The 144179-nt window shown below is 40.7% G+C and overlaps 5 protein-coding genes across 9 annotated transcripts in view; 1 reads left to right on the plus strand and 4 right to left on the minus strand.

Moving 5' to 3' along the window:
- The window catches only part of tmem65 (transmembrane protein 65), a 28390-nt gene extending 10757 nt beyond the window's left edge, over positions 1-17633 (plus strand). The window contains 7 exon segments of the mRNA XM_029443858.1: positions 10970-10989; positions 10991-11015; positions 11664-11731; positions 11931-11985; positions 16118-16160; positions 16643-16748; positions 17371-17633. Coding sequence (XP_029299718.1) covers positions 10970-10989; positions 10991-11015; positions 11664-11731; positions 11931-11985; positions 16118-16160; positions 16643-16748; positions 17371-17514 — 461 coding nt within the window. The 3' untranslated portion in view covers positions 17515-17633.
- A 6297-nt stretch (positions 17634-23930) lies between these two features.
- On the minus strand, positions 23931-77873 carry LOC115015604 (protein MTSS 1-like). The gene is made up of 14 exons (XM_029443074.1): positions 77385-77873; positions 69760-69821; positions 67769-67842; positions 43911-43995; positions 42436-42527; positions 42246-42320; positions 41425-41436; positions 37282-37439; positions 36940-37047; positions 36021-36118; positions 31475-31700; positions 29290-29457; positions 28915-29071; positions 23931-27725 (listed from the first exon to the last, which is right to left on the minus strand). The coding sequence occupies exons 1-14, from the start codon at positions 77454-77456 to the stop codon at positions 27070-27072; spliced, it is 2043 nt and encodes a 680-aa protein (XP_029298934.1). The 5' UTR covers positions 77457-77873; the 3' UTR covers positions 23931-27069.
- A 6866-nt stretch (positions 77874-84739) lies between these two features.
- LOC115015578 (activating signal cointegrator 1 complex subunit 2 homolog) lies at positions 84740-96620 on the minus strand. Of its 3 annotated transcripts, none has more exons than XM_029443031.1 (4): positions 96483-96620; positions 86363-86406; positions 85816-86286; positions 84740-85371 (listed from the first exon to the last, which is right to left on the minus strand). In XM_029443031.1, the coding sequence occupies exons 1-4, from the start codon at positions 96503-96505 to the stop codon at positions 84980-84982; spliced, it is 930 nt and encodes a 309-aa protein (XP_029298891.1). In that variant the 5' UTR covers positions 96506-96620; the 3' UTR covers positions 84740-84979. The 3 variants fall into 3 exon arrangements, with proteins under 3 accessions (XP_029298891.1, XP_029298892.1, XP_029298890.1); XM_029443032.1 differs by lacking the exon at positions 96483-96620 and adding an exon at positions 86486-86620 and having other exon boundaries at positions 85816-85875; XM_029443030.1 differs by lacking the exon at positions 96483-96620 and adding an exon at positions 86486-86620.
- On the minus strand, positions 87637-92111 carry LOC115015580 (secretagogin-like). Of its 3 annotated transcripts, none has more exons than XM_029443033.1 (11): positions 91953-92111; positions 91438-91508; positions 90959-91054; positions 90780-90869; positions 90202-90258; positions 89275-89352; positions 89134-89189; positions 88926-88971; positions 88658-88717; positions 88230-88298; positions 87637-88083 (listed from the first exon to the last, which is right to left on the minus strand). In XM_029443033.1, exons 1-11 carry the CDS (start codon positions 92023-92025, stop codon positions 87958-87960), a joined length of 822 nt encoding a protein of 273 aa, XP_029298893.1. In that variant the 5' UTR covers positions 92026-92111; the 3' UTR covers positions 87637-87957. The 3 variants fall into 3 exon arrangements, with proteins under 3 accessions (XP_029298893.1, XP_029298894.1, XP_029298895.1); XM_029443034.1 differs by having other exon boundaries at positions 87944-88083; positions 91438-91490; XM_029443035.1 differs by lacking the exon at positions 91438-91508 and having other exon boundaries at positions 87944-88083; positions 91953-92089.
- A 38701-nt stretch (positions 96621-135321) lies between the features above and the next one.
- LOC115016067 (secretagogin-like) lies at positions 135322-138016 on the minus strand. Its single transcript, XM_029443729.1, has 6 exons — positions 138011-138016; positions 136597-136652; positions 136389-136434; positions 136124-136180; positions 135583-135654; positions 135322-135447 (listed from the first exon to the last, which is right to left on the minus strand). Exons 1-6 carry the CDS (start codon positions 138014-138016, stop codon positions 135322-135324), a joined length of 363 nt encoding a protein of 120 aa, XP_029299589.1.
- Positions 138017-144179: the final 6163 nt, after the last annotated feature.

Here is a 144179-nt window from a genome sequence, read left to right on the forward strand (position 1 = left end):
TTGAGGGCTAGCCGGCCAGCATTACTTGTAGCTGTTCACGTGCGCGGCGCGCATAAGTAAATAAAGAAAAACGGCACCCTTTTCAAAATAATAGCAACACAGTTAGAAAGTTATTTACACCATACAATGGTGTTGCTTTTATTCTGAAAAGGGTGCTGTTTTAAAAAATAAATAATACCTTTTCATATTCGTTATAATTTACGATTGTCCTCACGCGGGCCGGACAGGGCCGGCCGGACAGGGCCGGCCGGATGTGGCCCGCGGGCCGTACAATGCCCAGGTCTGCTCTAACCTATATCAACGTACACCAGTGTATTGCCGATATTTCGTATATGCCGGCATACGTTTCTGCCATACGGAACTGTGTGACAGGGCCTTTAGTGGTGCTGCTCACTGCCTACCTTGTGGATTAAAGCCACCTGTACATACAGTGCATCCGAAAAGTATTCATACCCCTTCACTTTTTCCACATTTTATTATGTTACAGCCTTATTCCATAATGGATTAAATAAATAAAAATTCTCAACATTCTACAATAGTGCATGATGACAAAATGAAAAAAGCTTTTTTGACTTTTTTGAAACTGTATTACAAATAAACACTAAAATAATAATAAGCCACTCCTGCGTTATTTTGGCCGTGTGCTTAGGATCATTGTCTTGTTGGAAGGTGAAACGTCGGCCCAGTCTGAAGTCCAGAGCGCTCTGGAGCAGGTTTTCATTCAGTATCTCCTTGTACTTTGCTCCATTCAGCTTTCCGTCGACCCTGACTAGTCTCCCAGTCCCTGCCACTGAAAAAAAACAAAAACACAGCATGATGCTGCCACCACCATGCTTCACCGTTGGGATGGTATTGCACAGGTGATGAGGCAGTGCATGGTTTCCTCCAGACGTGACGTTTAGAATTGAGGCCAAACAGTTAAATCTTAGTTTGATTAGACCAGAGAATCTTGTTTCTCACAGTCTGAGTCCTCCAAGCGGCTTTCATGTGTTTTGCACTGAGCAGTGGCTTCCGTCTGGCCACTCTGCCATACAGCCCAGATCCATGTAGTGCTGTAGTGATGGTTGTCCTTCTGGAAGGTTCTCCCATCTCCACAGAGGATCTCGGGAGCTCGGTCAGAGTTACCATCGGGTTCTTGGTCACTTCTCTTACCAAGGCCCTTCTCCCCGATTGCTCAGTTTGGACGGGAAGCCAGTTCTAGGAAGAGTCTTAGTTGTTCCAAACTTCTTCCATGTCAGAATGATGGAGGCCATGGTGTTCTTGGGAACCTTTTAATGCAGCAGAAATTGTTTTGTAGCCTTCCCCAGCTCTGTGCCTCGACACAATCCTGTCTCTGAGCTCCACATGCTTCCTTTGACCTCCTGGTTTGGTTTTTGCACATAAATACATTGTGACCTGTGGGAGCTCACATAGAAAGGTGTGTGTCTTTACAAATCATGTCCAATCAATTTAATTTACCACAGGTGGACTCCAAACAAGGTGTAGGAGCATCTCAACCATGATCAATAGAGATTGGATGCTCCTGAGCTTCATTTCAAGTGTCACAGTAAAGACTCTGAATATTTATGTACATGTGATATTTTTTTAATTTTATTTTTTAATACATTTGCAAAAAAATTTAAAAAACCTTTTTCACTTTGTCATTATGTGGTATTATGTGTAGAATGTTGAGAGAAAGAAATGAATTTAATCCATTTTGGAATAAGGCTGTAACATAACAAAATGTGGAAAGAGTGAAGGGGTATGAATACTTTCCGGATGCACTGTACTTCACGTTAGCTGATAATTAACCACTTGTGCTGAGCTTGTGACACACCCAGTGAAGCAGCATGTAGTTCAGACTGCAGGTGGGTTACACTTTAACTGTTTAACTGTGCCCTTCAATCCTTTTTTATCTTAGACAAAGAGTGTCTCTGGCTTTTACTAGTCACTAGTCCTATAGCTGGAGAAAAAACTATTATACAATAATCTTTTTGCTTACAAAATACAACGGCTGAATAAAGTACTTCTAGGTCCTGATTTTGAATACACTTCACTTGCCTTTCTCAATTGAAATTAAACTTATTGTTGTGTTAGCAAAAGGGTAATGGTTTACTATCTACGGGTAACTATAGTATACAATTCAGCTAGAACACTCTGTCCCATTAGAGGTCCAACTCTGAATCTCTAAAGGGTTGTCCACAACAAGAACAATAACTAATGATAACTATAAATATATAAAATTGTTCTAACTCAAGTGGTCAAGTGGATGGAGGAGTCCACACCTCAACTGTAATGACATAACAGTGGCAAACAATATCGTTTGAATCCCTTTCAGATTGATTTGATGAGGGATGAAAACACTGACAGCCAATCAAAATCCATCCTATTATTAAAATGCTGTGTTAAAAGTGTACATTAAAATAAACCGCCTCTTGCTCATTCTCATCGCCGCCGTGGTGTTAGGACACTCGGCACCACGGCGGTGAGGCAAAGCATGGACTACTTTTCATTAGTTTTCTTACTTATTCTTATTATTCATATCCTTTTCTTTCCTTTTTTTGTGTGCAAGGTACAGCAGTAATGGGTCATCAATATCTGTTTTTGGAGCTCCGACACAGCTGTAGCGAGCAGCCTTTGCTGGGCGTGACAGTTTATTGAACGTTATCATTCATCAGTGTAGATGCTCACATCATTAGATTTATAGTAGGGTTGTAATGGTACACAACATTCATGGTTTGGTATGTATTCAGTACAATTGAGAAAACCATTTATTTAAAAAAGAAAATCAAAATTTTCTGTTCCGCGCGTGCAAGTAGTAGACATACACAACTCTTTGTCACAGAGCTTACCGAGAGGATGTTGCATACTGAACCAATACAAATACACTTATCGTTATACCCTTCATTTATGGTTATCATTATAGTTTTCTTTCTTGGTGTGAGGGGCCCTTAACTTGGTCATTTTCAAAGTTCTAAAGGCCCTAACTCAGCTCTGGGTTCAGGTCTGTAGTTAAGACCAAGACTACGCTTGTGTCTTTATTTGATATAATAAGAAATAAAGTAACATGATGGCAGTTAACCTAAATGTTTTCTTCCTGGCCCCTGTGCAGATGTAAAAATCATTCTATGGGATGGATGTTCTGTGTTTGTGGTAGAAAGCATTAAGAGTTTGTTGATTGTAATCCTCTTTGGGTCGAATGCTGGAGGTTGGCTCTTTTTTGAGTGCAGCATTTACAACCATCTTATTTCAGAGACTAGATGGTGATTGACATTGTCAGTCGATGACCTTGTAGTGACTTATTCCCTCTGCGGTTTGTGCTACTAAGTATAATAAATGAGAAACGGCGGGCTACCAATAGATGAAAACTTGGTAGCAAAACATTCTATATAGCTAGAAAGCTCAACTTGATTACATTCAGTTTTGAGTTCAATAAGTGATTAATAATTAATTCAGATTCTATAAAATACTGTCAAACTCCAATAGAGTACTTTTCAAAGCCTCATTAACTTCGTTGTCCCTGCACTGTCAGCATAGAGAATGAGACAGGCTTTTATCCTGCATATATCTATAATAACATAGTAAATCCTGCTGCCACACACAGCACAGTCATGCACTCTACACTCCCTGCTTTGTGCCAACACACATTTATTATTCATTGATGACAGGCTCAACTGTTTGTCTTTACACCATGTCAGAGCCGTATTGAGTTACATTTTCTACTTCCGCTGCTTCAAACTAAAAGCGTTCAACTGGCAAAATACGCTGTGGCTTTTATTTTTGAAATAGCCACAGGAAACGCTACAAATCAAGACAGTGGTCATTTGGACAATTTCTTTCCTTAGCTGTTCATTTTATATTGTTGCGGGGGGAGTAATGGAACAAGAAGGCCACAGTGAGCTGTTAGATAAAGAGCTGCAGTGGACAGGCTGCACACCTCCAACTCCTTAACAAGGCAACCGACTTTACTGCTACTTGGCGGATGTCATGTGCAGCATTAAATCAGATTGCAGTTGAAATATTTTTTGACAGTTATTTTGCCTCTCTTTTTGCTGTACACCAACAGTCTGTATGCTATGCTAGACATATAGCTATGTAGTTTGAAAACACCTTGATGTATGTGGGGCTCTGTTATGTTGGCCTCTCAGCCTGAGATTCCACTTCGTCTCAAACCGTTTACAGCTGTCAGGCAGGAAGTCCACAGCAGAGCTGAAGTCTGCCCGAGGTATCTGCTTTGTGTTTGAAGCACAGAAAACTGAATTGAACTGAACGTCACATTTTTGACAACAGCTTTAACTCCTGGCAGTATCTCGACTCCTGCTGTCCTCCGGTTACACAGCAGAGCTACACTCTCCTTTGTTGTATGATGCAGGACTGCTCTCAGCAGAGATATCCTAAGGGCCTGGTCCCCAAATGGAACTTTGAATGAAATGAAAATGTCAGTGTTCCTGCACAGGTCTGAACAGTTTGTAAAATGGACTTGTAAAAGCTCCAGGTCTTAAAAAGAAATATAAAAAATAACCTGCAGTTGCACAGATTATGTATTTTTATATGTGTAAGACAAACTGCACCATGTGTCACATATTCACGTCTGTAAAACTGACAAACTAGGTGTAAAACAATGCTAGATTTAGACCAGCCTCCAACCATTATCCATCTTCCTCACTGGAAGGCTTTTGGTGTCAAGTTGCTGGAGTGTTTGCATTGACAGCATATTCATATTTCAGTTTCTTAGAGAAGTAAGAATGTGACTGGTCTGGAAAGGAAGTGTGTACACCGTTGTTTATTATAACACTTTTCTTTTATGTCTCCATAAATTTTGTCAATGAATGTGTAAGTAGGGATGTCCCTATCCTGAGTCATTCAATATTAAGTATCTGACGATACCGAGTACCGATCCGATACTTCTATTTATTCATAGATAATATAACTGGTGCTGATTCTATTCAGTTCCCTCCTCTCCCTTCCTCCGCTCTGTCTCTAACTGTAGGTGTGTGCGCACGTGTGTGTGTGTGTGTGTGTGTGTGTCGGAGCGATGCCCCACCCTTCGCAAAACAGCTGAGGAGAGGATGTGAATGTGCAAAGTAGACAGTACACATTGAAACGTGCACATACATTAGATAAATAACAGAAGTGTTTTGTTTATTTAATAAAAGAGTTTAGCAGCCAGAGTTTTTAATATGAATAAATGTCCTCGTAATGGTGGATGAGCTGCCTGGTCGAGCAGGCAAAGCATTTGGCTGGTGGTTTGTGTTCATTTTCTGTGTGGTGGGAGTGTGACATGACAGTCTGTGTTGCCTGGTTACTCGATAGTCTGTCTTCTTCCATTTTCAAGCATTTAAATCGGAAGCAATTAAAGCATAAACATCTGTTTACATACTAATAATGATGGGTATACAACACACTTTGGAAACATTTCTCAATTCTGTTGCCATTTTTCCGACTCGGGGACAGAAATGTGACATCTGCATTGTTAAAGGACAAGTCTGGTGATAATTCTGTGTATCTGTTATTGTATTGGGCCTTATTTTCAGACTTTTCATGAGTTTTGTTGACAATAACGGAAGTATTCTAAACCTTTATCCTTTTATCCTGCCTACAAAGCTCTGATTAGTTGGTTGGTCATTAAACTACTGAACTACTGAAGCTACTGCCAAAACAATGCAAGAACACAACATATGTTCCAAAACTAAATGTCATGTATTCCACATTTGAACAGATGTAATTAGTGCTCAAATGCTCCAGTGCTTCAAACTAGTGTAGTGTTCAGTGAGGACAGATGCTCACAAAGCAATGTGTTGTTTTTAGTATCAAAGGGAAAACGTGATGGGCGAATGCATGTTGGTATCACAGTGAAAAACAATAAAAACCGGCCTCAGCTAAAACCTTGAGATATCATCAATTGGAAGTGATTGCTGCGATTTATAATGGAATATTCCGAAATAGACAAAGCCTCAATGTTGGTGTGTGTGTTCTGCAGGTGTGCAGTGTGTTGCAGGAAGCAGTTCCACTCTGTTAATCAGCAGTCTGAAAGCAGACAGGAGATGGAGCATCTGCTGATGTCTAATTATACACACACACACACACACACACACACACACACACACACACACACACAGTCGGCTTATGTTTGATTTAATCACACTCTGACATATGAACAGTGTTACGCTCCCTCTGCTGTCATTATATACTTTCTGAGTTCTTCTGCAGCGGACTGAGATTGTTGTGCAGTGATATTAATTTTTGCCTTCGTCAGTCAGACCTATTTATGGACGCGTTTTCCCAGGCGTCACAGTGTTTGTACTCGCACTGCAGTCATTAGAAAGCCAAAATCAGAAAGGGTGAAAATGGGTTATTCCCACCGTGTGGCCTGATATTTTCAGTAGTCCGTTTGTTATTAATATTATTCTTTCAACAAGACGAAAAGTCAACCGTCCCTCCAGAGGCCTCCAGAGGCTGCAACGCAATGATGCACCAGAAAACAAACTTTGATGGTTGAAAAATGGAGACACACGTTTGCTTTTAGATCTTAATAGTGGGAAGTTTGGCCTGCAGGTCGTTCAAGAGGAAAGGTTTATCCTTTGTACAGTGTCTCTTTTAGGACTTGAGACGCGTCATGCTTCGCTCTAGCAGCACAGCATTCTATGTCATCTCTCTCATTTTACATGATTTCAGTTTACTTTTTGTTGTTGTTGTTTTAACGTTATTTAACCAGTGAATAAACATTAGTAAGTCACAATATTAGCAATGTAGTAGTTGATACCATAGCCAGTAAAATTCACAATTCTTGATTACTAATTCGGTACCACAGTATAAAACAAGTTTATTTATTCAAGTTTCTTGCAAAAAAACATTTTACAAAATTATGTTTGAACAAATTATGATAACATTACCTTTGCCCAATAGTAATATTTACTGAATAGATTTTGAACACATCATAATGTAATCTCTGTTAACGTTATCTCCATTATTTAGTACTGACCAACGGCTAATAGAACTAGCTCTGCTCTTGCTGATTTAACACGGATTTGTTGTTCACAGCGCGTTCATTGGACGTGTCGATAAGCTTTCAGAACGTCAGCGTTCTGTTCTTGAGCCCTGACCCCGGTACTGTAAAACGAGTACAGTCACATTTTCAGAATTTTGGCATCGACCTGGTACCGAAGCATTGTTTCTTGTGACATCCCTAGTCACTAGTCATTCAAATGTAGTGCACATTTGAACCAAGTTTCCAGAATATTGACAAAAGAAAATGCACCTTAATGTGCGTTTCCCTCCACAGCTGCAAATATTAGGTGTTTGTTGGGCGTGCCAAGATAAACAGTTGGTGGACCAAATTAAGTGCCATTTAAAAGAAAATCGCAGAAAACTAGATTTTGTAATCATTTGCTCAAGCAATGGGAAACCATGTGGAAAACATGATGGAAATATGACATTTATGTCTGATGTGTAACGCTTATATTCTCCTTATTGGTCCACACAGATCTGATGTGTTCGTCTCTAAAGTTTTAAGTCCCATGCTTCATGTACGTCATGATTTATTCTTCCAGTCTGCTTTTATTTCGTTGTCAGATGTTTGTCACATTTTCTTTTTATTGATTCACCAACTTTTGCACCTCAGTCGCCTCACTGAATGGAAGAGTCTCTCGGTCATACATCGTGTTACTTTTCGTGTTTTCGAGTTCGTGTTACAAACTCGCCTGAAGATTTCATACTACCTAGTGCAGGGGTGGGGAACCTCCGGCCCGTATATGGACCGCGAGACCATTTGTTCCGGCCCTCGAAGTAATTCATCAGCGAACGCAGCATGGCGAGTGTAAAACAGAGAAAGCTGGATGCGGAATGTCGCACTTTCCAGGAGAAATGGACGAACGATGATTTCTATGTGGAAGTAAAAGACCAGTGTGTCTAGTTTATTTTTTGCACAGCATAACAGAAAGGTGAAATGAATGGGCTGTGTCTTAAAAAGAAGTTTGCAGAGGTTATGAGTTCAATAATTAGTATGGCCCTCGAAGGATGTTGTAAAAAAAAAGAAGAAGAAAGAAATGGCCCTTGATAGGAAAAAGGTTCCCCACCCCTGACCTAGTGGGTTCACAGTTCACCGTTAGGAATCACCGGACTTTGGAACATTTGTCCTCTAAGCACCATAAACGTGTTTACACAATGGTATGGCAATACATTCAATAGTTCTGGTGCAATTTCCATGTGGACCAAAGTGTCAGACTCATAGCGGCCTGCAGAAACGTACAACAGAATGATACATTTTTTCTTACATCTTACGTACCACACTCGGCTGTTGCTATAGGCTGAGGTACGGTGTCCACACAAATAACGTTAGACCTCACTTTCACTTTGTTAATGCAGTTTGAGGCGTCTTATTAAATGTGTGCCACTGAAACTACAATGAACACGTTAAATTCTTTCCTGATCAAGCAATTGAAAAGTTTTGTTTCTGCTTGTTTATTACTAACAATAAAGAAACAGCCATGGGCTTAATGCACGTTACCCCATTACTACATGAAACACTTTATCAACAACAATTGATTGTTTGATTAAGAATGAATTGATCTTGAAAATAATTGTGAGTTGCTGCCTTAGTCTTAGTAGTAAAAGTAACAGGTGCATTTTATGTTGCACCAGGTGATCAATGAAGCGCAGGAGATATTCCTGGCATGGTTTAAAAGGAGCCTTGGACTTCTGTATCCTGAAATAGACACCAACCTTTTCACAGCTACTGGTCAGTCAGAGAGGTGCTGAGTCTGTCCACGTGTTGCTGCCTGTTTGTTTTGAAAGATGAGTCTTAAAGCAGCCCCACACACACACACACACACACCAGTTATTTCTGTGCTCTTGGCAGCTCTCTGTTGGCAGAAAAGTGGGTGAAACTTGTGCAAGACAAGCACATAAATGCACAAACGCAAAGGGAGGTCAGAAAGTGAAGGACTATGCAGATTTCCCCCTTTGCAATAATTGACCTATTACCGTAATTGGTCTCTCTGTGCCCCAGAATGCACTTTGTTCCTTTTGTCACCCACTTCTCTAGAGTCAGCTCAGTGTCTCCCCTGGGTGCTCGACACATCAACTCCAGTACCCAGCTTCTCTTCTCTCGTACCAATTAAATCATGTATGAATGTGAAATGCCTGGATCTCTTAATGTAATGCAGACACATGAACTCCTGCCCTTTTTCATTTTACCCAGAACAGCAGCTTTTTATTTGGCTCTGTATTTGGTTATTTTTATAACCAGGAGGGTGTTTATTTTTTTACTTGATCTGCGGTTTTGTTTTTAGCGCTTTTATTTTTTTATTTGTATGTATTTTATATTCTTAAACTGCAATAATCTTTTTTTTTTTTGGGCCACTTGTTGGCTGCGGAAACGAGCTGTGAACACAACGATGACATATCCTCACCTTTTTAAGTTAATATGGCAGACTATGGCAAAAGGTTGCTTCCAAACACATCCAGAAGTTATGGAGTAACATGATCATTCATTACGAGCTGTGTTTGTGTCCTGATGAATGTAAGTCAAATATTCACTCTATTTTTAGCTCTGTTGAAGTGTGAAATCTGTCTCTTTAGCTGCTGAATGCTCCACTATGTTCCCCAGCTAGTCTCTGGCTGTGTCTTTCTGCTGTTTGCTGCTGAGCAGGTAAAGTGGCTCTTTACAGCTCTTCTCTGAAAACAGCCACCTGCTGCAGCCAATAATGTCACTATGAGAGCAGTGAGAGGAAACCAGAATAAACAATGAGCTGGAATTCACTGTAAAGGTCTTTAAAGCCAAAGAGAGCTGCGGATTGAGCTGATAATTCCCTTAGGTTCAGCACTATGAGAAATATATTTATGCTATATTATGCATTACTATAAAGAATATTGAATACAGCCACTTTTAATATTTGAGTTTTTGATATTGCTTATGTGTTTAACTTTAGCTTGATGTGTGTATTTCTGACCTCTGCTTGTTTAATGTCAGGTTGCAAAGCAAATTTCCTTCAAAACTTGCATCTAAACAGTAATTTAATCTCTTTTAATTCTTAATAATCTAATTCTTTTTGTAAACATAAAAAGGGGTTTTCTCATGGCTCACCATACCTTTTTCTGGTTGTTTGTCTCGGGCTCCAACAGCCTGGAAAGTTTGGAAAACCGAGAAAAACCCTGCAGTAGTTTAAGCCTCTGATGACCGTTGGAGGGAGTTATAGAGAGCTTCTATTTGACCTGAAATACTGTAACCTCAATCAGGCAGCCATGTTGGAAGCACTCTGCTCTAAGGTCACATTCAGAAAGAACGGTTAAATAAAATGTTACCTGCATTATGCGAGGATGGAGGGCTGGTGGCCAAACGGTTTCAAAAGCTGGGCTTTTCTGAAGATTAATGTTATGCTTGTTCGCCAGATGTTTTGATAAATTGCTGGTGTTACCGCCGTAATACATTGTACTGTACTCGTGTGTGTGTGTGTGTGAGTGTGAGAGAGAGTGAGAGAGTGAGAGACGGGCAGAGAGAGATTTAGGCGGGTGGCGCAAACGATTGCTACTCTGATTAAACTTTCCAGAGTTGCAAATTCCAGCCAAAGATTTAATTCTGAATTCTATTAATTAATTTAATCTATTTATGTCTTATATAACATATTTAATATATTTGTCTGACAAATAAGATGCATTTGGTAGGTAAAAAAGATGATCTTCTGGCAACAGCACTGACTGGCATTATGGGGATCTCAAGAAAGGTCAAAATCTTTAAATCAAACAACACCTGTTGTGTGTTTTGAGGAAACGTGGGATTATGCATTTTGGCACTTTTGTGTTAAAATGATTAATGTGGTGGTTGTTTTCTATCATTAGTGTGGGTGTGGGTGTGGGTGTGTGTGGTAACTGTGGAGCGCCACCTGTGGAGCGCCACCTGAAAGCGTTATCTGTGTCTCCATGTTGCTGCAGATGCTTAAAGTCCAACCTCAGCAGTTAATGAGCAAACGTTTTATGTGTTTTTCCTTCTCAGAGACCCTGGAGCCCTCGCCAGCCAACAAGAGCCCAGATCAAATATGGTGAGGGATTAAATCTGACACACACGCACACACACCTTTTTATTGTGGAAATAAATTGCAAACTGAAACTCCTCCATCAGTATTTCTAAAATGTCAGCAGTTTTGGCTTGTTTACTTTTATATTACACTTTTTTTTTTTTACATTTGGGTCACAGTTGGCCTCATAATCAGACTCATCATTTTAACGCTCGCAAGTACAAATCTTAAAAAAACCCAATATCTATCTACAGTGGGGAAACTATGGAGACACCAGGGGTCATGCTAAATGAAAAAATAATATTGATTGGAAATCCCAGCCTCACAGAGCAGCCAGCATGGCCGTCGACTCTTAGTCTTGTTTAAACACAAGTTATATCTCAAAACTCTACTCCTCTCATTAAGTGTGTACTTATATTCCAAAATGTATGTGCACTGTTTATGAATATGTTCACACTGCTATACTTATTCAAACTGTCTTACCTTCACATCGATGGAAATATCTTTATAATAATTGTGAATTTAAATTCTAACTATAGAACTATCATTATTAATGAAATGACATGCTCTCTGCATTTCACTGACTCCAAAGTGCAGGAATTAAATGTAAATGTCAGATTATGTGTTAATCCTTTCAGTGATGTTGATTTACTTCTTCCTGTTTGTCTGCAGTTTTGGTCCACAACGCCATCCCCTTTGTTGGATTTGGGTTCCTTGATAATGCCATCATGATCGCAGCAGTAAGTAAATGAATTTACACAATTATATGTTCTTTTTAATTGAATGACTTGCTTGTAAGACAAACGCCACATTGTGAAAATGAAAAGTAATCTGCACAAATGTAAGTCCTCAGTAAAGACCACATTTTCTTCCACTTGTTGTTCTTGTGATAACAACGGTCCGGATGAATTCCTCACCTCATTCTCTCCTGTTCTCCAGGGAACACAGATTGAACTCTCTATCGGAGTCACTCTGGGCATCTCCACCATGGCTGGTAAGAACGTGTAGGGAAACTGACCTGGCAGTCTGTAGTTAGGTTGCAATGAAATCTAAGTTGACTTTATTATCTTGTCGCTAATTCTCCATTCCATTTCTAATTGAATGCATTAGTTGATCAACACAGAATTTAGCATCAACAGTTTTGATTGTATAATAATTTTAGTCATTTGTAGAAAAGCAAAAGCCCAAACATTCTCTGGTTTCATCTTCTCGAACGTGATGATTTATTTATTTTCTCTGCTTTATAACATTGTGACTCGAATCTTTAAAGAATGATCCAACAGTTCCCAGAGATTATCAAATTGTATTTTTGCCCATCCCTAATATTTATGCTGGAGGGATTGCCTCCCCACGACTCTCAGCATGGTGACCGCTGAGCCGGCGGCTTGTAACTGTAGGTCGCCGTTAGCCAATTATTTTAGACACAAACGGAGACTCGCATGCACGCACGGCCGGAGCAGCTACTTAACGAAGCACAGAGAAATTCAGATTACAACACACACGGAGGGAGAGGGACTTCATTCTGTGCTCAGGTAGACATTACTCCACTATATGTCGACATACTGTAGCAAATAGCAAGGAGCAATCAGTTACAAGCGAGCAGCTTGTACACAGAGAAACACTCTAACATACAACAACATACAAACTAATAAACACACCAAGGCGCTAAAATGGGGAATATAAACTAGCCGAGAGCACGTTAATAAACGGCACGTCTTTTTGGACTGTTGGTCGGACAAAACATGGAAGACAAAGACGTCCTCCCCGGCTCTGGGATATTGTGCATTTTAAACTCATTTATAACATTTTATAGAGCAAAGGATTAATCAAGAGATTGATTGATGAAATGAGTCGAATCTTTCCACGTTGCGAATCTCGGCATGTTTTCAGTCGTTAATTCATTCTCTGGAATTGGAAACGATAAAAAAAATAGCATTTCAGATGTTTTCTGAATATCTGCAGGTTTTAGTGTGCGATTTAAGCAGGCATATTAAACACTGTTTATTAAGCATTGTGATTTAATTTTTTACGGATTATTTAAATAGGAATTTTTAACTCATAATTTATCATCACAAAATTATTATTAACCCCATTTTACAATGAGCTATATTGAGATCAAACTAAATTCATGGACAGAAATCCCATTTTCCTGAAAAAAGAGTGATGTGCATGTTCCCGGAAAGTAATAATTACAGAAATAAAGTGATGTGTGATAGTTTGAGCCTCACACCAGAATCAAATCCTTTAAAGTGTAACTGCCTCCTTCACCCAAAAGGACCACATATGACCACATACAGTTCTTATATATGTAATTGCTTTTATTCAGGCTCACAGTCACGCAACGCAGTACAATCTGCTCTGGGTCTCAGTTTGTGAAAACCATAAAGGCACTGGAGCTTATCTTCTCCCCGTCCTCACCACTAGATTATTCCGTTTCCATGGATACTTGGCTCCATTTTCCTCTGCAAAGTGCAAATGAAAGAAAAAAAAAAAAGGCTCTAGATCAATAGCTCTGCTCTGACGTCTTTCTACATCACAGCTTTACATTTGTGTCATCCTCATCCAGCGTGCAGTGATGCTGAACTAGTTTACTGATTCCATATATTTTTTAATGTACCGGTAGACGGGACCTGTTCCAGCACTTTACTGTCGTATACGATCAGTGTCAGAGGTGCTGCTGAAACGAGGTTGCGAGATTGTATCGCAGTTTCGACTACATCTCCCTACATATTTCTTTAAGGGGAACTCAGACTTAAGGCGTCCATCTGGAGTTTTAGTTTCTGCAGGAAACTCTGTTTGCATTCAGCTTCAAGCATTGTTGCTTTTAATGCCTCCAGAGATGCGTTAAAGGCGAAACAAACGCATACTTAGCACCTTAAGTTTTAATGGCCGTGAACAAATGTATTTTCTACCACATTGTCATCAATCCCCTGTAAAAATCCAAGCAGCAGCGTGAATTATTCATACCTGCCAAGCATTGTTGATGTTGTACATTAACTAGAATTGTTATGAAGCTCATTCTGCTGACAGTAAATCCATGAAGGCAGGTGGAGAACGACGCTGACTTGTGTCTTGGTGGTTTTCCAAAGGTGCCTCTTTGATGTGTGAAACCTTTCACACCTTCTCTCACTGCTACTGACTCATCTTGTATTTTGCTTCTTTGATCTATTGTTTGGACTCCTCTCTGCATTTCATCTTCTTGACTACACAGATTTATGTGGGCCACTTGGCACTGCAGATATTTAGGTATATTCACTTATTTGTGTGGGTGCGTTTCTTAAGTTTTCCTCAAACGTGGGCACGTTGTAGGGACGGCAGAGGCTCAAGGTGGATTACAGCCTCAACATCAGCCAAATAGTTGTTATTTGTAGATTTTAACTTCAATTACCTGTCATCTGTTTTTGGACACTTATCCGTGTCCAGGACGCAGTGGCAGGAGACTAGGCGAGGTAGGCCGGACATCTTTCTCCCCGTACATGTCCTCCTGCTAGTCTTGGGGAATCCCGAGGCTTACCTTGACCAGATGGGATATATAACTCTGCAGGTGAGTTCTGCCCAGAGGTGTCCTCCTAGTACCTAGTTGGACGTTCTTTGTAAATCCTCTAAAGCAGGGGTCTTCAACGTTTTTCAGGCCAAGGACACCCCAAACTCTCCTTTCCTTCGCTCTGTCTCTGACTGTAGGTGTGTGTGTGTGTGTGTGTGTGTGTTGGGAGCAAAGTCCCGCCCTTCGCGAAACCGAGCAGAGGAGAAACTGCTCAAAGCAAGCAGTAGACCGGGGGGGGAGGTCAAACTCAATCACAGAGGGCCAACATTAAAAACTGGGACTACGTCGAGGGCCAAACACGGTCCACATTTATTGAACAGGATACACATATTGGATAAAGTGCAAAAAGATATGGAACATATTTAAGTCAACTGCAGACGGGTTGCTGAGCAGTTCAATTTAAATATCTGAGCAGCAAAGTCGGCAAATGGTCTCAGTTGATCAGCAGAATGCTGTCGGGAACACAGCGGTGGAGATGTTTGTCAGTGTTTGGAAACACGCAGTGACCAAAGTTTCCTTCTGCATCAGAGTCTCCCACAGGCAGCTCGGCTTATAAAGCTCTCACTGCATCACACATGTCCGTGATCACACGGCCCTGAAGCTGCAGGTTTAACAGTGAGATGCTTCGTTATGTCGCACAAACAGTCCCGCTCACATCGTCCCAGAGATCTGTGGTGTGTTTCTCTTTGCCTTCCAAAAACCTTCATTTCATTCACACATTTAGATTCTTCCTCAAATGTATTTCCCCGTGGTTGTGCCATGCATTGATTTAATTACCAAAACCGGCGGGCCAGTTATGACAGACATATGATATTTTCTCGCGGGCCGGATATAATTGCCTTGAGTTTGACACCCGTGCGGTAAACACTGAAACGTGCACATAAATGAGATAAATAACGTAAGCGTTTAATTTATTTAATAAAAGAGCTCCTGTTTAATGAAACACTGATACCGCTATTAGTACTCGGAGACGTGTTATTCTTAAATGCACGCATAAAGTTGCATTCAAATGTATTAAATATATGGCTCTCAAGGAAATACATGAAAAAATATTTGGCTTTTATGGCTCTCCCAGCCAAAAATTAAACTTACCTCGGTGGCTGACCGTTCACTCAGATTTATATCATCCAAGAAGAGCAGTCGACAATCCCAGGGGCAAATTCAATGGCTCGAAAGCAAATGGTTGCAGAAGATTGTCTGTCAGGTGTTCAGATTCACTCCTGATTAAAGTTAAATTACAGTTTCTGTGACATTCTGAGATCAGGACAGTCTCAGATTTATACTCACAGGCTTTGAAGATCCCCAAAAGTTTAATTTAGTCATTAACATTCTTAAATTTGAAAATGAATAGATGACCTTTTAAAGTCTTCTTGATTACACCTAACATGACACTCAGACTCACTTTTCCTGAGACCTGCAGTGTTAGAGCTGATAGAGGTCTTGAAAAGGTGCTATAAATCACTTTTAAATAATCAGTGAAACCCCTTATTTATAATGTGATGCATTATTTCTATGTCTGCATGTGTGTGTTTCATCAGAGAACAGCAGATATCAAAGTGTTTCCCTCTTTGTGGTTTTGCAGCTGCGGCGCTGGGGAACCTGGTTTCAGATCTGGCAGGTCTCGGGTAAGCGGCAATATAAATCGTCTCTGTGAGGTCGGTTTTATTTTGAGATAGATGTGTGAAGTCTATTGAAGACGCTTCAAGGTACTGTCTGTTTTTTGCTGCATTTAAAAAAAATTAAAATAATAAATGAATGAAGTGAGGTTTCTTTGTCTTGTTGTTTTGCCATGTTATTACTCCTTGTAGTTAAAAATGTCACTGATGCTTGTAGTTTATTTTGGTGTGTTTGTGTGCTTCGTTCTTTTATCTTTGGGAGAACCAGCTAATTTTACATCTTCAACATGAGGACATTTTTTTTAAATGATTAGTTTTTTGGTTCGGAAGCTTGGATAGAGCGCGTGTTAATACAGTCACTTCACCTGCTGCTTTAGGTTCTAAACTAAGGCAACGGTTGGAATGTCATCAAATTATGATACAGGATTGTAAATGATGGTTGTCAATAAATGTCTACACAAATATAATCACACAAGTATGTGTGCATGTAGACTTGCAGGTTATGTGGAAGCCCTGACGTCCAGATTCGGGATGAATGGTCCAGATCTGACACCCAAACAAGCGGACATGTGGCAGACCAGGGTCAGCTCGCACATGGTGAGATTTTAATGTTTATTTGAATTCTTTTAGGCGTCTTAGGTAGAAACACACTGATCGATCGACCACTGGTCGAAGCTGGACGCTTTTTAGCTGAGCGGCCAGATCAGTTCCGATTATTTTCAGTTCAAATTCCTGTGACTGCAACGGAGGTCCCAAGCTGAAGCTCTCCAGTTCTCCAGTAAATAATAATAAACACATAAAGGCATTTTCTAAAATAGAACAAAAAGAAAAGACCGCAAAATGACTGACAGCTTTATTCTTGTCATTTGCATCCCAGAGGAATGCAAACATTGCTGTAAGATCACATCTATTAAAAGTAATGTAGAGATAAAAGCACAAAGTCAGCAGCACCTGCCATTGGTGAGCTGAAACTGCTCTATTCTGAAATGTACATTTGGCCTCAGAAAACATCTCCTAGCTGGATTGTAATGTCGTTCCTAAACATGTCGAAGGTGACGGTGTGTCTCCTCTGTATCACAGCCATCTAACAGGCTTACTTTAGTATATTTAAGTCCAAAGGAATATAATGACTTGTTTTGTTGCTAGTGTTTGTAAGTGGAACAAGTGAAGGGTTTTTACTTTTATCATGAGGATATACTTTCTTCTTCTCCTCCTGCAGGGTAAAGCCATCGGAGTTTCCATCGGCTGTATTTTGGGGATGTTCCCGCTGTTTTTCCTGGATGACGATAAGGACAAAAACAAAGGCAAAGAGAAGGAGAAAGAAGCACAACTCTGCAGTGACACAGCGTCACACTCGACATAACAAGCCACTACAGGCACGCAACACCGTCACACCTACAGACTGGATACTGCTAACTTAAAAAAAAAAAAAAAGTATTTACCGTTGGATGTTTTTGTCCTCCTGCTCAGGCAGCGTTCACACTTCTTCAGTCCACAAACCCTCTGAAGCTGTGAGTGTAAAGCGATGAAGCTCAGTCACAAGCTCTTTGTAGCGTCTCCTAATGCACCAAGCTGTGGTATTTTCACACTGTCCTCTCCATCAAGACATGCCATCTGTTAACTCAACATGTCAATTTAATGTGGAATTCACAAATTTAACATGTTGATGGCGGCAGTTCTGATTCCATCATCGATTCTTCATATTAATCCTGTTCTCTCTGGAGTCTGTTAGAATCCCCTCAGACCATTTCTGGAACTTTCTGAAACCGACGGTCCGACTGGACTGATGCTACCCTTACCAGAGCAGTACTTTACTGCTGCTGTTGCCACTCTAGCTTCAAATAAGTCATCTGCATGTATAGCTTTTTTAACCATTTTAGTTTTCAGAACCACATATTTGAAAATCTCTTCCTTTCTGCTGAGGCTCAGTCCCAGCCTGCGCCTCCCCCTGGTCCCAGGTGTTGATAAGAAGAATCGATGGTTTTGAAGAGAAATTGTTCTTTAGAAATGAGATGATTTAGTTGTCAATTGAAACCAATCTTGAATATTTTTTTTCAATCTCAGTTTTTGAGCAAAGGACTTTGTGAACGCTGCTCAGGATGGGAAGTGCTGTCCCAACACCTTCTGACTACAGTTGAGCTTTGGATTCAATGATCAGCTTCAGCTGCTGATTCCAACAGGGTATTAATAATGAACTTTATTAGACAGCCTCTTCTGTGTGAATCCAAAAGTCCAGGTGTGACCGGTGGGCGTTTCCCATCCTGACAGTAGAAACACTATTTCACTCGACTCTTCCTTCTGGTTTGTGTTTTGTTTTTTTTAACTCGAGGTAATTGTGAAAACAGCACATGAATTATATTTGTTTATTTATCTTCAGCAGACACTTGTATATTTACATATTACACTACGCATTTGAAAGACTTGATCTCCAAAACACTATTTGTCCATTTTGGGTCAAAAACAATAAGTGCGCATGACATCAGCTGACACTGAGCAGACTTTTTAGTGACGGAGTCACTGCACTTAGGGTCTTGTGCATCTTTAAACTTATGCCAAACAAACATGTTAAGAAACAGTGTCCACTGCTACCTCGATGGGAATATTTAGGTGTTTTGCATGCAACTGATGTAGCTCTATAATTAGACTTTTTAGTTCCTTGTCCGATGGTTTTTAACATGCTGGAAAGTCTTCAAATGTTTTGGTTGAAGGAGGCGCTCGGTGGCGATGCACACTACTTTGAAACTGAAGTTGCTATTTTCAGTTTTGGGCTTTACACTGAAGTTTGCTTTCCCAGGTCTTTTCTCTCTGTTTTTCTGTCTGCACCATCTTTCCCTCTCTCTCGCTCTCTGTCTGTCTCTCTCTGTCTCTCGCTCTGTCTCTCTCGCTCTCTCTCTCGCTCTGTCTCTCGCTCTCTGTCTCTCTCGCTCTCTGTCTCTCGCTCTCTGTCTCTCGCTCTCTGTCTCTCGCTCTCTGTCTCTCTGTCTCTCTGTCTCTCTCTCTCTCTGTCTCTCGCTCTCTGTCTCTCGCTCTCTGTCTCTCGCTCTCTGTCTCTCTCGCTCTGTCTCTCGCTCTCTGTCTCTCGCTCTCTCTCTCTCTCTGTCTCTCGCTCTCTGTCTCTCGCTCTCTCTCTCTCTCTGTCTCTCGCTCTCTCTCGCTCTCTGTCTCTCGCTCTCTGTCTCTCGCTCTGTCTCTCGCTCTGTCTCTCGCTCTGTCTCTCTCTCTCTCTGTCTCTCGCTCTCTCTCTCTCGCTCTCTGTCTCTCGCTCTCTGTCTCTCTCTCGCTCTCTCTCTCGCTCTGTCTCTCGCTCTCTCTCTCGCTCTGTCTCTCGCTCTCTGTCTCTCGCTCTCTGTCTCTCGCTCTGTCTCTCGCTCTCTCTCTCTCGCTCTGTCTCTCGCTCTCTCTCTCTCTGTCTCTCGCTCTCTGTCTCTCGCTCTCTGTCTCTCGCTCTCTGTCTCTCGCTCTGTCTCTCGCTCTCTGTCTCTCGCTCTCTCTCTCTCTGTCTCTCGCTCTCTGTCTCTCGCTCTCTCTCTCGCTCTGTCTCTCGCTCTCTGTCTCTCTCTGTGCTTCTCTCACACACACTCCAGCCTTCAGCACGTATTCAAGGTGCTTTTTGTTATTACAGTGAATCCAGTCGATGTATTTACTGGCTGCATCTAAAATCACTCCCTATATAAAACCTATTTGAGTGTCAAAATTTTAAGGCTTCAACAAACAAATATTAAAATGTTTATATTAATCGATTAATTCTTTATGCTTTAAAATGTTGGTGAGCCCAGGTAAATTCTAAATTGTACATGTTTTTCCTGACCATAGCCTCAAACATACAAAGATATAAAATAGTAAATCCTCACATGTTTGCTGTTTCTGGTTCAAAATGACACAATTATTTTCCTGTTGATTTGACTTTATAGACTAAAAGTTTCAGCACTAGTCTGAATTCCCTATGTTCCATTCATGCACTGAATTTCCCACAATGCACCGAACAAAGCAGTGTCCATTGCTCTTATAACAATCCCACAGAGCATTGCGTCACATTTGATCGTTGCATTAATTACAGCCTTACCACACGACTCCTCAGAGGAGGGATGTACGATATATTATAGTGAGGAAATGAGTTTATTGTTATTATGGATTTTCATGCATAGCCAATAGGATTAGGAATTTATACCTTTTCTTTGTTTCAATAAGGAGAGAAAGACTGCTTATTTGACTGCATATTTAAAGAATAAACTACAGCTATATTGTTACACGTTTATAATTATTTAATCTATTGTTAATCTAAGGGCGGTAAAAATATCTAAACATTGGTGTCTGCAAGATTATGGGTTATTCCCTGTCGGTGCAGACATGACTACAGAGTGCGTGTTGTGATCTCTCACACAGCCACTGGATCACACCTCACTCTGTGTTCTGTTAACCCTCAACTGGTTTCCACAAGAGCATATCCACTTTGTTTTCTACACGGGTCATAAACGAATGGCAGGTGTGCAGGAGGTTTTTTCAATGCCTGGGAAAAATTGCCAAAACTTTAAAATATTGTAATATTGATTGTGACTTTGCTGCAGGGAGGAGAAATGTTCGTCTTTAGAGGGACGGGGACACAAAGCCTCAAATTAAAAAGACATTAAGGGCTGGAGAGAAGTTAGGAAAGGATTGAACCTCTGGGTTCAGACTGACAGAAATGTTTGAACAACATTTTAAGGAGTGATTGGACTCCGCTGAAGAAGTTTGAGTTTGTCATTGGATTAACTGTAAAAGCCTGGAGGGAATGTTTCCTGTACTGTAAGGGAGAATGAGAACAAAGAGCAATACAGCATCTGTATCGTGGTAAACACGGAGTAACTAAGTAAGTAACAATAAATGTTTTCAGGATGCTGTGTGTTACCACGGACAGCATGAACTGTTGTATGTTTTGTATCATCTCATGTTTAATTTGTGTTTGTGTAGTTTGAGGTTATCTTCAGGCCTGTGGTGAGAAGATTTTTATGTTTTTATTTCTCTCTTCTCTTGATGATATTTTGCATAACTTCATTCTCGGGAGGAAAAAAAACCGAGAAGAGAGATTTATTTTGAAGCATATGAACAAAAGTATAACCTCTTAAATGAATGCTGTGTTGTGCTGCCATCTTGTGGACAATCTGGCACAGCTGTTGTGCACTGATACATGGATGTACTATAAAACCAGTGATGTGGAAGGATTGATTATACCGTATGCATTTTGAAACAATGTGCAATTTAAACTAACATAATAAATGTGGGAGTGTTTACCTCTGGCTCTGCAGGTGATGCTGAAGCTCTTTTTGTCTTCTCATTCATCGCTGAGCAAGGCAGCTGAACTCCACAGGTTCTGAGCAGGTCACATTGTGTACACTGTTTCTCACAAACATTTAGAAAAAATGACCAACGTATTTTGAGCCTCTGCAACATCTCTTGATGGTTTTCAAAATAGATTTTTTGTTAAATAATAAATCCTACATATTCTGTTACATCAAGGACCATCTGACAAAATACACCATTTATTCTTATTCACATACTAAATCAATGCTCTGGCAAAGAGCTCTCATCAGAAGTTCATTATTACATCTCCAAAGTAGCTGAGAGAACATCAGTGTGCTGTCCATGAGAGAATCCTGGCAGCCCTGCACATGTGTGTGTGTGTTTGCCTTTTGTGATACAGATCAGGAAAAAGCTTAATGTTTCTTTGTGCAACAGGTTTTTAGTTTAGAATATAATACCGCAGAAAAAGAACTGGAAATGTTTTTGTTGTCAGTATCTCACTACAATTTCTAGCTGTTGGACCAAAGTTAGAAGCATACATCTATTTAACCCTTCATAAGCTCGCAAGCGAACTAAAACAAATTAAATGTTATTGACAAAATACACTTTGGACTAAAATTAAAATCCGTGGTATCGTAGAGAGTAAGAAAAAAAACAAAGCACAAGCGTCCTTAGTCATGAGATGCACATCGTATGCTACGATTTTATTATTTAGCCAAAACAGCTGTTACATAGAAAATAGGAGACAGTTAGTATTCAGGAACTGAGCATGAAACATACGTATAAGGATTCTCAGAGCCAGTAGTAAAGGAACAGGTCGGTAATAAAATAAAAAAACATGTTGCCATCACTTCTGGCACCACAGACGGGACTGCGTGTGTCACAGTAATAGATACGTCTGATACCTTCTGGGTAATGAAGTTTAAGTCTCAAATATTCCTCTGTTTAAAAATGTAATGAACACCTGTTTATGATTAAGTGGTACTCCTTTAGCTGGTCATGTTTTTCAGCAAATATGATGTAAATGTGTCCGTCCTCTGAGCTTTAACTGTGCTGATGTGTCAGGAGTTGACATTTAAAATGTTTTACATTCATGTGCTGTTTTGATAAAATCAAGTAAAACAAAGGAAACCTTATTTGTATATCAGTAAAAAAAAAATACAAAACAGTCACTTAATCACTGAAGTCATGTGAGCGGTGATTATTACCAACACACACACCTCCTTTTGACTTAACGCTAAAGAGTATTATAAACATATATTTAGTTGGGAACATTTTTTGGTTGTTGGGGGGGCAACAACCACATTCTTAATCCTTTCTCTTAGTTTGGATGAAGGGATTAAGTGAAATCACTTGCAACTCTCAGGTTTAATAACGTTTGTCTTTGCTCAGCCGTGGGAAAAGGACGTAATAAAATCTAAGAAATAAAAGCCTTGAATTTGATCTCTTGATTCAGAACCATAGAATCCATCCCACAGATGATGGCCATCACTTAAACCTGGAACCACCAAAGGTTTCTATTTAAAGTCAATACAAACCGAAATGAGACTCTTCTTGGTCATATCAAATCATGCTTACTGTCATTGTGTACCTCACTGGCATCAAACCCCCCCCCAAACTAATGTAGGAATGTCCTACCAGCCCCATGATACTGTATGTAGTATGCGAATGGGATCAAGGCTACCTTAATTCCAGAATGAGATATTCCCCACTGTAATAATAGAATAAAAGTAGCTCCAAGTGACAAATTCACCCAAATGTTTAATATTTACCTGTGAAATGCACAAGTACAACGCCTTAGTGAGAATAAAATAGCGAAACCCAGGGCATCATTTAGCGTATACTGTAGGAAAGTTGGCAACTTGTCTCAAAGTAAAGGTTTAACGGTAAAGGGCCGGGACACTGACGGCTGCTTCACTTACAGCTCAGAGACTCAACAGGCCTTCACACACACTGAGGACTGGACTAGTGGATGTTCATCCAACTTTTATCTAGAAAGACATGATTTCTTCTGACTAGATGGTCTTTATGAAACAATAATTTGCTCAATTATGTCAAACCTTTTGACATTGAAAATAAGTTTTGTTACTAATGGGTTTGATTCCTGATAATCACTTTTTCTAATCCTCAGTGTGTGTTATCATCACACACAGTCACTGAGTCCTCACAGGCTCCAACGTTCAGCTTCATACGCTTGTCATCGCATCAGCTACACGGTTGTATTCGTTAACCTGCACTGGAACATGAACAGAGTGAAAACAGATATAAAACAGTCAGGCTTCAGTCAGGCTTCAGTCAGGCTTCAGTCAGGCTTCAGTCAGGCTTCAGTCAGGCTTCAGTCAGGCTTCAGTCAAGGCTTCAGTCAGGCTTCAGTCAGGCTTCAGTCAGGCTTCAGTCAGGCTTCAGTCAGGCTTCAGTCAGGCTTCAGTCAGGCTTCAGTCAGGCTTCAGTCAGGCTTCAGTCAAGGCTTCAGTCAGGCTTCAGTCAGGCTTCAGTCAGGCTTCAGTCAAGGCTTCAGTCAAGGCTTCAGTCAGGCTTCAGTCAGGCTTCAGTCAGGCTTCAGTCAGGCTTCAGTCAGGCTTCAGTCAGGCTTCAGTCAGGCTTCAGGCTTCATACAGAGAGTCAAACTGCTGTCAAACCAAATCTGAAATATTAATGACAGATGCTAGACAGCCTCTAAAATGCATTCTGGTCTAGTAGAAGGGGAAAAAAATAGTTCCAGTAGAAATCTTTTGTTCAACTAAAAAAAGACATGCATATTAAATATATTTGTTAATATGTTTCATATGCTCAACATGACAGTTTGGAGTTTAGAAACGTGTGAAGCCACAAATAAAATGGGTGAAAACATTTAAATGAATAAATATGTGAATAATTTGACTTGTGATGACAGTCTATTAACAGTAATTATTTAGTAGCAAAAGGGAAGTCCAATGACGTCTAATTCAGCATGTTACGCTAATTACCCGCAAACACAAGTTCAATTTTTAACTCATCGGGCTATTCGACAATTAGTAATTACAAGCTAAAGTTACAGGTTTATATATTTGTCGTAGTTGTACATGAATATCAGTGCACAGCAATTCTCTTGTTCTCTTGTAACCGTCTGTTTCATCGCAGCGAATAGAGGGTTTCAGTTGGGTCACTAATCTATCCGCCTCCTCTGGCGCCATGATGGAGGACTATGTAGTTGAGATTTAGCTCTTCGCTAGCTGAAAAACCTTATTGCTAATTGTTAGCTTAAATGTGATAGCATCAAAATTGAAAAATGGTTAAATGTCCTTTGAATTCTGTTGAGACAACCAAATGTAACTAGAGAGCTAAAGACCTCCAACATGGCTGCCGCTGGTTAAACCACCTGGAACTCTCTATAGCGGGCAGTTGTTTGATGGCTGTAGTAAGCACAGACAGTTTAGGACTAAAGCAAGATAGAGTCCAGCTAATACAGCCCACCTGTTCCCTTCCCAAACAAATACACTTAGTAGTGGTGCCAGTATTGGGACAGTGAACTAACAGTCACTGGATTTTAATTTTAGTAGAACTAATAGTATTTTCCTGATCGATTAATCTGCCATTTGTTTTCTCAATCGTCATCAGAAAATGCATATTTGTCCAAAGCCTAAAGATATTTAGGTTGGTATCACTTAAGGCAGAGGTTTTCAAAGTCTGACACTGAGATGAACATCTCTGTATCTCTTTAACCAAAACACACACATTTATACTTTTCTATTTGATCTTCTTGGGACAACGTAATGTTCCATCCACTGAGCCTCACCTGAAACTGTTGGGAGGTCCTTCCTCCACTAGGAAAACCTTTGACCTTTGCCAGAAGCTGGAACCAGAGGCTTTATATATATATTTATATATATACATTAAAATAATACAATCCAGATAACTGCAGCACACTTTCCCAATACTGAAACTTTGACTCGTCCACAACTGTTAACATCTGTGCCAATTAAATACAACTCACCATCAGCACACTGGCTTCACTACAACAGACCAATACAATAATCCACATTACTCCAATTACGATAGCTAAGTAGTAACAACCTCTATTACTACCATGGACTTGGAAGTGTATGCTTGCACACGGTTTCTACGTAGTTGGTAGATTAGCAACATGTTAAAGGTTGAACAGCGAACAGGGACAGAGGGGTCAGTGAACCTGGAGGCCAACAAAGTGACGGATCATGTCTGTCTGCAGCAGTACTTAACAATACTTATCATTACTGTCATTGTTTGGATTTTTTGTCCATTTTTAGAATTTTTTCTAAACATTGAAAGTGCTTTACAGAACATAAATGCTGTAAAAAAAAAAAAAAGATTCAACAATAAAAAACTAATTACAAAAAGATGAAATAAATAAATAGTGACCTAATATCAAACAGGACATTGTTTCGTACAGCCAACAGCAGACTTAATCTAGCACGTTGTAACAACCTGCAGTTCCTGATCTGCTACTCCTGACACTCTTAATATCCACTGCTGGTATATTGTGGGCTTATACATTAAAAAGCCAAAATGATTGTTGATACTGGGGCAAACTTTAAGATCATGCAGGTCAATCTACTGATTGTGGTATTAATAAGTGTACCGACTTAGCTGTGAATGGATACATGCCACCCCCTAACATATACAAATACTCTTTCTGTTTGCCTAGAAGCTTAATTTCTCTTTTAGTCGCTCTTTGCTCTCTATCAAACATCGCATGGATGTTGTACAGAAAAAGAAAACCTCATCATTTTAATTAAATAGACATTATTTTAAGTTAAATTCAGCTCACAGGGCTTTGGCACCTTCACGTGGAAATGGGAGACTACGGGGATGTAAAAGCAGCGTATAACAAACAAAAATATAGAAACACATCAAAATATAAATATGTACATACAAATAATGATTTGATCTTTTCAAAATCTTCCATCTCTCCTCCCAGCTCACTGTTATCGATTCCAGAATCTTTCCCTTCATCTATTGTCATTACTTCCCCCCCACGACACGCACTAACAATTATGTTTCATTTAAGTCATTTCTGCTACAAGAGTGACCTTGTACAACTTGTTCGACAAGGGACGTCCTTTCACACCTTTTCTCTTATATACTGAAGTTGCCCAGGGGAACTGATCTCGGATCAGCACCAGTGTTCCCAGTAGCTTCCTCAGTTAGTCGAGTGCAACACTGACATGTTTTTAACTTGCAAGAGGCTGCAGGTTTCTTTTTAAAGGGAGAAGTGCTTCAGTCAGTTTCCCAAACAAGTCAATGTGTCAATGTGGGGAAATGATTGACCCTTGTCCGTTAATACTTTATGAAAGATAAACATTGTTGTTTTATAAATTCAAAATATGGACAAGGAACTTCTACCTTTTACCCACATTACTTTCCCTTTCGATTGTATCAGTTCAGCAAATATATTTCCAAACTATATGTACAATTATCCCTTCAAAGTTGTGTTAGGTCTTTTCTAAACTGATCCTTGATCAGAGTCTCCGGGCAACTTCCTCCTATCCTCAGCGTCCATTTCATGTCAAAGCTCTCCATCGCATTTACTTGTTAATAACCATTTTGTGTCCCACTAAGAGCATATTTTCTGAAATGCAGCCAGGGACGCAAAATGGCTCAAGTTAAACCAACCCTTCTAGTCTCAGTAAATACTTGGCGCTGATCGGTCATTGGTCGACGTCCTCTTGAGCCTGACGCCTCGTCGGATAGCCACCAGAAAATCCTCCACCTCGCTATATTCTGTCTCCTCCAGGAGCTCCGGGAGAGGCCGGCGCTCCCACTCTGACACCCGACCACTGGGCTGCGGTGGTGGAGTAGGAGGATCCGACCCCTCGCTCAGGTGCTGGGTCTCCCAGGAGCTGGACCTTGCTGACAGTGGCCCGCTGCTGCCTGGTGACAGAGGGGTGGTCGGGGGGCTGAGCGGGGTTCGTGGTGTGTTGCCGTCCTCTGATGCTGACCTGCTGGGGAAACCAAGATGTTCAGGCACAGTGGGGGTCTTGACTGGGATCATGGGAGGCTTGATGGGGATGGGGCCCAAGCTAAGGCCCCCGGATGGCCGTCGCAGGTTTGGTTTGGAGGACGGCGTTCGCCGGATGGTGGCAACTCCCGGAGTGATGATGGCAGAGGCGTTGGACGGCAGTCCAGCGGTAGAGGCCGGACGTTTGGACTGGAACAAGCGGCGGTAAGACTGACTGATGTCGCTGTTTCTGGGGATGGTGGAGGACTTATCAAAGTCTGATGACTGCTGATGCTCGCCTTCCTGATCCGCTCCCACGGAGTAGTAGTCACAGTCTGACACTGTAGGGACCAGAAGCATCTTATCACTACCCTTCAGTAATACTACCACTTTAATGACCTATATCATGGTATTTGTATGACTTTTTAATGACATATTATACTATGACACCTTTATAACACTTTTGTATGTCATACTATGTTGGAAAACATTTTAAAGCATCTTTTATCTTATCTTTTTTTATTACATTGTATGACTTTCTTATGACTTATGGTATGTCCAAAGCTGCTCTGTGGTTCTGTGTGCTCCTCAACCAGCCAGTTTCAGCAGCATTGTCATCCGCCACCACTTTCTGTTCCTTTTGCTTTACTTTATATGCAATGAACTGTGTTTTGCACGTTATAATTGTTTCTTTGACTCATATGTTGTTTCCCCTGAACCAGGGTCAAAACTCATACTCATAATCATTTCTATGACTTACTATACTATGACACTGTTTACTGTATATTATACTATGATGCTATACTAGGACTTTTTTATGACATACTTCATTATGACTTTTGTAATGATTCTACTTTGACTTTTTTCCCCAGATTATTTATTTTGCATTTAACGATAGTATAGTAGCCCACTCTACCAGGTGAGCCACCGGGTTGCCCTACTTCTTTAATGACATTGTTATGGCATACTATGCTAGTCGTATGCCGTATACAGTAAAATGTCATAGTATAGTAAGTTATCAAAACTCAACTTTGAGGAACTATGTAAACAATCATTGCGCTGATACCTCATTCATCCTTATTAAACTTCATAAAAATCTTCAAAAACATCATAAAAATGTCATTAAAAGCGAAGAAGTCATAGTATAGTGAGTCATATCTTTGTTCCCCTCTCTCTGTTTTGTGGGCTACATAAATACAAATTGACTTGACTTGAATACTGTGCCTGAACGCATCCTGTGCAGACACAGAACCGAAGCTGCTCTGCTGCTCACACTACACCTCCAGTGTAGAGACAGTGTAAGAAAATATTGGACCTTTTACAGTGAATAGTGCCTTTTTATGATATCTTTCAATAGACTAAATGCATGTTCTTTTACAAAAGCAAAAACAATTGACCTTGAAATAAAAAATGTAATGTAAGCATGGCTTTTGTGTGTGTGTGTGTGTGTGTGTGTGTGTGTGTGTGTGTGTGTGTGTGTGTGTGTGTGTGTGTGTGTGTGCGTGTGTGTGTGTGTGTGTGTGTGTGTACCCTGGGAGGGGATGGTGTCCTCTGAGCAGCAGGGTGTGTTGGTCTGGCTGCTGTAGCCGCTGGAGCCCTGCAGGGAGTCTCTGCTGGAGCCGTGGATGTCCAGCTGGAGGCCTCGGGCCAGCGCCCGGGCCAGCTCCTCGTGGGCCTCCCTCTCCTCCTGCCGGCGTGTGTTTTGACATTATTCATTTGTTCTGTTTTTCTTTAACTAATTAATTTGACAGCACAAGGACACCTGAAATGTCTCTCCACTACGCGTTTGGTTTTGTTATTAATCTCTTTTCATCACACATTATCACATTTCTGTCCAATCAAAAAGCTGCCAATAAGTCATGTGACCATTAACCCCCCCCCTCCAAAAAAACAAACCCATCTGACCTTGGCTGATGTCACAGAGTGGCTTCCTTTAACCCCCTGTTGTTCCTCTCCTAGTGTGGTGACGTCAGCGCCGTGGTGGCTGCTGGGATCTGTAGTCTCTCTCCTGTCCTTGCTTCTCTTCAGGGTGTTGACCATTGACTGGTCATAAGGGCCCGGTTTGGCCCAGTCCTACACAGAAAGACATGAGCCGAGACGATAAACTATTTACACATCACTTAAAAACAACGTTTTTTGACTCTTGGTCATGTTTGAGTTTTGTAACTTTTGATTGGAATTTGTCATTACTGACATTTTGCAGACTAAATAATATCCATCCATCCATCGTCTACCGCTTATCCGGGATCGGGATAAAATGCTATAATAGATGGATTAATACAAGATTAAGAGAGAACACAACAGAGTAAAGTTGAGATTGTTGATGAAAATAAAGATTTTTGAAGATCAATTATTGATCGCTTTGGGCAACGATAATGTTTTATTTCATAAGATTTAGAAAATAATGACATTTGTTGGATTTTAACATGATAATTTGATGATAATTTGATGTAACAATGCATTATTACCGAAATTAGGATTCAATAAATGTATTTATACAGACCACACATCTTTCAAAACCTAATTCAAAAAAGCAACACCTTGAATCTGCTGCCAAAATCTGAACACAATATTACAGAAATAATTTACAAAAGTTATAAAAGACCGGATTCACAAAGCTTTCTGTAAAGTATTTTCCGTGTATTTTCCAAGGTCTGCTTGTAAATCATGAAGCTGACGGACTGATGAGGGAATTACACAAAATCAAATAGCAGACCGATGAAAGTTTTCCTTTATAAAGGAAAGACACTGTAAGCATGAGATGATACAAATCAAAAGAAAGAGGGAAAAACAATGGAAGACAGAAGGAGGATAAAAAGAGGTGGAGGAGGAGGAGGAGGCCATCGGGGACAGAACGAGGATCAAACCTTCCAGGACGGGACTCTGGACGACGGGATCATTCCGAGCCCTGAGGGGCTGAGAGGCAGGAACTCTCCTGATTGGCCGGAGCCTGAACGAGACCACGGCCACGTGGGAGAGACGGACGAATAGGAGGGCGAGGAGATGGGGGAGATGGTGGTGGTGGTGGAGGAGGAGTAGGTGAAGTATGGAGGGTGGAGGTGGTGGGTGTCCTGGGCCTGCAGTACCACTCCGTGCAGACAGAGGGCAGCGTGATGGTCAAAACCATTTGCCAACTGAAGGTGAGTGGATGAGGGAGAGGCAGAAAAACAATACAATAATTAAAAGTGACGGTTATGCCTGTTGAGGATGTAAAAACATAATGTGGAGGTGGGGGTGCTACATGTAGCATGAGGAGCTCTGTGATAGTTTTCAAGATTTATTTCAGATTTATGTCAGCCAGGGTATTATCAGACCACCCTGCAGACCTCTCAGGGTGCTCGAGCGTGGAACACATTGGCAGAAAGACTTTAAAGAAAGACTTTAGACACATTTCACGACTTGTTTGCTGTTAATTTATTTTCTTTGAAATCAAATGTACTTCTTAGTTTGTTTTATTGTTTTAAAATTAGATTATTATATTTACCTTAGTGTAAAACATTGAAATAACTGTAGACTGTAGAATAAGTGTATCTCCAACCCTACCTGTCTTTGTCTTTTACACTTTGCTTTATTGCTTTACAACAATAACAGCAGGAAGATGTCGCTGTTTCTTTCACTACACCAGCAGTCAATCATTGAGACAACGAATGTGGCCCCTTCAAACACAAAGTAACAACACAGACCAGAGTGTGTGTGTGTGTGTGTGTGTTTGCATGCGTAGATGTTCACCTGTTGCAGCCCAGAGTGGGGCTGGTTGTGTGAGGATGAGGAAGAGGAAGGATCCCCAGATAAAGGAGAGACACACTGCAGCAGAGCCATGCAAAGCACACACACAGACACACACACCCACACACGCGCGCGCACACACACACACACACACACACACACACACACACACACACACACACACACACACACACACACACACACACACACACGCTGCAGCTTCCAGCTAATGAATGTACAGTAACCTAGCAACCTGGAGGGGTTTTCTGACCTCACTGGTGGAAGAAGAGTGGATCAGAATATAATGGAGAGGACAGAGTGTTTAAACAGTCACACAATAACTTTGTTTTTCCTCTTTCCTTACCTGTAAGCTTTCTGGAGGCATGGGGGAAGGGGATTTGGACTGGAAGGCGTCCTGGGAGATGAAGCCAGAGTCGTGGGAGGAGACCGAGGAGAGGCGGGCCGGCGTCTGCTGGGGGAGCACCGAGGAGGAGGAGGAGGAGGAGGCACGGTAACGGAAATGGGAGGTGGGGGAGTGGCAGTGTGAGCCGCTGGAGCGAGAGTCGCTGCTGTTCACACTGTTCAGGCTGCTGTAGGGCGGAGAGGACAGGGGAGGAGGTATTAGTAGTTTGCTGTGATACTTTGATGTGTGGTACATTTACAGGCTGTGCATTTGTGTGTGTGTGTGTGTGTGTCTGTGTGTGTCTGTCTATGTGTGTGTGTCTGTGTGTGTGCGTGCATGTGTGTGTGTTCCCTTATATTATTATGATTAGTATTATTAGTATTTATTATTTATATTACATATTGAGTATATTAATTTTGTATTGAAATTCTTATATTATTTTTCTTATCATTAGATATTATTTTATTATAAAAACTCAAATTCTCTGAGATTGAAGTTACATAATGCAATTTCTAAATAATAAATATTATATTATTAAAATCTTTTTGTTGTTGTTTTTACCAATTGCCCTGATACACCATGTACCCAGGGAGCAAACAGAGACATTTTATTCAGGAGTGTTAATAAATAACAAATGCAACGGTAAGAAGTTTGAGATTCAAACTTTAATCTGTGTCATAGACTGCAGCCAATCAGGGTCAGACATTCAAACTGTAACCGGTGTTAAACACAGCAGCCTCAGAAATGTGAAACCATTTGCATTCTTAAGTGTTCCAACGGAAAACGAGCACAAAGGAACAAGTCTGAGGCGCTCGAGAGCCTTTTTCATCACCGCAAGTACATCCGCACAAACTAGGCACACTGGCATTTTACTTCCTTTTACTTCCCCCATTGAGAACCCCTGACATAAAGGCTAATTAAGTTGGTGACGAGGAGAGTTAGCCTAGTGTCTACTGCCTATATACAAGCGTCTATCCCGCTGGCACCAATAATCCCACTTGTGTAAATAACCTTAAACTCAGGGGCTATTACTGGTCACGCTTGTCGCTGACAGCTCTCCTGTATGATCTGTGCACTTGTTATCGACTAGGTCTAATCGGCAGCCAGAAATACCAGAATAAGTTACAGAACCATTAAGATATTAATTGCTCCAACCTTTGTATTTTACCTCATAAGGATACAAAACTTCGATTTTGGCTTTGACTGCACTTCTCATATGTTTTTTTGGCCCCATCTTTGTCCTCTCTCTCGCTCTGTCTGAAGTCTGAAGGAGACTCTACTACATGTGTTTCCTCTGACATTGTACCGTCTATTGGGCGTCATCCACCCAGGGTGACTCTTTTGACATCATGACGTCTAGTGGGGAGTCATCCACCCAGGGTGCCTCAGCTGGGGCTTCCATCGAGGGAGTCTCAGACTGAAGAGCAGCTTCAGAATCCTTTCCTGGGGGGTAATAGGTCCACTGCTGGCCACTCTGGTCCGGCTCGGCTCTGCTGTTATCTACTCTCTCCGGGTAACTGATTCTCAACTACGCTGTCCTTTTCACAGTCTGATGAATCCGGTCCGAGTTGCCGGATTCTTATTTTATTTAATTGCTCTCGCAGAGTCTCGTGTTCCTTGTAGTGGTGGGCCGCTCTGGCTTTTACATTCACCAGTGCGCAGTAGACGTCTGTTTCTTTGGCCAGCCTTTTTACTAGGCCGTCATGCGCTGCAGAGGGGCTTACTATAATTCTTATCTTAAGGCTGTCACCCCGGTCTTCCAGCATCGAGGTCCACCACCTCAGCCATTCCCCTACGTCTCCTTTATTTGAGCCCACTTTAGGAGACTGTATCACTAACACCTGGTTTCCATTAAACGGTTGCTCTGAATGGTAAGCCATGTGGGCTTCGCATGACTCCGTTACTCCTTTTCTTAGCTCTTCTTCAGTAACGCCTCTGTTCGTGGATTCTAGATGTCGCCACACCGTTAGGTCCCACGTCTCAGTGCCTTCTCCATACAGGATGACCCGATAGGTTGTCCCATGTATGGCTGTTGGCCCATAGTCCAACTTCCATCGTCCTGAGCATCTGCCATTTTAACGTCCTCCTTCTGTCTTTTTGTTGGATTGATTGTTGTCCGTCTCTTCAAAGCCTCTGGAGAGCCTTACTCAAAGCAAGGGCAAGGCATACAGCTAAAATTGATTCAAAAATCTCATAAACTCTGATTAATTATAATCAAAATCCTTAACCTACTTCTGCTGTACCTACTCGATTCTACTTTGTTCTATTTGTCTGTTTGAGGAGAGAGAGAGAGGTAGGATCGCTGGCCTTGTGGTCTTTTCCTTTCTGCCGAGGGACGGCCCTCCATTAGCAGAGTGAGCATAAAAAACTCAGAAATTCAAAATTGTAATCCAGAGTTGTATGGCTGGATGGTTAATCCTTTTGTTCGCTTCGTTCAATCAACTTGGATATTTCCTTCTGAGTCCTTTTTTTCTCGATGGTGGAGAGCTCACAACTTTACTCCAGCAAAGGAAGATCTTCGATTTTGGGTTCGACTCCACTTCTCATTGGTTTTTTCGTCCCCACCTTTGTTCTCCTTCTCTCTCTCTCACACATGTTGCCTAGTAGCACCGATAACATGTTTCTTATCTACTTTCTCCATATGAATCACACGTTTTCCCATCACAATCATACACTGTAATACAACTCCTTGAATAATACAACTATTTGAAACTATTAGATATGTCCTCCATCTTTACACACACATGAGTTATATTCAATGGTTATATCAGGTATTACATATAACATAGTGTTAAAGTAATTAAACCTATACATATAATTAACATACATACTACACATAGCGTCGATATTACTGAGTCTCTTTGTTATCCGTCCTAGGTTCGTTTGACCTTCAACCTGTTTTTACCCACCATGAGACCAGAGCAGGCGTACTGACTTCTCAACCTACTTGACAGTATGTATGTGTGTGTGTTTGTATGTATGTATGTTTGATTGTGTGTGTGTGTGTGTGTGTGTGCGTGTATATGTACACCGATCAGCCATAACATTATGACCACTGACAGGTGAAGTGAATAACATTGATTGTCTCGTTACAATGCACCCGTCAGTGGGTGGGATATGTTAGGCAGCAAGTGAACACTTTGTCCTCAAAGTTGATGTGTTGGAAGCAGGAAAAATGGGCAAGCTGTAAGGATGTGAGCGACTTTGACAAGGGCCAGATTGTGATGGCTAGACGACTGGGTCAGAGCATCTCCAAAACCGCAGCTCTTGTGGGGTGTTCCCGGTCTGCAGTGGTCAGTACCTACCAAAAGTGTTCCAAGGAAGGAAAACCGGTGAACCGGTGACAGGGTCATGGGTGGCCAAGGCTCATTGATGAGCGCGGGGAGCGAAGGCTGGCCCGTGTGGTCCGATCCAACAGAAGAGCTACTGTAGCTCAAATTGCTGAACAAGTTAATGCTGGTTCTGTTAGAAAGGTGTCAGAACACACAGTGCATCGCAGTTTGTTGTGTAGGGGGCTGCGTGGCCGCAGACCGGTCAGGGTGCCCATGCTGACCCCTGTCCACCGCTGAAACCGTCTACATTGGGCACGTGAGCATCAGAACTGGACCACGGAGCAATGGAAGAAGGTGGCCCGGTCTGATGAATCCCGTTTTCTTCTACATCATGTGGATGGCCGGGTGCGAGTGTCCCCAGATCTCAATCCAAACGAGCATCTGTGGGATGTGCTGGATAAACAAGTCCGATCCATGGAGGCCCCACCACCTCGCCAGTTACAGGACTTAAAGGATCTGCTGCTAACGTCTTGGTGCCAGATACCACAGCACACCTCCAGTGTAGTGTAGTGTTTTCTACAAGTTGGATGAACTGACCCACTAACACTGTGAGTGAGAAACTTGGCATCATACACTATAAACACAGCTTTACAGTCAACATCTAATCTAATCTTAATTACACTTCAGTTTGAACAATGCCTAATGACATTTATCTACTAAAACGTAAAGTGATAAATACACAGCTGCTTTTATTATCTGATGTGTCGCCCAAATGTCGACGGCATCTTTAACAGGCAACATCGATGCCAATAATTTACTTTAGTATTGCATGAACTATTTCTCACCTCAGATTCTTTAAATAAACCATTTTTATTTAAGAGAAATCTGACTAACGTCATGTTCCTGTGTGAAAACCACATAACACAACTACTGTTCTATATTTATGTTTCTTGATATTTTGCAATATTTGCTTTATTTCTTATTTCTCTTACTATGTTTATGTTATACATGTATCACCATAAAAATTCCTCTTTCTCTATAAAGAACCTAAAATTGATCAGAAATGATTTTTAAACCAATCAGAAATGATGTGATCATGTCCCATTGAAAGCTGCAGCTCCCCTTGTGGATCACAGGGGGGCAGTAGAGAACAGACAGGAACAAAGATGACGAGTGTCAGCTTGTTGGGGAGGTTGTTGAGATGAAGGGCAGTTTCTGTGGCCATGGTAACCAACCTGCACATGCTGGACTTCCTGGATACAGTGGTGCTCGGTGACGAGGGCGGAGTTTGGTAGGACCAGGTGCACTCAGAGGCCTTTAAGTCTACAATTACCTGCAGGGGCACAGAAAGACCTTTGAATAACACAATAACACAGCTGTTTTTCCATTACATTTAACTACATTTTGCAGTAGCTTGCTGGTAGTTCAACTGCATTTCTACTTGGATAGTGATAATCGTTAAACACTTTTGCCATTTATGTGTGTATTTAACCACTGAAACTATAAACAACTGTTTTGGGCCATAAAAGGAAACTAATGATCATTTATTTTAATTTGACCATTGCTTCTCTACTGTAAGAGAACCCCCCTTTCACCAGCTCCGCACCCTTTTTCTTTCAATACATTGGTCAAGCAGCCACCACAGCACATGACCTTTCACCTTCGTGTAGTGTCTGGCTGCCTGCATGGGAACACTGTTGTAGTTGTGAAGATTGTACAAGTCAGACATGAGACATGAGGCCCCTTCCTTTAGACCAGTGCTCACGTCGGTCAATCTCTAAAAAGGTGCAAGTTAAAACATTTTTTAGTGGGATGCTGTATTTTCTTGTTTATGTATGACCTGTGAACACGGGGACACTTTTTAAAATATTGATTGGCACGTTATGTTTTGTATTATATTTTGTCACATGTACATTGTCAATATGATAAACTAGACACATACAGTATATACACAATATTGTTATTATTGTATTATATTGCACAGTACTATTTATTGTTAGTTTTATTGCTATTATTGCTGCAATCTCAAAGAGCCAGAACACAATAAGTGTACTCTCTTACACTTGTATATGATATGTAACAATAAAGGAATCTTGAAATCTTTGGAATCCACCCTGGCTCAGCAGACAGTTTAGGTTTACAGGTCTGGTGTACCTGCTCGCTGGAGGTGGGCAGCTTGTGTGGGTCCATAGTCAGAGTCTTCAAGTCGTCGGTCAGAGTCTGCAGGTGTGTGATCTCCCCCAGCATGGACATCTCCTCCTCCTGACGACACACAAACACATCAACAGGCTCAACAGTCTACAACAAAACTGCTTCTCTAAACTCCCTCCATTGTGTGTTTATTCATAAAGATGATCAACCCGACTGCACAACCACCTCTCAGGGCTGCAGGGTGCAGGTAGATTGTTGTTGGAGCATTACGTTTTACAGTCACATCCATCTCACAGAGCTGCTCTTTTTAAAATGTTTGTCATCAGTATGGACGTGTGGACTGACCACGACCGGCTTCAGCATGGAGACGAAGCAGCAGAAGCGACTCCTCTCCTCCACCAGCGCCTTCCTCACCGCCTGCTTCTCCGTGTCCTCCAGCAGCAGGTATTTATCACTGACGTCCTGCATGGCGCTGTCCAGCTGAGGCTGGAGGTCCCCACGGCCTGCAGACACACACACACACACACACACACACACACACACACACACACACTTAATTACATAACATCTAAGAAACCACGCTGGATCAATAGAAAGCTGTCACAAAAAAGCATCTCAAAGTTCCTCCAGCGCACACACATTATTAGTCGGATCATTAATTATCTAAAGACATTTCATTACAAAATACTCAGTTTAACCTGCAGAGATGTTAAGTAAGAGGATTCTGTAGTCTGTTGTAACACGATCAAATGCTCTAACTCTTCTACTTTAGACCTCCACGGTCTCAGAGGTTGAGGGTGTGCATAAAGTATACGTCTGTTTTTTCCATATTTCATTCAAGAAATCCCACAAAAAGATGATCACAAAATGTCATAAAAGAGTGAACAATTAACCAAATGCCACTTAGTGTTCTCTGACCACATCACATTTGACAAGCTAGAAATGAACAGACTAATCGTTTCACAACTGATCGCTGCCTTATTGCCTTCTCAACACTGTTTCGATGAAGACTTTTTCCTCTTAAGACGATCATTTGGTAATCTCATTGTCTGTTTTCAGCACAGACATAAACATGTAATTAAAGTTCTTTATTCCTCCAGTGAGATCCGAGGCCGGGTTCTGAGGTCGGCCTGAGAGATGTGAGAGAGCTGAACTCTTCCAGCCAGAGGCTTCAGTGATAGAGAGGGAGGAGATGGCGAGAGATTCTTCAACAGAACAGGAATGTCCTTTCTGGTTCCCCGCAGAATTTAAGCAACACGATGCCAAGGGCAGAAGATCCGTCTCACATTCTCTGTGTGCGTCTCTCTTTGCCTCCACCTCTCCTCCTCCCACTTCTTTCTTTGTCTGTGTCCAAACCCAAATACTTTTTGATTGTGGATACACTGACTTATTTCAACTTTAAACTGGGCGGACACTTTTACATTCTGTTAACTCACACTACACGTTTTAATCTGCCCTCTGCACGGCCATTTTAATGCTCACAATGACCAGAATAATTGAGCAGTTACAACAAGCGGCTGACACTGCACATTATCACAGAGCTCCTGATGGATTTTGTTCATTGATTAAACCGGCGGCATCCTCATCAAATGTTGGCAAAAACAAAGACAAAGGCAGCGTTACTAAGTATGAATGGAAAGTAAGAAGAATGTGGCTGTACAGTGGCCACAGCTTGTACAATACTACTTCAATAACATTTAAACAAGCTACAGTTTACAACAATAATATTAAAACACGCATCACATCTGCTCAAACTGCACACAGCCGACCAAATGATCTGACCGGCCAGAAATCCATCAGAGCGTCCAACAGCTAGGTTGTTAATTCTTCAGGCAACTAATCAGGCATCATGACCCATTAAACTAAATGTCATACGGCAACTAAATGTGGGTTTAAAATGAGGCTGAATCCGCACCGTGGCTGTACTGTCACCCTTAGTGTCAGCTTCAGTTTTACACTTTGACTTAAAAACCCAGTTCATGTATAAAGTACACAAACTAATTTCAGAGAGAGAAATTTGGCTCTGAACATTACGTTTCTCTAGTTTTCTACTTCAATAACAGACAAACGGTTTCTTGTTGACATGACTTTATGATGTGATTACTGCTGTAAGCCGACTCGGTTACTTAAGAGTAAATAAGAGGAGATTCTCTCTTAATGGCTTTTCTTTAATCTCTCCCTTCATCTTTGATCACATTCAGAGTGATGGCTAAGGGAACTCTTCCCTCCATCACTCTCCCATCACATTCATTCCAACTCAGCGGAGGTTTCCCTTCATTTTTAACGTCCTCTCTCTCATTACATTCATTTCATTCCAACACAAGTTCTTCCTCCCAGTTTCCCTCTTTGAATCTCTTCTTCCCTCGCAACATCCATTCCACTGCAGAGGGAGTTTCCTCTCAAGCAGTAATAACAGCCCCGACGACCAAAGCAGCTCGACCACATCTGAGGTTCCTCTGGGGTCAATCCCAGGTCCTGTTTATTTTGTCTTAAAGGCTCAATTCAAAGCTGGAAGCCATTGAGTACTTTGTCTGCGGGGACAACAAGCTCTTGTTTCCTCTCATAATAAGGCTCGTTTTAGTTCGATGAATCAGACTAGAACTACTCGTTCTAAAAGCAGAGGAATTGTTTTGGTGTTTATTTGTGGTTCCTTGCAGCTCAGTGGGTTGAGCAAAGCAATAACGCCGACATATACTCCCTAATCCCCCGCCAAGCTGTCAGTCAATCTTTATGTGATGCATAAATGTGACACATTTCAGGATGGTTTATCACATATTTCTGTATTAGAACATGTTATACCATCCTGCTGTATGTTGTGCTGTGCTTTCCTACCAAGGGTCTGAAAAGTGAAGCCAAAGTGACTTAAACCTGCAATTTTTCTATGAGGGGGAAAAAGAAAGTCTGATTGTCTAAAAGTCTATGAGAAAATAATGACCCAACTGACTTGATTTACCATACCAGTGCTAATGACTTTATGGTTCTCTATCGCTTCTATGGTTTCAATTCAATTCAATACAGCATTACATGTTATTTAGTAGACCTCTTATCCAGAGAGACTCACAGTGAACTAACTACAGGGACACTCTCCCTGGAGCAGCTCAGGGTTAAGTGCCTTGCTCAGGGGTACAATGGTGGCAGCCTGGTATTGAACTCACAATTGTGTTGTATTTGGAAGCCGTACCACTAGACCTTCACCACCCAGCATGATGTTCATTTAGTAAATGATGGTCCCATTGAGATGATGGATGATAAAGCAGGACATGCTTTAGGGCGGGGCTGCATCACATGACTGCATCAATCACAACAAATGAACATTTTAATAAAAAATGTAAATCAACCTCTTCCACTGAAAGTAATATTTTCCGGTATTATTTTAAGGCAAATTGAAATGATGAAATATTTGAGTTAAATATGTTTGATAGGTGAGCTGCCTTTTTCCTCTTAACTGCGCCATCAGTTCCTAATTATTTTATGGAACAGTTCATTATTCAATCCGTCTGCCTCACAGTATTCCATCGGACAGTCTGAAGAGCCGCGATACATTTTTGGGCGCTCCAGTAGCTTCACGTCTCATACGCACACATTCTTGCTGATCTATTATACTTCAGGGCCTTTCTCACGTACACAACAATCCACTTTGCTGTTGGAACGCAACACGTATTATGTATAATATGACATCCTTATTAGTATGAATAGTATGTTGGCATGCAATTTCGAACACAGCCTGAGTTCTGGTTCTAGCTTTACAAATGGTTTTCTGCATTTTGCTGTTTCATATCATTGCAATATATTTGTGTTAACAGTTGAACTCGTCTTCAGCATTCCTGTACAGACATTCCTTTAACTCATCAGCCAACATAGGGTTACTGATGTATCTGTGAAAAAGACGTTATTGGTCGGGATGTATCCTCCTATGTTATTCCAAAGTGTTGTGTAGTGTGTTGGTTACCCGGCTGTGTTGTGTTGTGGTTGGATTGTGTCACAGTGTTTCATGTTTTACAAAACAAGCCGGGGAAATCTTCTTCTTTGAAGACTCTTGTTAAGTGTGACTCCGCTCTTGGGTTGTGTGAGTCACACAAACATCTAAACAACGTGGGAACATCTTTCATTTCAGCCGACCAAAGTGGTTCTGGATATGATTTTGTCAGAGCAGACAGACACAAAGTGTTGTCTGATAAGATGAAACAAAACCACCACAACGTTCTGTCTTGTATTCTGCATGTTGAAACATTCATTATCTGCTCACCTTCATCTGCTACATTAAAGCAACATCCAGTCAGTTTGCTATATTAAAACCAAACTTCTCAAAATAACTGGGGAAAACTGGAAGACGAAGAGACATCATCAAACAAACCAAACTGACCAAACAAAATGAGCAGTGGAAGGTCAGATGTCACAGGGGCTTGACAGCAGATAATGAAGTTCGCCTGTGTCTCCACAATCATCATGCGGGATAGACAAGAGCAAGGAAAAAAGGAAGCCACTTACCAAATACATCAGCTGGACAAAGCAGAGCACGATGGGACATCACAGGAAGGGAAAGAAAAACATGACATTAACTTTTAAATTCTGACATCTCTTCAGAGATGGAAAAATGACTCACAATTAACTTTTAACTAAGTAGTAATACCAGTGTACAAATATTAAAAGTATTGTATAAGTATCAGCATCAAAATGTCCTTAAAGTACCAAAAGTTAAAATACTCTTTATACAAAATGGCCCATTTCAGAAGAATAGATATTATAACACAGCTTTGAACACTTGATTGTGATGCATGCTGCTGTCTGTTGTTTCTTTACAGCAGACCGCTGCTATGGACACAGTTTGGTCTCGCAACACAGCAAGCGGACTATTTGGATGTATTAGCGAAAGAATAAAATATTTTTTAAATCAATAACAAATGTGTTTTTTATTTTTTATTTTATTTAAATCAATAAAATGTTTCTTAAATAAAAAATCATTCTTGTTCACCACTTTAATGTTGCAGCTGGTAAAGGTGGAGCTCATTTTAATTATTTAATATACGGCTGGATGGCTCAATCTGTAATAATCTCTCATAATTTATTATCAGATTTATTTATTACATTTTGTATTAATAATCCAAATTTGCAAAGTAACATTATCAAATAAATGTAGTGCAGTAAAATGTACAATATTTGCCCCTAAAATGTAGTGGAGCAGGAGTATAAAGTAGCAGAAAATGAAAATACTTAAGTAAATTACAAGCACCTCAAAATACATAATACATAATGATACATAATAATAATCATTTCTCATAAGAGAGAAAAATCGGGAAGAGATTGCAAACCTTTCTTTGCTTTCTTCTGCAGCTTCAGAGTGTCTGAAGATCTCTTCTTGATCTCCTGACGGGCCTTCTTGTACTCTAGAGACAAAGATATATATCTGATATGCAAATAGAGAGGTCCATGAACACAGACACACGACACACATGACCTCATGCCTGGTGTCTGTCTTCACTTGTTTCTGTGTTTGTCTACCTTTGGCGTGGTCTTTGTCCAGAGTGTTGGCTACTCTCTTCCACTCCTCCATCTGCTCCTGTAGAGGGTTGATCAGACAGTCCAGAAACACCCTGCGGACACACACAAACACACACCATCAGCGCTGTCCCTTCTGGGAACAAAAAACAAGTCCCCACAACATAAATCTTGAACCTTAAGGTTTAAGTTAAGAGTATGGGTTGGGGTTGGGGTTAGACAAGTAGTTCAGGGTAGACGGTTTCACACCAAGCACGGATGTTTGTCAATTATTTTTGCATGGAAATGAATAAAAAGGATTTTGTGGAGTCTTATGAATGCCTGCACACCCGAAACATTGTCGGACAGATTTCCATCAATCTGCATTATAAGCAGCCATGTGCTTCTGTTTGTTGCAGGGGCAATTAACAAGTAATTCGGGTAACAAGTAATTCTTTGGATTGGATTGCTTTTTCGGAATAATCGGCCGGCCCCTTTATAAATCCCAATACCCCAAACCTCACTTGTAATCATGAACTCTCCTGGGTAACAGAAAGACTATGAGTGCAGATAAAAAACAAGATTCCTTCCAAAGACGTATGAGCTGACCTTTATGCTAGGATCAGACAACACATGCCGTGTGAGATGCTCACTATTACAGCTGCAACTAACAATTAGTTTACTATATATAATACATTAATCTGCCGAAAATGGCAACAATCACAGCTTCCCAGAGCCCAGGGTGACATCTTCAAATGTCTTGTTTTGTCCAACCAACCGTCCAAAACCAAATTCAGTTTGCAATGACAGAGAAAAACAGCACATTTACTTTGCTTTGACACGGAATGGATGGATGTTTGTATGTGGAGATGCATCATATAACCATTGTCCTGCTATACTGTGTCCCTGTTTACTAACTCAGCTGGAGGTCTCATCTTGTCATTTCAGTCTGTCTGACTCTCTTCCTCCATACTGGGAGAGGTAATGGACTCATGCAGAGACAGGAAGATGAAGAGGAGGAGGAAGGAGTTGGGTCAGGAGGAGTTTTCAGGCTCTTGGAAAGAAGGATGATGCTGCTGCAGCAGGAGGCTGAGAGAAACGTGACGCATTCAGAAAGTGAGTTTGAAGATGAGTTAATGAAGATAATTAACAAGACCTTCTCAGGAGGCAGCAAACGGGGATGAAGGGGCTAATACAATATTTAAACTCACAAAACATGCAGCAGAATACTTGAATCCTTCAAATGATTGAGGCACATAAAGGCAAAAAATAAATAAATAATTCCAAAGATCAAACGGTTTTAGCAATAAGGATGCTGGAAATTGAACAGGGAGAGACTGAGATGGAGGAAGAGGAGGAGCGGGTTGCCATGGAAAGCAGGGAGGAGATGCTACACCTGTTCAACGCACATACACGCGCACACACACACACACACACACACACACACACACACACACACACACACACACACACACACACACACACACAGATCTACTCACATGGAGAACTGGCGGAGTTTGGCCTCAATGCTGCGGTGCCTCATGCACATCCTGGTGAGGGCTGAACCGATGTCTCTGGTTCCTCCTGAAAACAAGACAGAGATAATCTGTCAGTCAAACGTGTCAAACTGATCACTGGAAGCTCTTTGAAACTGAAATTGATAAAATTCCACAATTAAAAATCATTTTAGTTTGCCTTAAATCCATTTAGCAAATTCACTCACTGGGGTGGAAAAACGAATAAAAAAGACAAACAGTAAACACCCTGAACGTATGAAGCCTGGACGTGACTCTCAATCACAACTGTAGTCGCTCTCAGACATGCGTGTGACAGACACGTGACTGTGCTGACAATTTTACATTCTCATTTTGTGAATACGCCCTCGGGTCACTTATCCCTCAAAGTCACAACTCAATCTGAAGATTGGGATTCACAACACTTCCACCAGAATCCCATTAAAGTGAAGGCAGCAGCCGCTAAAGGTTCAATGTGTCTCTTGTTCTGCCCTCTCAATCGTTGTAATACACGTGTCAGCTAATTATCAGATACAAGGATCTGCAAATGGACTAAACACAACATACAGTAAATTAGCAATCTTTAGTTGACATTAGATTTGAAATATGATTTGATTGTCTAAAGCAGGGATGGACAACTGGGGGTGGGGAGGGGGTCCTCTGGCAGTGAGGACACACTTTTTTTTGGCCCTCCCTATCCTCAAAGTTGCCCATCCCTGGTCTACAGTGTAACTTTAGGAGGAAGAGGTTGGATAACTTTAAGTTGAGGGAAAGTAAGAGGTGAGAGTTGGTCTCTGACAGCAGCCCTGTAGCTGACAGGGACTTCTGAGTTTGTCCCTTGCTCAAGGACACTCCAGCAGGGGAGACGAGGCTGTTTGAGAGTTAATTGTCAGTGTAGCAGAAGCTCCACAGGCACCCGAAGGAGCCAGATGGTCGTCCTCTCTCCCCCCCCCAGAGAGAGCACTCCCTCCTGGGGAAAGGTTCACCAGACCTCAGCCTGTCAGCCCGGAGATCCAACGACACCTCCAACACACTCACACATGCTAATGTTTGTGTTAGCAGAAGTACTTCGATAACCACATCCAAACTTAATACAAACACTTCTGTTTTGAGGTAAACATAGATTTTGTTAATTAATATCTGACAGGGGCTGCAATGATAGGTCGACTAATCCATTAGTCGATCGATAGAAAAACAAACATCTTGGTAATCGCTTAATCTTTAGAGTGCAACAAATAATCTACACATTTATTGATAATGAAAATGATCGTTAGTTGCAGCTATCTGACAGTACGTCTTATTTAATCAATATCTCATATTAATAAATGTATACTGAGTTACTCTTTAGGGTTTTCTACCTTTTGGGCTAGGGAGTGTATTATGTCAATGAAGGGTCCACATAAGTATAGTATACAAGAGAGTGTGTGTGTCTGGGGTGGGGTAGTGAGCACTGCATTGCACCACTGACACCTCTTTCTCTCCTCTGCTCTTCCCTCTCTCCACATGTCCTCTCTCTCTTTCCTACACATCTTCCTCTCACACCATCTCTCCCTTTCTTTCCTCTCTTCTCTTGATCCTCCCTAAAGCCTGAAAAATGTGCAGCAACTAAGAGCAACCCTTCCTCACAACACAAAAAGACCATCATTTAGGAGAGATATAATATGACTGTATATGTGGCCAGGATGGACACAAGCCTGAGACTTTGTAAATCTTTCTGACAGACTTTAGAGAATAAAAAACTTACAAAAAGTTTGAAGTTTCTGTGAACAGTGTCTCAAAACATCAAAATCTGTTTTATTAAGGAGGTTTGTTTGTCTGTCTGTCTGTCAGTAGAACTATGGGAATAAACTATCAACCAATTTTTATGAAACTATGTGGAAGGGTGTAGCAAGAGCCAAGAAAGAAGCCATTTCATTTTGGAGTGGATCCCAATCACTTGGCGGATCCACAAATGAGTTTGTTTGCTCTCGTTAACATTGGGAGATCAGGCTTTTGGCCTTAGCGGAGGTCTGCGCTCTCTAAGTGCCCTTCTAGTTATTCTAAGCATCACTGTGGTGATATATTATGTCCTGGTTGGACTGTTTAAACTCTGCTCTAACATCCTCTCTATTTGCAAAACGGCCGGATCATGTTAAGTACCTTACATGCGTCATGTGAAATAAGATGTTGAAGTATAAATTAAAACCTACAGCTGTTATCCCCTTGTGGCAAACATAAACGAGGTCCTCCTACTCATCGATAGAGGCCCCAATAAACACTTTTTGTCATCTGTCAAGTGAAGTTGTAGACTTGTTGGACTTCTTCCAGCAGGTTCAAGTCTTCTTCAATCCAGCATGGTGTTCATTTGGTAAGTGATGGTCCCATTTAGAGTAAAACAGATAAATAAAGCAGCGAATGCTTAAGGGATTGTTACCTTGACATTAAAAGGTTTCTACCACAGTGTTGTCTCTCCGTGTTAATGTCTTACAACCTTTTACCATCAGTGTGTTTTCAGTTCCTGAAAGTTAATTCTAACTTTATGGTTGCCTATAAATGTCTTGTTCAGCGTTCAGTTGCTCTCTCGTGTCACTATTGGTTCCAAAGCACCAAGATGGTGACGGCCAAAATGCCGAACTCGAGGCTTCAAAATGTGCTCCACAAACCAATGGGTGACGTCACGATGACTTCGTCCACTTCTTATAGAGTCTATGGTCTACATCTTCTGAAGGCATCATGGTGGCTTGTTTTATTCATAGAATCAGACATGTTAATGTGTTCCTTTAGGTTTTCTGAAGAACTTGTTTGGGTTGACTTTTTCTGACCCCTGATCTCTCGGACTCCTGGATCTGTGCCTGGGTCTTTCTCATTAATGCATCTATGCTTCAAACTGTTTTTCAGGTGAACATGTGAGCTTAATCTCTTCTCACTTCCAAACACCATCTCCTCTTCTCTTTTCCTCTGCCTCTTCCTTCACGCCATCTCTCTCCACCATCCTCACTATCTCTCTTTACACATCAGCCTCCACTCTCCTCTCCTCTCTCTTTTCCCACCGTTACACTGCCGACCCTCCTCTCTCCGTTCTTCATCCTTTTCCTCGCCCTTCCTCCTCTCTTCTCACCTTCAGACGAGGTGTTACATCCTCTCTTCTCACCTCCTCCTCTCTGCTGAGCTCCTTTGAAAAACAAGGTGTTATACTTCTGTATCAGTCCAGGCTGAATTCTCATCAGCCAGCAGAGCAATGTGAAATACATCGCATATGAAACGATCATCCGCAGAGCTCTGGTGTGCGTTTAAAGGCGAATATTATTCAAAATGACTGTGTTGTTACTCATGTTGCTAGTGGCGAGACACTGCTCTCTGGGGAAGTCGTTTCTACATAAATAGGGTGAAAGTTGAAAAGCAGACATTCAAACAGTTAAACATGCTCTGAAGCTGCACGCAGGACATCAACAAAAGACCAAAGACGATCAAGAGGAAAATTAATTTCCCAAACTTGCATGATTCACAGTTTGGCCCTGGTGCTGCCTGGGGGGCTGGAAGCTTTCATGACCCTGTTATAATGTGCGTCCTGCAATTCTCAGACCACAGCAGTTTGATGAATAATTCCGCAGTGCTACTAATATTAAGTGATATAATTCATATTCAGGTGCAGTTAAAAATAGGAGGTTTTATGATAATATTTCCATCGACTAAATGTGACACTACATTACTCGGTGGTCGTTACAAAATTATAAAATAAAAACTAATAAATATTTGAAATGAGCTCTAGTTGTTATTATATGGACTGTCGACATTAGCTTCCTCCTGATCCCGCCTCCATCTAATACAAGTCAATCAAAGAAGCAATAAAACAGCAGGATTCATGAGTTCAGCCTGTCTCCTACAAAACTCACATACAACTAAACTGCTTCTCAATTATGTTTCCAGGGAATTCTTTTCCTCTCGGATTACTGTCCGTTTTAAATGTGGTTAAAGATGTAAGATAAAACAACACAAACAAAAACGCAACAAAAATACTTGGTGATGTTTTTATTTAGGGTCAATTAAAAATAAATGACTTTTGGTTTCACACCAGACACGAACAGCGGCCTCCTGGGTGAAAGTTATGTGGGTTTTTTTCTATGAGTATGATTAGAAACATATTTGTAATACTTAAAATACCCTCGAAATGTAATTGTATTGTAATTCGTTGTATGGGAACATCATTTCTAGGAGACCAGCTAACTGCTAAATCAAGAGACGTATTTGCACCTTTGATTCTTGTCTCATAACTCAATCCGATCAAGTAAAGTGGCTTCAAAATGTGCTCTTTTACCTGCTAATGTTACTGGGCCTTTACTTTCACTTCCACCTGCAGAGGCCAATAACATAAGGCTTTTAAAATGACCTTTAATAATAACCTTGTGTATCACTTTTTAATAAAGCAGCTACTATGTGTTTCAGAACAACAGATAATGAAATATAGAACACACAACAATAAACTAAATAGTTCAAAACATGAAGATGGACCAAATTAATTAAAATGAAATTGATCTAAAATGCTGAAATAAGAGAGAAAAGAAGTTCAGTTTCATGAAAACTGACTAGTGGTGCTTTATTAAAAGCACACTACAGAAGTGTTCTTTGTCTGTGATACAATCAGCAGAATCCCCATCCTGGTGTTAGCAGATGAGTTCTGATCCGGCAGGGTCACAGTCAGTCGATTAGTTTCTGGTCAATTCATCTGATTGACCCAACCTCTCACGCTGGGCCTGTGTGTGTGTGTGTGTGTGTGTGTGTGTGTGTGTGTGTGTGTGTGTGTGTGTGTGTAATGACTGGCACTGAGGCCCAATTGACCCAATTCAGTGGGACAGAGCAGCGTCTCTGTCTGACCTGCAGCTGCAGACTGAAGGGCCTCGAGGCTCCACAGCAGCTCATCTGCATGTGAGAGCAAACCCTCAGAGGAAGTCCTGATCAAGCGAGGAACAAGCGATTAGTCATACACGAAACAGAAAGAAGTGTGTAATTGTAATATCTCTGTGTATAAACTTTCTAGCAATTTTCTCTTGTGTCTGTGTGTTAATGAAACTTTGGGAAAAGCAAACATTTTCCCCAAGTGCAATTTCAATACAATTACAAGTTACAAATACAATTGTAGTGTCTTTGTGATTCACATGGAGCTCAGTCCGCTGAAGCTCAGCTGGACACTCTTTAACACAATGTAACACTGCACTATACAACATTAGCATTGCTCCCTTATAACATTGTCAGACTCAATATGACCAGTTATATAAAAAAGGGTTTTAAAAATTGATGCAGCAGAACAACAGAAAAATATTGTCTTTTTTATTCCACACATTCTTCTGACTTACACCTACATTACCCACAATGCAACTTAACCAACAACAGTTTGTTCAGACATTCAGGTGTTATGCTAGGAGCAGCTAAAGTATCCGTCCATCCTGCAGCAGAGTTGAGTGGCGGGACACAGAGGTCTGGTAAGCTCACTTCTTTCTAACTCCACACCTCCAGATTTTTGATCTTCTCAAATGTATAAACCAATCCCAATGTGCACACTCACGGTCGTCGAGGCCTGTTCCCACAAGGTTCGTGAGGGGTAGGGCTATCCCCCTGACAAGTGCACGAGGGCTCTCTCACAGACATTTTGAGCCTTTATCTACACTTTCAGGACTTAAGTGTATCTGGAAACAATAAAGACAGATGCAGTAGAACACACCCTGTGATGTGAAAAATCAGTGGAGGTCCCCAGTGAAAGTGAGCAAAACACCAAATTACTCCACAATCCTGAATGACCGTGAGAATAAAATGAGTCACATTCATGTGTGTTGAAGATTGTTCAGAAATTCTCAGCATGAAATTTAGAACTGCATCCCTATGCTAAAGGTTAAACTACAGTAAAGAAACAAGAGGAACAGACATCCGGCAGGGCAGTAAATTGAATCCAGCAGACAGAGACTGAATGTAACCTTAATTTGAAAGCCGCACTGAGTATCCTGACCGATTCTTCCAAGACGGTACCATCACTGTGGTGCGCATCTCCAGATCCCGACAGTATAACGAGAGGAGGGTTTTGAACTTAACAGTGAACAGCCGTGACCTGGAATCTAAGACTGGAATTTGAACCCATCTCCCTCCATATGACTGACTGGGATGTGAACTCAGCCGTCACATCCCCACAGGAGCTGCTCCACTCAAACACTGGTGGAACTGGGCTGAGGAACCAGAGCAGCTGAAGACACACACACACACACACACACACACACACACACACACACACACACACACACACACACACACACACACACACACACACACACACACACACACACACACACACACACACACACACACACACACACACACACTGTGGCCCAGAAGGAGAGGCAGTAAATCACTGTCCTGCATTACCAGACTATATTTCTTGCCTTGTTGCTACAGGGAGGTTACGACTGTAGAGCTATTTTTGAGAACTGGAGCATGAGGAAAGAGGAGAGGAGAAGAAGACAAGGGAGGTGCAGAGGATGGGATGGAAAGAGGCAGAAGAAGACAGGAAGGCCAGAGGATGAAGAAGATGGTGAAGCATTAGTCCAAAACTTTTATTTCGTCTCCATTTTTGCTGTTCAGCGTTCACTGCATGTCCCGTGCATCAGCTGTGGCTCAAACAGTGTGGACGGGAGCCTAATATTACGTTATACAAGCGTTTAACATGTTGTATTGACTGACAGAGAGAGTGAGAGAGAAATGGACTTTGATTGGCTGTTAGTGTTCTATTGCTCTGAAAGTAATCCCAACAATATCGCTCGCCACTGTTGTTATCGTTATAGACTTTTAAAAGGATGTATTTATAGTTATCTTCTTGGTGTGGACGGCCCTTTATTGTTATGTCTGTTATGATTACACTGTGCCATCTCACTGTGATACCATCATCGCTGTAACCCAATTGAAAAGCAGCACACACAAACAAAACATGTGGAAGTGCTATAAAAGTGTAGAGTTTTGATGTCACAGTTGCTGGAGTCTGATTGGCTGAATAGCAGGCAGAGGTAACCAATCAGGTTATGGTCAAACAGCCGCATAGTGTTTCCTGGTGGTTGCATCAGTCAGCATCTCTCTCTCTCTCTCTCTCTCTCTCTCTCTCTCTCTCTCTCTCTCTCTCTCTCTCTCTCTCTCTCTCTCTCTGTGTCTGTCTGTGTCTGTCTGTCCTACTCTCATATAGCCACAAGGTCACTATACCACTTCAATACGTCTCGCATGTCAACAAGCATCAGAAGTGTCTCTGAAATACCAAGTTACAGCTAATTAGCCACACGTCAGAAAGGTCACATTGAGCTCAGCCGGAGAGACAAAGCTGCATGCCAACTAATATTTCACATTAACTACATCACACAATGTACATCGTGTGTCTAACACTGTACTAATACCTACAGCTGGCAACTCTTATGGGGGAAAGAAGAGAACGACAACTTATCAAAGCACCTTTCAACCAACCAATCCACCTTTTTCAACAATTAACTCGGGCGCTTTATTTTTTTTATACGTATTCAGAAATGTAATTGAAATCAAGATAATCTTTAGTCGTGATCTCATTCTCATTCAGTAGGCGTACGTAAAAACTTCAACCAATAAAGCATATTTCTTTATCAATCCCAGCCCTCGGCCTCCCGTCTCACTTCCTGTGTGATATTTATGATCGGTTCACACATGAGAATGACTTCCTCACTGTATTATGTCTATATACATGTATATTATGTGAGCCTGCTTCACTTCTTACTGTACACTCGCAGCAAAATGATGTATGAGCTGCAGTAACTTCTTTGCCCTGGGTTTCACCTCTCAGGCTACATAACTAGATTTGAAGATAGATCCCAGATGTACAGTATTTACAGGGGGTGGCATACTCAAGAATACGTGATAAAAGGGTATACTACGAAAATTATAATTGTAATTATTACAAGAAATGACACAACTATAAAAAAGCTGCATGTGTAATATAAGTATCAAAAAGTGAAAGTGAATATTTATATGCTGACTATACTATAAAAACATTAATACATATTTATACAGGCACTACTCAGGCCCACCGCCTCTAAACACAAGAGGGTTAGTATATTAATAATGCAGCAATTCACAACAACACTCATCATTTATCAGATGTGTGGTTATACTGCGATCTATATGGATATAAAAACAGGAAATAGGAATCACTTTTTCTTTTTTTGTGGAACATTGAAAGGTCAGTCCTCCAGCTTCTCTAAGAAAATTCAAACACTTGTTGGCATTCTGCTTTAAGTGGGTTAGGGTCCATGTGAGGTGGGAGGCTTTGGCGAGCTCAGTTAGAGGAGTAAACAGAATTCCTCACAGTTCCTCGGAGGGTGACGGGGTCGTACGGTCCTGGAATACCACACACCAAACCAGGGAGGGGAGCAGTCCAGAGATGCCTGGCAGTCTTAGGATGCCTCCTGCAAGGGTGTGTGTGTGTGTGTGTGTGTGTGTGTGTGTGTGTGTGTGTGTGTGTGTGTGTGTGTGTGGGAGAGGGTGTTTACAGTACAGTCTTAGGATTCTTTAAATAGGCGTCCAGGGAATATCTCCCCTCTCTCATTACGTCCTGAAGTTAGACCCTGGGATCAGTTTGCTGCTGTTGTGATTTAACTATCATGTGACAACGCTGCATTTTGCAAATTAAAGTTTCACACCGTAGACAATAAGTAGACGCTGTAGTAAATAGTGTATAATCAGTGTGGTTTCAGTTGAAGTTTCACACATGTTGTCTACACATCTGTTGACCTGTAACTGTTATAGCTGGTATCCCGGGGTTGTCATGGACAGTGATGACTGTCAATCATCAGTATTAAGACAGCTGCTGCCCCGTCAGCTGCTGCGACCTCCACTCAGTCAGCTGCTACAGGACGATAGACACTTGCAGGTAGAGGACAGAGGTTATAGCTCTTTTGTTTGTAACTAATGGCTGCATAACAATATTTGGGGGACTTTTACATATTTTTCACAGTAGGAATGTTCACCAAGTGAAATTAAGAAAGACTGCTATTAAAAATCTCAGCAGGTGATTTCACCACGACAGTTCCTCAGCCTGAACAGGTGGAGGTTTGAACTTGAGACTAAAGGTTGGAGGTGATTTAATTATGACTTTAGTCACACAGCATTACAACTTTTTTTCAAGAAATGATTATAACCCAACACCAGTATTATGGAAACTTCATTTATCACTGGCACAAAAGTTTACCCTGCAACCAACAACCGATAGCTTATCTTCTCAATTAATAAATCAGCCGATAAAAGATCACATAAGATGATGACAAGGTCTTCAAATCTCTTGTTTTGTCCAGCCAACGATCCAAAACCAAACAATATAAATTTACAACGATATAAAACAGAGAAAGCAGCAAATAATGACTCTCCTCAAAACAACATCAGTGCATATAAAAACATGTGACAATAAAGGTTTTTGTGGCGTAAACTGTATTTGAACTGTAGTTGCACATATTACAACACGGTATCACTTGTGTTGTTATCTCCCTCATGACTTAACAACACAAGCGGCAGATTTATCAGCCTCTGTGGAGCTCAGGAGGAATATTTGGGGAGATGTTCATGGATTGAGATGAACAGTTGAGTTTTTTCTCCTCCTCTGACTGCTGAGAAAACAGAACCAACGACTGAGCAGCTCAGAGGAGGATGCAGAGACAAACCAACCTCCCAGCCATCACACACACTGTTCACTAACTCACTCACACACACACACACACACACACACACACACACACACACAAAACGGGTGGAAACTCGTTTCAATCTACAGAGAAACAGGAATGCAGAAACAAGATCCCGCTGATATCAGACGCTCTTTAATCCTAACATTTTAAAACAACGTCCAGCGGTATCGTCCGCAGCCTGGACGAGTTTCAGCCAACACACACACTCTTTGAACTAAAACTAAAACAAAGCAAAGTGAGCGTTTGATTTGTTTGACCCGAGCTGCTGCCAGCCCCCCGAGCGAAACCAGAGCTCTTATTGCACCGCTAATCTGTAGTCTGAAAACGTTGGCAGGCTGACTGTGTTCACCCCTGTGTGTGTGTGTGTGTGTGTGTGTGTGTGTGTGTGTGTGTGTGTGTGTGTCAGAGAGCTGTATCTGAATGCTAAAATCTTGTGTCTCTTCAGAGTTCAAGCTCGCCTGCAAAGAGATGCTGCTTGGATTGTTGAAATCTCAATGTCTCTGCACTACAATCAAAATAGTTTTAAAAAACCACACTTTGGTAGTTACCTGAAGTATACACAGTCACATGGGGTTGTTATTCTTCTTTTCCACTATAGGTGTCACACTCACCTGACGTGTTTACAGCTTGTGTTATTTTGGTCTCTAAAGTGTACATCCTGGGAGGAGAAGGGCTTGATGATTAGTATTATTAATCAGTGGTGTCCACACATAGGCTGTACTCAGACCACATTCGTTATTGGTATGAGATAAAAAAAAACCGATTGTCAGATATGCAAGTTAATGGATACAAAATTCAAAATCTGTGTTAATTTAGTCAAAAATCGATACATTGGTGTTCAGACCTGCTTTAAAATTAGGGTTGCGCTTGAGGGGTGTTGTTGTAGTAATGGCCTAGCCCTGGTAGTACGTACCAGTAGTACTGGTGGTACATCTTCCAAATACAACACCAGATGGTTGTGAGTTCAATACCAGGGCTGCACCATTGAACCCACCTAAATCGAAAGTTAAATTAAAATGAGAGAGTTCAGTATTAATTTACATTTATGCGTGGCGTTTCTACTGACAAAACAAAACTGTATGGAAATGAGGCATTTGAAGCCAAAACAAAGCACAGCAGTTAATAAAAGTTCGAGACAGGATTGTACAAAGTGGAAACGTGGAATGTGTTCTTGCCATTCTAATATTCTACAACAGAAACAGCTGTAAAACTATATAAACACATTCTTAATTATTCTTTGTACTATCACAACTACCAATCTTATGAGAATAATATTTTTGTCCAGATGTCATAAGGGCAGACTGAAGCGGGAACACCTTTTTTTATTCAGTGTTTAATACTTCCTGAGCCGGGTGTTCTTACTTACAGTATTCATCATTAAATCATCTCGCAGTAATTCATACAAAACAAAAGGTGTCACTGTTTAAAAGTCTCAGCTGTAATTATCAACAGCAGCGGTGAAACCACGACAACATGTTGACAGTAAACAGTAAACAGCAGCAACTGGAGCGCAGAGAAGAGAGCGCCCGGTGTGCAGAGAACAAGCAAGAGGTTGAAACAGACAGAGGTAATAACAGAGTGACGGGACAGCAGGTGAACGTCTCTTTGTAGATGCACCTTATCTCCATATACACAAGGCAGAGCACTTACTGTTAATCTCTCACACACACACACACACACACACACACACACACACACACACACACACACACACACACACACACACACACACACAATTAAAGACGCCTTAGAGGAAAAGCAACATAAGACTGCTGGTCTCTTCTCTTCCACTTTTTTGTTTTTGACTTCCTTAATACCATAAACATGGTAAATAAGCTGAGATAGTTATATAGTTATTGTTATTATCAACCATTTGTTTTGTCTATCAAATGTCCAAGAGCCCAATCACAAGAGTTGTCACACACACATGAGGGAGGGAAAAGCAGAAAATCCTCACATTAGAGAAACTGTCACCAACACATCTTTAATATTTTAGCTTGAAATATGAACGGATATTACCAATACCAAGGCAAATTCCTTATATGTGGCAGTAAACCTGTTTCTGAGGAATCGAGAGCAGTTGCAGATTTATTTTCTGACAAACTATTCGATGAATCACTTTGTTTCAGTGCTAAAGACATCAGACAGTGGAAACAGGGGGATGGTTTTGACTGAAAATGTTACATGTGTTGTTTAAAATAAATCAGCTTAAATATATTTAAATGATAATTCTATACCAGTAATTACAAAGTGTGTTCTAGAAGTGAAAATAAAAACGTACAGAAAAGATGGACACAAATGATATACAACCATGACCTATCAGAGCGACATCAAGTCAACAAATCCCTAAACTTTGTGATTCAAGTCCTAAACAAGTCTGTGTGTCTGCTAGGGATGGGAATTGATAAGATTTTATTGATACCAATACAATAATCGATTCTGCTCATCGGTCTGGTCCCTTATCGACTGCCTTGTTGATTCCTGATTAGTTTTCTGTGTTTCCCAACCGGTTTTCAGCGTCAACGCAGTCTGAAGACAAAGGTCCTTTTGTGTATATGCATCATGTACATACTGTACATTAGGTCCCACGTGAAGTTTAAGTTGTAGAGGTGAAGTCAAAGTTAAGTTGCAGATATTTTTTGAATTTGCATTTGCTATAGTCACCAGGTTCATGACCGGATCGGACTCGACTTAAGGTCATGTGATGCGAGTGCACAGCTCTGGCAAACATAGAAGATCGATCATGAACAAGTCAAAGACGAAACTGTGTTTTAAGATGCTTCTTTACAAATGAATACAAAGATTTGAAGAAACAGCAGTTCTTATTACATTAATACTATATTCATGTTATTTCTGTTTTCTGATGCTGAGCATGAGATCGCAAGATGATACAGAAGCTTTGTGTGTTAGTTTGTCTGTAATTTACTGCGTGGGAGGTCTATGTTTACAGTAGAGTTTTCAGGTGTGTGTGTGTGTGTGTGTGTGTGTGTGTGTTGTGTGTGTGTGTTCACTACTAAAGGCCTGTTCGGGCAGCTCTCTCTCTCATCTGTGATTGGCTGTCATCTGTTAAACCAGACATACTTTGATCCTCCCATTGCACCCTGTGTCTCACACACACACACACACACACACACACACACACACACACACACACACACACACACACACACACACACACACACACACACAGGGACTCAAATGTGAATTATGAAAATGTCTTAAATATCTTTAAATGCTTTTTTTTGTTTTAAAGTACTGTTTTGGTATCACAGCATGATAACAATACCAAAACCCTGAGTATGAGCATAATACCAAATGATTGTACTTTGTTTTACCCAAACAAAGAAAAAACTATTCACATTTATCTAAATTGAATTTATTTCATGGCTATCATTTTACTATTTACTTACTATTATTTTCTCTTGCTATGTAAAGCAACATTATGAAGACTTTTTCCATTCTAGTGTTAGCATGGAGCACATTAGCGAGTGGGTCATCATTTCATTTGACCAAAAGGCTGATTTAAAGCTGATTTTCTGTCCATTTGAGGGCAGAACAAATCCATAACGCAATCTCACATGTTGATGAATATAAGTCCAATATTTACTCTCCTTTAGCTCTGCTTTGGTCTCCTACTGGAATAAGTGGCGTTCTAATGTCAGATAGGAGGGTTAATATGTCAACTTATAAGAGTAACAACACTAAGTCAGCTGCAGGAATAAGTGAAGTTGCATGAAGTGGGGGGGTAAAGGAGAGAGCTCATATCCGCAGCGTGATAGTGTAGTGGTGAATTATTTAACAGCCGCTCAACCTTTACAAATGTCTCTGACCTCCAGCTGCTAACCTCCACCACCACAACGACCACCGCCGCTCTCTTTCTCTTTAATATTTTCTTTAATTTGTTTACTCAACCACTTTCAACCAGAAGTGAGAAAATAATGAGGGAAAGAACTGGTTCTTAGGGTGATAAATTACTGTATGAATCTTGTGTTACGACCAGCAGCTTTTACCACAGAGACCTGCACACAGCTCGAGTACAGGCCTGCAGAGGGAGCGCTTAATTATTCTTTCTCATGCTCCCTGAGACGGGTGGGGCCTCATAACTAATTAGGCTTGTGCGGGGGATGAAAAGAACATACACAGCCTCACCTGCTGGGAGCCCCTGGTTAATAATTCAAACACACCCTCTGGCTGACTCACAGACATACAGCAGGTATAGTCCTGTAAGGGTACAATGTGGAGATGGCAGGGACTGAGACACAACTGTCGACATCTTCATCATCATCATTGAACATCTACCTTGAGGAGATAAAGGCTTGGATGAAAGACAATTTCCTTCAATTAAATATCTCAAAAACAGAGGCTATTTTAGTTGGCACACCACACCAGGTCTAGTCTTCCCTCATAACCCACATCACCTTTTCTGGTCAAAACATCCTCCTACCACCATCATTCACCAACCTAGGTGTAAGATTTGACCCTCATCTGACCTTTGACACCCACATCAAACATCTGTGCGAGACCTCCTTCTACCACCTCAGGAACATTGCAGAGCTCCGCCCCACACTCTCCCTGTCAGATGCTGAACAACTCGTCCACGCCTTTGTCTCCTCAAGGCTGGACTACTGCAACGCTCTCCTCATCGGGATTCCAAGCGGGAGCCTTCAGAAGCGCCAATACATCCAGAACAGCGGCGCTAGGATCCTGATGAGGGTGCGAAAATATAACCACATCACACCCATTCTCCACTCGCTCCACTGGCTTCCTGTCGCATTCAGGATCGAATACAAAATCTCCCTCCTCACCCATCAGTGCATACATGGAAATGCTCCTCCGTACCTCAAGGAACTCCTCCCTCAACAAACCTCCACACGCAACCTCCGCTCCTCTAAAAACACTTTGCTCCACCCCCCCAGGACCAAGCTCCGCACCATGGGCGATCGGGCCTTCTGCTCAGCCGCTCCTCGCCTGTGGAATGCCCTCCCAGAACACCTGAGGGCTCCACGGGCCACCGACTCCTTCAAGAAGGACCTAAAAACCTTTCTTTTCACAAAAGCATTTCCGTAAAATCTGTTGTTGTTGTTGTTGTCCTGCATTTTAGCGCCTTGAGATTGCTTTTAGCTTTGAAAGGCGCTTTAAAAATACAATTTATTATTATTATTATTACACAACAGAAATAAAAAATGGTTTGATTAGCAATTAGGATTATTTTTCTTAGTGACCAATAAATATTTGTATTTCTTTTGCGATTTCCAGGTTTAAATATTTCAGTTTCTTCTAATTTCTTGTTTTTACTGAAATATTTTATTTTAATTTAAAGAAAAAACCTGTATTTTTAAAGTTTCATTTGCTATCCAATTGGCAGAAATTCACTTTTAGGAAACATACATTTTTCAGATTTTGTTATCTGATATGAGGCCAATCGCTTATTTTCCACTTTGTTTTTTCCCAAGGTGCTACAATGTGAAAACTCACAAAGTACGCGGTTAAGGTCTCGTAAAATAAAGATAAACACTTGTTTTCCTCCAAAATGTCAACCTTTCAAAAATAAAGTAAAAATATACTTTTTTTTTTAATTAAAATTTTGAAATGACTTAGTGTGACTAAGATTCAGGCACATCTTATCAACACCTACAGAAGCGTGTAATCCTTAAATGTTTGTTACTGAGAATAGAACATTTAAAATGAGTAATCCCTAATATAAAATACTGATCGTAGTTTATGTGCACAGAATATAATTGTTTTTACTTCCAATACTTGCAAGGCTTAGTAACATTATTCATGAATGGATGATTTTTTATTTACTTGCTATAAGCTTTAATACTTCAAGAAGGATAATCCGCACCAACATTCATTATGAAGTAGCGGTACTAAAAAGTAATAGTTCACAAAGGGATGGCGACGCCCTGTGTACCAGCTGAGTAACGATGCATGGTGTTCAGCCGACAGTGATGAAGAGTGGTTGGGCCAGCTGAGCAGGAGGTGTAGCGCTGGTGGATTAACTGTCCCAGTAGATGTTGTTATCCTCTGCTAGTTCTGGCTGCACAAGGGCTCCACTCATTTGCATTAATTGGACGTACAGTAAGTCTACATGGTTGTCTCCATTCACTGCATATGCTATATGTGTACGTGTGTGCTTCTTACAGGGGATCACATTCTCTATGACGTCAAACCAGACAGCTGCTGCTGTTGCCTTGGTGATGCCATACCATAATGAGGCCCTTTAAGACCACACACTGCTGCTCTTGGCAGTCACTTCAGTTCTGCTCTCACACAAAAACAGCACGTGAGAGAAACACCTGGTGCCTCATTTATAATCAGTTTAAGCTGTATCTGTGATTTCAGCACAAACCTCTTCAAGGAGCTACTCACTTTGAAGTGGAAATGATTTCTCTCTTCGACCAGTTTACTGCTTTTTTTTTTTAAAAGATCCTGAGACCCTGTTTGAGGTCTTGGTCTGTAGTCCGATGTGGACATTCCATTCATTCTGCAGTGTTATCAGAGTCCAGGGAGAGTTTGGAGAGTCATGGAACAGATAAGCATTCTCAATAAAGACATTTTAAGCACAAACGTGTGAAAAGACTTTCATTACCTCCACCAAGGTTATGTTTCCGGCTCGGTTTGTCGGTCTGTCAGTTGGATTACGGCCCTATTTTCATCAAATATGGTGGAAGGGTGTAGTATAAGCCAAGGAAGAGCCCATTACATTTTGAGCAGATTCAGATCAGGGACGGATCATGTTTCTCTTTCGTTAACGATGCTTTTATGCTGCATTCATGTGGTGTCGGAATAATCAGAAAATGTGTTCCTGACTGGGAAAATTCACAAGATCGCCCCCTCAAGTCAGAACAACCGCAGGAAAACAGATATCAACCCTTTGAGCAATAAAATACCATACCCATCGTCTTTGTGCCGTCCATGTCGTTTCCACATTACGACTTAAAGCTCATGATCACATCAAAGTAGGAAGAACGACTTCCCAACTCTGGAAATGAGACCATCTGAGAAGCACGTGAATGCATCGTTAGCTTGGCGGAGGTCTGCGCTCTCCGAGTGCCATTGTATTTATTAGCTTGTGACAGAGTAAGAATATGTTTATGTCTATTATAATCCATTTTTTTTGCATTTAGGCTCATTTACTTTGTTTCTAAATCAAAAGGGCTGAATGTCACACTTCACTCTCACTTCAAACAGTGTGAAGAATATTGATCAAGCAGGGTTTTGTTTCTTTGTAGTGGTCTTGATTTAGTTTCTTAGCTTCTCCCAATCCTTGGTCTTATTTCTGACTTGGTTTCCAGTCTCTGGACTTGATACCTTCTACCAGAGATGTCATACTGTCTACATTTGGTCCACAGAAAAAAAAAACTAAATCCAAATGGACCAGATGTAGTGTTCAAGCAAACAGAGGTGGATTTTTCTGCAGTATTTAAAAATAGTTACTGTTATAAGTAGATACATGTCATGACCTGCATTTGTGAATGTTCGACCTCAGTGCAGAAATCTACGAGCGGAGGATACACGAGACAGTGTGACTCGGCTGGTGGGATGAGGAGTTAGGAGCTGGAACAGGAGAACAGAGAGTTCAGTTTTATAGTGACTCCAACCTCCTGACTGCCGGCCAGTTAAAGCTTCTGACATCCCTCCACTTTGTAGAATATTTCCTGTGATGTCTGCTGATTAAAGTCTGATCCAGCGACAACATTTACTTTGTCTCTGAGATCATTTCTGGCCCCTTTGATCACATTTTTGAACGATGTTACTGAACTGTGAAATGAATCATATGTATTACAGGTTGGCAAATACATTCTCAATTTCTACCACTGATTTTTCCTCCACCAGCTGGAAACTGGTGGCAGGTCATAGAGACAAGGGAACAACTGGTGTTTTGGTTTTCCCCCGCGAAGCAGCCTCCCACCGACGGTACCGAGTACAAGACGAGGGTTCAAGTCGTTTTATCATTTCTGCCACAAACTAACAAAACGTGCAGGGATCATGGATTTAATGTTGACCCTGAGTCTGCTGAGTCAGCAGCTGTTCTTCTTCTCCCTCTGTACTGAGGGCAGACTGCAGCTACAGTGACTCACTATCACCTCTAGAGGAACACGTGGTATTACAGACTGGACGGAGCGCAGCTAGCTGTTAGCATGCTAACTTCAGTAGATATCTCTGCAACACAACACAGAGACGTCTTTGACATAACGTCAATGTTCATTATTTTAATGTTTTTAACTGTTTTATTTCAATAAACTCACAAATACCAAGTACAAATGGATATAAAAGGATTGAGTTTATGTTTTTATTTCCGAGCATTATTATTTTTCACATCTTTCCAGCTGTAAGTATGGTAGCCCCATTCACTTCTCTTTTGTCATTATTTGTTTGTAATTCATATGAAAATTAATGGAATATTGATTTATGGAATGTATTTATTTAATGTTTATTTTTAAGGGATAGGTATATAACATTGACCAGCGCAACATACCACTCAATTTATAGCCTGAGCTACAATCCCCATCCCTCGAAGGGCCTTTATACAAATACATAAATCTTTAGAGAATACAAAACAGCACATATAACATTAACATCACTAACAGTGTCCTGCAGAGGACAGTAGTCACACATTAACATACAACAACACAACAAATAATATATGAGCGAGGTGAAAGTTCACTCTAATTTATGCATTCATTTTTTATTTCACAGATATTTCATGATGTGTTCCTGAACCCTGTGAATTATTGATCCTCATAGGTTTGATGTGATCTATGAACAAGTTCTGGTCGTGATTGAATTAAATGTAGCACATCTATCCCTAATTTCTATCGTTTCTTTGTCTCTATAAAAAAACATTGCTATTTCAGATTTCTATAGAGGAGAATGAGCTGAATGCTAAAACATTTAAAACTTCATCACTGCTTCTGATCAGCCTGTGTGTTCAGTAAAGAGCTCAGTGAGGAGCTCAGAGGAAATGTGAGATGGTTTTAAGTAAAGCAGCAACTGACAGCGAAGCTCCGGTTTCCGACAGGTCCCTGAAGTATGGGAGCACATAGCGACTGTGCGAGTGGTATGCAGTAAGCTGAGGGCATGGACATTATTAACATGAGATAATATAGCAAAGATAAAGAGCATCATCAAAATGAAAGAGGAGTGAAAGAGAGATGAGAACCTTTAATGTATTAAACGATGATTTAACAGCTTTTTACTGATGTACACAGACTGCGAGGACAGAGGAATGTTCTCTCCATCTCATATATATTTACTGTGTTTACATGTGACCCCGTAGGAGAGGCTTTAAAGCCGTGTCACAAATCATTCAGAACCCTCAGCTCCATGAAGGTGTCATGGAGGTCGGCTGGAGAATAATTTCTGCAAGTGCACAATAAATAATGTCCTAATATTATAACCAACCAGGCTGCAAACAGAGAAACCCTCTCTGGAAAAACACATTCAGCAATAGAGGCAGAAACTTGCCAGGAAGTAGTTCAGAACAAAAAGTTGACACAAACCTGACAACGTCCTGACCTGACAGACATGGGGAGTGATTGGGAACTAACATTGGACCAATAATTGCTTGTTTTATCTTGTGCAGTGTTTCATAGAGGAGGATGATCACCTGTTGACCCTAACCCCAACAAAAGGAGTAACCTCTATGAGATGTTCCGTGAAGCTGACCAATAAGAGCACCGAGCACTCTTCCACACACACACACACACACAACTGGGCGAGGTGAAGCAGGATCATCTCAAAATATAAAAACATTGAGTGGTTTGATCGCAACAGAAAAGTGCATTGACCTTCAACGCAAAGCCACTTTTTCTGTTTGCTTAATTTGCCAAGTCATAATATCGGTAACATTCTTTTTTATATTGCTGTGAAAACACTTTCAGACAACTGTATTTATTCAAATCTCTCGCCAAAAATGTTTATTTTACAAGATTGCATCATGATAATGTTATAATTAAACTTTCCCCAATATAAATGTTTACTGAATATAGCTTGAATGCAACATGATGTAACTCAATGTAACCTTGCACCATTAATGTTAGCTGTTAGCTCTGTTATTTAGCCAAGCAGGACAGTGCTGCTCAGCAGCTGCTATTTGTTGTTCTCAATGTAGCATTTTCAGGGAAACAATCGTCCAAGGAAAGATCTCCGTTCGTCCTAAACACATGTTCTATCGTCCCCGGGAAGACAGGGCGACATCAGTCTCGAGCTCCCCGGTACCATAGGTACTGTAGAAAAGACGAGTACGGTCACATTTACAGAATTTGGGCATTGACTACCAAAGTATCGGATATCATGACATCCTTAGTGGTGAACACAGACAGATTCATTTTATCTCAGTTATGATGTTAACCTGCGTTGCCGTAGAAAAGGTTCCTTCATATTAGTCTGTATCAAGAACATTTATTTTAGAATATCGTTTATCAGTTTGTTAGCAGAGACAGTGTGTGGGTGTTTTCTGTATTTTGAAAGGAATCAGCATGTAATATAAACTGTAAGCGAAAGACTAACACCAAGAAATTTAGAAAAAACTGAACATATCTGTATTTTTGAGGGAACTTTATCTGTGAACATTGAGCCTCTGTGTGACCTTGATGAAATCCTAAAAGAAATGCTGCCTAGTGTGGACACTGCAGATATGACATCACTCACCTGCGACTGAGATGATATCATTAAATGACAAACTGCCAAAGGAGGCCATCTGTCACACACACACACACACACACACACACACACACACACACACACACACACACACACACACACACACACACACACACACACACACACACACACAGAGAGAGAGAAAAAGAGAGGAGGATACGCTGCATCTTATCTCCATAGTGTCTGTGCTGCTTCTGTGTGTGGGAAATGATAAGATCGTGATCCTCCACTTAAGAAACAGTGTTTCAATCCTTCACCACACTCGTTAACGTGGAAAAATCCTGTAGTAGGAGAGTCAAAAATAAATATATATATATATATATATATATATACACAGAAGTAAATAAACCCACCTGGAGTGTTTTAGTCTTTTTATTGCTTTTCTGAACATTCAGGTGACTAAAGGTTGTGGTTTACCTGACTTCTGAAGTCTGAAATTCATGTTTAGTATAACATTCAGGAAAGTGAGACAACAGGTTTCTCTAAATACTCAACGGTAGATGAAGGTTGTGTGGGGTGCTCAAGGAAAACGGGAAAAAAAACATTAATTGGAAGGTGATCCAGGCACTCCAAAATGTCCAAAAACCACGAGGAGGGAAACATTAAAACACCTTTGTTCTAGTGACTGAATCATTAAAAAGCCAACATGTTCCCACCAATGTAGGTCTTTGTCAGGGCCAATAACCAGTTACATGTTGGAGTGCCTGCATCACCTTCCTGTTTATCATTGTTCTGCCAGCTGATGAATCGTTTAATCTGCAGAAGGGTAAAATGAATGACAAAGTGACCATCATTAGTAACCAGGGCGCTGGCCACCATTACAGAATTTGGAAGAGATGAAATAAGAGATAAGATAAGATATCGGTTCTTTGCTCTGACTCAATCCTGCAGTGTTTTCCATCTTGTTGCCATGAGCAGCAGCAGCAGCTGGCTGGACATGACAGCCAACAGCCTCCCTCCCCCTCCTTCTGCCCTCACTCCCACTCCCCCTCCTCCATCCATCTTTTCCCTTCATCTCTCTCTCTCTCCCCCCCCATCGCCATCTGCCCTCTATCTCATCTACCTGCTCTTCCTCCTCTCCCATTCCTCTACTGTACATCATCTTCTCTTTGGGTGTTTTTTCAAACTCTTTCTAATCTGCCATTTTCTCTGTTTCGGCCTAAATTTCACACACTTCACCCCCATCTCCAACACCACTTCCATCTGTTTCTCACTTTCACCCCTCCTCCTCCAACCCTCCACCCTCCCATGTCTCTCCAAACCATTAGAAATGCACTGTATATGAGATGTGAGAAATTGAGCAGACTATACTAGTAGGAATGACCTCTTATTCAATAATTCAACACATCTGTCAGAGTCGACGATGTCTGCAGGTCGATGAAGATTAAAGCTCTAGACAGTTTACAATGTTGCTTTAAGCCAGAGACAACTGTCCTATATATCTGTATATAATGTTTCCAATCATTAGATGTATGTGTGCAGATTATATGCTTTTTTAAATATGTGATTTTATTAAACTTTTAAGGGAACAGTGTTGATATTTGCCTCAATAATCTTTAAAGTGAAGCAATTTCTACTCACTTATTTTATTATTAAACTATAATCAGTCAAGTAGTAGTTTACATCCACGTGTGTCCAAAAGGTCATCACTTCATCCTGTTAGACATCTGTGTGAAGTTGTCATATTTAGCACCTCTCTACCAGTAACAGCCTCCTGATTGAGGAGTTTGCCGGATGAAGCACAGATTAATCAACTATTGTTTATAATACTTGCAAAAGTGAAGAAAATGTAAAGTGGGATAGTGTGGATAAAATGTGCTCTTACAATGCAATTTATATTGTGATATCAATACATATAGTGATAGTACATTTTATGAACATTTAATTGAGAAATGATTTATTAATACCTAAAACAAAATACCTAAAAAACAACAACTAGGTATTTAGCTATATCGCTGTAAACATCCTATACATACAAAAAGGAGAGCTTTATTTTATTTATATATATATATATATATATAAAAAATGATGACCCACTCGCTAATGTGCTCCATGCTAACACTATAATGGAAAAAGTCTTCATAATGCTGCTTTACATAGCAAGAAAAAATAGTATATATATATATATATATATATATATATATATATATATATATATATATATATATATATATATATATATATATATATATATATATATATATATATATATATATATATATATATATATATATATATATATATATATATATATATATATCACGTTACACATCATTATAGCACACAACCTGGAGTTACCTAGTAAGCTTACTACTACTCAACAGTTCACTGAAAACACAACATAAGACACACAAACAGACTGAGCTCAAGGCTTCCTGTTTAAAGTAATCAATCCGGAGAAGACAGCCACCTCTGATCATTTGTCAATAATGGAAAAGTACAAATCAATGGAAAACGTGCAAACTGCTTCTCCACAATAACAGAAGTGATCACTGAGACCTTCTGTGACTGACGATCACGAAGCACAAAGAAAGAGTTTTTTCATCATAGATTATTCTGCCAATTATTTTCTAGATTCATTGATTAACCACTTGGTCTATAAATGTCAACAGATAGTGAAAAATGTCCATCCCAGTTGCTCAAAGTCTTTTAATGTCTTGTTTTGTCAGTTTCAAAACCATATATCCACTTTAATGTGATATTAACAGAGAAAAGCAGGAAATCTCCATATTTGAAAGTGATCAAATGGGCCCAAACGTATTTTATAAAGTACAATTCTATCAAAATACATTAAAGTACTCAACAACATGGTAATGTTCTAAAAAGATTTGGCAAGTATATAACATAAATAATAGGACTTTTTATCTCAGCCAAATTGTGAATTTAGATTATTTGGATGATGTTCAGATTTTACATCTTTTGAGTTTGAGGGCAAAATATTGTTTTTCAGTGAGCGTGCCACATGAGCACAGGTGGTGCCAATTCTTGTAGTTCAATGCGAAAGCTGTGGGATTAATGTTCTTCAATTTAGGCTCTGCCGTTTGTTAACTTCACAACATGTCTTACATTTGCTTGTAGTCAGTATGATACAATCTGTCACCTCCATCCCTTGAACCAGGCGTGAGATCATCACATGATTCTAATGACAATCATAATGCATAAGCCAACAAATCATAATGCATCATACCAATGCAACAACAAAGAGTAGACACAAAATACAGTGTTAGGACTCTCCTGTGATTGACACGGCCAGCAGCCAATCACCATTGATCAGTTAACTGTTAACACTCGAGGCTTCGGCTACAAGGTCGGCAGCAACTGCACAACAGGAGGCAACAACAACCATCACAAGTCCAACGACTTCCATTATGTATTCATATTCATCCCCAACAGTTTACATTTCTGATTATAAAAAGCACAACGAGCTTCCTAAATTGAACACAGACGGACAGGTTTCCACCTTACCTCGGCTGTTGGTGGCGAGGTCGGCCACCTTCTGAAAGGCATCCAGGAAAGCTGCAACCGCGACAACCGTCGACCTGGGAAACACAACAAAAGGATAAGATAGGATAAGGAGGAGATATCCTATGAAATTGTATTTTAAATTCAGTTTCTATGTCATGTGGGTCCCACCAACGGTACCAAGTTACTTAAACTGGATCATATTTAATGGAGAAAATGTTTGTCAATTCATAAGTAATGTAATCATATCAAATGCACGTGTAACGTTACAGCTGTCCATATTTATAACAGCAGTGTATAAGTGAATTGCACTCTGAAACTGTAGAGTTACTGATCCAAGTTTCATTTAATTGACATTGACATTTGATTAATTCTCATTTTCATCCGGTCAACCGAATATTTCTTGTCATCACGTCCTCTTTTAAAGGGGACATATTATGAAATACCCATATATTCCATAGCATAATATGTCCCCTTTAATGTCTATTTGAACACACTTGACTACATTAATATAATTTATGAGGTTTACCTTGAAATTGACGTGTATATAAGCAAGTTTCAATCTGTATGAATTGATTTTCCACGTCATACTGAACTGAAATCAGTACTGCCTGTAAAATGGGAAATCAATCTAAAAATGGTACCCCCGTGTTATAGGAGGAAGAGGAGGAGTGATGCAGTCAGTGTTTGCAATCAGCTGTGACCTCTGCTGACCTCTGGCCCAGTGCAGCATCTCTGGAGGCTGCTACTGATCCATCTCACTGATAATGACTTTATGGTGGCATCATTAATCTCTGCCAGCCACAGAAGGTTAATTGAGTTGTGCAAGTGTGTGTGTGTGTGTGAGAGTGTGTGTGTGTGTGTGTGTGTGTGTGTGTGTGTGTGTGTGTGTGGTTAATGGCTGGAAGGGCTAAGTGTATATGTGTGGGTTTATGTGGTATTGTTCATGATGAATTAATGTTTAAAGTGTACGTTTGCAGTTTGTATATGAACGTTTCTTCTCTACGTGTTTGCTTGACCTTCACTGGTGTGTGTGTGTGTGTGTGTGTGTGTGTGTGTGTGTGTGTGTGTCTGACATTTTAAACACTTAATGAAGAAGACTGATTGGATGTTCATGTACTATCTGTGCACACATTTACCTTTCTTCATGTTTTGGAGCGGTCAACAAGTTATAATATCAGTGGGGCTGTGTAACAATTTATTTTTTGTCTCTTTCTTTGATTCATTGACAACTAGAAAATACTTCTCTGTTGTGAAGCATCTGGTGTATTTTACTCTCATGAACATGAAATGTATTATTGAAATGCATTAGGTAGCTAGACATTGTTTGAGGGTTTAGTCTATGATTGTACAAGAAGATACATGTGTAGGATAAATAATAATTGTGCTACAGTGACAGAGAGAGATTAACACAATGCAATTTAAGAAATACAAGCAAATGAAACACGTTTACACAATTTCACAACAAAGAAACAGCAAACAAGCAAATACAGGCACACAAAAAAAAGAGTAATGTCAAAAATATATATTTTTTAATATTGTGAAAGTGTGACTTCAGAATATTTTATTAGATTATTATTATTATTATTATTATTATTATTATTATTATTATTATTATAATATTCAAAGATATTGACTTTTAGCAGTGTTGCCCACTCTTTTCAAACATTTCTAAAAGTTGGCAATGATACACTCGAAGAGCTGGTCACTGTGACTACTCTGAGCAGGAAGCATCGGAATTAATTACATTTTCATATATTTCATTTTCTTTTGTGATGTTCTAAATAAAAATCGCAAAGATTGACGCTTGTTGCTTTTTTAAAACATTTTTTTTAAAGTTGTTAGAAGTCTGAAAAGTCGCTAAATATAGCGAGAAAGTCACTAAATTGGCAACACTGCCCTTTACAGCTAGCATTAGCCCTGTACTAATACAGTTGTTTCTGTGTTTGTTGTTGGTAAATGTGTTTTTTTTTTGTGGTTTCATCTATCATTACCTGAGCTGTGATTGTAGCTTGCTGGCCTTGCTGATGAAGTCATCCCAGACAGGGTAACTGCCCTGAAGAGGAAAGAGGGGGAAAAAGATCAGAATCATTGACTTTACATTAAAAACAAACTTTTTCTTTACACCTTCAAATCACACACACAGAGCACACCAGTGTTGTTCTTATTATTATGGAAGGTTTATAAAATGATGTTCCTATAATTTCGAATAGTTGCTGTGATCAATGTGGATTGATCATGTCTGGCAAATATCCATGAATCAGGTCAGTATCATGTGCTGATAGAAATATGTCAGGTCAGCATGTCACTGTGAGTCATGGGGCTTAAATGTTTGAAAACCCAACACCGCTGGTATCAGACTATCAATAATTACCATCGAACTTCTTTTAGTTAGCAGTAATTCTACTCCAACAGGCACACAGTCTGTGTTTGCCAGTTCTTTTTGTATTAGTTTACATCAAATATATTCTTTCTCAACTTCAAAACAGCCAAACAAATTCCTTCTCATAAAGTTTGCCCATGTAAAGATCCTCAGGCTCAACCAAAGCACATACAGCCCGAGCATCAGACGCAGCAGTGAGCTAACAGACAACAAGAAGATGGATCAATACGCCGATCCATATGCCCCGTCCGACCCCACCCACCACAGCATGTCTAGAGGAAGCCAAACAAGCGCCCCCAGGCATGCAAATACAGTTTGGGTCCACTGACTAAGTTCAACATGAGACAGATACAAAGAGTGAGGCGAGTGCTGCAGTGCGGTACTGCTGGATGTGTGTTCAGAAAGTAGGCTGCATGGAGGGAAACACTGAGCCCAACATTCAAAGACAGAAGAAACTGGGCTTCTAATGTCAGCGGGAGTCCCCTGGGGGGTGGGCATCTTCACTAAGGTGATTATGTAGTGTAGACTCAGACTGGAGTCACATTTACAAAATCCTAAATTCAAACACATTTAAAATCTTTAAAACATATATATACACATTTTAAATATTTAAAAATATTAAATATTATTTTTTATTTATTTTTTCACTTTCATATATCTATTTTGATATTTGAGTGCTTGATTTTTTCATTTGGAACTTTTTTTGTTTTAAGATTCATCTCAGATTCACAGTGGTGAATTATTATTATTATTATTTAATGCTGCTACTCTATGCCACTTCATTAATATTTGCTATGCCTGGTTTAACATTAAAGGTGTAAAGGTAACTGAGATGAATTTCAGAGTGTGTATTTTTGAGAAGCCTGAGATCAAATAGACTGTTTTACCACGGGAACAAGAGGAAGTCTCTCTGATAAATGTGTATTGGAGAAAAACTGGCTTTAACCGAAGGGAGTAAACCAGTTGAAGGGCCACAGGGGCCCATTGTTGATCTCATGCTTTCAAAATATGACTGATAGTTTAAAACATTTACAAGAATGATGTGATGGATGTGATTTCCCGGCAGTAGGGTCGTTAAGTACGGCACAGATAGGGAAACTAGACATAATACTCCAATGTTATTTTATACTATTTTTTATTATTATTCTGCTATTTTTCTAATGGTACTTCAGACTCATTTACATCAACACTGTGATTATTGTACTGTAAATGCTCTGATTCTGTCTATTAATTGTTATGTTTTTGCTGTGAAGCACTTAGGCTGCAATTCTTGTATGAAAGGTGATAAATAAAGCTTATTATTATTATCCTTATTATTATTATTATTATTATTATTATTATTATTATTATTATTAAGCCGATACCCATCTGTGTTGCGTATAAGAAAAATGCAGCACTTTCAGTGGACTTTTTCATTTAAATAAATTACTGCGCACTCGCTGCTACCAGTGTTTTCTGATTGTACAATATACAAAAAGTACTGATTTTTTGCGACGGTCCAGGCAGGGGCGGGACTTTATTTTGATGGGCACACCATGTGGTCAATCACATGAGAGGACAGACTAGGATCATACCATTATGTGAAAGAAGGAAGGGGGACAGACGTTCCAAAGACAGCGAGTGTAGTGGTACAGAGAGCGACAGAGACAGGGAGCCGGATTTAAATGCAAGCGCGTCGGGAGAAAGTAAAGAAATGATCGAAAACCGAAAAAGAAGCTCTGCACTAAAGACTTTTATCTAAAGTGTCATAATGTTAACACTTTGGCCTTTATTTATTTGATTTTTTTTTGCTGCGGTTCTGTGTTAAGTTGTTAATTTAAAGGTTTGATTAAATGTTAAACAATAGTAACTTTGTATTTGTTTTTGTAACGAAAAAAAGAAATGCATAAAAATAAGGCTTTTATGAAAACACTGAATGAAATTGCTTACGAACACACAAACCATTTCTAATTGCTAAATTAGGCTAAAATAGAAGGCTCCGAGTGATACTAAATGAAGAGCCATTTGGGGGCCGTAAGAGCCAAAAGAGCCGAATCTTTGAAAAGAGCCGGACCTCCCATCACTAGTATGAACAGTCTGACTCGTTACCATGGGAACCTAAATAAAAGCACACATGCCATGATTGATCACTGGAGAGATGCTGTCATCAGTCAGGAACATACCAATCATGGTATTGTTTTTGTTGTGTGCGATTATTTATACTTAACTAAAAATATTGAAGGCTTGAACATTGCTTCCTCTTTAGTCCCGGGTTGAATGTGCCCCTCTGACAAAACACCCCTCCTAGTGATATTGTTCTAGAACCGCCACTGGTGTCTCGTTATACGAGTACTGCATTAAGATAGACTTGAAGCGCTTCCTCCCCTCTGCTCCTCTACAAAGCCGCGCTCTGTGGGCGTCGCCTTTAGTCCGCGTTATCATACTCCCTCTCTCACACACCCAGCTGAGCTGAGCTGGGTGTGTTCAGCCTTCCTTCGGTTTGTGAAAATGATGCCCGGCGTCATCGCCTGGCTACCATTGCTATGGTAACCATGCTGCTGCTGCAGCTGCAGGAGGGCTTCAGACGGAGGAGGATATTGTGAGGAGGGGATGGTCACACGTGTATGCATCCTCACCCAAACACACATTTGTTTCTTGTTTCTCTCACTCTCTTTCACATTCAACATGCATATATTTGTTCTTCTTTTTGTCTTGCTTTCATGCACATACACACCTTACACACTGTTGTTTCATCCTCTGCTCTTTATAACCCTGTGTATATATACAGTATATTACCCACATCTCATTACATCCTCTCTCTCTCTCCCTCTCTCTACACCAAGAGAGGGCAGGGCCACTGCATCAATCAGTCACAGAGGACATAAATTGTCACCGTGGCAACAACCGGAGGCAGCAGCCTGCAGGTCCTTCAGGAATCCTCTGCTGTGTTTGTTTGGCTCAGTAAGCGACTGCACAGGCTTTATTGTCTTCTTCATTGTCATTGAACCTGTGAGATAATAAGCACACATCTGATTCCTCAAACTGCAAACTGAAGAGCAAAGAAAAAAGCCTGAGGAAGTAATATTTACATCAGTCCAGACTTCATTTTGTGCTGTGAGGCTTTTCTAACATCTACCTTCTCTAAAGGTCCCCAGGTGGATCAAACTGGGGATGTTTAGTCCTAAACCCCTAGGCCACCAGAACATAAAACTGTAAATCAGATCAGATTTGTCATTTGAGGAATGCCATGCAGGAACTGTAGATGAAGGGGATGAGATAAAGCCTTGTTTTCGACTGGATAGAACAAATAAAGAATTGTGTATCCTGAAATAGAAACACACACGGCACATGGTCTGAGAAAGTGGATCATAAGATAAATTGGACCTCAAAGGAATAGTTTAACGTTTTGTTTAAAGTCCTAAATCACTTCTTGCTGAGTCACATGATATGATTGATACCACTCTTATGTCTGTACGGTAAATATGTAGCTTAGCATAAAGACTGAAAAGAGGGGAGGGTCACTAAAGCTCACTAATTAACACATTTCCTTTTTTTTTAATGCGTAATAAAAGTGTAAAAATGTCAAGATGTGGTTTTACGGAGGTTAGGCGTTGGACTGTTGTTGTTGTTGTACTTTGGTTTTTGTACAGATTTACCAAACTAGATATGACGTGTTAACAGTGAGCTTCAGAGCTGCTGGAATGCAGATGTTGCTACATTTGGACAGAGTCAGGCTAACTGTTTTCACCCGTTTCCATGTTGCTAAGCTAATTGGCTGCTGGGTGTTGCTTCATATTTAGCATACAGACTTGAGAGTGGAATCGGCATTGATTTGACTACAACATTTATTGAAGTATTCAAAGATGTAGCATATTCACTGATTAGAATATAATAGAAAGAAAGAGTTAGTACACTACCTGTAGATTAACGTTCCAGTTAAAGTTGCAACTGTCAACATTGATAACAGCTGCTAGATGTTTTCCTCCCCCTTCCATTGCGTTCACGTAAAAACATGTGGTTGCAGTTCGATGAGCAACCTGCATATTTCATGGACATTGTCGGTGTACATTACAAACCTTAGCTTTAGCTTACCGGTTAAGAAGAAAAATGTCAGCCTCGGTTCGGATTTTCAACCAATGAAACTCCTTCAGCTGACACAAAAGAGCAAAAGCAGAACCAGTGTTCATCCTGAACACTTGGAATTGGTGTCGGAGTGAAGCCAGGCTCGCACCATTTTTTCACACTAACTGGCAACTACTAAGACTGATACCAACGTCGTTATACTATTGGCTCACAAGCTTTTTAAGGTGTATTATATATTTTTTTATTATTCTTCTACAGAAAAATGTTATATAACCTTAAAGAATACAAGTTAAGCCACTAAACCTTTAGAAACAATAAATAGAATGAGGGTAAAGAGGGTTTGAGAACTTTTAAATTCTAAATCAATTCCCTTCAAAACCTTACATGAACATGTTAAGAGGTTTTCACAAAACTGTGATTGTGCGAGTGAATAATTGTAATAGTACTGACCTAGAGCATTTGCCCAGCATTTGATTTCACCTCCTAAAATCAGACAAACTTCACCGGACACCAGATAGTAAACACATTGGAGCAGAGGAAGACTGATGTCAGCGAGAGTCGAAGCCGATAAACAGGCCAACAAAAAAACTAAAATCAAAGTGACCCATTTGTCCGAGGCATCAGAGCCAATGCAGCAGCTCTGTCCGTGATGTTTCCATGACGATCCCAATACTGATAAACAGCAGCCACCCCAAAAAAAAAAAGACCAGGACTATTTTAGCTCAGAGGTGATTAAGAGGACGGCTCATTCCAAGATAAATGGTGATTAGCATTCGGCTAATATGCTCAGAGGCATTACCTACCACACACACACACACACACACACAGTTAAAAAGCTAGTAGTGTCACAGTGGTTTTCACAGATGTTCCACACAATACATTACAATGCAATCTGCTTCCTGTCAATTGTCTGACTCTCACAGGAAGAACTGGAAGTCTGTTTTGGTCCCATGCTGCCTCACATCTATGACTTTTTATCTACAAACTCATTGTTAGCTGGGACGCTTTCAAACTGAGCTTGAGATTTGTATTTGAATAACAAAAAATGTAAATATCAGATGAATAAATGTTGAATTACTACATTTAACATGCAGTAAATTGATGTGACAAACACTTAAAAAACAATAAGAAAAAAAGTAAAAAATAACCTGGGCTGAAAATGCCATAAATGGCAGCGTGAAACCATAACATGTACGGACTCTCAGACTGTACAGTAGTGCTGCAAAGACATCTGTGCATACCCTTGAAAACACTGACAATTAAAATACCAACTGCTGAAATTACTGCAGATTAATCAATTGTCAACAATTTCTGAGTTTGATTTCTGCTCACTACTGAGGGTATTTTCCGAATGCACACAGCAGCGACATTAAACCATCAGTTCAGTATTGATTCAAAAGGGGGAACACACTATAAAAGAAAGTTTAAAGGGTGTCAGTGGATGAGCCACATTCTCCTCCAGGGAAAAACATGCAGATCTGTTCCACTTATATGGATCAACAGTAATGTGTCTACAATTTAACCAGCACAATGATGATGTGTGGATGATGCACAGCTCACAGCCTGACACACATGAACATATATGGATATATACAACACAGTGATCTGCAGAGAGGAAATGTATATTTCTTTGTGGGGAAACCAAAAATCAACTAAATAAAAGACCAGGTCTGGTGGACTACAATGATTTAAGATCTTTTCAACATAAAATAGTTGTTTGTCGTCAGGCTTAAATAACATTTGTAGATATCTGCCACACCCTCTTCCTTCCCTCTCCTTCTTTCCATTGCCGCCTTCCTCTTCCTCTTCTTCCTTTACATGTGTTCCTCCACTTCTTTTTCTTGCTTCTCCTCCTCCTCCTCCTCCTCCTCTGGTTCTGACCCTTCTCTTCCCTTTCCTCTTTTACTTCATCTTTTTATTCCTACATAATGCCCCACCTCTTTCCCTCCTCTTCTATCTCTTCCTTATCCTCCTTTTTCTTGTCCCCATGCTTCTCCTCCCTTTCTTCCCTGCTTTCCCTTTCCTTTGAGCATTTTCGGGCATCCATATACAGGCTCAAATAATCTACAAATAATAAAGTACTAAATAGTAATTTCTTAAAACAGCTGGTCACTGTAGTTTTTACCAAATAAGCAGGAGGACATGGTGCATTTGTTGGCAACTATTTCAGTAGCTGATCCACATTTGGTGTTCTTCGTGTTCTCTATTTGTGGCAGCCGGACGGTATGTGTGGGATTGAGTCAAATGAACTACAGTGTGTGTGTGTGTGTGTGTGTATACATGGTGCCCCTTCCTGAACACACGTTGTCACATTTTGAGGGCGCTGCATACCTTAACCTGCTCAAGCATACACTTAATTTATTCTAGAGATTATTCCAACACTCAACCTACAACTATTTTACCTAAACCTCAACCTTACTGACAAAACACACACACACACACACACACAACACTTGTTTTTTCCTACCAACAATCCAAAATATTCAGTCACCATCATACAAATCAGAAAAAAGCATGAAGTCCTCTCATTGTGGAAGCAGGAACAAGGTCATGTTTTCTGTTGATCCAGTAATCAAACAACCTGATAAGAGTATATGTTGTTTAAGTTATTATTATTTTTTAGATTACAACATTTTACAAACCAGATTTCTCTGGATTGTAGGTACACCTGTATCTGAAAATCCAGATTAGTCCATCCTCCATCATTAACAGCCCTCTCGTGATTAAAAACCTTGCGAAACATTCTTGGAGAGACTCGTAGTTTTTGTGTGTAACTCAGGCAAGACATTATTCTGTGATATCACTGCAACACAGTCTGTCACGGTCATTCATTCTGTTAGTAGCATTGTGTGGTGACCAGGAGGATAAAGCTGGGTTTACATGCTGTAGTCTTATTTTGTGGAGTAAACTGCAGGCATCACATCCTGAAAATGAAGGCACCAGGCCCTGAACACACCCACTCTACTCCCCCTTTCTCCCCTCCTGGATAATTAGCAAATTAATGATGACGCCTTGAAATCTCAGATGGGATAAAATGTCTGCTTTTCCTGGTTTGATGCAACAGGATGTACAGAGGGATTTCCCATGCACCCTGCATTGAATATTTCATGTGTATAACATGTATTATAATCACAAATCAGATGAAACAATAATAATAATGTTCCTTCACGTTACCTTCATGTCTCCTATGACAGTCTGGAAAAGCCCCCCCAGCGCGCTGCACTCCCTCTCCATCACCGTCTCCATCTTCAACTGTGTGAACGGAAATTACAAACGCTCTCACTCGGAGCTTCTGTGGTCCATAAATGAAGCGGAAGGAAACAACAAATTAAAGGGGGGAGAGCGGCACGGTGTCGATAAAAACGCTCAGAGTCGCGCTGCAGGGCTTCCCCGGCTGAAGGAGAGAAGAACACGGACACAAGCAGCAGCAGAGCCTGCGGTTAGTTTCCACTCAGAGCGGATAAATCCCATAGTGTCTGCGGGAGGAGACGCATGTTGGAGCGGAGAGAAAACTGACAGCAGGAAACAGCACGACACTGCCGGAGAGGCTCAACTTTACACAGCGAGCGCGAGCTGCTGTACTGGCTCTGCTGAACGAGACGCGGCAGTGGCGGCACGGGAGCGCGCCTAGAAGGACGTGAACGCGCGTCCGCTTGGTCCCGCCTTCAGCTGAGGAAGCTTTTTTGTTAATGGAAAGGGAGGGTCAAATATAATAAATAATGTTATTATAGACATAGAAGTCCTAAAAAATAATAACAGTAGGTCTAATTCATCCATACTAATAAATACGTCCACTTAAAATAAAATAAAATGTTTTTAATTGAAATATAAAATAACTAAAAATAATATAAGTCATAAAAATAAAGGGAAGGAATGAAAAAAATAGTCATCAATACTAATTAAGAAGGCAACACATTTCTTAGAATTAATACATTTGAAAAAAGTATAAAATAAAAACAAGAATACAAATAAGTCACAGAAAGGACAACATTATATTGTAAAATAAATACAACAAAAAATAAATAACAAAATAAATACAATACAATAAAATAAAATAAAATAAAAATCTAATATTGATCTTTAAAATAGTATTTGTAGGACACTCACTGTAAGTCATTTAATTTGTTTAGGATAACAGGGGAAATGAATGCTTAACCGACATCTAACATTGCAAACTGAGTAAATTGTTGTTATTGTCCAAAATGCATGAATGGAATTGGAGCTAAACTCTTTAATGACTATGGGATATCTAAAAGGTTAAGTTGGGAGTTTGTCAGGATATTTTATTTTCTAATTTTACTGGATTGTAGAAACAACTTCACCTACTTCCAGAACAACTTCACCTACTTCCAAGGTGCATAGACAAGGTGAAAAGTCGTATTTTCACTGGATGAACTAATAGAGGATTATTGATTTCTACCTGTAGCTATTGGACTGAGTGATTCCTGAAAGTCCTCGTAACCCAGTTTTGAAACCACTGTTGGAAATATAAGGCTTTATCTTGACTGCCAGTATGGAGAACCTGATAGAATCAGCTTTGATCACTTAGATATTTAGGACTACATCACTACCTACTGAGTATTTCACTAAACTGTAACAGTAACTGTAAAAAAATATAAAATTAGAATAAAAAATGGAAGGCCAACCAGGAGAGGTAAAATATACTTTGTCGAACATTTAGCAAGACCGGCTACTGTTAATTTGCAGAACAACATATGATAATGGTACAACCTGCCTCATCTCTCCATCATGTGGTTTGCATTCCAGTGCAACACATTTAGATGAGTGTCCAAAACAAGAACCTAAAAACAGTAGAATCACTTATCTTATTCTTTCCTGTTCAAGAAGTATAAAAGCTATTCAACTAAATCATTAGCTGCTGAAAGTGATAGTCTGAAGTTCAGTCGGGTAGGACTTTGGATCTCTTTGAATTGTATCATCAACTCATTCTCCATAGTATCAAGTGGCCCATAATCGCATTAGCGTTACTGGATTATTTCACTCAGATTTAAGAGCTACATCAATCACACACGTTGGTATTATTTAGCTCCTTTTTACGTCTTTCCCTCCTTTGAGCAAAACATACTCGTCGTTATCCCATGACTTTTTATTTCTGATATACAGTCATGTTTACGCTAAGATTAGATCAAGAAGAACATATCTAGATCAGCCTTCTAAATGTATTCTTGTCATTGTGAATAATTCTCCATCCACTTCTGAATGAATTCTCATTGCTTTTCTTCATGTCAGTTGGAGGACCCCTAGTGGTAAAACGTAGTCAGTGAACCTCCAATTGTATCCTGAGGAACACTTTCTCCAATCTACATGGACTGCATTTATAAATGGACTACATTCACACACATGTACACACTATTTTACACTTTAGGGTAATCTTTGTTGTGTCTAAGCTTGTGGTCATCAAAAATATCTGAGAACATCTATCCCACATGAAACTTTACTAGAAACTAGCAAACGCACACATTACTTCAGTATAAGTGTAAATAAGTGAATATCAGAAAATATGAAGACTGAGGTCTTTACTTGTACTTGTGAATGAAATGAATACCATTTGCCACACACATAGGTCAATAATCTCACTGGAACTATGTGATGCACTCAATACCATCAAACCCAAAAATGTCCTCAGCTTTTTATCGATGTGTTTGTTCAGTTTGAATGATCGGTCCTGGACATTTAATCTCAGCAGAATCAACTCAAGAAAACTAAAATTGAGGTAATATGTATGGATATTTTTGTTATTTAGTTAGTACAATATCTCAAATATTTAATCATTTCAAACAATAAAAGAAAATGCTCTTAAAATTCTGTTTAACTGGGACGCAGTGCATAATAAGCATGTGCAGAATTTCCACTGCAGCAGCCGAGAGGGAAAACCTGCATATTTTTGGCCCTATGCTGGACCTTTGGTAGCTGGACTGAGTCCAGCAGGGACCGACCCATTTGCTGGAGGAAAATCTGTGTAATTTTAACCACACACCCCCGCTGCTTAGTGAGGGCGCAACACACACGTGCAAACTGATAGACTGATGCACAAACTGGTGTCATTATCTCCCCCAAACAGGAGAAGACTTAACTAATTACAGCTATCAGAGAGGGGAAAGGGGAGAAAGAAGAGAGAAGGGGAGGAAAGTGAAAAGACGAGCTGGAGACTGAGTGACAGCATTTTAAATAGATTTGAGAAGGTATTTCATGCTGCATTATACCAGAGTTGTGCTTTTTATCAGATACATTCACATCAGACAAGGGTCTGCAAGTGCATGTTTTCTTTGTCTGGGCACTCAAACCTCTTGATCAATCCTAAGCCTAAACTAAACTATAACTCTTTTGAAAGCCTTGTTCTTACGCTCTCAAACCCAACATGGAAAACAATAAAGCCAGTTTTATTTGTTACTGTGTACCGCCCTCCTGGTCCGTATTCTGAATTCCTATCTGAATTCTCAGAATTTTTATCAAGTTTAGTCCTTAAAACAGATAAAGTAATTATTGTAGGTGACTTTAATATTCATGTGGATGTTGATAGTGACAGCCTTAATAATGCATTTATCTCAATGTTAGATTCAATTGGGTTCAGTCAGAATGTACATGAACCAACTCACTGTTTAAACCACACTCTGGACCTTGTTCTGGGATATGGTGTTGAAATTGAAAGTTTATTAGTGTGTCCACATAATCCTCTTTTATCAGACCATTTTTTAATAACTTTTGAAGTCCTGTTACTGGACTACAAGCCAGTAGGCAAAATATCCTACGCTCGATGTTTATCTGAAAGTGCTGTGACTAAATTTAAGGAAGTGATTCCATCAGCACTTAATTCAATACCAGGACTCAATATCAATATAATGGAGGACTCCAATGCTAACTTTAGTCCCTCCCAAATTATTACTCTTCCTTAATAGAAGAAAATAAGAACAACCCCAGGTTTCTTTTCAGCACTGTAGCCAGGCTGACAGAAAGTCACAGCTCTACAGAGCCTTCTGTTCCTATATCTCTCAGTAGTGACGACTTCATGAGCTTCTTTAACGATAAAATTATAATTATTAGAGACAAAATTAATCTCCTCCTGACCTCAATTGGTAATGACTTAACTTCAACTGTTGGAATTTTAAAAACATCTGTAACTCCTGAAATATATCTAGACTGTTTTACTCCAATCAACCTTAACCAACTAACTTCAACAATCTCATCGTCTAAACCATCAACCTGTCTTTTAGACCCGATTCCAACTAAACTGTTTAAAGAAGTTTTACCCTTAATTAACACCTCGTTATTAAATATGATCAACCTGTCTCTATTATCTGGCTACGTACCAAAATCCTTTAAAGTAGCTGTAATAAAACCACTTCTTAAAAAGCCTGGTCTTGATCCAGAGGTTTTAGCCAACTATAGGCCGATATCTAACCTTCCCTTTCTCGCTAAAATCCTTGAGAAAGCAGTCGCAAAACAGTTGTGTGACTTTTTACATAATAATAGTTTATTTGAGGTTTTTCAATCTGGATTTAGAGTTCATCATAGCACAGAGACGGCACTGGTAAAAGTTACCAATGACCTTCTATTGGCATCAGACAAAGGACTTGTCTCTGTTCTTGTCTTGTTAGACCTCAGTGCTGCTTTCGACACTGTTGATCATGACATTCTACTACAGAGACTGGAACATTGTGTTGGCATAAAAGGAACCGCACTAAGCTGGTTCAAGTCCTATTTATCTGAGTGATCTCAATTTGTACTTGTTAACGATAAATCCTCCATGACAGCCAAAGTCAGTCTTGGAGTTCCGCAGGGTTCTGTACTTGGACCTATTCTATTCACCTTATATATGCTTCCTTTGGGCAATATTATAAGGAACCACTCTATAAACTTTCATTGTTATGCGGATGATACCCAATTATATCTATCAATTAAACCAGATGAAACCAATCAATTGGCTACACTTCAAGCCTTAAGGACATAAAAACTTGGATGTTTAGCAACTTTTTGATGTTAAACACAGACAAAACTGAAGTTATTATACTTGGCCCTAAACACCTCCGAAACGCATTTTCTAATGACATAGAAGCTCTGGATGGCATTAACTTGGCCTCCAGCACCACTGTAAGGAATCTTGGCGTCATCTTTGATCAAGATCTGTCGTTTAACTCCCACATAAAACAAATCTCAAGGACTGCCTTCTTTCATCTACGTAACATTGCAAAAATAAGACACATCCTGTCTCAAAATGATGCAGAAAAACTAGTCCAAGCATTTGTTACTTCAAGGCTGGATTACTGCAACTCATTGTTATCAGGTTGTCCCAAAAAGTCTCTTAAGACTCTTCAGTTGATCCAAAATGCAGCGGCACGTGTATTGACAAGAACAAGGAAACGGGATCATATTACTCCTGTATTAGCTGCTCTGCACTGGCTCCCGGTAAAATACAGAATAGAATTCAAAATCCTTCTCCTGACTTACAAATCAATTAATGGTCAGCTCCAGCATATCTTAAAGATCTCATAGTACCTTATAAACCAACTAGAGCATTACGCTCCCAGACTGCAGGGTTACTTGTGGTTCCTAGAGTCTCTAAGAGTACAATGGGAGCCAGAGCCTTCAGCTATCAAGCTCCTCTCCAGTGGAACCAGCTTCCAGTTTGTGTTCGGGAGGCAGACACACTCTTCACATTTAAGAGTAGGCTGAAGACTTTCCTTTTTGATAAAGCTTATAGTTAGGGCTGGCTCAGGTTTGCCCTGGATCAGCCCCTAGTTATGCTGCTATAGGCTTAAACTGCCGGGGGACACCTCCCTGCTCTCTTCCTTCTCTTCCTCTCTCCTCCCCTCCCTCTCTATCTGTATGCATTTATGTAAATGTTGTTACTAACTCACCATCCAGGGTATCATCCCCGGAGTGTCTGTCTCTCATGTGGCAGGTTGCCACTGATAAAGTTTACGTCAGGATCATGAATCGTGACAGCCCCTGCTGACCTGGTCCTGCTGGACACTGGGAAGTCTTATTGACATTTTCCTGGATTCATCCATACTTTCTATTTCTTTTTTTTCCAACACAACATAATTTCTGTCAAATGTTGTATTTGTACTATGTTGTTTATCCTGTACACACGACATCTATTGCACGTCTGTCCGTCCTGGGAGAGGGATCCCTCCAGTTGCTCTCCCTGAGGTTTCTTCCATTTTTCCCCCCTTAAATTTTGGGGTTTCTTTTAGGAAGTTTTCCTTGTGCGATGCGAGGGTCTAAGGACAGAGGATGTCGTAACCTGTACAGTCTAAAGCACACTGAGACAAATGTATAATTTGTGATATTGGGCTATACAAATAAATTTGATTTGATGTGTATTTCTTCAAACATGAAGAAATTACTGCAGCTTCAGTAGTTTGTAAGGAGCATAAAATAATCTTCAGTGAGGATCCTGATCAGAGAGCCTCTGATGCTGCCAGAGGCAAACCTTCTGTGACATCACTGGTGGAGATGTGGCTTTAAATCATGGCAGTGAAAGTTTGAATGAAAATAAATCTGAAAAAAAAAAAAAAAAAAAAAACTTTGCTAAATTGAATGCAGTAATGGAAAGTACATTTAGTTTAAACATGACTTACATACAAGATTTATTCACCCAATAGCTGTATTCCATGTCTTAATTTAAATTTGATATGCATTGAATTACCAAGCTCTTTGTACATGAATGCTCATTCATCTGTCAAGCTCATCTGCTACTTGCATCTTCATAAAAAGGCATCTTAGACACTGGGTACACTTGTTAAAATTTAAGTATTTTATTTTGCAGCTTTTCTGCCCAAGTGTTTTCTAAACCGCTGATTGGGTTCCCTTTTGTATAATACATTGCTTTATACAATGAGCCAGAGGGAGAATAAAAAAAAAACCTCAGACCCTGGCAATATTGGTACCTAGCCTCCATAATCTTACCCAACAGTAATGTAGAAATCCTTTAGAAAGTAAAATTGTCATCTGTAAACAGAAGGCATACTCACTGGCCAGTGATAAGCAGCCGTTTGACAGGTGCAACCCATGGCAAAGATTCAGCAGACTGACTATGTAATCTTCTTGAAACCAACCAGCTGCTTGGCATACTGCCCTCATCTCCAGTCAGACTTACAAGTAGTATTTCTGCAGCTGGGAAGAAAGCATAAAACTGTTCTTGGAGTTGAAAGTTGAAGTGATATAAGCTTCGTCTCCCATAGTCCATTTGACTCCACCCAAAAGCACAAGTCCAACACTACCATGAAAAAGATTTTAGATACTCATGCAATGACTTGACGGTTCTTACACAAACTTTAGTCTCAGTGTTTCAATGTCAACCGAGAGGTTTAATGCAGAATAATCTCAGTTAAGTTTATTAAACTTGCTGGTCTAGACATTTTTGCTTACAATACTTGTAGCTATCAATTCACAATGTCATTGTACCAAGAGCATAGACCAAATAACAAGGAAAACAAACTGTTTGGATACTATTCTGCGCTGTCAACAGTACTAAACTTAGTAGCCAATTACATTCTGAGGCAGCATGCGTCGCAAGTACTTTATTGAAATCACAACATTTAATGCCAGGACGTACTGCTTCCAGGAAGAAGTCAGGAACAGAAAAAAAAATATATAGCCAATTCACAATGCATTTACCATGATTTAAGGATTTTCTTTTGGAATGTTTCCTGTACAGTAAAATTACACTTTTATCCTCCCTTAAGCATAACGAAAATCAAATATTCAAGGAACTTTAGAAACGCATTTAGTTAGGATACTCAAGGTCAATGATGTCTGTTGTACACAGGCGGCAGTTGCTGCTGCCACCTAGGATGGTCCGGGGATGCCATTGGAATGTATCTCTGGTGGCCCGGCTGCTGGGGCTGGGGGCCCGGCTGCTGGGGCTTGGACTGGTGGCCCGGCTGCTGGGGCTGGGGCTGGGGCTTGGACTGGTGGCCCGGACGCTGGGGCTTGGACTGGTAGCCCTGGGGATGGGGCTGGGGCTTAGACTGGTGGCCCGGACGCTGGGGCTGGGGCTTGGACTGGTGGCCCGGACGCTGGGGCTGGGGCTTGGACTGGTGGCCCGGACGCTGGGGCTGGGGCTTGGACTGGTGGCCCGGACGCTGGGGCTGGGGCTCGGGCTTGGACTGGTGGCCCGGACGCTGGGGCTTGGACTGGTGGGCCGGACGCTGGGGCTGGGGCTTGGACTGGTGGGCCGGACGCTGGGGCTGGGGCTGGGGCTGGGGCTTGGACTGGTGGCCCTGGGGCTGGGGCTTGGACTGGTGGGGCTGGGGCTGGGGCTTGGACTGGTGGCCCGGACGCTGGGGCTGGGGCTTGGACTGGTAGCCCTGAGGCTGGGGCTTGGACTGGTGGGGCTGGGGCTGGGGCTTGGACTGGTAGCCCGGACGCTGGGGCTGGGACTGGTAGCCCGGACGCTGGGGCTGGGGCTTGGACTGGTGGGGCTGGGGCTTGGACTGGTAGCCCGGACGCTGGTAGCGGTAGCCCGGACGCTGGGGCTGGGACTCGTAGCCCGGACGCTGGGGCTGGGACTCGTAGCCCGGACGCTGGGGCTGGGACTCGTAGCCCGGACGCTGGGACTCGTAGCCCGGACGCTGGGGCTCGTAGCCCGGACGCTGGGGCTTGGACTCGTAGCCCGGACGCTTGGATGGCACAGCAGATTCTAGCTCAGGTTGGGGAACAGAAAGCATCTTAATTCCATAACTTGAAGCAATACCAGACTCAAACACGTTTCCACTCAGAAGTTTGCTCCACATGCCAGTTTTGGATTGAATGGCACCCTGTGCATAAGGGTTATTTTGAGGTGGCTGGGTTACAGGCCTGTAACTAGAAACACTTCCTTTTGGACTGTAACCAGCTACGTGCCTACCAGAAGAAACATGATAACTTCTAGGACCTCCTGCACTCAGTGCAGCAGCTGAACCACCTTTAGTGTAACTGGGTACAGATCTACCCAGAAACCCTTCAGGCTGTGAATGTCTTTCATAACTGGAAGTGGAAGCAGGTTTGAGGCTTCTTGAAAAATCAAAGTGAGGGCTAATGCCACCGGAGCCTCCACTTCTGAAGCCGAGTGCTAGAAAGAGAAAACATTTGAATAAGGTAAAGAAGTTACTCAATTGAACTGCAGTTTGTGTAGCATGAATTCTTACCCTTTGCTTGCTGCCCCAAAGTCAACAGTGAGAGCACAAGCACTCTGAAAAAAAGAACTCAATGTGAATACAAATAAACTAGGCAAGTACAATAATAGATCTTTCAAAATAAAATTAACTTACCTCACACAAAATCCAGAAGACATTTTTTTTGTTTTAAAGTTTAACCCAAACAGCCTGCAAGAAGTGTGCCGCTAACAAAATGACAAACTATTGTTCCAGATTCATGACAGCTTCAAAGACAGTGGCCCTTTTGTAGTGTTGGTGCCTGAGTCACACAATCATCACACTAATGAAGTAATTGGAATCAGGTTGGGACCTCAGCTGAGTCCCCTCTGGCAATCTGGGCAGGTGTTTAAACTTTAGCAAATTTTACACATTTCCACAGTTCAATTCTGTATGCTAAAAGCTTTGCTTTAAATGTCAATTCACCCAAATTGCAACCTTTAGCTGACCGCTCGGCTAATGTCCCCTTACAGATGATGGTTGAAGTTGAAGTAGTTTTGGTTTAATTTGTTGAAGTTTTGAGATTTTCACCTCTTAAATTTCTGCCTCAACCCAAATACAACAGAGGTTATAGAAGAACATCTACAAACAACACTATGAAATTACGAGTTTTATTAAAATATATTCTTAAACATTACAAAGTTCAGAAGTTGGTTGCTGCTCTTAATGTGTTGGTGTCCTTTATGTTGTTCAGATTTATCCCTCACAAGGTTGATCTTAAAAAGGGCAAAGTATTTTGCGATGTTGCATCATATATCTATATTAGTTTGTCATTTAGACACAACTGCACTGTATATAACAGTGTGCTCTTCCACTGATGTTGAGAGACGCTTTGGGACTCTCTACTCTATCTAAAGAACCACTGTATGCTTACTTAAAATCAAGTATGCTCGTGGATCGAAACATGGTTTTGCTTGTTTTGACTGATTGAAAATTGCATATTTTATATTACTGCCTATGATTTTCCAAAGCACATAATCAGACTTTAAATTGATTTACTTCCTCCAGGCAGCCATTGATTTTCTTCACACTATAAAAAGGTGTATGTTGCAGATTTAGGGTGTCAGCGAAGAAAGACACAGCTAAAAAACATTTAAAACATTTTTATTAGCATACATTCATGTTACTGGTTTCACTAAAATGTCATGCAAACACTTTTTCATTTATTAGCACATTACAAAGAAAGAAGCCATGCAGTCATGAAAACAGCAACTCCATTTTTATTTTTTTTTATATCTCACAACTCAAAGCTATATATCCATTTATATAAATCCACATTCAATAATATTTCAACTTCTGCTAAGAATTTTAATACAGAAAAATATATAAAATGATAGAGATGTACGGTGCTTATATTAACGAGCATAACATATGTAGATACTTCAGCCTTTAAACACCAGAAGATATACTGCTGAAGTAGGATGGGAGAAGGAATGAGTCAGATGGGAGGAAAAGTCAAAGATGCACACTAAAATTTAAAAAGAGAAAGAAATTAGAACTTTAAATAAGGAGTAGGAAGATGGAAGAGAGGGTGAAAGTGAATGGAGTGATGGAGGAAAAGATAGAAGTGTGAATGTTGTGAAGGCCCGTTAGCTGAGTTTGAGGCCGAGGCAAAGAGCCAGCTCGTTCTTCTGGATCTTTCCGTCTCCATTGATGTCACAGTGACCCATCAGGGCATCCCTGAACTTGTCCAGGTCTGTGCCACTAATGCTGGGCTGGAGGAGAGGGTTGGGGTTTGGAAGAGTTAACAGAGAAGTCAGAGGTCTCCTGATTGGTAAAAATGTTAAATTAATGACACTGACTGATATCTGATCATTACCAGCTTCTATCAGCTCTGAATATAAAGGTAATGTAACTGCACCTTCACCAGCTCCATCATATCCTTGACAAATCCATCAACTTCAGGACCCTCCAACGCACCTGTCTTACTCTATACACACACACACACACACACACACACACACACACACACACACACACACACACACACACACACACACACACACACACTTCATCATTTCATCCTATTAACGTACCGACGGACGATCTGAAAACATAAGGCCTCCGGCTGCTGCTGTCGCAGCTTCTGTGTCTTTATGTTATTCAGTAAAAAAGTGATGGCTGAAAACCCATCTAAAGCACAGCTCATTAACAACATTTTTTATGTATTGTCATTCAATCAGCATTCATTATTAACACATATTCATAAAGATAATATGTCTTCCCTTTGTAAAAACCTCCTTGCTTCCTCTGGTTTGACAATAAACAAAAAACTAAATTCAAACTTACAACATCATAGTGAGCAAATATCTTCTCAAAGTCTCTCGTCCTGTCTTCCTGAGTGCAAGCCTGAGACCAAACACAAGTAAAATAATGAAACAGTGAGAATTAATTATTAAATATTTACATGAAACATCAGGACTCTAACATGCAACTGCTGAAAGCACAGAATCCATTTAGTAATAAATAGGGAGATTGAGGTGAAAGGGAAGGGGTTATAAGTATTTTCACTAAAATTTCAAATATAAAACAAATTGAATACACTCTTCAAACTTACGTCCATCTTAAACTTCAGTAAGAAGTTCTCTTTCAGGGCCAAAATTCTTGAGACAACAAGAAACAATGTTTTTTATTTAGAAACTAATTTTAAGAGTCAATAGCCAGATTGTTGACTGTATTTTTTAAATAGAAATGTCATTGTAAGAGATGATTTAAATTCAATCAGATGTTGTGTAATGAGAAAATCTAATCTTGGTCAACAATACCTGGCCAGGTCATTCAAATCCAGTCTGCCGTCCCTATTTTTGTCAAACATCTTCATCTACAGGAGGAAAGAAGTCAGAATGGAATTAATCAGAGACAAGAAGATGTCCTCTGTGCTAATTTGTCAACAGTTTAACTGTTACCATGGTGTCAGTGTACTCCTCCAGTTTTTCAGGGGTGATGGACTTCCTGTGTTGGAGGAAGAGGTCCTGGAGGAAGAACTGAAGGGACAAAAAAGACATAAATAAATGCACAGGAATTGTTGGAGACATTGCCTTTTGGAGTCACATGATGTTTAATAAGGCTCGCTGTATGACAGACAAACGTCTAAAGTAGGATGAAATTAAATGCATGCTAATTTTAACATTTTACAAAGATGTAATTGTAGGAGGGGGACACTAGTACCACACAGGGGCATTAGCCAATCTGTATGTTCTTAATAAACATTCAACTGTTAATTTCAGGTATTTACAACTCCAGGAGTTACATAATGTTACGCCAATAACCTAATCGATTCCGTTTTTCAGCGCTACTAGAAATGATGCAGTAAATGTAGTCGATTTCAACCACTTACGGAAAACTCAATTCTCAAACCGGTTTTTAAACAAACAAGTAAGGTTCACTTAGGAACATTCACAACAAGGCATCTATTTATACTTTGCTATGACGGGGAAATACAACAAAACATTTCAATGTACGAAAGACATAAAAAGAAAATACAACATATATTAATATAAGCAATACAAAATAAAGAAAATACGTTATTATATCAGCAAATATTCAAGGCAAACAGACAACTGCAGATTATATAACTGAAAGATATTTTCTATTATTCAAATGTTATGTTAAATGTATTTCATGACCAAAGATAGATAAGTGACTCAACATTTCTGTTTTAATGTTCTGTCTGTAAATCAATAGTCACAAATCCAAGATCCAGATCACCACTGTGATCCAATCAACCATTATCTGTGCTGAGGACCAGAAGGACACAACTCTATGACCAGAGAATGGATTTAAATAGTCTTAAATAGAGTCTGCTGCAGTGCACATGAAAACTCAGCAGTTACCTTGAGCTCAATGGCTGAGATGTAGCCGCTGCTGTCTGAGTCATAGCATCTCCAGATCTACAAACACAAGACACAAATCACTAAAAATGTAATATATATATAAAATATTACATGTACTAAAGTTTTAGTCTAACCTCTGCAATGGTTCAATACAACTGTCAATATAACAATTTTCTGCTTTTCTCTTAAAAGTGTAATATTGGTCCTGAAGGTTGTGCTCAACAGAGTCAAAATGTTTGTATAACTCTGCCTTAATCATCAATCTCAATCTTAGAAATTTTGTCCTGATTTTGTCCACAAGAGATACGGTCACCGAAAATGTTTAGAATCTTTGTCTGGAGACGAAGGTTCACTGCGGATGTTGTTGAAATCGAACCAGTTTTTGAAGGTTGACCGACCATGTCACCATCCATCTGGCATTATAATTAAATGAAGGTTAATAGAGAGGTTAGTGCCAAACCTGTTAATAAACATCATGTCTTCTTTATCTTTACTTGAAATCCAAAACTTTGTTGTATTTTATATTCCCTGAGATTTCCACCATCCTCCTTCATTCCACTCTGATTTTTGATCCTTACCCTCATGAACTCCACGCTATTGTCCAATGGAGTCTCTCTGCGAAACAGAAGTAGGAAGTTCTCATCCTCTGGCAGCATAATGGTGGCCAGCTGGTGAAAAAAGCAACAACATGTAAACACGTAGACTTCTCTAAAAACCTGGACATACCTGGTTTTTAGAGAAGGAAAATAGTTTGTACCTCTTGTATCTGCAGATGTCCGTCAGCTGCGGTGTCATGAGCAGACATGAATCTTTCTCTTAGTCTTATTATTTTGTCCTCATGTATCTCCCCTCTCTGAAAACAGCACAGACTTGATGCTGATTTCATATGTACTAAGGCATTTGTTAACATTTTAAAAACTGAATGATGAAAGTCAGTGTAGTTTGATACTTGTTTATGTGCACACTAATCACATGCACATTTTGGTGCTCCCCAGTGGACGTATCCAATAAAACAGTTGCAGATAGCAATGCACATTGACATACATTGGAAAATTAAAAGCTGTCTTATTTTTTTTTATAGTTAGAAGATTCACTGATCACTCATGGCCAAAAAGATGAAACTGAAAATTTGAAGGTGTTATTTTCGTGTCACTGAAGAAGCTGTATTTTATAATTATTAGCAACAACTAGGTAGACGATAAACTTAAAATACAGCCTCATATTTAATCTCTTTACCTTTATCCCACATTTTTCCAGCATGTGTTGAAAGAAGGCGTGCAGCTCCTTTCCTGTAATGTAACCGTTATCTAAAAACCCAGACAGGCATCTTGTCAAATCAACTGGATAGAACAGCGTACCAGAATGTAGTAGATATTATTATACTTTTACTTTTATTAGGTCAAATTGCTTGTGTGTGGATTCACAGATGACCTTTAGCCTTATAAAAAATAAGCAAGTGAAGCTGCGACAGTATCAACCCCTTTGTAGCTGGATGGTTGTGTTTCTAACGGATTATCTTTTATATTGTCGATTATATTTCTTTAAAAATTCATTATTGATTCATTCATTGTTGAGCTTGTTTTTGCATCACATTCTATATTCTATTAATAATACATATCTATGTCAATGGACTTCATTTTATTCATTACATGGTTCTATATTTGTGACACATTTATAGGTACACTAAATAAAATGAATAAAATGAATAAACTGACACACATATTGATCAGAGCCATTCAAACCCTTCTTACCATCTACGTCAAAATGTTGCCAGATCAGTAAGAAAGCTGCAGCGTCCAGACTGTCCAAGGACAGGCTGTTCATGGTGCTGAAGCCCTACCAGAAGAAAAACAGCAAGACGCACTGCAAGGTCTCAGAGAGATGATCTGCTATCCACTGAAAGAACAAGTATTCTGATTTCAGGAGGAGTATCTCAGCAAAATGAGACTGAAGAGGGATTCAACAGAGAGAGAGAGAGAGAGAGAGAGAGAGAGAGAGAGAGAGAGAGAGAGAGAGAGAGAGAGAGAGAGAGAGAGAGAGACACACAGAGACAGAGAGAGAGAGAGAGAGATACTTTTTAGATTTTTCAAAAACACTTTATTCACATATTTTTTATTTGTACAATTACTTTAAAATAAAGTGCTTAAAAAAAGAAAAAATCTATATATAACCCTTGATCATCACAATTTTTTCCTTTCCTACTTTTTTAATAAAAAAGGGACAAACATGGGTAAAAAATGAACCGCATCGACCCACAATGCCACCGCACTCACGGCTGAGTGCCTCCCTGCCACAACCTCGACAATCAACTCATTCAATCATTCAATAGTCCAACAGCTGTAAAAAGTTCAAAACGCTCTTTAACTAAAAGCAACCTCCCCTCGATAAAATTCTCAACCTCCAGTGAGACTGGAGTAAAAGACTTGGAGAAGAGGAAGCCCACTCCTCCACTGAGAGAAGTGTTGTGGCTTAAAATGACTTCCCACTTCCCACTCTCTCCTCCAGTCTGTCTCATTAAAACTGTCACTGTGCGTTTCTTGTCAAAAAAATGTTTCATCTTTGCAGTTTCATATATTTTCCTTGATTGAAAATTGCTTATTTTATATTACTGTCTATGATTTTCCAAAGCACATAATCAGAATTTAGATTGATTTACTTCCACCAGGCAGCCATTGATTTTGCAGACTTAGGGTGTCAGCGAAGAAAGACACAGCTAAAAGACATTTAAAACTTTTTATTAGCATACTGTTACAGCCACGGCCTTATTTATCTGTGGAGGGGTTATTATGTGGATGTCTGCGCCATTGTTTTCCCTATTAGGTATGCAGATTGGATGTGTGATCCCCGGCCCCTGATTGGCAGCACGCAGGTCTTCTCCTCCCACCTTGGCGAAGACTGGCTGTGATTAGTGTGCACCTGTTCTGGCTCTCCAATCCGAGGCGCACTGGAGATACCGGTGACTACAAATGCCTAGCCAGCTCGACAGTCAGGGCTGCTGGTGTTGTCAGCCATATATATTGTACACGTGTGTATGGATCCTAGATTCGGTTGTATCTTAATGTCATCAGTTAAGTTACATGCTCTGTCAAAGATGCACACTAAAATTTAAAAAGAGAAAGAAATTAGTGATTAGTGATGGAGGAAAAGATAGAAGTGTGAATGTTAGTGAAGGCCCGTGAGCTGAGTTTGAGGCCGAGGCAAAGAGCAGGCTCGTTCTTCTGGATCAAGCTCCAAATCCAAAGTCCAAAATGTCAAGTCCAGCAGCCACTGGTCGTCATTAAGTTGCTTGTTTTCTGCATTTTTATTGACAAGGAGAAACTCCCTTACCTCTGAACAGGGCTCTCAAAATCTCTGCAGGAATTTCCCACTACTAAGTCATCTCACGTCAGTGTGTAGCAAGAGGTCAGAGTAGTTACAGTCAGCCTCCTCCAGATTTGCACGGAACAGCCGTCTTTGAAGAGATCTCGCTCGATTTTCGTTGCCACACCCATTATCTCTTTCATGTTTAGCATTTTTGCACATAATTCTTGTTGGTGTTTTACGCAGTAGTAATTAAGGAAGTTGGGGAAAGCATCGTCCTCCCTGCACTTGGTAATAAATCCATTCAAGTGGCCCACCATTGCGGGCGCAGCGTCGGTGGTGATTGACATCAGTTTACATTATTTTCTTACTAATGTATTAGGGAGCTGGGTTTTCTCGATAAAGGTTTTGAAAGACTGAAAAATGTCCTCTCCCCGCGTCTGTTCTTTCATGAGCAGTAGTGTTAACAGCTCCTCATTTGCAGTCATATCAGTAAACACCATCCGAATAAAAACACACAACTGGGCTGTGTCACTTATGGCCGTAGACTCATCTAATGGCAATGAGAAACACTCAATCCGCATTGTCCTTCCACAGTTGCTGTCATATCGGTCATTACTTCACAACGCTGTGTAACTACTTCTTGAAAGCTTGAAGATATTTCTGGTTTGTTTTTAAAATCCCGAACTAACGAGTCAGTTGCCTCAGCGAAGGCATCTTTTATCATCTCTCCATCTTGAAGGACTTCTTAATGATGGCGTGACTCACCCGGAACGATGCTTCGGTGGATGCCTTTGCCTTTAGATGTGTCAAACATGATTGCTGTCAGATTAACTGCGATTTTAGTTCCCTTCCTCATCTCGCTTTGAGGGAAGTCAGTGTCGTAGTTTTTATGAACAGTTCGAAAGTGCCTGTCCACATTTCCATTTTTTGGAATAGCAATGATAGAGCGACAGATCAGACAAACGTCAAATGTGACATGGTAAAAAAAAAACAGACCTCCCATTCTGCATGGAAGTGGTATGTTTTTGGCTTCTTACTTGGTCCAGCTCCCCCACTCATTTTGTATATCCCTTCTTTGGTAGATATAAATTGGCAGGCTAACAGTTTGAGTGTGCAAATTATAGTTGGTTCAAATCAATATCGTGTAGCCTTAGTATAGAAACTGTACTTACCTCCAGAATTTAGTGTTTGAGCTTAGCTCTAGCTCACATGGAGTGCGAAGTCATAATAACATTAAGAATGAACATAAGAGAAATAGCACTGAAACCACCAATGTCGGTCTATCAGTCTATAGTTTATCCATTCAGTGCTGGTAGATTCTCTGCAGATGCAGACACCCCCCCCCCCCCCCCCACAGTGTTTTGGGGAACTTGATTTGTGTATAAAATGGGTGAAATAATGCAAATAGAAACAGTACAACCATATTACAGAGTCAAAGCATAACTTTTATTTTGCCTATATTTCATAGCAACTGTAGCGAGGCAACAACAGGTACCCTGCCAAAAATCAAACGAGGCACATCTTAACACTACGCCACCAGGATGCCCAATATGTACATTTACTGTGACTGAGCATTTGAGTTTTGCCCTTACAGTATTAATATGCCACAATTCTTTATCCTCACTTAAGCATGACAATGAACATTAAATATTTCCATTCTTAAGGAACACATTTAAGTTAGACCAACTGAGTTAGGATACCCAAGGTCAATGATGTCTGTTGTACACAGGCACCAGTTGCTGCTGCCACGTGGGCTGGTACGGGGATGCCATTGAAACTGGTCTCGAACTTCTTAGATCAACATTCATTGGTGGGTTTGAGTCAGACGCAACACTTCATTGCAAAGGAATGTTCCATATGCCAGCGCTTTGGAGCACCTGCTACTGGGGCCTGGACTGGTAGCCCCACTGCTGGTAGCCCGGCTGCTGGGGCCTGGACTGGTAGCCCGGCTGCTGGTAGCCCCGCTGCTGGGGCCTGGACTGGTAGCCCGGCTGCTGGTAGCCCCGCTGCTGGGGCCTGGACTGGTAGCCCGGCTGCTGGTAGCCCGGCTGCTGGGGCCTGGACTGGTAGCCCGGCTGCTGGGGCCTGGACTGGTAGCCCGGCTGCTGGGGCCTGGACTGGTAGCCCGGCTGCTGGGGCCTGGACTGGTAGCCCGGCTGCTGGGGCCTGGACTGGTAGCCCGGCTGCTGGGGCCTGGACTGGTAGCCCGGCTGCTGGGGCCTGGACTGGTAGCCCGGCTGCTGGGGCCTGGACTGGTAGCCCGGCTGCTGGGGCCTGGACTGGTAGCCCGGCTGCTGGGGCCTGGACTGGTAGCCCGGCTGCTGGGGCCCGGACTGGTAGCCCGGCTGCTGGGGCCCGGACTGGTAGCCCGGCTGCTGGGGCCTGGACTGGTAGCAGTCTCTGCATAGCGGCATTGCAGTGTCAACCTCAGGTTGGGGAACAGAAGAAATACCCAACTGAAGAGAGTTCTCAGTCAGAGGTATACTCCACATGGCAGCTTTGGCTTGAAGGACACCCTGTGCATTAGGGTTAGCTTGAGGTGGCTGGTTTGCTTTGGTGTTCTGAATAATCGGTGGGCCAGGACTGTAACTAGAAACACTTCCCACTGGACTGTAACCATCTACTTGCCTACTAAAATAACCTCCTGCACTCGGTGCAGCAGCTGCCTTCTGGTTTGCAGATAAACCACCTTTAGTGTAACTGGGTCCAGATCTATCCAGAAACCCTTCAGGCTGTGCATGCCTTTCATAACTGGAAGTGAAGCCGAGTGCTAGAAAGAGAAAACATTTGAACAGGTCAGTCTTGTAAAGAAGTTACTAAATTGAACTGCAGTTTGTGTAGCATCAATTCTTACCCTTTGCTTGCTGCCCCAAAATCAACAGTGAGAGCACAAGCACTCTGAAAAAAGAACTCAATGTGAATAAAAATACACCAGGTAAGTACAATAATATATATCTTCCAAAATAAAAGTAACTTACCTCACAAAAAATCCAGAAGACATTTTTTGTTTTAAAGTTCAAACCAAACAGCCTGCAAGAAGTGTGCTGCTAGCAAAATGACTATTGTTCCAGATTCATGACAGCTTCAAAGACAGTGGCCCTTTTGTAGTGTTGGTGCCTGAGTCACACAATCATCACACTAATGAAGTAATTGGAATCAGGTTGGGACCTCAGCTGAGTCCTCTCTGGCAACCTGGCCAGGTGTTTAAACTTTAGCAAATTTTACACATTTCTAGTTCACTTCTGTATGCTAAAAGCTTTGCTTTAAATGTCAATTCACCCAAATTACAACCTTTAGCTGACCGCTAGGCTAATGTCCCCTTACAGATGATGGTTGAAGTTGAAGTAGTTTTGGTTTAATTTGTTGAAGTTTTGAGATTTTCACCTCTTAAATTGTAGCCTCAACCCAAATACAACAGAGGTTATAGAAGAACATCTACAAACAACACTATGAAATTACGAGTTTTATTAAAATATATTTTAAACATTACAAAGTTCAGAAGTTGGTTGCTGCTCTTAATGTGTTGGTGTCCTTTATGTTGTTCAGATTTATCCCTCACAAGGTTGAGCTTAAAAAGGGCAAAGTATTTTGCGATGTTGCATCATATATCTATATTAGTTTGTCATTTAGACACAACTGCACTGTATATAACAGTGTGCTCTTCCACTGATGTTGAGAGATGCTTTGGGACTCTCTACTCTATCTAAAGAACCACTGTATACTTACTTAAAATCAAGTATGCTTGTGGATCGAAACATGGTTTTGCTTGTTTTGACATATTGCATATTTTATATTAATGCCTATGATTTTCCAAAGCACATAATCAGACTTTAAATTGATTTACTTCCTCCAGGCAGCCATTGATTTTCAGGACCCTATAAAAAGGTGTATGTTGCGAAGAAAGAACCAGCTAAAAAACATTTTTATTAGCATACATTCATGTTACTGGTTTCACTAAAATGTCATGCAAACACTTTTTCATTTATTAGCACATTACAAAGAAAGAAGCCATGCAGTCATGAAAACAGCAACTCCATTTTTATTTTTTTTTATATCTCACAACTCAAAGCTATATTTCCATTTATATAAATCCACATTCAATAATATTTCAACTTCTGCTAAGAATTTTAATACAGAAAAATATATAAAATGATAGAGATGTACGGTGCTTATATTAACGAGCATAACATATGTAGATACTTCAGCCTTTAAACACCAGAAGATATACTGCTGAAGTAGGATGGGAGAAGGAATGAGTCAGATGGGAGGAAAAGTCAAAGATGCACACTAAAATTTAAAAAGAGAAAGAAATTAGAACTTTAAATAAGGAGTAGGAAGATGGAGGAGAGGATGAAAGTGAATGGAGTGATGGAGGAAAAGATAGAAGTGTGAATGTTGTGAAGGCCCGTTAGCTGAGTTTGAGGCCGAGGCAAAGAGCCAGCTCGTTCTTCTGGATCTTTCCGTCTCCATTGATGTCACAGACACCCATCAGAATATCTGATCATTACCAGTTTCTACCAGCTCTGAATATAAAGGTAATGTAACTGCACCTTCACCAGCTCCATCATATCCTTGACAAATCCATCAACTTCAGGACCCTCCAACGCACCTGTCTTACTCTATACACACAAAATATACATAAAATATTACATGTACTAAATTTTTAGTCTAACCTCTGCAATGGTTAAATTAAATGAAAGGAATAAAAAAGAGAGGTAAGTGCCAAACCTGTTAATAAACATAATTTCTTCGTTATCTCTAATTGAAATCAATATTATATGTTGACCTTTGACCCTTACCCTCATGAGCTCCACGCTACTGTCCAATGGCGTCTCTCTGCGAAACTGAAGCAGGAAGTTCTCATCCTCTGGCAGCATTATGGTGGCCAACTGGTGAAAAAAATATATGAACATGTTAATAAGTAGACTTTTCTAAAAACCCGGACACATGTCAGAGGAAAAGGGTTTCTTCCAGCGTTTTGGGCATCTGTAGCTCAGGAGGTAGAGTGCTCGTCCAGTGGTCAGAAGGTCAGTGTTTAAATTCCCACCCCCTGCACTCAGCATGTCGAATTGTCCTTGGGCAAGATACTGAACCCCAATATGCTGTCTGTATAGTAAAAAAAAAAGAAAATGACTACATTTCTTTTTAATATACTACTTATTTATTTAGTTTACTTTCTTTCTTTATCTTTACTATTGCTGTCTTTGTGCTTCTGCAACAATCAAGTGTCCTCCCTAGGGACTGTTTCACAGTTTACAGAGGGCTTTTGCCTGAGCTAATTCATGTTTTGCTAACTATAGCGTGTCTGCTCTGTGTTGTATGTGTATATTATATATATATATATATATATATATATATATATATATATATATATATATATATATATATATATATATATATATGTGTGTGTGTAAATGTATACATACATATTCTTTTCTGGTATCCCAAATCGTGGTATATTTCAAAATATGGCTCTGATAGTTTTCCCGGCACAGATAGGGAAACTTGGCATGATTGCGAATGCCATTTCATACCTTTTTTATTCTGCTATTCCACTCGTATATATCAACACTATGATTAACGTACTGTAAATTCTCTTATTCTGTCTAATTTTTGCGTTTTTGCAGTGAAGCACTTTGGGTTGCAATTCTTGTATGAATACAAATAAAGCTTATTATTATTATTATTATTATTATTATTATTATTATTATTATTATTATTATTATTATTATTATTATTATTATTATTATTATTATTATTATTATTATTATATATTTTGCTAACATTACATTATGTTACAGTTCATTTAGCTGAAAACGTCTGCTATATGTGTTGAAAATACTTCAATAATAAAATCAAAGTCAAACACTATGAATATACTCTTTATTAATATAATACTCCCTCCTTTTGAGACATGGTCAATACCGTGTCTCAAAACACATGCACATTGATATCAGCTGCTTAGTAGCACTAAGTTCTTCTCTGGTCAAGTACTCTTTCAAAAGTCGTCTTTGTCTTGTCTGCAAATATTCTTTTTCTTACTTTGTAGCTGCATTCTGCACCTCTTTCAATATCTTGCTGTCTATGTGTTCTGGTGTGTCTGTCTTCTCATTCACATATTGTTGCTTACTGTCTCTGGATCAGTTCTTTTCGTATGTGTCCGCATTTACATAAAGCAATAGACTTTAGTAGCTGTACTGCCTCTAATAGATCTTCTATTAGAGTGTGATGTTTAATAGGTTTGTTAGTTGATGTTACCATACCTCTATTCTGTCCCTGTTGAGCAAACACATGTAATGTTGAAAATACATAGTTACTGTCAGTGTAAATATTTACAACAACTTTGTCTTCTTTAATCTGCATGCCACTGTCAATGCCAGTTGAAGGGCCACAGGGGCCCATTGTTGATCTCATACTTTTAAAATAAGGTCCTGATAGTTTAAAACATTTACAAGAATGGTGTGCCAATATTATTTTATACTATTTTAATTCAGCTATTTTATCTGCTATTTTAGATTACTTTAATTCTGGCTATTTAATTTCTTCTATTTTATACTATTTTAATTACCTGCTATTGTATCTGCTATTTTATACTATTTTAATTGCCTGCTATTTTATCTGCTATTTTATACTATTTTAATTCTGATATTGTTCTAATGGTACTTCAGACTCATTTACATCAACACTGTGATTATTGTACTGTAAATGCTCTGATTCTGTCTAATCTTGTACTAATTGTTATGTTTTTGCTGTGAAGCACTTTGGGCTGTAATTCTTCTATGAAAGGTGATAAATAAAGCTTATTATTATTATTATTATTATTATTATTATTATTATTATTATTATTATTATTATTATTATTATTATTATTATTATTATTATTATTATTATTATTATTAGGTGCTTGTAATAAAGTGTTCTTCCTCTCCTCATCAAGTGCTCTGCCTGATTGTGAAATGTTGTAACCCAAATACTTTACTATTGATTTGAACAATTGTAGTTTATTATTGCTAACGTTGTGTCCTTGCTGACATAAAAATGCTAACAAAGCATTTTACAATTCTGTTCTGCTTTTGTGCAAATCAAAACGTAGAATAATATCTGGAGGGAATTTCTAGGAGGGTCAAATTTTGCTAGATTATCTGATCTTGTCTGAGAAAAGATATTAAGGCTCTCACAATATCCTTATGGTATTCTTGTGTAAGTGCACTTATTTCCCTCATATTGGAAAGTAAACTAAAACTGACTTTCTTTTTCCACTTGGCTGGAAAAGAATGCGTTTGCTAAATCTATTACTAACAATAATTTGCTCTCTGGAGCCATGTTATTTAAAAATGTGAATGTATCTGGGACTGTGGATGCTCTTGGTACTACAGCCTTATTTAGCACCTGTAAATCTGGTACCATTCTCCATCCTGTAGATGGTGCTGTTTTCCTTACTGGAAATAATAGTGTGTTGCAAGGTTTGTTGCATACATTCAATGATTACTCCTGACACAATTAAACCTTCACTATTGATCTAATTCTCTCAGACGCTTCTTACTTAATCAGATTCCGTCTCAAATACGGTCTGATGCTAAAGTCTTCTAACTATTTTCTCTAAACGTATTCTACCGTTCTATTTTACACTCTTTATTCTGATTATTCTATGGCATCGTTCTGTTCTAATCACTGCCTTGCAGGCTCCGGAATTACACAAAAAGTCTACATATCTGTCTTCCACACACACATTGAACCACGGTCTCTCTTAAAATAGGAGGCACATGTCTACACTCTTCAGTTCTAACAGTTCTGACTCTTTTAATTGGCTCTTTGATAGTGTGTGTGAATGCAGATATATACGACCTGAGTTGTTGTGTTCGTAGCTCCCTTTACTTGTGGATACAAATGATTTATCTTTAAATCATTATTTTCTTGTTCTAATAACTTTTCCTTCTCTTCTCTCAACTCCTTTCTTTCTCTTAATGCTTCACTTTCTTTTTCTTCATTTAATCTTTTCTTTCTCTCCTTCTTCACCATCTTGTCCTTTCTTCATGTTCAATGAACCCAGCTCTTGCTTCAGGCCTGGCATATTTCACTTTATTTCTCTTTCTTTCCCTTCACCTTTTCCTCAATGCTGAAGCCTCTCATAGTTGGTTAAACCATTTCTATTATAATAGTGCTCTGATAAGAATTGGTTAAAGGGGGTAACACCTCCTATTGTCTTTGCTGCTTGTAAAGGAATTTTACACCTCTCGTAAAAATGGAGGATGGTGTGGCAGCAACTGCAGGACCCCAATTTCACATTCATTCACAGTCAAACATCCTTTAAAAATCCTACTTTTTCATTCTGTCATATTCTCCATTCTCAGAATTCAACACTGCTTTTCTTACTTTGAGCAAGTTCAGTGGAGGCTTTCAGTCTTTTTAACATTCTTTCTTTAAACTCCACTGTGGATTCAGGCTTGACTGGCTTTGGGTCTACTTTGTAAGCCATTAGTTTACTCTATTTCTAAATGATATGTCCCTTGTGTGTTTCTGCCCACCAGATGGCTGTATTTGAGTTACTTCTAGAATATTTATCTTTTAAGATGGCAGATTTCAAAATGGCAGTTCCTTTGTTCAACATGTGCCTTTTTTCCTTCTCCTCAGTCAGGAAAACCCTCAGACCCTGTTTTAGCTACGCTGTGGGTCTCATTTATATACCACTTTTTCGTTCTACTATTTCCACCTCAAATGCTCCAGAGTAAGTCATGAGCAGAGAATACATTCAGTATATAATATTATATATACATAAATACATATAGTAATTGACTATTACAAATTGTAGTAAATCAAATACATAGTAATACATTCAAGAGTTAATTATATCACAAAACTCAGGACGCATAATAAAAGTGTCTGTAAACATTATATTGGCGACATACAGCGAGATAGCAACAAGCACGCGCCAAATGCATGCGCTCAACCTAGTTAGCGAGGGATTGCGCAATCCTAAGTGAGGCTCAGGTCGTCGCTGCCTCAGCTCACATCTCTCCTGTATCTGAACTGAGAATATGCAACCAAGCAGGGTTCAACCTGTCTAAATGTGTTCACCTTGGTCCATTTATATATGTAATATGAAATATAAATTATATATACAATCGCCACAATTTATGCAAAATATAAATCTACAAATCTACATTTAAAACTCTTAAGTTGAAAGTTAAGGTCTTAAAAGTTCTACTTTCAAAGGCTAACTTAGGTCCGATGCCGGCACCTAAAGCTGACTAGCAGCTAGCTTAGTTAGCACCGCTAACGTCCCGTAGCTTAACCTATAGTTTTAGCGAAAATGTGATGTTTTATTGTTAAATTGAATTAGAATTAGTTAAAACCCAATAGTCTTAATTACATTTAAAAGTATATTGGTCTGCCGCTACTGCTGGGTTGGCTGTAAAGGATTCATCAGTTGTGTCCTCCAAATCCGGGAAAAGAAGGCCGCATTTGTCGGCTGCATTTAAAGGGGTCTCCGAAATGGGACAGCCCTGTCCTGGCCGCTGTGAGGTCTACAAATGCAACCTCCGAAGGCTGCAGCCCCTGAATTGTGACACAGCTACTGTGTAATTTTTTCCTATGATTTGACTGTTCCATAGTTAGCAGAGTGCTCTTGCTCAGGCTAACTTGGTGGGACGCTAACAGGAGTTAGCTGTTACAGTATATATTATTTGCCTGTTACCTGCTGTTTTTTCATTGCAGTTAGTAGAGTGCTCTTGCTCAAACAAAAGAGACACTCTGGCAGAGTTACTTAGGTTTTTTTCTTTTTCTTAAGTTTGGTTTAGTTTCTAACCTCACGCTCCACTTAGGAGCCTACAACAAGGCACAGTAAACATGATTTACAAAATATTCAAATTTTGGAAGATGAGTGAATCAATGAGTAGGCATTATAAACTTAAAGGTCAACATGTCTTTTATTTCAATACTATTTCTCCAATATCCTGTCTGCCACAATTATCTTAGACAACAGAGACCATCAGTTTGACATAAAGTGCAATTTCAAATCTGGCATAAGATCTTTCATTACACAATAAACAATATGTTTAAAAGTTGTGTCATTTGACGCCATCTGTAAAGCCTCCTTTAACCCTCTGTCCTCTACCACCTGCCGTCCATTGCAATACATTTTGCGATGGAGTTGTTAATGTGTCTCAGGTAGACTGATTGAGTGCCTGATAGAGAGTGTATGATGAGACGCCTCGCTCACTTTAGCATCAGCGGTGGTGCTCGCTAGCTCCGAGCTAGCTGCTATGTGCTTTGCGTTGAGGTGATATTTCAGGCTTGAAGTTCTTGACGGCGTGTTGCTTCGGTTGACGTACAATTACGTCATCTTCTAATTTGCATAATTGGCAATTTGCATGTAATTGTAATGGACGCTGTAGGAGAGAGGAATATAAAGGCGTGGGAGAGACAAAAAGTGAGTAAAAAACACCCTAAATAAGTTTAGAACTACAAATCAACTTTCTTCTGTTGATTCTTGTTTTTTTATTTTTTTATTTAGCCATTGAAATAGGCCATCAGTTCTCAAAATAACTTCATGACTTTAATGCTTTGTCTAGACCAGGGGTGCCCAAAAGGTCGAGTGTAGTGCTTGTAGATTGCGCACTGTCAAATAAAATATACATATATATTCCCCCAACAGAACCCCGCGCCCCCAGAAATTCAAGTTTTGTTTTTTTCTTCCTTGCGCACAATTGCGAGCTCTACGTCCAACACTCCTTTATCCGGGCTTGGGACCGGCAAAGTGACCCAAAAGAGACACTCTGGCAGAGTTACTTAGGTTTTGTTTTTTTTCTTAAGTTTGGTTTAGTTTCTAGCTTTACGTTCCACTTAGGAGCCTACAAAAAGTCACAGTAAAACATGATTGTTTGAAAAAAACGGTCAATTGCAATGTGAGAAAATGATGGTAACTAGTCTGGCCCTAATTCAGGTTCATTGTTTGCTTTTTACCATACTCATCTGGCTGAATAATGTCTCGACTTCAGCATTCGAGTGTGGCAAGGACAACACAGACACAGGTGCCATGGCAAATTCCTGAAACGGGTTGTTATCTGCTGCATCCCTAATCTTCCAAATCTCACTCCAGAAGCCCACTTCTGTTTTGTTTCATTCCACTTACTAATATGGATGGCACGCCATTGTTGGACAATCTTGTCTATCTCTGCAGGAGAGGAGCTTGACTATTTTTTTAATTTCTCCCAGGCTCTTATTGTGCTTTTACTTGGATTCAAACAAGTAGTCACATGTTCAATTGAGAGTTTCAACTATACTCCGGCTCACATGGAGTGCTGTACCTTCATCATTAAGAACGAACATATGAGAGAAATATCCCAGCAACCAGTAATGTCAGTCTTCCATTTTCAAAAGTTTATCCATTCAGGGCTGGTGGATTCTCCGCAGATGCATTTCCCCCCACTATACCTTTTCATCCTACAGTGTTTTTGGGAACTTTGTGTACACAATGGTGAAATAAGTCAACTAGAAAACAGTACAACCATATCTTTTTTTGCCTTTATTTCTCAATAGAGATGCAAAAGGTACCCTGAAAAAAAATCAAACTGGGGACGTCTTAACACAACGCCCAAAAATGTACATTTAACGCGACTTAAGCATTTTTGGAATTTTGCCTGCAAAGTATTACTATTCCACAATCCTTTATCCTCACTTAAGAATAACAAAGAACATATTTAATTTCGGTCAACGCCCAAGGTCAATGATATCTGTTGTACACAGACAGCAGTTGCTGCTGCCACGTGGGATGGTACTGGGATGCCATTGGAACTAGTCTCAAACTTCTTGCGTCAACATTCATTTGTGGGCAAAGAGCCGGCTCGTTCTTCTGGATCAAGCTCCAAATCCAAAGTCCAAAATGTCAAGTCCAGCAGCCACTGGTCGTCATTCAGTTGCTTGTTTTCTGCATTTTCATTGACAAGGAGAAACTCCCTTACCTCTGAACAGGGCTCTCAAAATCTCTGCAGGAATTTCCCACTACTAAGTCATCTCACGTCAGTGTGTAGCAAGAGGTCAGAGTAGTTACAGTCAGCCTCCTCCATATTTGCACGGAACAGCCGTCTTTGAAAAGATCTCGCTCGATTTTCGTTGCCACACCCATTATCTCTTTCATGTTTAGCATTTTTGCACATAATTTTTGTTGGTGTTTTACGCAGTGGTAATTAAGGAAAGCATCGTCCTCCCTGCACTTGGTAATAAATCCATTCAAGTGGCCCACCATTGCGGGCGCAGCGTCGGTCATTACTTCACAACGCCGTGTAACTGTACTTCTTGATAGCTTGAAGATAATATTTCTGGTTTATTTTTAAAGTCCTGAACCAACGAGTCAGCTGCCTCAGCGAAGGCATCATTTATCAGTTGTTGTGGAAGTTTTCCTGCTTTACTCTGGAGAGATGTATAGAAAATCAAATACGTGGTGATAGAGACAGAGTTGTCTTTGTGCATTTATTTGTGGCCACAAAATGGCACCAGTTTCACAGAATACAGCGTAGTCTATGGAAGGGCACACGTTAGAAGAAGACACATAGGCATTTTATACAATTTGATTTGGAGGCGAGGTGAGGAAAGAAACACAGGGGGCCGGGCCAAACTGCCCTTTGATGCTTGTAAGGTAATAGTTATGTAAACAGAGTATTGGGTGATACACTCAATATTCTGTCTCAGTATGTTAAACAGTTTGATCAAGATTTGGGTGTGTCCTGTCTTTTGTTTTGATCAGGATGCTAAAACATTTGGGTGGGTCCTGTCTTTTGTTAGTTCAGTATCAGTCTAATCAGGATGCGTCTGTCTTGTATTAACATGACCGGCACTTCTATGTTAGCATCAAATGGCAGTTGGCTTGTTTAACATAGGAAACTTATATAATTATATAAACATACTGGCACCTTGCAGTCTTTAAGTAAGTACATCATAAATATGTCATGGAAATCTAGCTGGGTTTTATATTTACAGAGCCATGAGGTAGATAAGCATTAGTGAGAGGTAAGGACAGAATTATACTTCGGTGTCTGAACATTCAGAATCTGTGTACAGAAATGTACAATCTTCATGTTGTGTTTGGTCCTTGTCTGGGAGTGAAGTGTACTGTACGAATGCTGTGGAAATACTAGTTTTCTGATTAAAGGAACAACACAACAGCACAGAAAATTATAAACAGTAGCTAAGTGTGTGGTGTGTGTGCGGTGTGGTGCTGGTGGTAGTTTGGCACACTACTTGTCGTCGTCTGTTTCTTTGTTCTTTTCCTGATGATTTGTTACGGCTTTGCAGTGGCTTGCATGGACCCAAGTAGCTCTTTCTGCAACCTTTATTGCCGTCTGGGTGACGAGGAGGATGAGGTATGGACCCTGCCAACGACTGGTTTTCCAGCTCTTGCTGCGGAAATTCTTGATCAGCACCATGTCTCCGGGCTGGAGGCTGTGCAGGGGTCCGTCTGCAGGTGTTGGTAGGGCTGCATTGTGTAGGAGGCACTCCTGGAGTGTCTTCAGAATCGATGCATATTACAGAGCGGAGTGTGTGTGCTGTACAGTGTCATTTTTATAGACGTCTAGAGGGAGAGTACATAATAAATGATGTGTGTGTGGGTTGCCAGTCATCAGCTGACTCCCAATCTTTAACAAGAGGGCCCAAATCTTGCCATTTGTCTGCCGGAGCTTTTGCTAGAGAGACATGTTGCACCGCCCCTGACACTTGATACAACGTTGATTGGCGGGGTGTGAGAGTAACAGAAATAGCGCTGCGCAGCGAGCTCCAATACATAGTATTCAACATTATCTCATCATTAATGTCATCCATAAGAAAATCCTGCTGAAAACATTGAGATGCACCTCCTTCAGCCACATGAACAGTACAATGCAAATGATCATTAGGCATGAATACAGCATTGGAAAGAACCCGCTGATGGGTCAAATGTATCAGTTTTTCTGATACAGGAAAATTTAGGAGCCAAAGATACACAAATGATGTATCAGGTTGCCATAATGCAGTGTTGAGCATTATGGGAGATGAACGTCTGACTTCTAAACCTTCATCGGTGGAGATGAGGTTGAGACCAAACTGTAATATCAAATCTCTTCCCATCAAATTTATGGGACAGACTGATGATAATAGAAAACTGTGTTTAACAGATGAGGGAAAAGGGTGGCTGTTATCACCTATATCTGTGCATTTTACTGGCATGGAGAATCTTTCTTTAACAGTAACACCCGCAGCTCCAATAGAATGGATGTATCGGCCACTCAACTTGCAGTCAGGCAGATCACTAATTTTAACAACAGAGTGAGTGGCACCTGAATCAACCAAAAATACAATCTTTTTACCTAGGATGTCAAAAGACAGAGTGGGGAACTTTTCATACGAATTCTTAGCATTGTATTTTACATATGTGCCCACTGGTTTCATAACTTCTCCCTGCAGCTGTTCAATAGCATTGACAATTTGTGTGTATGTGTGTGTTTCACTTCCCTGTTCTGTAGCTTCGGGCGGCGCATGTTCCTCTCCTGTCAGGCTGTGTTCACCGACCTCTCCAATGTCTGTCTGGCGTCAGTTTCCAGCTGTGTAGTCCTGACTGAATTCCTGTTGTTCGCGTCCCTGTTGTCGGTTGCGTCTTTCTGGACAATCTTTGCTTCGTCGGTGAGGTTTATTCGGGCCAAGGCTTCGCTTAGGATGGCGATCTTTCTGTCATTACTGTTCACTGGTAGCGGCAGGATACGATGTTCTCCTTCCGCTTCTTGTGGTGTAGCGGCAGCCTGTGGTTGTGGTCCTGGTGGAGGAGTAGTTGGTGCAGATAGCACAGTTGGGAGAGGTGGGAACGGACAGCCATCCAAGAGGGAATCACGCCGGCCTTTTACAGAGGGATACAAAGAAGCCGTGACAGTGTGTGTGTTAAATGGGTTATGCGGATTGGGACTGAGAGGGACATATGGTGGCGCAGGGGTAAACATCCAACTTTTTATGTCTTTCTTATCTTTCTCAATACCAAAAACCAATTTTTCACAATCATTCACATCCAAACATCCTTCTAATTTATACATTTTTGCAGTGAAGCTCTTTCGGCTGCAATTCGTAAATCTCTTCACACCTCTTCTAGGGAGGGGGAGAAATGCAAGCAGCAGCTGCAGCATCTCCAGCTGTGCCCTGTGGCCCCTGCACTTTTGTGAAACTTAAACGTAAACATTAAACTCTCTCTTATAAGTCCTTTATTTTTTATTTGCTTTAAAAAAACCTTTGGAAATGCATTTCCGTCCAAATTGATAAATTTGACAAACTGTCTTCACCATATTTCTTCATGACATTTACGATCGGACCCTCAGGAGCGTCTAACTCCCTACACTGTTTAGCACCCACACTAAACTCTCAGGAGATTCTAACTCCCTACCTCATTAAATTGCTATTACACTGCCCATCTTGGAAGGTGTTAATGATGGCGCGACTCACCCGGAACGATGCCTTTGCATTCAGCTGTGTCAAACATGATTGCTGTCCGATTAACTGCAATTTTAGTTCCCTTCCTCATCTCGCTTTTCAGAGGGAAGTCAGTGTCGTAGTTTTTATGAACAGTTCGAAAGTGCCTGTCCACATTTCCCTTTTTTGGAATAGCAATGATAGATCAGACAAACACTTCGAATGTGACATGGTAAAAAAAAAACCAGACCTCCCATTCTGCATGGAAGTGGTACATTTTTGGCTTACTTGGTCCAGCTCCCCCACTCATTTTGTATATCCTTCTTTGGTAGATATAAATTGGCAGGCTAACTGTTTATGGAGTGTGTAAATTATAGTTGGTTCAAATCAATATCGTGGAGCCTTAGTATAGAAACTGTACTTACCTCCAGAATTTAGTGTTTGAGCTTAGCTCTGGCTCACATGGAGTGCGAAGTCATAATAACATTAAGAATGAACATAAGAGAAATATCGCTGAAACCACCAATGTCGGTCTATAGTTTATACATTCAGTGCTGGTAGATTCTCTGCAGATGCAGATGCAGTCACCCCCCCACAGTGTTTTGGGGAACTTGATTTGTGTATAAAATGGGTGAAATAATGCAAATAGAAACAGTACAACCATATTACAGAGTCAAAGCATAACTTTTATTTTACCTATATTTCGCAACAGTAGCGATGCAACAACAGGTACCCTGCCAAAAATCAAACGAGGCACATCTTAACACTACGCCACCAGGATGCCCAATATGTACATTTACTGTGACTGAGCATGTGAGTTTTGCCCTTACAGTATTAATATGCCACAATTCTTTATCCTCACTTAAGCATGACAAGGAACATTAACCATCCCCATTCTTAAGGAACACATTTAAGTTAGACCAACTGAGTTAGGAAACCCAAGGTCAATGATGTCTGTTGTACACAGGCACCAGTTGCTGCTGCCATGTGGGATGGTATGGGGATGCCATTGGAACTGGTCTCGAACTTCTTAGATCAACATTCATTGGTGGGTTTGAGTCAGACGCAACACTTCATTGGAAAGGAATGTTCCACATGCCAGCGCTGCTTTGGAGCACCGGCTACTGGGGCCTGGACTGGTAGCCCGGCTGCTGGGGCCTGGACTGGTAGCCCGGCCGCTGGTAGCCCGGCTGCTGGGGCCTGGACTGGTAGCCCGGCCGCTGGTAGCCCGGCTGCTGGGGCCTGGACTGGTAGCCCGGCTGCTGGGGCCTGGACTGGTAGCCCGGCTGCTGGGGCCTGGACTGGTAGCCCGGCTGCTGGGGCCTGGACTGGTAGCCCGGCTGCTGGGGCCTGGACTGGTAGCCCGGCTGCTGGGGCCTGGACTGGTAGCCCGGCTGCTGGGGCCTGGACTGGTAGCCCGGCTGCTGGGGACTGGACTGGTAGCCCGGCTGCTGGGGCCTGGACTGGTAGCCCGGCTGCTGGGGCCTGGACTGGTAGCCCGGCTGCTGGGGCCTGGACTGGTAGCCCGGCTGCTGGGGCCTGGACTGGTAGCCCGGCTGCTGGGGCCTGGACTGGTAGCCCGGCTGCTGGGGCCTGGACTGGTAGCCCGGCTGCTGGGGCCTGGACTGGTAGCCCGGCTGCTGGGGCCTGGACTGGTAGCAGTTTCCGCATCGCGGCATTGCAGTGTCAACCTCAGGTTGGGGAACAGAAGAAATACCCAACTGAAGAGAGTTCTCAGTCAGAGGTATACTCCACATGCCAGCTTTGGCTTGAAGGACACCCTGTGCATTAGGGTTAGCTTGAGGTGGCTGGTTTGGTTTGGTGTTCTGAATAATCGGTGGTCCAGGACTGTAACTAGAAACACTTCCCACTGGACTGTAACCATCTACTTGCCTACTAGAATAACTATAACCTCCTGCACTCGGTGCAGCAGCTGCCTTCTGCTCTGCAGATAAACCACCTTTAGTGTAACTGGGTCCAGATCTATCCAGAAACCCTTCAGGCTGTGCATGCCTTTCATAACTGGAAGTGAAGCCGAATGCTAGAAAGAGAAAACATTTGAACAGGTCAGTCTTGTAAAGAAGTTACTAAATTGAACTGCAGTTCGTGTAGCATCAATTCTTACCCTTTGCTTGCTGCCCCAAAGTCAACAGTGAAAGCACAAGCACTCTGAAAAAAGAACTCAATGTGAATAAAAATACACCAGGTAAGTACAATAATATATATCTTCCAAAATAAAAGTAACTTACCTCACAAAAAATCCAGAAGACATTTTTTGTTTTAAAGTTCAAACCAAACAGCCTGCAAGAAGTGTGCTGCTAGCAAAATGACTATTGTTCCAGATTCATGACAGCTTCAAAGACAGTGGCCCTTTTGTAGTGTTGGTGCCTGAGTCACACAATCATCACACTAATGAAGTAATTGGAATCAGGTTGGGACCTCAGCTGAGTCCCCTCTGGCAACCTGGCCAGGTGTTTAAACTTTAGCAAATTTTACACATTTCTAGTTCACTTCTGTATGCTAAAAGCTTTGCTTTAAATGTCAATTCACCCAAATTACAACCTTTAGCTGACCGCTAGGCTAATGTCCCCTTACAGATGATGGTTGAAGTTGAAGTAGTTTTGGTTTAATTTGTTGAAGTTTTGAGATTTTCACCTCTTTAATTGTAGCCTCAACCCAAATACAACAGAGGTTATAGAAGAACATCTACAAACAACACTATGAAATTACGAGTTTTATTAAAATATATTCTAAAACATTACAAAGTTCAGAAGTTGGTTGCTGCTCTTAATGTGTTGGTGTCCTTTATGTTGTTCAGATTTATCCCTCACAAGGTTGAGCTTAAAAAGGGCAAAGTATTTTGCGATGTTGCATCATATATCTATATTAGTTTGTCATTTAGACACAACTGCACTGTATATAACAGTGTGCTCTTCCACTGATGTTGAGAGATGCTTTGGGACTCTCTACTCTATCTAAAGAACCACTGTATGCTTACTTAAAATCAAGTATGCTTGTGGATCGAAACATGGTTTTGCTTGTTTTGACATATTGCATATTTTATATTACTGCCTATGATTTTCCAAAGCACATAATCAGACTTTAAATTGATTTACTTCCTCCAGGCAGCCATTGATTTACAGGACCCTATAAAAAGGTGTATGTTGCGAAGAAAGAACCAGCTAAAAAACATTTTTATTAGCATACATTCATGTTACTGGTTTCACTAAAATGTCATGCAAACACTTTTTCATTTATTAGCACATTACAAAGAAAGAAGCCATGCAGTCATGAAAACAGCAACTCCATTTTTATTTTATTTTATATCTCACAACTCAAAGCTATATTTCCATTTATATAAATCCACATTCAATAATATTTCAACTTCTGCTAAGAATTTTAATACAGAAAAATATATAAAATGATAGAGATGTACGGTGCTTATATTAACGAGCATAACATATGTAGATACTTCAGCCTTTAAACACCAAAAGATATACTGCTGAAGTAGGATGGGAGAAGGAATGAGTCAGATGGGAGGAAAAGTCAAAGATGCACACTAAAATTTAAAAAGAGAAAGAAATTAGAACTTTAAATAAGGAGTAGGAAGATGGAAGAGAGGATGAAAGTGAATGGAGTGATGGAGGAAAAGATAAAAGTGTGAATGTTGTGAAGGCCCGTTAGCTGAGTTTGAGGCCGAGGCAAAGAGCCAGCTCGTTCTTCTGGATCTTTCCGTCTCCATTGATGTCACAGACACCCATCAGAATATCTGATCATTACCAGTTTCTACCAGCTCTGAATATAAAGGTAATGTAACTGCACCTTCACCAGCTCCATCATATCCTTGACAAATCCATCAACTTCAGGACCCTCCAACGCACCTGTCTTACTCTATACACACAAAATATACATAAAATATTACATGTACTAAATTTTTAGTCTAACCTCTGCAATGGTTAAATTAAATGAAAGGAATAAAAAAGAGAGGTAAGTGCCAAACCTGTTAATAAACATAATTTCTTCGTTATCTCTAATTGAAATCAATATTATATGTTGACCTTTGACCCTTACCCTCATGAGCTCCACGCTACTGTCCAATGGCGTCTCTCTGCGAAACTGAAGCAGGAAGTTCTCATCCTCTGGCAGCATTATGGTGGCCAACTGGTGAAAAAAATATATGAACATGTTAATAAGTAGACTTTTCTAAAAACCCGGACACATGTCAGAGGAAAAGGGTTTCTTCCAGCGTTTTGGGCATCTGTAGCTCAGGAGGTAGAGTGCTCGTCCAGTGGTCAGAAGGTCAGTGTTTAAATTCCCACCCCCTGCAGTCAGCATGTGTCCAAGTGTCCTTGGGCAAGATACTGAACCCCAAATTGCTCTCGATGGCCAAAGGTATGTATGTGTCTGTGTGTCTGTCTGTCTCTGTGTGTGTGTGTATGTGTGTGAGAAAGAGTACGTCTCCATATGCTGTATAGTTTTCTGGGTTTTTTTATAAATATTTTTAATATACCACTTATTTATTTAGTTTACATTCTTTCTTTATCTGTACTATTGCTGTCTTTGTGCTGCTGCAACAATCAAATTTCCCCGCCAGGGATCAAAAAAGGTTCATCTAATCTAGGGGTCACCAACCTTTTTGATACAGAGAGCTACTTCGAGGGTATTGAATAATAAGAAGGGCTACTTGTTTGATACAAACTTCCTGAATAACATAGTTGCAGGTGGGGAGTTAGTTAGTTAGTTAGCATGGTAGCTTCTGTGACACGTACCGAAGTGTCTCCACAATGTGCCGCTTTGCTGTCGCCCCGCAAATCACACATACACACATTCTTCCTCCCAATCATTGTGAAAAAAGTTAGTTTTCTTTCACTTTTCTGCCATGTCAGCGACAGGAGAACTCAGAGCAGAGGCGCACGTGACAATGCCTCTGCTATGACATTGTCCTTTCCCTTAATGTGTCTAATGTCAAGGTCGTAGCACTGCAAAAACACAGACCATCTCATAAGTCTCTGATTCGAACATCTAAGAGACTGCAAGAAAATGAGAGGGTTATGATCAGTGTAAACCACCAGCGATGTTCCCCCTGCTCCTACATATACATCAAAATGCTATAGAGCCCAAATCAGTGCCAATGCTTCCTTCTCTATGACGGAATAGTTGGACTGATAACTTGTGAACTTCTTTGAAAAGAAGCTGACCGGTCTCACCACTCCTTGGTCATCCTCCTGGAGCAAGACGGCACCTGCACCCACTTGACTGGCATCTACCTGCAGCATAAATGTTTTATGAAAACCTGGTGCTGCTAGCACAGGGGAAGAGCACAAGAGTGATTTAACATTTTCAAAGGCTTGTTGGCACTCAGATGACCAAATAAATGTTGCCTTGGCCTTCAGCAATTCAGTCAACGAAAAATTCCTACAGAAACTCCTGTAATACCCCACTAAGCCCAAAAAACGCTGTAGTTCTTTTTTTGTTGTGGGCTGAGGATATTCAGAAATAGCCATGACTTTAGCCTGGACTGGAGCCACATGACCTTGCCCCACCACACGTCCCAGGTATGTCACTGTTGCCCTTGCAAATTCGCATTAGGCCAAATTAACGGTAAGCTGAGCTTCCGCCAAGCGATCAAATAACGCACGGATGCGCTGTAAGTGAGAGTGCCATGTGTCACTATAAATGACCAGATCATCCAAATAAACTGAACAACCGTCCAAACCGGACACAACACGCTTCATCAGGCCCTGGAATGTAACTGGCGCGTTTCTTAAACCAAACGGCATCAGAATATAAACCCGAAGGAACTATAAACGCCGATATTGCCGTGTAACTGTACTTCTTCATAGCTTGAAGGTAATATTTCTGGTTTGTTTTTAAAATCCCGAACTAACGAGTCAGTTGCCTCAGCGAAGGCATCTTTTATCTCTCCATCTTGGAAGGACTTCTTGATGTCGTGACTCACCCGGAACAATGCTTCGGTGGATGCCTTTGCATTCAGCTGTGTCAAACAGGATTGCTGTCTGATTAACTGCGATTTTAGTTCCCTTCCTCAACTCGGTTTTCAGAGGGAAGTCAGTGTCGTAGTTTTTATGAATAGTTCGAAAGTGCCTGTCCACATTTCCCTTTTTTTGGAATAGCAATGATAGATCAGACAAACACTTCGAATGTGACATGGTAAAAAAAAAAAAAACAGACCTCCCATTCTGCATGGAAGTGGTACGTTTTTGGCTTCTTACTTGGTCCAGCTCCCCCACTCATTTTGTATATCCCTTCTTTGGTAGATATAAATTGGCAGGCTAACAGTTTATGGAGTGTGCAAATTATAGTTGGTTCAAATCAATATCGTGGAGCCTTAGTATAGAAACTGTACTTACCTCCAGAATTTAGTGTTTGAGCTTAGCTCTGGCTCACATGGAGTGCGAAGTCATAATAACATTAAGAATGAACATAAGAGAAATATCGCTGAAACCACCAATGTCGGTCTATCAGTCTATAGTTTATCCATTCAGTGCTGGTAGATTCTCTGCAGATGCAGATGCAGAGGCAGTCACCCCCCCCCCCTCCACAGTGTTTTGGGGAACTTGATTTGTGTATAAAATGGGTGAAATAATGCAAATAGAAACAGTACAACCATATTACAGAGTCAAAGCATAACTTTTATTTTGCCTATATTTCATAGCAACAGTAGCGATGCAACAACAGGTACCCTGCCAAAAATCAAACGAGGCACATCTTAACACTACGCCACCAGGATGCCCAATATGTACATTTACTGTGACTGAGCATTTGAGTTTTGCCCTTACAGTATTAATATGCCACAATTCTTTATCCTCACTTAAGCATGACAAGGAACATTAAATATTTCCATTCTTAAGAAACACATTTAAGTTAGACCAACTGAGTTAGGATACCCAAGGTCAATGATGTCTGTTGTACACAGGCACCAGTTGCTGCTGCCACATGGGCTGGTACGGGGATGCCATTGGAACTTGTCTCGAACTTCTTAGATCAACATTCATTGGTGGGTTTGAGTCAGACGCAACACTTCATTGCAAAGGAATGTTCCACATGCCAGCGCTGCTTTGGAGCACCTGCTACTGGGGCCTGGACTGGTAGCCCCGCTGCTGGTAGCCCGGCTGCTGGGGCCTGGACTGGTAGCCCCGCTGCTGGTAGCCCGGCTGCTGGGGCCTGGACTGGTAGCCCCGCTGCTGGTAGCCCGGCTGCTGGGGCCTGGACTGGTAGCCCGGCTGCTGGGGCCTGGACTGGTAGCCCGGCTGCTGGGGCCTGGACTGGTAGCCCGGCTGCTGGGGCCTGGACTGGTAGCCCGGCTGCTGGGGCCTGGACTGGTAGCCCGGCTGCTGGGGCCTGGACTGGTAGCCCGGCTGCTGGGGCCTGGACTGGTAGCCCGGCTGCTGGGGACTGGACTGGTAGCCCGGCTGCTGGGGCCTGGACTGGTAGCCCGGCTGCTGGGGCCTGGACTGGTAGCCCGGCTGCTGGGGCCTGGACTGGTAGCCCGGCTGCTGGGGCCTGGACTGGTAGCCCGGCTGCTGGGGCCTGGACTGGTAGCCCGGCTGCTGGGGCCTGGACTGGTAGCCCGGCTGCTGGGGCCTGGACTGGTAGCCCGGCTGCTGGGGCCTGGACTGGTAGCAGTCTCTGCATAGCGGCATTGCAGTGTCAACCTCAGGTTGGGGAACAGAAGAAATACCCAACTGAAGAGAGTTCTCAGTCAGAGGTATACTCCACATGCCAGCATTGGCTTGAAGGACACCCTGTGCATTAGGGTTAGCTTGAGGTGGCTGGTTTGGTTTGGTGTTCTGAATAATCGGTGCGCCAGGACTGTAACTAGAAACACTTCCCACTGGACTGTAACCATCTACTTGCCTACTAGAATAACTACGATAACCTCCTGCACTCGGTGCAGCAGCTGCCTTCTGCTCTGCAGATAAACCACCTTTAGTGTAACTGGGTCCAGATCTATCCAGAAACCCTTCAGGCTGTGCATGCCTTTCATAACTGGAAGTGAAGCCGAGTGCTAGAAAGAGAAAACATTTGAACAGGTCAGTCTTGTAAAGAAGTTACTAAATTGAACTGCAGTTTGTGTAGCATCAATTCTTACCCTTTGCTTGCTGCCCCAAAATCAACAGTGAGAGCACAAGCACTCTGAAAAAAGAACTCAATGTGAATAAAAATACACCAGGTAAGTACAATAATATATCTCTTCCAAAATAAAAGTAACTTACCTCACAAAAAATCCAGAAGACATTTTTTGTTTTAAAGTTCAAACCAAACAGCCTGCAAGAAGTGTGCTGCTAGCAAAATGACTATTGTTCCAGATTCATGACAGCTTCAAAGACAGTGGCCCTTTTGTAGTGTTGGTGCCTGAGTCACACAATCATCACACTAATGAAGTAATTGGAATCAGGTTGGGACCTCAGCTGAGTCCCCTCTGGCAACCTGGCCAGGTGTTTAAACTTTAGCAAATTTTACACATTTCTAGTTCACTTCTGTATGCTAAAAGCTTTGCTTTAAATGTCAATTCACCCAAATTACAACCTTTAGCTGACCGCTAGGCTAATGTCCCCTTACAGATGATGGTTGAAGTTGAAGTAGTTTTGGTTTAATTTGTTGAAGTTTTGAGATTTTCACCTCTTTAATTGTAGCCTCAACCCAAATACAACAGAGGTTATAGAAGAACATCTACAAACAACACTATGAAATTACGAGTTTTATTAAAATATATTCTAAACATTACAAAGTTCAGAAGTTGGTTGCTGCTCTTAATGTGTTGGTGTCCTTTATGTTGTTCAGATTTATCCCTCACAAGGTTGAGCTTAAAAAGGGCAAAGTATTTTGCGATGTTGCATCATATATCTATATTAGTTTGTCATTTAGACACAACTGCACTGTATATAACAGTGTGCTCTTCCACTGATGTTGAGAGATGCTTTGGGACTCTCTACTCTATCTAAAGAACCACTGTATGCTTACTTAAAATCAAGTATGCTTGTGGATCGAAACATGGTTTTGCTTGTTTTGACATATTGCATATTTTATATTACTGCCTATGATTTTCCAAAGCACATAATCAGACTTTAGATTGATTTACTTCCTCCAGGCAGCCATTGATTTTCAGGACCCTATAAAAAGGTGTATGTTGCAGATTTAGGGTGTCAGCAAAGAAAGACATTTTTATTAACATACATTGATTCATGTTACTGGTTTCACTAAAATGTCATGCAAACACTTTTTCATTTATTAGCACATTACAAAGAAAGAAGCCATGCAGTCATGAAAACAGCAACTCCATTTTTATTTTATTTTATATCTCACAACTCAAAGCTATATTTCCATTTATATAAATCCACATTCAATAATATTTCAACTTCTGCTAAGAATTTTAATACAGAAAAATATATAAAATGATAGAGATGTACGGTGCTTATATTAACGAGCATAACATATGTAGATAAAAATATATGAACATGTTAATATGTAGACTTTTCTAAAAACCCGCACACATGTCAGAGGAAAAGGGTTTCTTCCAGCGTTTTGGGCATCTGTAGCTCAGGAGGTAGAGTGCTCGTCCAGTGGTCAGAAGGTCAGTGTTTAAATTCCCACCCCCTGCAGTCAGCATGTCGAATTGTCCTTGGGCAAGATACTGAACCCCAATATGCTGTCTGTATAGTAAAAAAAAAAAGAAAATGACTACATTTCTTTTTAATATACTACTTATTTATTTAGTTTACTTTCTTTCTTTATCTTTACTATTGCTGTCTTTGTGCTTCTGCAACAATCAAGTGTCCTCCCTAGGGACTGTTTCACAGTTTACAGAGGGCTTTTGCCTGAGCTAATTCATGTTTTGCTAACTATAGCGTGTCTGCTCTGTGTTTTATGTGTATATTATATATATATGTGTGTGTGTAAATGTATACATACATATTCTTTTCTGGTATCCCAAATCGTGGTATATTTCAAAATATGGCTCTGATAGTTTTCCCGGCACAGATAGGGAAACTTGGCATGATTGCGAATGCCATTTCATACCTTTTTTATTCTGCTATTCCACTCGTATATATCAACACTATGATTAACGTACTGTAAATGCTCTTATTCTGTCTAATTTTTGCGTTTTTGCAGTGAAGCACTTTGGGTTGCAATTCTTGTATGAATACAAATAAAGCTTATTATTATTATTATTATTATTATTATTATTATTATTATTATTATTATTATTATTATTATTATTATTATTATTATTATTATTATTATATATTTTGCTAACATTACATTATGTTACAGTTCATTTAGCTGAAAACGTCTGCTATATGTGTTGAAAATACTTCAATAATAAAATCAAAGTCAAACACTATGAATATACTCTTTATTAATATAATACTCCCTCCTTTTGAGACATGGTCAATACCGTGTCTCAAAACACATGCACATTGATATCAGCTGCTTAGTAGCACTAAGTTCTTCTCTGGTCAAGTACTCTTTCAAAAGTCGTCTTTGTCTTGTCTGCAAATATTCTTTTTCTTACTTTGTAGCTGCATTCTGCACCTCTTTCAATATCTTGCTGTCTATGTGTTCTGGTGTGTCTGTCTTCTCATTCACATATTGTTGCTTACTGTCTCTGGATCAGTTCTTTTCGTATGTGTCCGCATTTACATAAAGCAATAGACTTTAGTAGCTGTACTGCCTCTAATAGATCTTCTATTAGAGTGTGATGTTTAATAGGTTTGTTAGTTGATGTTACCATACCTCTATTCTGTCCCTGTTGAGCAAACACATGTAATGTTGAAAATACATAGTTACTGTCAGTGTAAATATTTACAACAACTTTGTCTTCTTTAATCTGCATGCCACTGTCAATGCCAGTTGAAGGGCCACAGGGGCCCATTGTTGATCTCATACTTTTAAAATAAGGTCCTGATAGTTTAAAACATTTACAAGAATGGTGTGCCAATATTATTTTATACTATTTTAATTCAGCTATTTTATCTGCTATTTTAGATTACTTTAATTCTGGCTATTTAATTTCTTCTATTTTATACTATTTTAATTACCTGCTATTGTATCTGCTATTTTATACTATTTTAATTGCCTGCTATTTTATCTGCTATTTTATACTATTTTAATTCTGATATTGTTCTAATGGTACTTCAGACTCATTTACATCAACACTGTGATTATTGTACTGTAAATGCTCTGATTCTGTCTAATCTTGTACTAATTGTTATGTTTTTGCTGTGAAGCACTTTGGGCTGTAATTCTTCTATGAAAGGTGATAAATAAAGCTTATTATTATTATTATTATTATTATTATTATTATTATTATTATTATTATTATTATTATTAGGTGCTTGTAATAAAGTGTTCTTCCTCTCCTCATCAAGTGCTCTGCCTGATTGTGAAATGTTGTAACCCAAATACTTTACTATTGATTTGAACAATTGTAGTTTATTATTGCTAACGTTGTGTCCTTGCTGACATAAAAATGCTAACAAAGTATTTTACAATTCTGTTCTGCTTTTGTGCAAATCAAAACGTAGAATAATATCTGGAGGGAATTTCTAGGAGGGTCAAATTTTGCTAGATTATCTGATCTTGTCTGAGAAAAGATATTAAGGCTCTCACAATATCCTTATGGTATTCTTGTGTAAGTGCACTTATTTCCCTCATATTGGAAAGTAAACTAAAACTGACTTTCTTTTTCCACTTGGCTGGAAAAGAATGCGTTTGCTAAATCTATTACTAACAATAATTTGCTCTCTGGAGCCATGTTATTTAAAAATGTGAATGTATCTGGGACTGTGGATGCTCTTGGTACTACAGCCTTATTTAGCACCTGTAAATCTGGTACCATTCTCCATCCTGTAGATGGTGCTGTTTTCCTTACTGGAAATAATAGTGTATTTGCAAGGTTTGTTGCATACATTCAATGATTACTCCTGACACAATTAAACCTTCACTATTGATCTAATTCTCTCAGACGCTTCTTACTTAATCAGATTCCGTCTCAAATACGGTCTGATGCTAAAGTCTTCTAACTATTTTCTCTAAACGTATTCTACCGTTCTATTTTACACTCTTTATTCTGATTATTCTATGGCATCGTTCTGTTCTAATCACTGCCTTGCAGGCTCCGGAATTACACAAAAAGTCTACATATCTGTCTTCCACACACACATTGAACCACGGTCTCTCTTAAAATAGGAGGCACATGTCTACACTCTTCAGTTCTAACAGTTCTGACTCTTTTAATTGGCTCTTTGATAGTGTGTGTGAATGCAGATATATACGACCTGAGTTGTTGTGTTCGTAGCTCCCTTTCCCGTTTCTAGCTTTACGTTCCACTTAGGAGCCTACAAAAAGTCACAGTAAAACATGATTGTTTGAAAAAACGGTCAATTGCAATGTGAGAAAATGATGGTAACTAGTCTGGCCCTAATTCAGGTTCATTGTTTGCTTTTTACCATACTCATCTGGCTGAATAATGTCTCGACTTCAGCATTCGAGTGTGGCAAGGACAACACAGACACAGGTGCCATGGCAAATTCCTGAAACGGGTTGTTATCTGCTGCATCCCTAATCTTCCAAATCTCACTCCAGAAGCCCACTTCTGTTTTGTTTCATTCCACTTACTAATATGGATGGCACGCCATTGTTGGACAATCTTGTCTATCTCTGCAGGAGAGGAGCTTGACTATTTTTTTAATTTCTCCCAGGCTCTTATTGTGCTTTTACTTGGATTCAAACAAGTAGTCACATGTTCAATTGAGAGTTTCAACTATACTCCGGCTCACATGGAGTGCTGTACCTTCATCATTAAGAACGAACATATGAGAGAAATATCCCAGCAACCAGTAATGTCAGTCTTCCATTTTCAAAAGTTTATCCATTCAGGGCTGGTGGATTCTCCGCAGATGCATTTCCCCCCACTATACCTTTTCATCCTACAGTGTTTTTGGGAACTTTGTGTACACAATGGTGAAATAAGTCAACTAGAAAACAGTACAACCATATCTTTTTTTGCCTTTATTTCTCAATAGAGATGCAAAAGGTACCCTGAAAAAAAATCAAACTGGGGACGTCTTAACACAACGCCCAAAAATGTACATTTAACGCGACTTAAGCATTTTTGGAATTTTGCCTGCAAAGTATTACTATTCCACAATCCTTTATCCTCACTTAAGAATAACAAAGAACATATTTAATTTCGGTCAACGCCCAAGGTCAATGATATCTGTTGTACACAGACAGCAGTTGCTGCTGCCACGTGGGATGGTACTGGGATGCCATTGGAACTAGTCTCAAACTTCTTGCGTCAACATTCATTTGTGGGCAAAGAGCCGGCTCGTTCTTCTGGATCAAGCTCCAAATCCAAAGTCCAAAATGTCAAGTCCAGCAGCCACTGGTCGTCATTCAGTTGCTTGTTTTCTGCATTTTCATTGACAAGGAGAAACTCCCTTACCTCTGAACAGGGCTCTCAAAATCTCTGCAGGAATTTCCCACTACTAAGTCATCTCACGTCAGTGTGTAGCAAGAGGTCAGAGTAGTTACAGTCAGCCTCCTCCATATTTGCACGGAACAGCCGTCTTTGAAAAGATCTCGCTCGATTTTCGTTGCCACACCCATTATCTCTTTCATGTTTAGCATTTTTGCACATAATTCTTGTTGGTGTTTTACGCAGTGGTAATTAAGGAAAGCATCGTCCTCCCTGCACTTGGTAATAAATCCATTCAAGTGGCCCACCATTGCGGGCGCAGCGTCGGTCATTACTTCACAACGCCGTGTAACTGTACTTCTTGATAGCTTGAAGATAATATTTCTGGTTTATTTTTAAAGTCCTGAACCAACGAGTCAGCTGCCTCAGCGAAGGCATCATTTATCAGTTGTTGTGGAAGTTTTCCTGCTTTACTCTGGAGAGATGTATAGAAAATCAAATACGTGGTGATAGAGACAGAGTTGTCTTTGTGCATTTATTTGTGGCCACAAAATGGCACCAGTTTCACAGAATACAGCGTAGTCTATGGAAGGGCACACGTTAGAAGAAGACACATAGGCATTTTATACAATTTGGTTTGGAGGCGAGGTGAGGAAAGAAACACAGGGGGCCGGGCCAAACTGCCCTTTGATGCTTGTAAGGTAATAGTTATGTAAACAGAGTATTGGGTGATACACTCAATATTCTGTCTCAGTATGTTAAACAGTTTGATCAAGATTTGGGTGTGTCCTGTCTTTTGTTTTGATCAGGATGCTAAAACATTTGGGTGGGTCCTGTCTTTTGTTAGTTCAGTATCAGTCTAATCAGGATGCGTCTGTCTTGTATTAACATGACCGGCACTTCTATGTTAGCATCAAATGGCAGTTGGCTTGTTTAACATAGGAAACTTATATAATTATATAAACATACTGGCACCTTGCAGTCTTTAAGTAAGTACATCATAAATATGTCATGGAAATCTAGCTGGGTTTTATATTTACAGAGCCATGAGGTAGATAAGCATTAGTGAGAGGTAAGGACAGAATTATACTTCGGTGTCTGAACATTCAGAATCTGTGTACAGAAATGTACAATCTTCATGTTGTGTTTGGTCCTTGTCTGGGAGTGAAGTGTACTGTACGAATGCTGTGGAAATACTAGTTTTCTGATTAAAGGAACAACACAACAGCACAGAAAATTATAAACAGTAGCTAAGTGTGTGGTGTGTGTGCGGTGTGGTGCTGGTGGTAGTTTGGCACACTACTTGTCGTCGTCTGTTTCTTTGTTCTTTTCCTGATGATTTGTTACGGCTTTGCAGTGGCTTGCATGGACCCAAGTAGCTCTTTCTGCAACCTTTATTGCCGTCTGGGTGACGAGGAGGATGAGGTATGGACCCTGCCAACGACTGGTTTTCCAGCTCTTGCTGCGGAAATTCTTGATCAGCACCATGTCTCCGGGCTGGAGGCTGTGCAGGGGTCCGTCTGCAGGTGTTGGTAGGGCTGCATTGTGTAGGAGGCACTCCTGGAGTGTCTTCAGAATCGATGCATATTACAGAGCGGAGTGTGTGTGCTGTACAGTGTCATTTTTATAGACGTCTAGAGGGAGAGTACATAATAAATGATGTGTGTGTGGGTTGCCAGTCATCAGCTGACTCCCAATCTTTAACAAGAGGGCCCAAATCTTGCCATTTGTCTGCCGGAGCTTTTGCTAGAGAGACATGTTGCACCGCCCCTGACACTTGATACAACGTTGATTGGCGGGGTGTGAGAGTAACAGAAATAGCGCTGCGCAGCGAGCTCCAATACATAGTATTCAACATTATCTCATCATTAATGTCATCCATAAGAAAATCCTGCTGAAAACATTGAGATGCACCTCCTTCAGCCACATGAACAGTACAATGCAAATGATCATTAGGCATGAATACAGCATTGGAAAGAACCCGCTGATGGGTCAAATGTATCAGTTTTTCTGATACAGGAAAATTTAGGAGCCAAAGATACACAAATGATGTATCAGGTTGCCATAATGCAGTGTTGAGCATTATGGGAGATGAACGTCTGACTTCTAAACCTTCATCGGTGGAGATGAGGTTGAGACCAAACTGTAATATCAAATCTCTTCCCATCAAATTTATGGGACAGACTGATGATAATAGAAAACTGTGTTTAACAGATGAGGGAAAAGGGTGGCTGTTATCACCTATATCTGTGCATTTTACTGGCATGGAGAATCTTTCTTTAACAGTAACACCCGCAGCTCCAATAGAATGGATGTATCGGCCACTCAACTTGCAGTCAGGCAGATCACTAATTTTAACAACAGAGTGAGTGGCACCTGAATCAACCAAAAATACAATCTTTTTACCTAGGATGTCAAAAGACAGAGTGGGGAACTTTTCATACGAATTCTTAGCATTGTATTTTACATATGTGCCCACTGGTTTCATAACTTCTCCCTGCAGCTGTTCAATAGCATTGACAATTTGTGTGTATGTGTGTGTTTCACTTCCCTGTTCTGTAGCTTCGGGCGGCGCATGTTCCTCTCCTGTCAGGCTGTGTTCACCGACCTCTCCAATGTCTGTCTGCCGTCAGTTTCCAGCTGTGTAGTCCTGACTGAATTCCTGTTGTTCGCGTCCCTGTTGTCGGTTGCGTCTTTCTGGACAATCTTTGCTTCGTCGGTGAGGTTTATTCGGGCCAAGGCTTCGCTTAGGATGGCGATCTTTCTGTCATTACTGTTCACTGGTAGCGGCAGGATACGATGTTCTCCTTCCGCTTCTTGTGGTGTAGCGGCAGCCTGTGGTTGTGGTCCTGGTGGAGGAGTAGTTGGTGCAGATAGCACAGTTGGGAGAGGTGGGAACGGACAGCCATCCAAGAGGGAATCACGCCGGCCTTTTACAGAGGGATACAAAGAAGCCGTGACAGTGTGTGTGTTAAATGGGTTATGCGGATTGGGACTGAGAGGGACATATGGTGGCGCAGGGGTAAACATCCAACTTTTTATGTCTTTCTTATCTTTCTCAATACCAAAAACCAATTTTTCACAATCATTCACATCCAAACATCCTTCTAATTTATACATTTTTGCAGTGAAGCTCTTTCGGCTGCAATTCGTAAATCTCTTCACACCTCTTCTAGGGAGGGGGAGAAATGCATGCAGCAGCTGCAGCATCTCCAGCTGTGCCCTGTGGCCCCTGCACTTTTGTGAAACTTAAACGTAAACATTAAACTCTCTCTTATAAGTCCTTTATTTTTTATTTGCTTTAAAAAAACCTTTGGAAATGCATTTCCGTCCAAATTGATAAATTTGACAAACTGTCTTCACCATATTTCTTCATGACATTTACGATCGGACCCTCAGGAGCGTCTAACTCCCTACACTGTTTAGCACCCACACTAAACTCTCAGGAGATTCTAACTCCCTACCTCATTAAATTGCTATTACACTGCCCATCTTGGAAGGTGTTAATGATGGCGTGACTCACCCGGAACGATGCCTTTGCATTCAGCTGTGTCAAACATGATTGCTGTCCGATTAACTGCAATTTTAGTTCCCTTCCTCATCTCGCTTTTCAGAGGGAAGTCAGTGTCGTAGTTTTTATGAACAGTTCGAAAGTGCCTGTCCACATTTCCCTTTTTTGGAATAGCAATGATAGATCAGACAAACACTTCGAATGTGACATGGTAAAAAAAAAAACCAGACCTCCCATTCTGCATGGAAGTGGTACGTTTTTGGCTTACTTGGTCCAGCTCCCCCACTCATTTTGTATATCCTTCTTTGGTAGATATAAATTGGCAGGCTAACTGTTTATGGAGTGTGTAAATTATAGTTGGTTCAAATCAATATCGTGGAGCCTTAGTATAGAAACTGTACTTACCTCCAGAATTTAGTGTTTGAGCTTAGCTCTGGCTCACATGGAGTGCGAAGTCATAATAACATTAAGAATGAACATAAGAGAAATATCGCTGAAACCACCAATGTCGGTCTATCAGTCTATAGTTTATCCATTCAGTGCTGGTAGATTCTCTGCAGATGCAGATGCAGAGGCAGTCACCCCCCCACAGTGTTTTGGGGAACTTGATTTGTGTATAAAATGGGTGAAATAATGCAAATAGAAACAGTACAACCATATTACAGAGTCAAAGCATAACTTTTATTTTATCTATATTTCGCAACAGTAGCGATGCAACAACAGGTACCCTGCCAAAAATCAAACGAGGCACATCTTAACACTACGCCACCAGGATGCCCAATATGTACATTTACTGTGACTGAGCATGTGAGTTTTGCCCTTACAGTATTAATATGCCACAATTCTTTATCCTCACTTAAGCATGACAAGGAACATTAACCATCCCCATTCTTAAGGAACACATTTAAGTTAGACCAACTGAGTTAGGAAACCCAAGGTCAATGATGTCTGTTGTACACAGGCACCAGTTGCTGCTGCCATGTGGGATGGTATGGGGATGCCATTGGAACTGGTCTCGAACTTCTTAGATCAACATTCATTGGTGGGTTTGAGTCAGACGCAACACTTCATTGGAAAGGAATATTCCACATGCCAGCGCTGCTTTGGAGCACTACTGGCTACTGGGGCCTGGACTGGTAGCCCGGCTGCTGGGGCCTGGACTGGTAGCCCGGCCGCTGGTAGCCCGGCTGCTGGGGCCTGGGCTGGTAGCCCGGCTGCTGGGGCCTGGACTGGTAGCCCGGCCGCTGGGGCCTGGACTGGTAGCCCGGCTGCTGGGGCCTGGACTGGTAGCCCGGCTGCTGGGGCCTGGACTGGTAGCCCGGCTGCTGGGGCCTGGACTGGTAGCCCGGCTGCTGGGGCCTGGACTGGTAGCCCGGCTGCTGGGGCCTGGACTGGTAGCCCGGCTGCTGGGGACTGGACTGGTAGCCCGGCTGCTGGGGCCTGGACTGGTAGCCCGGCTGCTGGGGCCTGGACTGGTAGCCCGGCTGCTGGGGCCTGGACTGGTAGCCCGGCTGCTGGGGCCTGGACTGGTAGCCCGGCTGCTGTGGCCTGGACTGGTAGCAGTTTCCGCATCGCGGCATTGCAGTGTCAACCTCAGGTTGGGGAACAGAAGAAATACCCAACTGAAGAGAGTTCTCAGTCAGAGGTATACTCCACATGCCAGCTTTGGCTTGAAGGACACCCTGTGCATTAGGGTTAGCTTGAGGTGGCTGGTTTGGTTTGGTGTTCTGAATAATCGGTGGTCCAGGACTGTAACTAGAAACACTTCCCACTGGACTGTAACCATCTACTTGCCTACTAGAATAACTATAACCTCCTGCACTCGGTGCAGCAGCTGCCTTCTGCTCTGCAGATAAACCACCTTTAGTGTAACTGGGTCCAGATCTATCCAGAAACCCTTCAGGCTGTGCATGCCTTTCATAACTGGAAGTGAAGCCGAATGCTAGAAAGAGAAAACATTTGAACAGGTCAGTCTTGTAAAGAAGTTACTAAATTGAACTGCAGTTCGTGTAGCATCAATTCTTACCCTTTGCTTGCTGCCCCAAAGTCAACAGTGAAAGCACAAGCACTCTGAAAAAAGAACTCAATGTGAATAAAAATACACCAGGTAAGTACAATAATATATCTCTTCCAAAATAAAAGTAACTTACCTCACAAAAAATCCAGAAGACATTTTTTGTTTTAAAGTTCAAACCAAACAGCCTGCAAGAAGTGTGCTGCTAGCAAAATGACTATTGTTCCAGATTCATGACAGCTTCAAAGACAGTGGCCCTTTTGTAGTGTTGGTGCCTGAGTCACACAATCATCACACTAATGAAGTAATTGGAATCAGGTTGGGACCTCAGCTGAGTCCCCTCTGGCAACCTGGCCAGGTGTTTAAACTTTAGCAAATTTTACACATTTCTAGTTCACTTCTGTATGCTAAAAGCTTTGCTTTAAATGTCAATTCACCCAAATTACAACCTTTAGCTGACCGCTAGGCTAATGTCCCCTTACAGATGATGGTTGAAGTTGAAGTAGTTTTGGTTTAATTTGTTGAAGTTTTGAGATTTTCACCTCTTTAATTGTAGCCTCAACCCAAATACAACAGAGGTTATAGAAGAACATCTACAAACAACACTATGAAATTACGAGTTTTATTAAAATATATTCTAAAACATTACAAAGTTCAGAAGTTGGTTGCTGCTCTTAATGTGTTGGTGTCCTTTATGTTGTTCAGATTTATCCCTCACAAGGTTGAGCTTAAAAAGGGCAAAGTATTTTGCGATGTTGCATCATATATCTATATTAGTTTGTCATTTAGACACAACTGCACTGTATATAACAGTGTGCTCTTCCACTGATGTTGAGAGACGCTTTGGGACTCTCTACTCTATCTAAAGAACCACTGTATGCTTACTTAAAATCAAGTATGCTTGTGGATCGAAACATGGTTTTGCTTGTTTTGACATATTGCATATTTTATATTACTGCCTATGATTTTCCAAAGCACATAATCAGACTTTAAATTGATTTACTTCCTCCAGGCAGCCATTGATTTTCAGGACCCTATAAAAAGGTGTATGTTGCGAAGAAAGAACCAGCTAAAAAACATTTTTATTAGCATACATTCATGTTACTGGTTTCACTAAAATGTCATGCAAACACTTTTTCATTTATTAGCACATTACAAAGAAAGAAGCCATGCAGTCATGAAAACAGCAACTCCATTTTTATTTTATTTTATATCTCACAACTCAAAGCTATATTTCCATTTATATAAATCCACATTCAATAATATTTCAACTTCTGCTAAGAATTTTAATACAGAAAAATATATAAAATGATAGAGATGTACGGTGCTTATATTAACGAGCATAACATATGTAGATACTTCAGCCTTTAAACACCAGAAGATATACTGCTGAAGTAGGATGGGAGAAGGAATGAGTCAGATGGGAGGAAAAGTCAAAGATGCACACTAAAATTTAAAAAGAGAAAGAAATTAGAACTTTAAATAAGGAGTAGGAAGATGGAAGAGAGGATGAAAGTGAATGGAGTGATGGAGGAAAAGATAAAAGTGTGAATGTTGTGAAGGCCCGTTAGCTGAGTTTGAGGCCGAGGCAAAGAGCCAGCTCGTTCTTCTGGATCTTTCCGTCTCCATTGATGTCACAGACACCCATCAGAATATCTGATCATTACCAGTTTCTACCAGCTCTGAATATAAAGGTAATGTAACTGCACCTTCACCAGCTCCATCATATCCTTGACAAATCCATCAACTTCAGGACCCTCCAACGCACCTGTCTTACTCTATACACACAAAATATACATAAAATATTACATGTACTAAATGTTTAGTCTAACCTCTGCAATGGTTAAATTAAATGAAAGGAATAAAAAAGAGAGGTAAGTGCCAAACCTGTTAATAAACATAATTTCTTCGTTATCTCTAATTGAAATCAATATTATATGTTGACCTTTGACCCTTACCCTCATGAGCTCCACGCTACTGTCCAATGGCGTCTCTCTGCGAAACTGAAGCAGGAAGTTCTCATCCTCTGGCAGCATTATGGTGGCCAACTGGTGAAAAAAATATATGAACATGTTAATAAGTAGACTTTTCTAAAAACCCGGACACATGTCAGAGGAAAAGGGTTTCTTCCAGCGTTTTGGGCATCTGTAGCTCAGGAGGTAGAGTGCTCGTCCAGTGGTCAGAAGGTCAGTGTTTAAATTCCCACCCCCTGCAGTCAGCATGTGTCCAAGTGTCCTTGGGCAAGATACTGAACCCCAAATTGCTCTCGATGGCCAAAGGTATGTATGTGTCTGTGTGTCTGTCTGTCTCTGTGTGTGTGTATGTGTGTGAGAAAGAGTACGTCTCCATATGCTGTATAGTTTTCTGGGTTTTTTTATAAATATTTTTAATATACCACTTATTTATTTAGTTTACATTCTTTCTTTATCTGTACTATTGCTGTCTTTGTGCTGCTGCAACAATCAAATTTCCCCGCCAGGGATCAAAAAAGGTTCATCTAATCTAGGGGTCACCAACCTTTTTGATACAGAGAGCTACTTCGAGGGTATTGAATAATAAGAAGGGCTACTTGTTTGATACAAACTTCCTGAATAACATAGTTGCAGGTGGGGAGTTAGTTAGTTAGTTAGCATGGTAGCTTCTGTGACACGTACCGAAGTGTCTCCACAATGTGCCGCTTTGCTGTCGCCCCGCAAATCACACATACACACATTCTTCCTCCCAATCATTGTGAAAAAAGTTAGTTTTCTTTCACTTTTCTGCCATGTCAGAGACAGGAGAACTCAGAGCAGAGGCGCACGTGACAATGCCTCTGCTATGACATTGTCCTTTCCCTTAATGTGTCTAATGTCAAGGTCGTAGCACTGCAAAAACACAGACCATCTCATAAGTCTCTGATTCGAACATCTAAGAGACTGCAAGAAAATGAGAGGGTTATGATCAGTGTAAACCACCAGCGATGTTTCCCCTGCTCCTACATATACATCAAAATGCTATAGAGCCCAAATCAGTGCCAATGTTTCCTTCATCTATGACGGAATAGTTGGACTGATAACTTGTGAACTTCTTTGAAAAGAAGCTGACCGGTCTCACCACTCCTTGGTCATCCTCCTGGAGCAAGACGGCACCTGCACCCACTTGACTGGCATCTACCTGCAGCATAAATGTTTTATGAAAACCTGGAGCTGCTAGCACAGGGGAAGAGCACAAGAGTGATTTAACATTTTCAAAGGCTTGTTGGCACTCAGATGACCAAATAAATGTTGCCTTGGCCTTCAGCAATTCAGTCAACGAAAAATTCCTACAGAAACTCCTGTAATACCCCACTAAGCCCAAAAAACGCTGTAGTTCTTTTTTTGTTGTGGGCTGAGGATATTCAGAAATAGCCATGACTTTAGCCTGGACTGGAGCCACATGACCTTGCCCCACCACACGTCCCAGGTATGTCACTGTTGCCCTTGCAAATTCGCATTAGGCCAAATTAACGGTAAGCTGAGCTTCCGCCAAGCGATCAAATAACGCACGGATGCGCTGTAAGTGAGAGTGCCATGTGTCACTATAAATGACCAGATCATCCAAATAAACTGAACAACCGTCCAAACCGGACACAACACGCTTCATCAGGCCCTGGAATGTAACTGGCGCGTTTCTTAAACCAAACGGCATCAGAATATAAACCCGAAGGAACTATAAACGCCGATATTGCCGTGTAACTGTACTTCTTCATAGCTTGAAGGTAATATTTCTGGTTTGTTTTTAAAATCCCGAACTAACGAGTCAGTTGCCTCAGCGAAGGCATCTTTTATCTCTCCATCTTGGAAGGACTTCTTGATGTCGTGACTCACCCGGAACAATGCTTCGGTGGATGCCTTTGCATTCAGCTGTGTCAAACAGGATTGCTGTCTGATTAACTGCGATTTTAGTTCCCTTCCTCAACTCGGTTTTCAGAGGGAAGTCAGTGTCGTAGTTTTTATGAATAGTTCGAAAGTGCCTGTCCACATTTCCCTTTTTTTGGAATAGCAATGATAGATCAGACAAACACTTCGAATGTGACATGGTAAAAAAAAAAAAAACAGACCTCCCATTCTGCATGGAAGTGGTACGTTTTTGGCTTCTTACTTGGTCCAGCTCCCCACTCATTTTGTATATCCCTTCTTTGGTAGATATAAATTGGCAGGCTAACAGTTTATGAGTGTGCAAATTATAGTTGGTTCAAATCAATATCGTGGAGCCTTAGTATAGAAACTGTACTTACCTCCAGAATTTAGTGTTTGAGCTTAGCTCTGGCTCACATGGAGTGCGAAGTCATAATAACATTAAGAATGAACATAAGAGAAATATCGCTGAAACCACCAATGTCGGTCTATCAGTCTATAGTTTATCCATTCAGTGCTGGTAGATTCTCTGCAGATGCAGTCATCCCCCCCCCTCCACAGTGTTTTGGGGAACTTGATTGGTGTATAAAATGGGTGAAATAATGCAAATAGAAACAGTACAACCATATTACAGAGTCAAAGCATAACTTTTATTTTGCCTATATTTCATAGCAACAGTAGCGATGCAACAACAGGTACCCTGCCAAAAATCAAACGAGGCACATCTTAACACTACGCCACCAGGATGCCCAATATGTACATTTACTGTGACTGAGCATTTGAGTTTTGCCCTTACAGTATTAATATGCCACAATTCTTTATCCTCACTTAAGCATGACAAGGAACATTAAATATTTCCATTCTTAAGAAACACATTTAAGTTAGACCAACTGAGTTAGGATACCCAAGGTCAATGATGTCTGTTGTACACAGGCACCAGTTGCTGCTGCCACATGGGCTGGTACGGGGATGCCATTGGAACTTGTCTCGAACTTCTTAGATCAACATTCATTGGTGGGTTTGAGTCAGACGCAACACTTCATTGCAAAGGAATGTTCCACATGCCAGCGCTGCTTTGGAGCACCTGCTACTGGGGCCTGGACTGGTAGCCCCGCTGCTGGTAGCCCGGCTGCTGGGGCCTGGACTGGTAGCCCCGCTGCTGGTAGCCCGGCTGCTGGGGCCTGGACTGGTAGCCCCGCTGCTGGTAGCCCGGCTGCTGGGGCCTGGACTGGTAGCCCGGCTGCTGGGGCCTGGACTGGTAGCCCGGCTGCTGGGGCCTGGACTGGTAGCCCGGCTGCTGGGGCCTGGACTGGTAGCCCGGCTGCTGGGGCCTGGACTGGTAGCCCCGCTGCTGGTAGCCCGGCTGCTGGGGCCTGGACTGGTAGCCCGGCTGCTGGGGCCTGGACTGGTAGCCCGGCTGCTGGGGCCTGGACTGGTAGCCCGGCTGCTGGGGCCTGGACTGGTAGCCCGGCTGCTGGGGCCTGGACTGGTAGCCCTGGCTGCTGGGGCCTGGACTGGTAGCCCGGCTGCTGGGGCCTGGACTGGTAGCCCGGCTGCTGGGGCCTGGACTGGTAGCCCGGCTGCTGGGGCCTGGACTGGTAGCCCGGCTGCTGGGGCCTGGACTGGTAGCAGTCTCTGCATAGCGGCATTGCAGTGTCAACCTCAGGTTGGGGAACAGAAGAAATACCCAACTGAAGAGAGTTCTCAGTCAGAGGTATACTCCACATGCCAGCATTGGCTTGAAGGACACCCTGTGCATTAGGGTTAGCTTGAGGTGGCTGGTTTGGTTTGGTGTTCTGAATAATCGGTGCGCCAGGACTGTAACTAGAAACACTTCCCACTGGACTGTAACCATCTACTTGCCTACTAGAATAACTACGATAACCTCCTGCACTCGGTGCAGCAGCTGCCTTCTGCTCTGCAGATAAACCACCTTTAGTGTAACTGGGTCCAGATCTATCCAGAAACCCTTCAGGCTGTGCATGCCTTTCATAACTGGAAGTGAAGCCGAGTGCTAGAAAGAGAAAACATTTGAACAGGTCAGTCTTGTAAAGAAGTTACTAAATTGAACTGCAGTTTGTGTAGCATGAATTCTTACCCTTTGCTTGCTGCCCCAAAATCAACAGTGAGAGCACAAGCACTCTGAAAAAAGAACTCAATGTGAATAAAAATACACCAGGTAAGTACAATAATATATCTCTTCCAAAATAAAAGTAACTTACCTCACAAAAAATCCAGAAGACATTTTTTGTTTTAAAGTTCAAACCAAACAGCCTGCAAGAAGTGTGCTGCTAGCAAAATGACTATTGTTCCAGATTCATGACAGCTTCAAAGACAGTGGCCCTTTTGTAGTGTTGGTGCCTGAGTCACACAATCATCACACTAATGAAGTAATTGGAATCAGGTTGGGACCTCAGCTGAGTCCCCTCTGGCAACCTGGCCAGGTGTTTAAACTTTAGCAAATTTTACACATTTCTAATTCACTTCTGTATGCTAAAAGCTTTGCTTTAAATGTCAATTCACCCAAATTACAACCTTTAGCTGACCGCTAGGCTAATGTCCCCTTACAGATGATGGTTGAAGTTGAAGTAGTTTTGGTTTAATTTGTTGAAGTTTTGAGATTTTCACCTCTTAAATTTCTGCCTCAACCCAAATACAACAGAGGTTATAGAAGAACATCTACAAACAACACTATGAAATTACGAGTTTTATTAAAATATATTCTAAAACATTACAAAGTTCAGAAGTTGGTTGCTGCTCTTAATGTGTTGGTGTCCTTTATGTTGTTAAGATTTATCCCTCACAAGGTTGAGCTTAAAAAGGGCAAAGTATTTTGCGATGTTGCATCATATATCTATATTAGTTTGTCATTTAGACACAACTGCACTGTATATAACAGTGTGCTCTTCCACTGATGTTGAGAGATGCTTTGGGACTCTCTACTCTATCTAAAGAACCACTGTATACTTACTATTGATTTACTTCCTCAAGGCAGCCATTAATTTTCAGGACCCTATAAAAAAGGTGTATGTTGCAGATTTAGGGTGTCAGCGAAGAAATACTTTTTATTAGCATACATTCATGTTACTGGTTTCACTAAAATGTCATGCAAAAAACTTTTTCATTTATTAGCAAATTACAACGAAAGAAGCCATGCAGTCATGAAAACAGCAACTCCATTTTCTTTTCCTTTTTATCTCACAACTCAAAGCTATATTTCCATTTATATAAATCTACATTCAATAATATTTCAACTTCTGCTAAGAATTTTAATACAGAAAAATATATAAAATGATAGAGATGTACGGTGCTTATATTAACGAGCATAACATATGTAGATACTTCAGCCTTTAAACACCAGAAGATATACTGCTGAAGTAGGATGGGAGAAGGAATGAGTCAGATGGGAGGAAAAGTCAAAGATGCACACTAAAATTTAAAAAGAGAAAGAAATTAGAACTTTAAATAAGGAGTAGGAAGATGGAAGAGAGGATGAAAGTGAATGGAGTGATGGAGGAAAAGATAGAAGTGTGAATGTTGTGAAGGCCCGTTAGCTGAGTTTGAGTCCGAGGCAAAGAGCCAGCTCGTTCTTCTGGATCTTTCCGTCTCCATTGATGTCACAGTGACCCATCAGGGCATCCCTGAACTTGTCCAGGTCTGTGCCACTAATGCTGGGCTGGAGGAGAGGGTTGGGGTTTGGAAGAGTAACAGAGAAGTCAGAGGCGTCCTGATTGGTAAAAATGTAAAATGAATGACACTGACTGATATCTGATCATTACCAGCTCTGAATATAAAGGTAATGTAACTGCACCTTCACCAGCTCCATCATATCCTTGACAAATCCATCAACTTCAGGACCCTCCAACGCACCTGTCTTACTCCACTCACACAATTTCATCCTATTAGACATTTGTTGGAAATTGTCATAATTAGCATATGAATTCTTGAGTTGTGACCAAAACTGTGTTTTTTGTGATGTTACAGTGACCTTTGACCTTTAGCTACCAAATTGTAATCAGTTTATCCTTGAGTCCAAGTGAACGTTTGTGCGCAATTTGATAAAAGATTCCCTCGGACGTAAGGACAGACGTACCGTACGGACGGACGATCCTGAAAACATAAGGCCTCCGGCTGCTGCTGTCGCAGCTTCTGTGTCTTTATGTTATTCAGTTAAAAAGTGATGGCTGAAAACCCATTTAAAGCACAGCTCATTAAAATTTTTTATGTATTGTCATTCAATCAGCATTCATTATTAACACATATTCATAAAGATAATATGTCTTCCCTTTGTAAAAACCTCCTTGCTTCCTCTGGTTTGACAATAAACAAAAAACTAAATTCAAACTTACAACATCATAGTGAGCAAATATCTTCTCAAAGTCTCTCGTCCTGTCCTCCTGAGTGCAAGCCTGAGACCAAACACAAGTAAAATAATGAAACAGTGAGAATGAATTATTAAATATTTACATGAAACATCAGGACTCTAACATGCAACTGCTGAAAGCACAGAATCCATTTAGTAATAAATAGGGAGATTGAGGTGAAAGGGAAGGGGTTATAAGTATTTTCACTAAAATTTCAAATGTAAAACAAATTGAATACACTCTTCAAACTTACGTCCATCTTAAACTTCAGTAAGAAGTTCTCTTTCAGGCCCAATATTCTTGAGACAACAAGAAACAATGTTTTTTATTTAGAAACTAATTTTAAGAGTCAATAGCCAGATTGTTGACTGTATGTTTTAGATAGAAATGTCATTGTAAGAGATGATTTAAATTCAATCAGATGTTGTGTAATGAGAAAATCTAATCTTGGTCAACAATACCTGGCCAGGTCATTCAAATCCAGTCTGCCGTCCCTATTTTTGCCAAACATCTTCATCTACAGGAGGAAAGAAGTCAGAATGGAATTAATCAGAGACAAGAAGATGTCCTCTGTGCTAATTTGTCAACAGTTTAACTGTTGTTCCGTGTTGAGATGACCAGTAAGATCAACTAAACAGGTCTGCCAAATATGGAGGGTCTCTCAGCTCATGAAGAGGTCCTTCTCTTTCAAAAACAGATCGATTTCTGATCTCAGAGAATAAACCCGCTGCAGCACGGAGCCGCGACTCAGCCAGCGCACATCAGAATGGTGGAGCACGTCCTCGTATTCAGCATCGACATCAGACAGGAAAGCTTGAAATTCTCTGTGGTAAAGTCCTCGTGCTCGAATTATGTTGTGTCCTTTAGACTCCTAAGAACAAGCAGCTCTTCCGTAACGCAAAAGTTATCGTCAACCAGCTGTGCGGTGTCTGTCGCATCTGTGCTCTCATCACATGCAATCAGTAAACATCTAAAGCACAAGCTTTATCTGACACTTGATGTTTTAAGTTAGCTGACAAGTCAAAACTGTGTTTCTGTGTTAGAACTAAGAAGTGAAAAACATTCAAGCACAAGTTTCTATCTGGGCCATTTTCCATTATACTTTTAGAATTTGCTGCGGGCCAATTAAAAATGGGCGCAGGCCGCAGTTGGCCCGCGGGCCGTAGTTTGGACATCCATGGCCTACATCCTAAAGAAACATTTCGCCTAACACACTTATTTTAAACTGACCAACAGTTTTGTCTCCTCTGACTCATAAGTTTGTTCACCAATGGGTGTTGAAGAGACGTTTAGACAGATTCAGTTCTAAGATTTACATAAGAGGAAAGATTCCTATACGTTTAGTTCCCTGGGTTTTACAGTCATGATGACTTGTGGTCGGATTCAAATATTGATCCTTCATTTTGGACTATTTTGCACGGTGCATACAAATGAACTAGGATTAATACTAAGAATTAGTACCAATTCAAGACACTTACTCAAAGATAGAATCCAATAAAACTACTTTTCCATTGAAGATGGGCCCATGAAATTGCAAGAACATTGTTAACAACTTAATCTGTAAACTGAAGTGACTCAGTTTGAGAAAGTGTAATAAACACTTAATTTGTAAGTTATCTTTTCTTGTCTCGTTGATCTTAAAAACACTTTGAACAATCAAAGACAACTCGCCCTTTTGATTAAATAGAATTGTTTTTTTGTTTAATACCGACTTCCTGTTAGCTTAACACACTGACACGGCAAGTACAGGTTTAGCTTCAGAAGAACTGTGTAGAGCGGTCAAATACAGCCTTGAAAGCATTCATTAAAAATGGTCACATGTCGAATTTAGGGTTTCAGCTTTGCTCCGGCTCACAGAGTGCCGAGTCATGCTACCGTCATCATTAAGAACGAACATATGAAAGAAATATCCCAGCAAACACTAATGTCGGTCTTCTATCTTCAATAGTTTATCCATTCAGTGCTGATGGATTCTCCGCAGATTTTTTCTTTTAAAAGTTTAAACCAAACCATGTGCTGCTATCATTCAAGACAGCTTCAAAGACAGTGGCCCTTTTGTAGCGTTGGTGCCTGAGTCACACAATCACACTAAGGAAGTAATTGGAATCAGGTTGGGATCTCAGCTGAGTCCCCTCTAGCAACCTGGGCAGGTGTTTGAACTGTTTGAACATTTCTTCAGTTCACTTCTGTATGCTAAAAGCTCTGCTTTAAACGTCAATTCACGAATTAACGAGTCAGTTGCCTCAGCGAAGGCATCTTTTATCATCTCTCCATGTTGGAAGGTCTTCTTGATGGAGTGACTCACCCGGAGCGATGCTGTGGTGGCTGCCTTTGCATTCAGCTGTGTGAAACATGATTGCTGTCCGATTAACTGATTTTAGGTCCCTTCCCTTTCTCAACTCGCTTTTCAGAGGGAAGTCAGTGTCATAGTTTTTATGAACAGTTTGAAAGTGCCTTTCCACATTTCCCTTTTTCGGAATAGCAATGATGGACAGATCAGACGAACGCACTTCGAATGTGACATGGTGAAAAAAAAGTCCTACTCCCATTCCGCATGGTAGATGTACATGTTTGACTTCTTACTTGGTCCAGCTCCCCCACTCATTTTTATATACCTTCTTTGGTAGATATAAATTGGCAGGCTAACTAGGTCACTTAGCTTGTAGTTTCAATGTAGCTTGTGCATCTTTAGACACTGACCCGTGTGTTAGAAGAGAGTGGCTCTTTGCCCAATGAAAAATGTTTGAAGTGACACAGTACAACCATATTACAGAGTCAAAGCATATTTATTGTGCCTTTATGCCATAGCAACAGTAGAGCTTCAACAAAAGGTACCCTGCCAAAAAGCAAACGAGAAACATCTTAACACGAGGCCACCAGGACGCCCAAAATGTACATTTACTGTGACTGAACATTTGAGTTTTTCCCTTACAGTATTAATATGTCACAATTCTTTATCCTCACTTAAGCATGACAAGGAACATTAAATATTTCCATTCTTAAGGAACACATTTAAGTTAGACCAACTTCTTAGATCAACATTCATTGGTGGGTTTGAGTCAGACGCAACACTTCATTGAAAAGGAATGTTCCACATGCCAGCGCTGCTTTGGAGCACCGGCTACTGGGGCCTGGACTGGTAGCCCGGCTGCTGGGGCCTGGACTGGTAGCCCGGCTGCTGGGGCCTGGACTGGTAGCCCGGCTGCTGGGGCCTGGACTGGTAGCCCGGCTGCTGGGGCCTGGACTGGTAGCCCGGCTGGTAGCCCGGCTGCTGGGGCCTGGACTGGTAGCCCGGCTGGTAGCCCGGCTGCTGGGGCCCAGACTGGTAGCCCGGCTGCTGGGGCCCAGACTGGTAGCCCGGCTGCTGGGGCCCAGAGTGGTAGCCCGGCTGCTGGGGCCTAGACTGGTAGCCCGGCTGCTGGGGCCCAGACTGGTAGCCCGGCTGCTGGGGCCCAGACTGGTAGCCCGGCTGCTGGGGCCCAGACTGGTAGCCCGGCTGCTGGGGCCAAGACTGGTAGCCCGGCTGCTGGGGCCAAGACTGGTAGCCCGGCTGCTGGGGCCAAGACTGGTAGCCCGGCTGCTGGGGCCAAGACGGGTAGCCCGGCTGCAGGTAGCACTCTCTGCATAGCTGCATTGCAGAGTCAACCTCAGGTTGGGGAACAGAAGAAATACCCAACTGAAGAGAGTTCTCACTCAGAGGTATACTCCACATGCCAGTTTTGGATTGAAGGACACCCTGTGCATTAGGGTTAGCTTGAGGTGGCTGGTTTGGTTTTGTTTTCCGAATAGTCGGTGGGCCAGGACTGTAACTAGAAACACTTCCTACTGGACTGTAACCATCTACTTGCCTACTGGAATAACTACGATAACGTCCTGAACGCGGTGCAGCAGCTGCCTTCTGGTCTGCAGATAAACCACCTTTAATGTAACTGGGTCCAGATCTATCCAGAAACAATTCAGGCTGTGCATGCCTTTCATAACTGGAAGTGGAAGCAGGTTTGAGGAGTCTTGAATAATGAAAGTGAGGGGTAATGTCATTGGAGCCTCCACTTCTGTAGCTGAGTGCTAGAAAGAGAAAACATTTGAACAGGTCAGTCTTGTAAAGAACTTATTAACTTGAACTGCAGTTTGTGTAGCATGAATTCTTACCCTTTGCTTGCTGCCCCAAAGTCAACAGTGAGAGCACAACCACTCTGAAAAAAAGAACTCAATGTGAACAAAAATAAACCAGGTTAGTACAACAATATATATCTTCCAAAATAAAAGTATCTTACCTCACACAAAATCCAGAAGACATTTTTTGTTTTAAAGTTTAAACCAAACCACCTGCAAGAAGTGTGCTGCTAGCAAAATGACAACTTATTGTTCCAGATTCATGACAGCTTCAAAGACAGTGGCCCTTTTGTAGTGTTGGTGCCTGAGTCACACAATCATCACACTAATGAAGTAATTGGAATCAGGTTGGGACCTCAGCTGAGTCCCATCTGCCAACCTGGGCAGGTGTTTGAACTTTAACTAATTTTACACATTTCTAGTTCACTTCTGTATGCTAAAAGCTTTGCTTTAAACGTCAATTCACCCAAATTACAACCTTTAGCTGACCGCTAGGCTAATGTCCCCTTACAGATGATGGTTGAAGTTGAAGTAGTTTTGGTTTAATTTGTTGAAGTTTTGAGATTTTCACCTCTTAAATTTCTGCCTCAACCCAAATACAACAGAGGTTATAGAAGAACATCTACAAACAACACTATGAAATTACGAGTTTTATTAAAATATATTCTAAAACATTATAAAGTTCAGAAGTTGGTTGCTGCTCTTAATGTGTTGGTGTCCTTTATGTTGTTAAGATTTATCCCTCACAAGGTTGAGCTTAAAAAGGGCAAAGTATTTTGCGATGTTGCATCATATATCTATATTAGTTTGTCATTTAGACACAACTGCACTGTATATAACAGTGTGCTCTTCCACTGATGTTGAGAGATGCTTTGGGACTCTCTACTCTATCTAAAGAACCACTGTATGCTTACTTAAAATCAAGTATGCTCGTGGATCGAAACATGGTTTTGCTTGTTTTGGCTCATTGAAAATTGCATATTTTATATTACTGCCTATGATTTTCCAAAGCACATAATCAGACTTTAGATTGATTTACTTCCTCCAGGCAGCCATTAATTTTCAGGACCCTATAAAAAAGGTGTATGTTGCAGATTTAGGGTGTCAGCGAATAAATACTTTTTATTAGCATACATTCATGTTACTGGTTTCACTAAAATGTCATGCAAACACTTTTTCATTTATTAGCACATTACAAAGAAAGAAGCCATGCAGTCATGAAAACAGCAACTCCATTTTTATTTTTTTATATCTCACAACTCAAAGCTATATTTCCATTTATATAAATCTACATTCAATAATATTTCAACTTCTGCTAAGAATTTTAATACAGAAAAATATATAAAATGATAGAGATGTACGGTGCTTATATTAACGAGCATAACATATGTAGATACTTCAGCCTTTAAACACCAAAAGATATACTGCTGAAGTAGGATGGGAGAAGGAATGAGTCAGATGGGAGGAAAAGTCAAAGATGCACACTAAAATTTAAAAAGAGAAAGAAATTAGAACTTTAAATAAGGAGTAGGAAGATGGAAGAGAGGATGAAAGTGAATGGAGTGATGGAAAAAAAGATAGAAGTGTGAATGTTGTGAAGGCCCGTTAGCTGAGTTTGAGGCCGAGGCAAAGAGCCAGCTCGTTCTTCTGGATCTTTCCGTCTCCATTGATGTCACAGTGACCCATCAGGGCATCCCTGAACTTGTCCAGGTCTGTGCCACTAATGCTGGGCTGGAGGAGAGGGTTGGGGTTTGGAAGAGTTAACAGAGAAGTCAGAGGCGTCCTGATTGGTAAAAATATAAAATGAATGACACTGACTGATATCTGATCATTACCAGCTTCTATCAGCTCTGAATATAAAGGTAATGTAACTGCACCTTCACCAGCTCCATCATATCCTTGACAAATCCATCAACTTCAGGACCCTCCAACGCACCTGTCTTACTCCACTCACACAATTTCATCCTATTAGACATTTGTTGGAAATTGTCATAATTAGCATATGAATTCTTGAGTTGTGACCAAAACTGTGTTTTTTGTGATGTTACAGTGACCTTTGACCTTTAGCTACCAAATTGTAATCAGTTTATCCTTGAGTCCAAGTGAACGTTTGTGCGCAATTTGATAAAAGATTCCCTCGGACGTAAGGACAGACGTACCATACGGACGGACGATCCGAAAACATAAGGCCTCCGGCTGCTGCTGTCGCAGCTTCTGTGTCTTTATGTTATTCAGTAAAAAAGTGATGGCTGAAAACCCATTTAAAGCACAGCTCATTAAAATTTTTTATGTATTGTCATTCAATCAGCATTCATTATTAACACATATTCATAAAGATAATATGTCTTCCCTTTGTAAAAACCTCCTTGCTTCCTCTGGTTTGACAATAAACAAAAAACTAAATTCAAACTTACAACATCATAGTGAGCAAATATCTTCTCAAAGTCTCTCGTCCTGTCCTCCTGAGTGCAAGCCTGAGACCAAACACAAGTAAAATAATGAAACAGTGAGAATGAATTATTAAATATTTACATGAAACATCAGGACTCTAACATGCAACTGCTGAAAGCACAGAATCCATTTAGTAATAAATAGGGAGATTGAGGTGAAAGGGAAGGGGTTATAAGTATTTTCACTAAAATTTCAAATGTAAAACAAATTGAATACACTCTTCAAACTTACGTCCATCTTAAACTTCAGTAAGAAGTTCTCTTTCAGGCCCAATATTCTTGAGACAACAAGAAACAATGTTTTTTATTTAGAAACTAATTTTAAGAGTCAATAGCCAGATTGTTGACTGTATTTTTTAGATAGAAATGTCATTGTAAGAGATGATTTAAATTCAATCAGATGTTGTGTAATGAGAAAATCTAATCTTGGTCAACAATACCTGGCCAGGTCATTCAAATCCAGTCTGCCGTCCCTATTTTTGCCAAACATGTCTTGCAAGTGAAGCTGTGACAGTATCTAACAGTTTCTAACAGATTATTTTTGATATTGTAGAGTATATTTCTTTAAACATTTATTATTGATGTATTCATTGTTGAGGTCTTTTCTACTCTATATCAGTTTATTATATGTTGCTTTGAAACACAAAATGTGTGTCTGTTCCAAACAGCATAATTATCCAAACATAATATCAAGGTGGACCTGGGGATACACTTCCTTAAACCTACCTGAAAAGCTTCAAAATACCTTTATTCTCTCTCACATTTATTGTCATCTCAGAATCTCATTTCATTAAGATTAAAAGTTAATTCTTGACTTTGGATGTTCACCTTCGGATGGAGATCATGTGATATTATCGAATACTCTAGAATGGCTACAATTTGACTTTGTGGTGAGATTGTTTTGTTAACCTTGATCCCATGCCTCAGTTAATCAGCAGACATGACATTCTTAAATATGAATTATGGGGAGGTGGGGCGGCATACAAAGCAACCTCAATCCTACCTCCCCACATCCAGTCCAGTACACACCCATCAGGAGACATTTTGGGGTTCAGGGTTTTTAATCAAGGACATCTCCACCAAACTCCTTTATCCCTTTACCACCTGACCTATAGCCTCACTGTCACGGTATGTCTCGGGAAAGGACCCAATTGCAGGACGCAGATGACGATTTTAACCAAAAAGAGAGCTTTATTAACAAAAGCTAATAAACATACAGAAATACAAAGTAACAAAACAACACAAACCAAACCAATCAGGGGCAGACCCGGGCGGGTAACAAACACATAACATGAATAACAATCAGACAAAGTACACTGAGACAGACAGGGATATATACACAGACACTAAATGAGGGAACGAGACACAGCTGGGAGAGAAAGGCAAATACACCAGGGCAGGAATTAATACCAGACATGACACAAGGGGAAGAGAACATTTCAAAATAAAACAGGAAACAGAAACCAAGATCATAACACTCA

Source organism: Cottoperca gobio, chromosome 11 (genome assembly GCF_900634415.1).
Source record: "Cottoperca gobio chromosome 11, fCotGob3.1, whole genome shotgun sequence".
Lineage (NCBI taxonomy): Eukaryota > Metazoa > Chordata > Actinopteri > Perciformes > Bovichtidae > Cottoperca > Cottoperca gobio.

Excerpts from the sequence above, each read along its gene's own strand:
- LOC115015604 (XM_029443074.1), bottom strand. The coding sequence starts at position 77,456 with ATGGAGACGGTGATGGAGAGGGAGTGCAGCGCGCTGGGGGGGCTTTTC. Across the intron at positions 37,048-37,281 it reads CCATGCTGAAGCCGGTCGTG|GAGGAGGAGATGTCCATGCT; the intron begins GTCAGTCCACAC and ends GTGTGTCGTCAG. Across the intron at positions 31,701-36,020 it reads AGGAAGTCCAGCATGTGCAG|CAGCCTGAACAGTGTGAACA; the intron begins GTTGGTTACCAT and ends TCCGCCCTACAG.
- LOC115015580 (XM_029443033.1), bottom strand. The coding sequence starts at position 92,025 with ATGAACAGCCTGTCCTTGGACAGTCTGGACGCTGCAGCTTTCTTACTG. Across the intron at positions 91,509-91,952 it reads GCAACATTTTGACGTAGATG|ATAACGGTTACATTACAGGA; the intron begins GTAAGAAGGGTT and ends CTGGGTTTTTAG. Across the intron at positions 88,299-88,657 it reads TATTTGCTCACTATGATGTT|AGTAAGACAGGTGCGTTGGA; the intron begins GTAAGTTTGAAT and ends GTGTGTGTATAG.
- LOC115015578 (XM_029443031.1), bottom strand. The coding sequence starts at position 96,505 with ATGTCTTCTGGATTTTTTGTGAG. Across the intron at positions 86,407-96,482 it reads TCTTCTGGATTTTTTGTGAG|AGTGCTTGTGCTCTCACTGT; the intron begins GTAAGTTACTTT and ends TCTTTTTTTCAG. Across the intron at positions 85,372-85,815 it reads GCCCCAGCGTCCGGGCTACG|AGTCCAAGCCCCAGCGTCCG; the intron begins AGCCCCAGCGTC and ends GTCCGGCCCACC.
- LOC115016067 (XM_029443729.1), bottom strand. Across the intron at positions 136,181-136,388 it reads TACTGAAGTTTAAGATGGAC|GCTTGCACTCAGGAGGACAG; the intron begins GTAAGTTTGAAG and ends GTTTGGTCTCAG. Across the intron at positions 135,655-136,123 it reads AGATATTTGCTCACTATGAT|TGGAGTAAGACAGGTGCGTT; the intron begins GTTGTAAGTTTG and ends AAATTGTGTGAG.